General features: G+C 46.9%; 3 protein-coding genes across 4 annotated transcripts; all 3 read right to left on the bottom strand.

Moving 5' to 3' along the window:
* Positions 1-1,813: 1,813 nt before the first annotated feature.
* BLOC1S4 (biogenesis of lysosomal organelles complex 1 subunit 4) lies at positions 1,814-3,342 on the bottom strand. Its single transcript, XM_040237585.1, has one exon. It carries the CDS (start codon positions 3,272-3,274, stop codon positions 2,621-2,623), a length of 654 nt encoding a protein of 217 aa, XP_040093519.1. The 5' UTR covers positions 3,275-3,342; the 3' UTR covers positions 1,814-2,620.
* Positions 3,343-43,153: 39,811 nt separating this feature from the next.
* Positions 43,154-45,460, bottom strand: LOC120861785 (MORF4 family-associated protein 1). Of its 2 annotated transcripts, XM_040237584.1 has the most exons (3): positions 45,241-45,460; positions 44,688-45,121; positions 43,154-44,193 (listed from the first exon to the last, which is right to left on the bottom strand). In XM_040237584.1, exon 2 carries the CDS (start codon positions 45,082-45,084, stop codon positions 44,701-44,703), a length of 384 nt encoding a protein of 127 aa, XP_040093518.1. In that variant the 5' UTR covers positions 45,085-45,121; positions 45,241-45,460; the 3' UTR covers positions 43,154-44,193; positions 44,688-44,700. The 2 variants fall into 2 exon arrangements, with proteins under 2 accessions (XP_040093518.1, XP_040093517.1); XM_040237583.1 differs by having other exon boundaries at positions 44,688-45,456.
* An 18,334-nt stretch (positions 45,461-63,794) lies between these two features.
* On the bottom strand, positions 63,795-124,324 carry LOC120861784 (epididymis-specific alpha-mannosidase-like). Its single transcript, XM_040237582.1, is given in 19 exon segments — positions 63,795-64,032; positions 65,675-65,795; positions 66,141-66,245; positions 68,344-68,460; positions 69,197-69,412; positions 69,490-69,600; positions 70,680-70,932; positions 71,424-71,615; positions 77,098-77,372; positions 78,950-79,083; positions 79,908-80,046; positions 91,235-91,425; positions 99,909-100,107; positions 107,166-107,343; positions 108,094-108,203; positions 108,580-108,752; positions 117,686-117,791; positions 120,645-120,791; positions 124,187-124,324. Coding segments are annotated over 19 exon segments (3,003 nt in total). The 3' UTR covers positions 63,795-63,934.
* Between the last annotated feature and the right edge of the window lie 19,855 nt (positions 124,325-144,179).

Below are 144,179 nucleotides of genomic sequence, written 5' to 3'. Positions count from 1 at the left end.
TTTTATGAGTGTGTCCAGGGTGACTTCCTGGCTGCCAGAGGCTGTCCTGGGGTGGATGAGACAATGTCCCAGGTACTCCCGATGTGCTAAGCGGTTCCTGTGCTCTCGGGTGTGGGAATGAAGAACAATTGACTCCAGGGTGACTGGTGGGGTGCTCCCCTCAACCTTTATTAAACCCCATCCCAAACCCTGATTATTCTTCTAGAACATAAGGAGCTCTAGACCCCAGCAGCAGACATGGTCTGCAGGGGTCACCCAGGAGTGACAGTGGGGCCTCCCTCCCAGCTTGTTACTGACTTAGGAAGAGGGAGAAAGATCAGGTTTATAAGATTCAGGAGGGCCCTCTTAACTCTCCAGATGGTCGGGGGGACGGGAGTGGGGAGAGGAGGGAACCGGGAAGTTTGAAGGCGGCAGTGCCCAACAGGGCGGGGTGTGTCTGGCTCCCCAACCTCCATTCTGAAGACACAAAAGTAACCTTGGTCTAATAGCTGTCTCACACTATGCAAACCAGCTTCAAGTCGCCATTCCAAATGAGGCCCTGCACTAATCTCTGTGCAGAAACGTCAGAAACACCACCAAATGACTAAGAGGATTTCAGAACCCTTTAGGCATAGGGTGCACAGATAATGACGTAAATTATCTCCCAAACCAGGACTTTTTGAGAATTCCTAGTGGTCCAGGGGTTAGGGTACCACCCTTTCACTGTGGAGGGCTTAACTTCAATCCCTGGTCAGGGAACTAGGATCCTGAAACCTGCAAGGTGCGGCCAACGAGACACAAAATTATCATAATTTGTCATAATTTGTCTTAATTACTACTTTTTAAATATTAACCGCAAACAAAAAATATTTTAGCAACAGGTATGTAAGGAAGCGATCTTCACTTCCAGTGGATATGCCATATGTGCAGTGCTAAGTCGCTTCAGGCATGTCCAACTCTGTGTGACCCCATGGACTGCAGCCCGCCAGGCTCCTCTGTCCATGGGATTCTCCAGGAAAGAATACTGGAGTGGGTTGCCATTTTCCTCCAAAGCAGGGATCGAACCCCTATTTCGTAACATCTCCTGCGCAGGCAGGTGAGTTCTTTACCACTAGCGCCACCTGGGAAGCCTAGTTACTTACAGCAGGCACCCGTCACCAATTACTGCACATTGGTTACTTGTTCTTTTCCAGTTCTAAATTCAGGAGTTCTTAGTTTGTAATTAGTGAACTACCTGAATAAAAATGTAAATATGTGACAGAGTCAGTTTCTCATAATATGCAGCTAAGTGAGAATATACCTACTTCACAAACCTTAAACATCTATGATAAATGACACAAAAGCAACCAAGGTGTATGCTTATTTGAGGACTATAACCTAGGAAGACTGGGTTTCCCAGGTGGCTCAGTGGTAAAGAACACGCCTGCCAATGCAGGAGACAGGTTAGATCCCTGGGCAGGAAGATTCCCTAGAGAAGGAAAAGGCAACCCACTCCAGTATTCCTGCCAAGGAAATCCCATGGACAGAGGGGCCTAGCAGCCTAGTCCATGGGGTCGCAAAAAGAGTTGCACACAAGTTAGAGGCTCAACAAGCAGCTAGGAGGACCACCTTATAAAACAGATTAGCCTTCTGTCCCTTTAAGGGATGTTTAAGATTCCAGGTCCTCAGGGTGAAAGAATAAAATCCTAATACCAGCTGTATCATCACACAAATGACTTAAATATTCATTTTGAGGAGAAAGAAATATCTAAAGCTGTGAACTTTATCCCACTTCTAAAATTACAGACACAACATGTCTACCTTCCAACAAACAAAAAGCAAACATGTAAAGTCCTTTTCAGACAGAAAGCTTTTTCAATAAAATTTAAATTTTTATTAATTTTTAAATTACAAACCAAACGTTGGTAATCATATATAGACATGTTAGCTTTGGACAAATTAAGACTGTAGTTATACTTTCAAATACAACTTCGGAATGAGTTGCAATAAAAACATTTTCTCAAAAATTGTATGATTTCCTTTGGTTTACAATCCATCATATGGAAAGTTTAATATAATTTAAAATAATTTACCATCTACCCTAAAGTATGCTATAGAAATCGGAATCACTATCAGCACTTCATTGATTGGGAGATGTGTGCAGAATTAACAGCTGTGGCCGTTGATCTGTTCTATAAGAGAATATCGAACTGTCTCCAGGCAATAGTTTGGGTAACAAAAGACGTATGAATACGTCTCTGGTCAATAAGTTGTTAGGCTCCAATTAACAAGGCTTTAAGGGCTCAGTAGTTTTCCTAAGAGTACTGCAAATATACAAATGTTGAAAAGGTAATACTGTTAGTTGAGCTGTAAAATGCCTAAAAATAACAGTTCTGCCACAGTGTGCAGGTAAGTTCATACATTTTGCTTCCGGGATTCCCCTACCAAGCAGCTTTCGTGTTTCAAGTTTGAACTGGAAGACATAGAAAACCATACATTCCACGTGAAATCATGAGGAGAGTGAGCAATCAAGTGTGCAAAACCCAAACTTTACAATTCCATACTCCAACATCAGAGATGTCCGGTAACAGGAATTTCAACTGATCTGATTAACAGTCGAGATAATTTCAGACCTGTCCTCTTGCAGCGCTGTCCGGCAGACTCACACCTGAGGTCTTTCGCTGCAACAGGGAAAGTGGTCTTCCGTCCGAAAGACGACGGGGGGTTCGTAGCCGGTCAGCTGGGACCTGCCGGAGGGCGCCTTGTGGAAAAAGGAGGGCACGTTAATCGTGTGCAGCAATTTCCTGAACGTACTGGGGAACGTCCCCAGCTCGGCCTCAGCCCTGGCGACCTGCTCCTCCAGCCTGGCCACACTGGCGCTGACCATGCCCACGAAGGCCTCCAGCCGGTCGATCTTGCTGTAGACTCGCCGCATCTCGGTGGCTTTGGCGTAAATGAGAGGCACGCCCTCGCCGACTACGTGCGAGGAGTCGCCGCGCAGCATGTCCAGCATGCCCACAAACTCGTCCACCCTGGTGAGCAGGTCCTCCAAGCTCGCGTCCAGCGCCTCGATTTCGGGCCGCGCCCCCGCGCCGGGCAGCAGGCAGGAGGCGTAGCCCGCGGCGGCGCGGCGCAGCAGCGGCGGGTCCCGGCTCGGCGCGCCCGACTCCGGGCCCTCGTCCTCCCACGGCCCCGAGGCGCTGCTGTGGCTCTGCGACACATTGCCGCTGTCCCCGCTCCAGGCCGCCACCTGAGCCTCGGCTTCCTCGGCCGGCTCCTCACCAACCGGCCCACAACTCGGCGGGAAATCCTCCATAGCCCGCAACCGCCGGGCTAGATAGCCCCACTTCCGGGCTTTGCGCGCGCTTGCACCTGCGCACGCGCGGCACTACTTCCGGCCTCTGCGAGAGCACGCACCCGCACGTATACCCGCCCTTTCTAGGGGACCGCCCCCACTCGCCCGCGCATGCGCACTGATCTCTGCTTCCAGCAGTTGAACGGGCGTGCACGCGCACTGCGGTCTCTGCGCGCAGGTGCTCAGGCTCAGAAATCTTAAAAAAAAAAAAAAAAAAAACTAGGAAAAAAAAAGACTCTCCACCGAAGAGCGGTATGGGTAGAGCATCAGTTAGCATCACTCCCTTTTGGCCTCCAATTAAAAAAGATTTTTTAAATCTCTAAAAATTTTGGGGAAACAGTGGAAACAGTGTCAGACTTTAATTTTTGGGCTCCAAAATCACTGCAGATGGTGACTGCAGCCATGAAATTAAAAGACGCTTACTCCTTGGAGAAAGTTATGACCAACCTAGATAGCATATTCAAAAGCAGAGACATTGCTTTGCTGACTAAGGTCCGTCTAGTCAAGGCTATGGTTTTCCCAGTAGTCATGTATGGATGTGAGAGTTGGCCTGTGAAGAAGGCTGAGCACCGAAGAATTGATGCTTTTGAACTGTGGTGTTGGAGAAGACTCTTGAGAGTCCCTTGGACTGCAAGGAGATCCAACCAGTCCATTCTGAAGGAGATCAACCCTGGGATTTCTTTGGAGGGAATGATGCTGAAGCTGAAACTCCAGTACTTTGGCCACCTCATGGGAAGAGTTGACTCATTGGAAAAGACTCTGATGCTGGGAGGGATTGGTGTTGGGAGGAGAAGGGGACGACAGAGGATGAGATGGCTGGATGGTATCAGTGACTCGATGGACACGAGTCTGAGTGAACTCCGGGAGTTGGTGGTGGACAGGGAGGCCTGATGTGCTGCGATTCATGATGTCACAAAGAGTTGGACACAACTGAGCGACTGAACTGAACTGATAGCCAAGTAACCTCCATCTAGGTCAAGATTTAGAACATGTCCAGGAACCATGATAGTCTTCCCCCTCATTTACCTAGCTTCTTCTTGCTGTTTATAGTAAAATGAAAGAGAAGTCAGATAAGCAAAATGAAGGTCTGTTAAACCTTGACTTTTATTTTTTTGGCTGTGAGACTTGCGGGATTTTAGTTCCCTGACCAGGGATCGGATTGATGCCTCCTGCAATGGAATGGCAGAGTCCTAATCACTGGACTGCCAGGAAAGTCCCAAACTTGCTATTTTCATGACTTTGAAAATTCTCAGCATTTCCAAACGGCAAAAGAAAAGTGAAAGTCGCTGTCCGATGCTTTGCCACCCCATGAACTGCACAGTCCATGGAATTCTCCAGGCCAGAATACTGGAGTGGGGAGCCTTTCCCTTCTCCAGGGGATCTGCCCAACCCAGGGATCAAACCCAGGTCTCCCGCATTGCAGGTGAATTCTTTACCAGCTGAGCTATCAGGGAAGCCAGAATAAGCAGAATTTAAGAATGGTTTTATAGCAAAGATCACATCCAGGGTGATCTTGGGTGGCCTCAGCCTGCAACGTCTTGAATCAGGACTTGGCTGACAGCCCCAGATCCTGGCCACTAGACCAGGTGTCAGTGACAAGGGCCCTGGCCCTTAGGCTTTGCAAAGAATTAATACAAAGATGGAAAGTAGTGAAACAAGTATTTATGAGGATGAAAAAGAGTGTACGTGTGGATAGACAGGAGTGGACTCAAGAGAGTCGCTGAGTCGAGACCTCATGGCAGTTTGAATTACTTTTATGGGGCATTTCCTCTGGGTTTCCTTTGGCCAGTCATTTTGATTTGCCTGGTTCACAGTCCATATTTGGTATATCTCAGGATCCTTCCATATGTGCATATGCGTCTCTTAGCCAAGATGTATTCCCCCGAAGAGCCGTATGGGTACAGCTTCAGTGAGCATCACTCCCTTTTGGCCTCCAAGGAGCCTTTCTGCACGTGTGTGGCTGAGGAGGTCTCCTGGCTTTGGGAATGAGAACTATGTGGTTTAGATAGGGCCCAGCCTTCTCTCGTCTTATCCCTTCTCATGCTATTCTTGTCTTGGAGTTCCGATCCACATGGAATGAGTCTCCAGTTGCTTTACTCTGGGGGGACCGTCTACTTCCTGCCTCAAGGGTACTGCCAGGAAAAAAAAAAAAAGGGAGTTGAGACCGTAAAATCCCTCTTAATCGATAGTTAACCAAAGAAAGAAATGGAAAATTTTATTCAAGCCAACCCAAGGATTATATTATAACCTGGGAGATAGTCTTCAGAAAGCTCTGAGGACTGTTCCACTAGTAAGAGATAAAAGCACAATTATTTAGTTTTGAGACAAAGGATTACACACCAAAGGAACATATTTACAGTTTTTATAGTCCAGATCTGCATGTGCAAGGCAAATTGTGGGTCATCCTGACCTCTCACAGTATTGAGAAAGAATGTTTTCTCCTAAAGAGTTACCTTGCTTGTGACAGGAAAAAACTACTTTTTTTTTTTTTTGCAAGCAGGCACTCCTGTCTTCTGAGGGAGTCGGTTAATGTGCAGTGCAGAGGCGCAGTGCACACTGAAGAGCAAATGTGGCCCAAATAGACATAGTGGCCCAAACTGGATTTAAATTTTTTTCTGTCCTGACCTAAAAGTAATTGTATTTCATCAAACACCTCCCCTTTTGTTGCCTAATTTATTGTCAAATAAGAAAACATCTTTCTTTAAAAAATTTCCCCCATTTTCCAGTTGCTCAGTTATCATGTATTGAATGGAGAAAACTTAGAAAACAGAGAGGTAAATGATGTAAAATCTTAAAACAAAACAAAACAAAACAGAAAAATAAAAGATGGCCACTCAATGTACTGTTCAGCCAAAAAAACAGCTTTTTAAAGAGGTCCATTGTGTGCCTCTCAGAGCCTCGCAGTCAGACAGTAAGGTCTTTAGAAGGTTGGGCAGGGGGTGGCTCAGGTGGTTTGCCCATCCCTCCAGCGGTGCTGTGTGCCAGGCATGCCCTGCTTTTGCTCTTGACACCCTGTGTTTGCTTCCTGCCCTTCAAAAGTGGCAGTTGGGCTTTGAATTTTTTTTTTTGTTTTTGTATCTTGTGCATCATTTGCCCCAGCTGCTCACGTACACAGTTATTTTTAGTTCCTTATAGAAAGGGAGCAATGGGTGGGAGAGGATGAGATGGTTATCACTGACTCAATGGACATGAATTTGAGCAAACTCTCCGGGGAAGTGAAGGACATGAAAGCCTGGCGTTCAGCAGTCTATGGGGTCACAAAGCGTCGGACGTGACTTGGTAACTAAACAATAGCAACAAATGGTTTCTTCATACTTTGTTGCTGGAGGAGACCATTTGTCCAGGTGCAAGCTCTGCAGCAAATGGTCCCAGGTCCCAGCTTGTCTTATTATCTCTTACTCTCAAATCACTTGCTCTTACTTCTTGTGGATATCTATGAAGAAATCTACATAGCAAGAAACTGGGGTCTTTTACCAACAGCCAGCAAAAAACAGCCTCCTTCCAATAACCACAGGAGTCAGCCATCTTGGAAGTGGATCCTCCAGCCCCATTCAAGCCCAGCGATGGCTTCAGACCTAACTGCTACCTTGACTGCAGCCTAATTAAATGTCCTGAGCTGAAACTATGTGAGATAAAAAATATCTGTTGTTTTCAGCTGCCAGCTTTGGGGGTAATCTGTTACAGCAATAGATAGTTAACCTACCATTGAAGGAGTATACTACAGTTTATTTATTTATTTATTCTCTTACCTATGAACATTTATGTTTTTTAGATTTAGGGAAATTATCATAAAGCAGCTATGAATATTCTTCTATATATCTTTTTGTGGACACATGTGCTCAAAATGTCTTGAATGTTAACCAAGGCATTAAATCTGCTAGGTCACAGGCTTGGTATATGTTTTGTCTTAGTTATTGTTATTGCTTAGTCACTAAGTCATGTGTGACTCTTTTGTGATCCCATGAACTGTAGCCTGCCAGGCTTCTCAGTCCATGGGATTTCTCAGGCAAGAATACTGGAGTGGGTCGCCATTTCCTTCTCCAGGGGATCTTCCTGACCCAGGGATCGGACCCTCAGCTCCAGCATTGGCAGGTGGCTTCTTTAGCCGATCTGTAGTCACTGCCAAATAATTTTCCAAAGTTGTAGCAATTTACATTCATATTTATGGACTGGACTGAATGTATGCATTTCCCCCAAATCATATGCTGAAGCCCTAACACTTGGTGTGACTGTGTTTGGAGTAAGGAAGTGATTAAGGTTAAATGAGGTCATAAGAATGGAGTGCTGATCTGATAGGATTAGTGTCCTTGTAAGAAGAGACACCTGAGCTCACTGCCCTCTCTCTTCCCATCCCATCCCCGCCTATACATGTACAAAAAGGTCACGTGAGGTCTGCAGCAAGAGTGTGGCCGTCCACAAGCCAGGAAGAGAGAACTCACCAGACACTGAATATGCTGGCACTTTGATCATGGACTTCTAGCTCCAGAACTGTGAAGGGGGAAAGCCTGTGATTTAGGCTGTGGTGTTGTGTAGTCTGAGCAGACTAAGACACCCATCAGGAGTGTACGAGCATTCCTGGGTACTTGCCTGGTGGTCCAGTGGTTAAAACTCTGTGCTTCCAAGGCGGGGGGCATGGCTTCAGTCCCTGGTGGGGAACTAGATCCCACATGCTGCGTGGCAAAGCGTGAGCGGTTCAGGTGCCGCACATCTTCCCCAGTGTGGAATCCTCACCAAGACCACAGGTGCGAGGCCCAGAACCAAGGACACCTCCAAAATGTACTGTAACCGTTGCCAAATGCCCCCTCCCCCGCCTCCCCCGCCCCCGTGATCATCACCAGCAGACTTCCTGACCCCAAATTAGGCAAAAATGCCCACCCTGGTACTTACCCTACAGTCCCCTAATCAATCACCTACTGCCAACTTTCTAGCAGGGTTTTTTTTTTTTTTTTTTTGTCTTGAGGCTAAAAATTGTCTACTGATCCACAAAAAGCATTGATTCTTCCTGGCCTGTCAGGAGGTGTTCGCCCACAATGCTTGCAGTGCCCACAGTATCTCTGCTCTTTGTTTTTAATAAAATCACTCCTTTCTGCGATACTCTGTGTCTGGAAATTCTTATCCAACCCACGTCCACTGCCATGACTTGGAATTGTCAACATTTTACATTTATCCATCCTAGTGGATGCATTGTGCTATCTCCTTGTGGTTTTAATTTGCGTTTCCCTGTTGAATCACGAAGTTGAGCACCTTTTAACATTCATGCCTGTGTGCTAAGTTGCTTCAGTCATGTCCAACTCTTTGCTACTTTAGGGACTGTAGCCTGCCAGGCTCTTCTGTCCATGGAATTCTCTAGGCAAGAATACTTGAGTGGGTTGCCATGCTCTCCTCCAGGGGATCTTCCCGACCCTGGGATCAAACCTGCATCTTTTATGCCTCCTTCATTGACAGGTGTGTTCTTTACTACCAGGGCTACCTGGGAAGCTCACCTTTTAAAACACTTATTGGCTATTTGGATATTCTCTTTTGTGAAGTGCCGGTTCAAGTCTTTCCACCTTTTAAATATTGAGTTTTCTTTTTCTCATTGATCTGTAGAAATTCTCAATACAGCTTGAAAATAGGCCTTCCCTGATGGCTCAGTGGTAAAGAATCTTTCTGTCAATGCAGGAGACGTGGGTTTGATCCCTAGGTGGGGAAGATTTTCTGGAGAATGAAATGGCAACCCATTCCAATATTCTTACCTGGGAAATCCCATGGACAGAGGAGTCTGGCAGGCTGCAGTCCATGGGGTGGCAAACAATCAGACATGACCTAGTGATTAAACAACAACAACATTTGTCGGAAATATCTATTGAAAATATCTTCTCCCGCTCTGCAATGTGACTTTTCACTCTCTTAGTGGTGACTTTCCCCCCTTCTATTAATAGTGTCTTTTGGTAAATAGAAGTTCATAGTCTTAATAAAGTCCAATTTATCAAACTAGGAAAGTTTGGGGAGTGAAAGGGGAACACTATTAACAATCACATCAAGACAGGAGGTGTAAAATCTAGGATAAATTACGCCACATGGTTGTTATAAGCCATGCGGATCATACCACAATTACTAAGGATCATATGCCTCATGCCCACCTTAGGGTGGTAGGTGGACATCCAGATCCAGAGAGATGTGTTCAGGTTAACCAACTTGTCCAAGTAATTGGACAACTGAGCAAGTAATTGGAGGAACTAGGAACCAGTTCTGGATTTGTCCAACTCCAAAATATTTGGCATCAAATATCTCCATGAACTGCCTTGTAACAATTATAATTAGCTGTTTCTGGTGAAGAAGCTGTGAAAGGAGAGCAGTGCCTTAGACTTCCTCCAACTCAGTTGTTTTGCCAAAAGTTTTACTTTCATTTTAGATTTGAAACAACAGAAAGAAGTGATAGTGTATATACAGCACCAAATTGGGCCAGTTCCCATATTCAGACTTGAATAGTGCTAGAAAGTCCCAAGTAACAGCAATTTGAAGTCCCAGTTGGGAAAAGGGTCCTGGGCAGTTCATCCACCCCACTGGTAAGATTACACAAATTGCAGATTTGGGGGCTCCCATTTATAATGGGCTGTTATCATCATCTGTTTGTGCTCAGATAATTTCCCAGAAATGAATTCCATTTTTAACCTTAGACTACTGGGTCAAAGGAAAATTTTTTATTGTGATAATAAAATTTACCATCTTAACCATTTCTAAGAGTACATGCAGTTCAGTACGTGTATTCATATCATCATGCAACCAATCTCCAGAACTTTTCATCTTGCAAAACGGATGCATTAAACCCATCAGACAACATCACTCCTGCCCCTGGCCCCTACCACTCCACTTTATGTCTCCATGGATTTGATGACTCTAGGGACCTCATGTAAGTGGAATTACACAGAACTTGTCTTTTTCATGACTGGCTTGTTTCACTCAGAATAATGTCTTCAGGCTTCATTCAGTTTGCTGCATGTGTTAGGATTCCTTCCTTCTGAAGGCTGAGTAACAGTCCATCATGTGAGCAGACCACATTTTGCTTATTTATCTGTAGATGGACATTTGGGTTGCTAACATTAAAAAAAAATTTAACCCAAATCAGATATTTCTCCAGATATTTGCTGTTAGGAAAACAAGCAGCCACCATTCATTTCATAGATGAACCCACTGGACGGGATGTGGTTTGATTCCTTGCTGGGAAACTAACATTACACGTGCTTCAGGGCAACTAAGCCCACAACGCAACTACTGAGTCCACACATGCCTCAACCAAAGATCCTGTATGCTGCAACTAAGACCTGATACAACCAGGGTAAATAAATAATAACAATGACAACAGGGGCTATCCCTTCCCAATTGAGGAATCAACCAAAGCCTCAGATTTGACTAGCTCACCACCAAGTCCAGGATATCTCAGTGATGGTCATCTCTGCTCTGGTGAATATGTCTTCAAACGTTAAGAATAGACTTCAACTGCTGGGTATTTAAAGGAAAAAAAAAAAAAAGGAATCTCAAAACTAGGGTAAATTATTGACCCAAAAGCTCACTTGCATCATGGCTTACTTTCTAAAGACAGTTTCGTAAAATTGTAAAGGCACCTATCTGGGCAGTTTTTCACTGGTGATTCTAATCCTCACTTGTAATTCATTTCTTCATTTCTTTGTTATTGTGGAAGCTCCCCTGGAGAAGGAAATGGCAACCCACTCCAGTATTCTTGCCTGGGGAATTCCACGGACAGAGGAGCCTGGTGGGCTACAGTCTGTGGGGTCACAAAGAGTCAGACATGATTGAGCGTACACATTGTGTTTTATGGTTTTGGTGGCAAAAAAAAAAAAAAAAGAAAAATGTACCAAGAATATGTTACTTGAAAAAAACGTGTTTGGAGAGATGCAGGGGCCAGGGTTTGATGAGTGGCTACATGACTGACTGACTAGGTCGAAGTACTTGGGCTCCATGTGCTTCCCTTGGGTCCAGTACAGTGTGGTGCTCACTTTGTGCTGATGAATCAGCAAAAGCTAGGGACTGTACCTCCGCCATCAGGCTGGCACACAGCGGGCACTCGGGAAATGACCTGTGAGTGGATTCTGTGTTGTTTGTATCTCTGTCTCTCTGCTGGGCAGGCAGTGAGCATTAAGTGATAAATCAGCGGATTATTTGCTGTGTGTATGTGTTGGGAGTGGTGCTGATGTTGCAGGAAGGGGGACCCCTTCCAGGGCCCAAAACTGGGCTTTTGTCTAACACTCGGAAATGAATTGTTCCTAGGAGACACGTGTGCTGACAAAGCAAGAGACTTTATTGGGAAAGGGTGCCTGGATGGGGAGCAGTAGGGTAAGGGAACCCAGGAGAACAGCTCTGCCACATGGCTTGAGGTCTTGGGTTTTATGGTGATGCAATTAGTTTCTGGGTTGTCTTTAGCCAATCATTCTGACTCAGTCCTTCCTGGTGGTGCACACCTTGTTCAGGCAAGATGGATGACAGAGAGAAGGATTCTGGGAGGTGGTTGGACACGTGGTGTCTCCTTTTGACCTTTCCCGGAACTCTTCCGGTTGGTGGTGGCTTATTAGTTCCATGTTCCTTACCAGGAGCTCCTGTGGTAAAACAACTCATGCAATTGGTTACTATGGTGCCTGGCCAGGGTGGGCGGTTTCAGTCAGCGTGCTTCCCCTAGCACCGAGGTTTAAGGAAACCATCAGTTTCTCTGAGACCAGTGCCATTTCATGAGGATTTTATTAATCAGAGAGGCATCACTGGGCTCAGCCCAGGGAAATAATTATCAACAAGGGCTTTCCGGTAGCCGGGGCCTGCTGCTTGATCCTGCTGGTCACCCTTCAGGAATCTGGGTCTGCAGGGCATCTGTTGAATTCTCCCTGCTCAAAGTGCCTGGGACCAGCTGGCTGGAGTGCAGCTGCGACGCTGTGAACTGGCCAAAGTCCACCTCGCAGCCTCCATCCGCGGGTCCGGGTCCTTGGGCCGGTTGCCCACAACCTCCCTGTACCTTCCGGTCCAGAGGAGACGGGCCTGGTGTCCGTGATGAGCGTGCCCGGGCAGTGCTGGGCCTTGGCAGTTTGTGCTACCTTTGTCATCACGTGGACTTGGAGCCAGGACCCTAAAAGAACACTCGGACTCCGAGAAGCTGTGAGCGGCCCTGACGTCTGTGACGTCACAGGAAGCAATCTATAGGGTTTTTTGTTTGTTTGCTTGTTTTTAGGCCTAACTTGGATTGTGTTTTGCAGTGCAGGATGCAATATTTACCTTAACTTTCATGTTTTGAAGGGGATTGCCTTTGGATTGTACGACGTGCTGTAACATGAGTATTCCCAGGAAACGCGCCCCATCAGTCTTCTGTCGTTGGTGTGCCACTCATTTCATTAAAATTCTCTGCGTTAGGTTTATTGAGCACCCATCTCCTGCTGGCACCAAGCTAGCTCTATTCCTCACAACTACCTGGCAAGGACCAGGCATCATCCCAGGTTACAGATGAAGTAAATAAGGCCAAGAGCCGCTCTCTGCCTTGCTCAGGCACCCAGCTCGTGGGCCCCCAGGGTCTTTGGAAGGCCAGGTGGTGGGGATGCCTCTGATAGCCTGCTCCTGTGGGCTATCCTCTGATAGCCTGCTCCTGTGACGTCAGTGGGCAAGCGAGGACCAAGCACCACCATGGTGCAGATCTGAAAAGCAGCAGCAGGGGCCACTGCTGGCCCAGTCCTGCAGCCACAAATTCCACGGTACACTGAGCAGTGTCTCCACGTGGCAGGATACCTGGGAAGGGAGGCTCTGGAAGTTTGTAGCTTGGCAGTCAGCAGCATGCATGAAGCTCTGACTGTGCCAGGCGTTGGGCTGCACTCAAGGCCCTGGGTACTGTTGAGCCTGGAGCTCCTCCAACTGTCCTGGGTTTCAACACCAGCTGCAGGCCAGGTGTATTGAAGGGCTTCCCAGGTGGGTCAGACAGTCAAGAGTCTGCCTGCACCGCAGGAGACTGGAGTTTAATCTCTGGGTCAGGAAGATCCCCTGGAGAAGGGAATGGCTGCCCACTCCAGTATTCTTGCCTGGAGAATTCCATGGACAGAGCAGCCTGGTGGACCACAGTTCATGGGGTCTTGAAGAGTCCGACATGACTAATTTTTCACTGAGCCCTTTACTTGTTTTTTTTTTTTTTTTAACCAGGTTAACTGGTTATCCGTTTTTGGGGCCACACCCCAGTGGCAGGCAGGAGCTTAGTTCCCCCACTAGGGATTAAGCCCCAGCCCCCTGCATCGGAAGTTCAGAGTATTAGCTGCAGGACCGCCAGGGAAGTCCCCCTGGTTCTTCTGATGTTATCCGAATTTGAGAATACTTAATCATCCACAGGTTTTCAAAATGTGTTCCTGAGATTCCCCCATATGGCACGGGGTGTTCAGTGAGCGCCAGAGTTTGAGAATGCAGGTGATAATACTGAGTTTGAAAAGAAATTAAATTGCATATAAATTAGAAGTTCAATCGCATCAACTTTTGCATGGGGAAAAGACGGGAGGGAGAGGGAGAGTCTGTACTGGGGGCACGTCTCCCCTCCACGTGGCTGTATATTCATTTTTGGCTGTGCTGGGTCCTTGCTGCTGCACAGAGGCTCTTCTCTATTGTGGTGCGCGGGCTGCTCACTGCAGGGCTTCCTGCAGAGCACAGACTCCAGGGCGTGTGGGCTTCAGCAGCTGCAGCATACGGGCTCAGTACTTGTGGTGCTCGGGCTTAGTTGCCCGCAGCACGTGCAGCTGACCCAGGGTTGAACTGGTGCTCCCTGCATTGCAAGGCGGATTCTTACACTGGGCTGCCAGGGAAGCCCCGTGCTCGGTCTTTGAAGGGACACTTTAGGCTGAAAATCTCAGGCTTCCATTTGCAACATTCAGCTTAGTCCCCTTAGAGGGTGGGTAGGTGGAGTGTGGTGGGGCAGGAGGAGGGGTGAGGAAGGGGCCCAGAGCAGGAAGAGCAGAGAGGAGGAGGGAGGTGAGGAAAGGGCAGGGGCGGGGAGGCGGGAGGGGAGGTGGAAGAAGGAGGCCTTCTGCTCAGAGGCCGCGGCAGAGGGCCCTTGTAGGCTACAGGCTGGAGAGCTGTGGGCAGACAAGTGCCGGGACAGGGCCTCCTCCTGTCATTGCTCCTTTCAGTCTCGCTAGCACCAGGCAGCCTGGGAACCAGGAGCAAGGCGGCAGGCATACGGTAGGGAGCCCTGGAGAGGGATGGTTCTGAGGGGGCCTTGGAGAGGTTCCTGGCTTTGGTCCCTGTGTCCCCAGGCCTCCTGCTCTGGGGTTCCCACCCCTCTCTCCCCCATGGGCCCCCTGCAGAGGAAGAATCCAGGTCACGGGTAAACTGGGGCTCCAACCCCATGTTACCAGGGTCAGCCTGGCCACAGCCCTTCCCTGTTCAGAAGCCCCTGGTCCCCAGCCCCTGGCAGCAAGTCCAGTCCTGGGCTCGCTGGCCTCCCTTCCCAGGGCTGGCTCTCTCAGAGCAGCAGGGTCTTGACCCTTTCGGTCCCTTCCGCCTTCTAGACCCTCTTCTTTTTCGTGCCCCCACCATCCTCCCTAACCCTCTCCACGTTCCCCCAACAAGCCTGTCCTGGCCCAGATGGAGCCCCCCAGCTTGTCCCCTGGGTGATGCTCTCGAACCCCACAGTACTTGCAGGGTCAGACAAGCAAGCCTCCCCTGGGGCTCTGTGTGTGTCAGGAATACTTCTTTTCTTTTTTTTAATTTTAATTTTATTTTTTAACATCAAATCTTTTTGTAACAGGGTATAGTTGACGAACAATGTTGTGGTAGTTTCAGGTAAACAGCAAAGGGATTCAGCCCTACATACATATGTATTCATTCTCCCCCAAAACCCCTCCCAACCAGGCTGACACGTAACACTGAGCATAGTTCCACGTGCTATACCATAGGTCCTTGTTGGTTATCCATTTTAAACATAGCAGTGTGTACTATGACCTTCCCAAAGTCCCTAACTATCCCCTCCCCGCAGCAACCATAAGCTCCTTTTCTAAGTCTGTGGGTCTCCTGTTTTGTAAGTTAGTTTGTATCATTTCTTCTCAGATTGCATTTACGAGGGATGTCATCTATTTCTCCTTCTCTGTCTGACATACTTTGCGCAGTGTGATGCTCTCCAGGTCCATCCGTGTTGCTGCAAATGGCATGATTTCATTCCTTTTAATGGCTGAGTGATATTCCATTGTATATGTGTACCACACCTTCTCCATCCATTCCTCTGCCAATAGACATCTAGATTGCTTCCACGTCTTGGCTGTTGTAAACAGTGCTGCAATGAACACTGAGGTGCATGGGTCTATTCAGGCCATGTTTTTCTCTGGATATATGCCCAGGACTGGGATTTCAGGGTCATACAGTAGCTCTATGTTTAGTTTTTGAGAAACCTCCATACTGTTCTCCATAGTGGCTGTGCCAAATTACATTCCCACCTACAGTGCAGGAGTGTTCCCAGGAATGCTTCTGATCACAGGATCTAGGTCAGGTTGGCACACTTCCTCCCCTCCCCAGTGGGGGAGGCATTTGTTCCTGGGAAAGCCTGCAGGGCCCCAGCTGCCCAACGTTGGATGTCAAGGGAGAGCCTGGATGGGACCTGGAGGTCAGGGTGATGGGGAGATGAACTCAGGCGACCTACTCAGCACCAGCCTGGTGCTTCCCAGGGTTCTCCTTTGGATAAGCTGCCTTTTCCCAGGGCTCCTGTGAGGGAGGCTTGGTGTGGCCTTGCTGGTGATCATTTGGGGAGCAGGGAAAGGTCAGCCTCACTCACGTGCTGGACAACTGATTCCCTCATAGGGTGAGGTCTGGGGAGGACAAACCTCTGGAAGCAGCGCCTTAACTGGGGAAGGCGCTTGCTCTACAGCCAAGCCCCACCATTGACGCTCCATCACTCACTTTAAGCTCCGCGACTGTGGGAGGAGGGCCAAGACATCAGGGGGGAGCCGTTCTCCCCACCCCTGAAGGGTCAGCAGGCACTGGGTGGCCCCTGCTGGAGTAACTCACCAGCAAGCCCAACAAGAATGGGTTGCCCTTCCCCCCCCATCCCCCCTCCACTCCAGGGACCCTCCTCAGAGTACGGGCCTGCACTCCCAAGAAAGGGTTACAGATGACCCCTGTGTCAGAGGGCCCATTGAAGAAAAGATTCTGATGCTTGTTAAAATGGAAGGAAGACTATTCAGGTCTGTTGCAATCGGGGAGAGAGACCGGCTCAACTCTGAAAACCAAAACAGAGTTGGTATACATATATCCCCTCCCTTTTGTGTACCTATGGCTGATTCATGTTGAGGTTTGACAGAAAACAACAAAATTCTGTAAAACAATTATCTTTCAGTTAAAAAATGAATAATTTTTTTAAAAAGTTGGTATTGCTCCAAGACTGTAATACAGAGCAGGGAGGCCGCTGAGGAAGTGTGACATATGCGTCTCAGCCTGGGTGAATCTGACCTTCTGAGCACTTATTTTCCTAAGGAAGCCATCTAGAACACCTGCCAGGAACTCAAGATACTTATCTGAAACTTACACTAAAATAACTTGTAAAATAGCTTCTGACAGTCTATCTACTTATTGGACCTTGTCAAAAAACAACTTGTGATTCCTTTAAGGACAAATGTTCCATGACTTCTATCAGAATCTATCAACATCCTCACCAAGCAACTTTAGCCACCTGTGGCCTTGCCTGTATAAGCCCCTGGAACACTCTTGGTTTTATTAATACCTGAATATATCTCCTGAATTGTAATTCTTAAGACTTCAAATAAGTTTTTTTTCTTGTTTGCAGCCTTTCTAAGTGTTTTGGTTGATATTTGCTACAGTTGGGTTAGGCAGATTGAAGGATGAAACCTAAGGCCATAGCATTAAAGAGGGCTCAGAGAACATTGGGGCTTCCCTAGTGGCGTAGTGGTAAAGAATCCACCTGCCAATGCAAGAGACATGGGTTTGATCCCTGGATGATGAAGATCCATTGGAGAAGGAAATAGCAACCCACTCCAGTGGTGGCTTAGACGGTAAAGCGTCTGTCTACAATGTGGGAGACCTGGGTTCGATCCCTGGGTCGGGAAGATCGCCTGGAGAAGGAAATGGCCATCCACTCCAGCGCTATTGCTTGGAAAATCTCATGGACAAAGGAGCCTGGTAGGCTACAGTCCATGGGGTTGCAAAGAGTCGGACACGACTGAGCGACTTCACTTCACTTCACCAGTCTTTCCTGGAAAGTTCCATGGACAGAAGGAGCCTGATGGGCTGCAGTCCATTGTTATTGTTCAGTTGCTAAGTCTTGTCTGACTCTTTGCGACCCCGTGAACTGAAGCCCTTTCCTGTCCTTCACCATCTCCCAGAGTTTACTCAAACTCAATTCCATTGAGTCAATGATGCCATCCAATCATCTCATCTTCTGTTGACCCCTTCTCCTGTCCTTAATCTTTACCAGCATCAGGGTCTTTTCCAGAGTCGATGCTTCGTGCCAGGTGGCCAAAGTATTAGAGTTGCAAAAGAGTCAGATGTGAATTAGCAAATAAGCAACAACAACAGAGGATGTTGACTAAAGCTTGTTCAAGAAAAGAGTCTGTCAGATCCAGAGAACAGCTCTCAGACCTGCTGGGTCAAGACATGGGACAGAAAGGGGTGGGTCTGGGGCCACCTTCATGGAGGCAGGAAAACCTGTGGCAGCCAGGGACAGGGCAGTGCCTGCACAGAGCTGATCCGCAGCAGCAGAGTCACAACCTCCGTTTCCACCTCTTTGCTAAGGAAAAAAGCTTTTCCCGTGAATTTGATTATGAATATGTGTTCTTCCCAAAGTCTGAAGTTTTGTTCTCAAACTTATGAAAGCTGAAGGGGTCCCACAAAAAGACCTATCTTGCTGGAGATCTTTCCAGGGATTAGAAATGGAAGTGGTTAGATCACCACTGTTAGTGTGAACACAAGTAGAAAAGAACGCCCAGTTAAAGACCACCAAGTGCCTGACCTCTGTCAGCCAACCGTCTCTCTGTGGGTGGATAACTACTTTCCGAGACCAAATCTGAACTCTATTAAAAATTTAGCAGAAACCAGTTTTATCTGGACAGTGAGTTCCTTCCCAAAAGGAGACTGTGAATTACATCATGCAGAAAGAACCTTGTGTCCCTGACCAGGTCAAGGGTATTTTCCTTTCCACCCTCCAGGCTTGGGCACCCAAGGTCTTCTTTGCAGCAGTGTGACTGTGTGGGTGTTAGGGTAACAGCAGTGAAGAAGCAGAGAGGAGAAGTTGAGAGAGGGGCTGGGAATGGATGATTCTGCCTTGCTCCAGCACTGACCTTCTGAGCAGGCTGATCTAGGAAAGAAAGTGCTCCTGCCTCAGCACAAACGCCCCCAACCCCGCCCACCCCAGTTCATGCTCTGCCATAATCGTCTAACATTGGTGTTATGTGGTCAGGAGGAGTAGAAGAAACAAGAGAACTTTACCCTCACCCAGGGCCATGCCCCTTCAGTCCTCCCCCCCGGGAGCGCTTGGCTTTTGGTCACCCAATGCCCACTAGCATTGCCTACCTGGCTGACCTAGGCATTTAGGCACTGGGCCTGATCTCAGGTGACTTTGGCCTGCTGCAGCTCGAAGCAGAATTTTGATTTCCTGGCCAGAGACTGAACTCAGTCTGCAGCAGTGAGAGTGCTGAATCCTGGCCACTAGACCACCAGTGACAGTGGCGATGAGCCCCTGATCTGTCAGCTGTGTAGGAATGAATTCCCACGAGATGGAAAGCAGTGAAACAAGTGAAGTGTTTACTAGGAACAAAACAGTATGTGCTAGTGGAGTCTTGCCCTTGTTGTCTGAGTCACTTTTTTTTTGTTAGCATTTATTTATTTGGCTGTATCAGGTCTTAGTCACGGCGTGCGGGGTCCTGGTTGTCACGTGGGATCTCTCATGTGGTGCATGGATTCTCCAGCTGTGGTGTGAAGCCTCAGTAGTTGAGGTGCATGGATTCTACGCTGTGGTCTGAGGACCTAGAAGTTGTGGTTCATGGATTCTCTAGTTATGGTGTAAGGGCTCAGTAGTTGTGGTGACTGGATTCTCCAGTTGTGGTGTGAAGGCTCAGTTCTTGCTTCCACATCTGCAGCCAAGTAGTGCCTTTTTTCTTATAGAACTCTGGCCTCAAGTCTCTTTCTTGGGTCCCAAATTCTGGGAAGCAACTTTAATGCTTAATAACATAATGTAAGAATATACTTTCTTTTCAAAAAATTTTAATTAAAAATATGTAATTTATTTGGCTGCATCATCTTCATTGTCTCATGCAGGCTCTGGAGTACATGGACTTAGCTGCTCCATGGCTTGTGGGATCTTAGTTCCCTGACCAGGGATTGAACTCATGTCTCTTCCATTGTCTCTTCCATTGCAAAGTGGATTCTCAACCAATGGACCATCAGGGAAGTTGCAAGAATATATGTTCAAGCTTTAAAAATACAACAAAATCTCAATAACAAAAATAGGACCTCACAGCAGCTTACAGTCTAGGCCCTGTTCCTTTATGTAATATTATTCAGTTACAAGTGATCTTTCCCAAACTAAATGTATTTAGTCAAATCTCTCATATGACAACCTAATACTGAAACCATCTACCATACTAGTACTGGAGATTTAGTGTTTAAGAGGGGAATACACAGACGGAAATGTGGAGAGAGAAAGTGAAAAGACTCCTGGTTCATCCTCTCCAAGAAGTCAGTCCCTACCAGCCGAACAGGGTCGACCAGCGGTAACCTAGACTGGGGCAAGGTCATCAATACAACATAAATTCTTGAGTCTCTTTTCAAAGAGGCAGACAGGCAACCCTGATCACTCATGGGAATGCTACCACTTGCTCTGAGGACATATGAGAAGCTGTAGGCTCATGCAGCTGGTCTCTAACACTCCTATTTCTTTCTTTCTTTTTTTGCCCTGAGACCAAGGTTCTTCACTCTAGTTTCTGAGCCAGTCTATGCTCAGTTGCTTCAGTCATATCCGACTGTTTGTGACCCTATGGACTGTAGCCCACCAGGCTCCTCTGTCCATGGGATTCTCCAGGCAAGAGCATTGGAGTGGGTAGTCATTACCTCCTCCAGGGGATCTTCCCAACCCAGGGATTGAACTTGTGTCTCCTGTATTGCAGGCAGATTTTTTTTACTGCTGAGCTACTGGGGAAGCCTGAGCCAGTCCACATTCTGCAAATATTTTTACTAGAAGTGGTCTTCACGTTTCACAACACATGAAATTATTTTAACTGCTGAGAAATGGGATGGTTCCTGCAATGGATTATCAGTAAACAAAGGTTGTCAGAGTCATCAGAGATTGCAGCCACTGTGGATAGTGAGCTAGCTGGTCAGCCTGGGAGAACTCAGGGAGGAAAGAAGGCCTGCCATGTGGCAGCCATTGGACGGCAACCCAGAGAGCCCTGAGGAAGCTTAGGGTGTGAACACAGCACACTGGCCCCAGACAGGTGAGGTGTGTAAGGCACACATGAGTTCAGTGAGCCCAGACTCTTGTATCGTCCCCAGTACAGAAAAGCACTACATTCCTTAACTTGAGGTATCTGGTTTTCTTTAGTTTACAATAATCTTCTGACATTCAGACGACCTGCCCTTCGTTGCAAAACTTCCATGTAACCTGGCTCCCTTCCCTTGCCTCCTTGGAGCAGTTCTCTCAGGGTCACTTGAGTTACTGTCTTCTGGGCTTGAAATTCTAAAAATTTCCACTGCATAAAACACAACTCTCAACTTTTAATGGAAACCGATATGTAAGAGAGCCGCTCAGTAAGGTCTCACCCTGGCTCGCCCAGCGCCCTGTGTGGACAAACCCACGCAGGCAAACCAGTCCCCCATGATCCACCCGCGCCCAGGGCCTCAGCCACGCCTGCGCCCACGCATCCGCTGGGGTGGCGCCGCAGCCCTCCGCCCAGTCAGCGGGGTCTCCACTGCCCCCGCCGCCCTCTCCTCCCACAGCCGCATCACTTTCTCCTCCGCGGAGGCACAACACGGCGGGGCGGGCCGCGCCTCTGAGGCCCCCATCTCGCCCTCCCGCCCTCAGATGCGCGCGCTCGCGGGCGCCGACTTCCCGGCGGGCGGCAGCGAGCGCGGGTCACCCCAGTCCCTCCCCGGCGTCTTCCGGTGCTCGGCCCGGGTCCGCGCCCACGGGCTGCCCCGCCCCGCCACGGCCCCACGGCCCGGGGTCCCGTCGCCGTGCCCGAGAGGCGCGGCGGGAGCGGTGCTGAGCTCGGCGAAGCGCTACTGTGACGGGCAACAGGTTCATGAGTTTTGTTCGCTTTTTGATAAAGCTTTGCCTTTCGCCTCAAAGCAGCGAGAGCCACACCCAAAATGGCCCCCTCCATGGACCGGAGCTGTGTGGCCTGCAGCCCCTTTCACGACACCCCGGGACCCCTTTACGGCCACGCCCCGGGTGGAAACGCTGAGCCACCCCTATTTGGGTACGGGTTGGAGTGAGGCAAATGGGCGTCTGTGCTCGCTCATTCCTAGTCGTGGCCTTTCCTTTGGGTTGGGTCTTGAGGACGTGGGTTTTAACTCTGAGTTGCAAATGTGATGTTTCCACAGCAGAAACTGAGTTACACCAAGCCCTGGTAAGCCAGGGCTGTGAAGCCCATGGCTGCCTTCCCTTCCCATCTCTGTAAACTCTCCAACGCAAAGGCTGGTCTGGTGCCTCAGCCCAAACCTGGCATAGAGCGGGTCCTCAGGAAGAGTTTATTAAAACGAAATCCTTACCAAACTAAAGTCTGTGAGGAGAGCGCTAACTAACTACTGGGAAGGAATAAGTGGATAAGTTTATGTTCTAGTCCCGTGGCCTCCAGACACACAATAAATATTGTGTGTGGGGTGGAGGATCCTGTTTGCACAAATGCTGTGGACTTGGGCCTCAGTTTTCCAGTAAATCATGTGAAAATGTTAGTCACTCAGTCGTGTCCGACTCTGTGACGCCACGGACTGTAGCCGCCAGGCTCTACTCTCCAGGGGATTTTCCAGGCAGGAATACTGGAGTGAGTTGGCATGCCCTCCAGGGGATCGTCCCTACCCAGGGATGGAACCCTCGTGTCTAATGTCTCCTGCATTAGCACGCGGTTTCTTTACCACTCGTGCCACCTGGGAAAGCCCTAGTAAAGCATGTAAAGGAAATGAATGCTGCCTGTCATTGCAGTTCTGTCAACGCCTTTGGTTGCCATCTCACCTCACTGTGGTGTGCCCTGAGAGGAATTCAGGATGGAAAAATGGAAAGCATTTTGTGCTTTGGATATACCAATCCCTAGATTTTTAAAAAATTAATTTACTGTACTTTTGGATGCACTCAGTCTCTTTGCTGCGTGCTGGCTTTCTCTAGTTGTGTGGAGCAGGAGCTATTCTCCAGTTGCTGGTATCAGGGGCTACTCACTGTAGTGGCTGCTCTTGTTGCAGAGCACAGGCTCTAGATACATGGGCTCAGTAGTTGTGGCCTACTGGCTTACTTTCTCTGAGATATGTGGCATCTTCCTGGACCAGGGATTGAATCCGTTTCCCCTGCAGTTTCCCCTGCACTGGCAGGCAGATTCTTAACCACTGTACCACCAGGGAAGTCTCAACTCCCAGATTGTTAAGTTGCATATCTAAGGAAAATTTTCATTAACTTAATATGTCTCCTCTTTGTGATCAGCAGTATCTTTTGATATTTGAAACATGATTCCCCCCTCCCCCCAAACAAAAAATTCATATATAGCCTTACCTCCTCCGTTGCCTCACTGGACCAGTTCTTCAGCCATCTGAGGGGGCTGGTTCCTGGGCTATAGTCCTCAGTAAGGGCCTGAATAAAACTGAACTCACAACTGTTACATTGAGGACTTTTCTTTCAGTTGACAACCAAGTGGAGCTGGTATTCCCACTTCAGAATGCCCATCAGGGCTATTGACAGGATTAAGTGAGAAAATGGGTACAAAAGTGCATCATAAACTTGCTACAGTATGAGGCAGAGAAGTGGCATTATTGTTAGACTGTAGAATCTGGTGGTTGAGGGCAAAGTGTTGGCTTTAGACAGATCTGAGGTTTGGTTCCTAACCCCACTACTTGCTGGCTGGGAGTATCTGGGCAAATTAGGTAATGGCTGGAAGATAGCTCTCTGGGCCTCAGTGTCTCCTCCTGTACCTAGTGGTGTTGGGAACCAAGACCTCTAGAGAAGTGTAGGAGGCAGAGTGGTCCCCAAAGATGTCCATATTCCTGATCCCTGGAACCTGAGAGTATATTATGAATTACATAACATATTTGGTGATTACGAATATATTACATGGCAAAAAGGACTTTGTGATGTAATTAAAATTAAGGATCGTAAAATAAAGAGACTGGCCTGGATCATCCGAGTGGACGCAATCTCTGCCCTTAAAGCAAAGAATGTTTTGGGGCTGGATTTAAAGAAGTGAGGTAGAAAAGGAAAGCAGGAAGAATCAGAGATATCCCAAGCATGAGATAATTGGATGTGCTGATGCTGGCTCTAGTTAGCCTCACAACTTGTCGTCTGAGAGACTTTGGACAAATTTAAAGCACGAGAATAATTTGAGGTGCCATGACTCGGTCTGAGATGCAAGCAGCCACAGGTAGGGTGTCAACCAAAATAAACAGTACTGCAATAAGAAAATAAGAAAAGACTTCATTTGGGATCTTAAGAATTGCAGTTTGGGACATACAGGTTCAGGGTAACCTTGAAAGTGTGTTCTGAGGAAGAGAAAGAGTCAGGGGCTTATAAGGACAAAAAGCTTTACGCTTGTTGTTAAAAATTGCCTGGCAAGACTTGATCAGCTCTGATGTGAAAATATTTATCCTTAAGGAATCACAAGCTGTTTCAAGTTAAGGGTCGGATAAGTAGATGGACTGTCACGAGTTACTTTAGGATAAGGTTCTGATAAGTCTCTTGAGTTTCTGACAGGTGTTCTGGAATACTTCATCAGGTCAAATGTCGGGTTCCATCCTTACGAAGTGCACATTAAGTCACACTTCCTTAATGGCCTCCAGCTTCATTTTAGAGCTCTCTGAGCAATAATGACTCCATTTTGACTTTTTCCTTTCACATTTCTCCCTTTCGATCAAGATCTTTTTTTAGAAAGCATTGGTGAGCAATCTTTTGGGTATTTGGCATTGGTCTCCTCTCCCTTTGGTGCTGGGAAGGCTCAGTCCCAGAGAGTCATGTCTCACAGAAGAGAGAGAGCAGTGCTGTGTGAGAGGTGTGCCCCTAGAGGGCTGATGGCCACGTTTGAACGACAAGCAGCCATTTTAGGAATATTACTTTGTCATTAAAAAGAATGAAATAAAGCCATTTGCAGCAACACGGATGGGCCTAGAGAGTGTCATACTGAGTGAAGTAAGTCAGACGGAGAAAGAGAGATATCATATGAACAGCCCTTATATGTGGAATCTAAAAAGAAATCATACAGATGAACTTGCTTATAAAACAGAGACTCAAGACTTAGAAAATGAACTTATGGTTGCTGGGGGGAAGGGATGGTTAGGGATTTGGGGAGGGTCATGTACACACTGAAACATTTAGAATGGATAATCAACAAGGGCCTGCTGTATAGCACATGAAGCTCTGCTCAATGTTATATGGCAGCCTGGATGGGAGGGGGGTCTTGGGGGAGAATGGATGCATATGTATGTATGGCTGAGTCCCTGTGCTGTTCACCTGAAACTACCTCAACATTGTTAATCTGCTATACCCCAATACAAAATGTTTTTGGTGTTAAAAAATTAAAACTGAGTTGTAAAAACAAAAACAAGGAGTCATTTTAGAAAGTGAGTCATAGGAAGTCTTCAAAACAGACATGGATCCTCATCAGGAGGAATCTTACAGGAGTGATTAATCATCTGCAGATGGTAAACTGTCACTATGCCCAGTTCAATGGTAAGACCCAAAAGCTTATCAGAAACTAATATTCTACAGTAAGTGCCGGAATTCTTTCTGTGAATCTCTCGTAAGAGGAAGCATATTTGTGAAAGAATCAGAGTGAAACAGTAACTGCCTACAAATGATCTAAAAAGGCCTGTTATTGAAAACCCGAGAGCCTAAAAATGATGAGAGAGTCGTCTAGGAACCAAGGGTGGCCCCAACCAACAGCCAGCAAGAATGTGGGGACCTCAGTCCTACATTCCAGGACCGATGGGATTCTGCCAACAACCTGAACGAACCTGAACGAGCCTACATCCCCGAGCCTCCTGATAAGAGACCTGTCAGCTAACACCTTGCTTTTTATATTTTTGTTTATTTATTTTTGGCTGTGGAGGATCTTCACTGCTACATGAGCTTTTCCGTATTTGCCATGCACAGGCTTCTTACTGTGGCGGCTTCTCTTGTTGGAGAGCATGGGTTCTAGGCTGTTAGGGCTTCAGTAGTTCAGGTCTTGGGCTCTAGAGCACAGGCTCAATAGCTGTGGTGCACTGGCTTAGCTGCTTCATGACTCGTGGCATCTTCCCAGATCAGGGATCAAACCAATGTCTCCTGCTTTGGCAGGTGGATTCTTTTATCACTGAGCCACCAGCAAAGCCCCTAACACCTTGCCTTTGACCTTATCAGAACCAAAGCAGAGAAAACTGCTAAATTGACCTGGACTTTGGGTTTTCAGAACTGTTAAAATAAATTGTGTTGTTTTGAGCTGCTAAATTTGTAATTTGTTACAGCAGCAATAGAAAACTAGTGCAGGAGGGAGCTGTTGGAAGTGGGGCTTGAAGTCTAGTCTGTGGAACATTTGTATAAGTTTAGAAGAAAGTTGGTCATGAGCCTAAGGATACAGGAAATTGAATAAAGAACCCCCGCCCCCGTGCTTTCTCACAGCTTTATTATTCTCTGACTTCTCTTTTCACTTATCTTTGACTCTTGCTAAGATGTATGTGGCAAATATCTTCTCTCAATTGAGATTTGACTAGTTTTAAAAATAGCCTTTATAAGACACTTTTTGGTTTACAGAAAAGTTGAGAAGATAGTAGAGAGTGTGTGGTTCAACTTTTCACTCTAAGTTTTCTTTGATAAATGCAAGATTGTAGTTAAAAATTAAAAAAAAATTATGGTTAAGTATGCATAACATAAAACCTGCCATTTAAACCATTTAAAAGTGAGCATATCAGTGGCATTAAGTGTATTCACGTTGTTACACAACTATTTGTTTTTCAGTCACTAAGTTGTTTCTGACTCTTTGTGACTTCATGGATTATAGCATGCCAGGCTCCTCTGTCATCCACTATCTCCTGGAATTTGTTCAAATTCATCTCCATTGTGTAAGTGATGTTATCCAACCATCTCAACCTCTGCTGCCCCCTTCTTCTCTTTCTTTCAATTTTTCCCAGCATAAGAATCTTTTTCAATCAATCAGTTCTTCCCATCAGGTGGCCGAGGTATTACTACCATCCATCTCTAGACTTTTTCATCTTTCCAAATTAAAACCAAATTGGACCTATCAACCAATAATTCCTAATTTACTTCCCCCAATCACTGGCAGCCACCATTCTACTTTTCTGTGTCTGTGAATTAGTGTGCCCTAGCTTAAAAAAAATTGAGGTGAAATTCATGTCACATGCAGTTAATCAGTTTAAAGTGTAGAATTCAGTGACGTTTAGTGTATCCACAATGTTATGTGACTTCCAGCTCTCTAGTTTTTTGTTTTTGTTTTCTTAAAAAATTTTTTAGCTCTCTACTTCATCACCCCAGAAGAACACTCATTACCCATTAAGTAATAACCCCATGCTCCCCTTCGCCTCATCCCCTGGCAATCACTAGTTGACTTTCCGTTTCTCTGCATTTACCTCTTCTGGATATGGGCTTCCCAGTTGGCGCTAGTGGCAAAGAACCCACCTGCCAATGCAAGAGACATAAGAGATGTGGGTTTGATCTCTGGGCTGGGAAGATCTGGAGGAGGGCAAGACAACCCACTCCAGTATTCTTGCCTGGAGAATCTCATGGACAGAGGATCCTGGTGGGCTACAGTCCCTGAGGTCACAAAGAGTCGGACGTGACTGAAGTGACGTAGCACGCACACTTTCTGGATATGTTGTATGTAATAGTCAGCTAGGGCTGCCACAGTAGAATAGCCCAGAATGGGTGGTTTAAACAACAGAAATTTATACCCTTACAGTTCTGGCGGGTGGAAGTCCAAGATCAAAGTGAGGGCAGGTTGGTTTCTCTGGATTCTCTCTCCTTGGTGTGTAGATGGCCATCTTCTCTCCCTGTTTCTTCACATGGCTTTCCTCTGTGCACGAGCATCCTTAGTATCTCTTCTTCTCCTTCTAAAAACATGAGTCATATCAGATTAGGATTCCACCCTTATGGCCTCACTTAACCTCAGTTCAGTTCAGTTCAGATCAGTCACTCAGTTGTGTCTGACTCTTTGCGACCCCATGAATTGCAGCATGCCAGGCCTCCCTGTCCATCACCAGCTCCCGGAATTCACTCAGACTCATGCCCATCGAGTCCATGATGCCATCCAGCCATCTCATTCTCTGTTGACCCCTTTTCCTCCTGCCCCCAATCCCTTCCAGAATCAGAGTCTTTTCCAATGAGTCAACTCTTCGCATGAGGTGTCCAAAGTACTGGAGTTTCAGCTTTAGCATCATTCCTTCCAAAGAACACCCAGGACTGATCTCCTTTAGAATGGACTGATTGGATCTCCTTGCAGTCCATGGGATTCTCAAGAGTCTTCTCCAACACCACAGTTCAAAAACATCAATTCTTCGATGCTCAGCTTTCTTCACAGTCCAACTCTCACATCCATAAATGACCACTGGAAAAGCCATAGGCTTGACTAGATGGACCTTTGTTGGCAAAGTAATGTCTCTGCTTTTTCATATGCTATCTAGGTTGGTCATAACTTTTCTTCCAAGGAGAAAGCGTCTTTTAATTGCATGGCTGCAATCACCATCTGCAGTGATTTTGGAGCCCCCCAAAATAAAGTCAGCCACTGTTTCCACTATTTCCCATGAAATGATGGGACCAGATGCCATGATCTTAGTTTTCTGAATGTTGAGCTTTAAGCCAACTTTTTCACTCTCCACTTTCACTTTCATCAAGAGGCTCTCTTTAGTTCCTCTTCACTTTCTGCCATAAGGGTGGTGTCTTCTGCATATCTGAGGTTATTGATATTTGTCCCAGCAATCTTGATTCCAGCTTGTGCTTCTTCCAGCCTAGCGTTTCTCATGATGTACTCTGCATAGAAGTTAAATAAGCAGGGTGACAATATACAGCCTTGACGTACTCTTTCTCCTATTTGGAACGAGTCTGTTGTTCCATGTCCAGTTCTAACTGTTGCTTCCTGACCTGCATACATGTTTCTCAAGAGGCAGGTCAGGTGGTCTGGTATTCCCATCTCTCTCAGAATTTTCCACAGTTTATTGTGATCCACACAGTCAAAGGCTTTGGCATAGTTAACAAAGCAGAAATAGATGTTTTTCTGGAACTCTCTTGCTTTTTCCATGATCCAGCGGATGTTGGCAATTTGATCTCTGGTTCCTCTGCCTTTTCAAAAAACCAGCTTGAACATCAGGAAGTTCACGGTTCACATATTGCTGAAGCCTGGCTTGGAGAATTTTGAGCATTACTTTACTAGCGTGTGAGAACAGTGCAATTGTGCAGTAGTTTGATCATTCTTTGGCATTGCCTTTCTTTGGGGTTGGAATGAAAACCGACCTTTTCCAGTCTTGTGGCCACTGCTGAGTTTTCCAAATTTGCTGGCATATTGAGTGCAGCACTTTCACAGCATTATCTTTCAGGATTTGAAATAGCTCTACTGGAATGCCATCACCTCCACTAGCTTTGTTCATAGTGATGCTTTCTAAGGCCCACTTGACTTCACATTCCAGGATGTCTGGCTCTAGGTGAGTGATCACACCATCGTGATTATCTGGGTCGTGAAGATCTTTTTTGTACAGTTCTTCCGTGTATTCTTGCCACCTCTTCTTAATATCTGCTTCTTCTGTTAGATCCATACCATTTCTATCCTTTATCGAGCCCATCTTTGCATGAAATGTTCCCTTGGTATCTCTAATTTTCTTGAAGAGATCTCTAGTCTTTCCCATTCTGTTCTTTTCCTCTATTTCTTTGCATTGATTGCTGAGGAAGGCTTTCTTATCTCTCCTTACTATTCTTTGGAACTCTGCATTCAGATGCTTATATCTTTCCTTTTCTCCTTTGCTTTTTGCTTCTCGTCTTCTCACAGCTATTTATAAGGCCTCCCCAGACAGCCATTTTGCTTTTTTGCGTTCCTTTTCCATGGGGTTGGTCTTGATCCCTGTCTCCTGTACAATGTCACGAACCTCAGTCCATAGTTCATCAGGCACGCTATCGATCATATCTAGTCCCTTAAATCTATTATTACTCACTTCCACTGTATAATCATAAGAGATTTGATTTAGGTCATACCTGGTTTTCCCTACTTTCTTCAATTTAAGTCTCAATTTGGCAATAAGGAGTTCATGATCTGAGCCACAGTCAGCTCCCAGTCTTGTTTTTGCTGACTGTATAGAGCTTCTCCATCTTTGCCTGCAAAGCATATAATCAATCTGATTTCAATGTTGACTATCTGGTGATGTCTGTGTGTAGAGTCTTCTCTTGTGTTGTTAGAAGAGGATGTTTGCTATGACCAGTGCATTTTCTTGGCAAAACTCTGTTAGTTTTTGCCCTGCTTCGTTCCATATTCCAAGGCCAAATTTGTCTGTTATTCCAGGTATTTCTTGACTTCCTACTTTTGCATTCCAGTCCCCTATAATGAAAAGGACATCTTTTTTGGGTGTTCGTTATAAAAGGTCTTATAGATCTTCATAGAACCGTTCAACTTTAGCTTCTTCAGTGTTCCTGGTTGGGGCATAGACTTGGATTACTGTGATATTGAATGGTTTGCCTTGGAAACAAACAGAGATCATTCTGTCGTTTTTGAGATTGCATCCGAGTACTGCATTTTGGACTCTTTTGTTGACCATGATGGCTACTCCATTTCTTTTGAGGGATTCCTGCCTGCAGTAGTAGATGGTCATCTGAGTTAAGTCCACCCATTCCAGTCCATTTTAGTTCACTGATTCCTAGAATGTCGATGTTCACTCTTGCCATCTCCTGTTTGACCACTTCCAATTTGCCTTGATTCATGCACCTAACATTCCAGGTTCCTATGCAATATTGCTCTTTACAGCATCGGACCTTGCTTCTATCACCAGTCACATCCACAGCTGGATATTGTTTTTGCTTTGGTTCCATCCCTTCTTTCTGGAGTTATTTCTCCCCTGATCTCCAGTAGCATATTGGGCACCTACTGACCTGGGGAGTTCCTCTTTCAGTATCCTATCATTTTGCCTTTTTATACTGTTCATGGGGTTCTCAAGGCAAGAATACTGAAGTGGTTTGCCATTCCCTTCTCCAGTGGACCACATTCTGTCAGACCTCTCCACCTTGACCCGCCTGTCTTGGGTTGCCCTGTGGGCATGGCTTAGTTTCATTGAGTTAGACAAGGCTGTGGTCCTAGTGTGATTAGATTGACTAGTTTTCTGTGAGTATGGTTTCAGTGTCTGCCCTCTGATGCTCTCTTGAAACACCTACCATCTTATTTGGGTTTTTCTTACCTTGGACATGGGGTATCTCTTCGTGGCTGTTCCAACAAAGCGCAGCTGCTGCTCCTTACCTTGGCCTCGGGTGGGGGGTAGCTCCTCTCAGCCACTCCTGTGCCGTCATAGCCCGGCACTCATGGCCGCCACCCCAGACCTCAGACATGGTGTAGCTCCTTTCGCCTATGCTTCTGGGAGGTCCCTCGGAGCCGGCGCGCTTCTGCCACGTGATCCGTCAAAGCCAGGCTTAACCTCAACTACCTCTTTAAAGGCTACCTGGTTACCATGGTCTGGCTGTTTGTGTTTCTCCCAAAATTCATATGTTGAAATGTTAAGTCCTGGGACTTCCCTGGTGGTTCAGTGGTTAACACTGCACGCTCCCAATGCAGGTGGTCCATGTTCAATCTCTGGTCAAGGAACTAGATCCCACGTGCTGCAACTAAGAATTCACATGCCACAGTGAAGATCAGGATACCGTGTGCTGCAGCTAAGACCCAATGTAGCCAAATAAATAAATATTAAAAAAGAAATCTTGACTCCCAATATGAAAGAATTGGGAGGGAGGTAATGAGGGTTGTGGAGTTAATTAAAGAAAGAATCCTGAGCTGAAACTGGAGTCAGGACAGACCATGCATTGCCAACAACTCCAAACAGGAAGAGACCCATGCCTACCTCTCAGACAAGACGTATCACCTACTTTACTATCCAGCAGTAAGAAGAAAACTTCTCTCCACCAGATGTCAGTCTAGCCAACCAGAGACTGTAGCACCCCAACAGGTAAGAAACCTCTACACTTTGGACTGGACTCCTGGTTCCTCCACTGGACTCTGGTTATTATAGCCCTTCCCAAAGATCCTTTTTCCCCTAGAAAAGCAAGTTCCTCTTCCTTGTTGTCTGGATTTGCCTGTGGTACACCAGAGTTTCTATATTCCAAATGCAATTTCCCTGGCTTTTCTTAAATCAGCTCAGTTCTGCTGGTAAAATAACTGACTATTATATTGTTAAAGTTGGCAGGGTAGAGTCCCCATAAATGGGATTAATGCTGTTATCAGTGAGACCACCCAGTATGTTCGAACCTTTCCCACCATGGGAGGATTTAGTGAGAAGGCTCTAGCTATAAACTAGGAAAAGAGACTCAGCAAAACTCAACCATACTGGTGCCTTGCTCTTAGACTTCCAGATAATTTTGTTTCTAGAAACCTAGATAAACTCTGTTACTAATGCTGAAGCTTCCCTGGTGGCTCAGACAGTAAAATGTCTGCCTGCAATGCAGGAGGCCTGAGTTCAATCTCTGTGTAGGGAAGATCCCTTGGAGAAGGAAATGGCAACCCACTCCATTACTCTTGTCTGGACTGGACTGTAATAACCAAATGGCTGTAATAACCAAAGAGTCCAGTGGAGGATTTAACTAATGCTGAGGATTTAGCTTTCATTGTTGCTGTTCAGTTGCTAAGTCATGTCCAACACTTTGTGACCTTTGAACTGTGATAAATAAATTTCTGTGGCTTATAAACTACCCAGTCTATGATATTTTGTTATAACAGCCCAAATGTTAGACAAAGTCTTAGTCACATCTGGGGTCAGAGCTTCAACATATGAATTTATTTATTATATTCTTTTTCAGATTCTTTTCCATTATAGTTTATTACAAGATACTGAATAGCATTCCCTGTGTATATGTTTATCTATTTCATATATAGAAGTTTGTATCTGCTAATCCAAAACTAGCTTAGCCCTCCCTCCCTTTTGCCTTTGGTAACCATAAGTTGGTTTCCTATGTGACTTTGTTTCTGTTTTGTAAATAAGTTCATTTGTATAATTTTTTTTTTAGATTCCACATATGAGTAATATCATATGATACTTGTCTTTGTCTGACTTACTTCACTTAGTATGATAGTCTCTAGGTCCATCCATATTGCTGCAAATGGCAACGTTTCATTCTTTTTATGGCTGAGTAATATTCCATTGTATGTGTGTATTTATATAAGGAGAAGTGGTTGGCAGAGGTTAAGATGGTTGGATGGCATCACCAACTGAATGGACATAAATTTGAGCAAACTCTGGGAGATAGTGGAGGACAGAGGAGTCTGGCGTGCTGCAGTCCATGGGGTTGCAAAGAATTGGACACAATTTAGAAACTGAATAATGAACAACAGTATACATATCATATCATCTTTATCGATTTATCTGTCGATGGACACTTAGGTTTTTTCCAGGTCTTAGCTATGGTAAATAGTGCTGCTATGAACATGGGCTGCATGTGTCTTTTCAAATTAGGGTTTTCTCCTTATGTAAGCCCAGGAATGGGATTGCTGGGTCATATGGTAACTCCATTTTTAGTTTTTTAAGGAAACTTCACACCACTTTCCACAGTGGCTGCACCAATCCCCACTAACAGTGTAGGAGGGTTCCTTTTTCTCCACGCACTGTCCAGCTTTTATTATTTGTAGACTTATTTTTAATGATGACAACTAAATTAGCTTTATGGTAGGTATTGATATCTGGTTAAGTATGGCAAGTTCCTTTCCTGGTTCTTCCTTAGAAATGTCCTGACTTTTAAAAGGTGAAGTAATTATTTTCTGGCTGCAATGGGTCTTCATAGCTGCATGGGCTTTTCTCTACTTGCAACAACAACAACAATGTATTTTCATAGAATTTTATAATTTTATGCATGAAGATGTTACATCCATTTGGTTAAAATTTCCTAGTTATTATTTGTGCTGGATTGATTAGTGATCTTTCCCCAAATTAATATCCTCTCTGACCCTCAGAATGTGACTGTGTTGAAAACAGGTCTTTGCAGATGTAATGAGGCAAGATGAGATCTTACTGGCCTAGGGTGGGCCCTCAGTCCACGAAGTGTGTCCAATGTGAAGGCCAAGCAAAGACACAGAAACACTGGGAAGGTGGCCACGTGACAACAGAGGCAGAGATGGGGCTGAGGCAGCCATAAGTCAAGGGAGCCACAGAGTGCCAGCTGTCACCAGAAGCTGAGTGGGCACAGAGAGATTCTCTCTTAGATCCTTCGGAGGGAGTATGGCCCTGCCAGCATCTTTACTTCTGATTTCTACCTTGCAGAACTGTGAGAGAACCAATGACTATTATTATTACTATTTGAAATTAATTAACTAATTTTTGGCTGTGGTGAGTCTTCATTGCTGCACATGAGCTTTTTCGCTAGTTGCGTGCACAGGCTCCCCACTTCGGTGGCTGCTCTTGCGGCAGACCATGGGCTCTAGGGTGCTCAGGCTTCAGTAGTTGGGTCACGTGCGCTCAGCAGTTATGCCTCCCCGGCTCTAGAGCACAGGCTCAAACCCGTGGTGCACCAGCTTAGTCGCTTCAAGGCATGTGGGATCTTCCCGGATCACAGATAGAACCCAAGTCTCCTGCGTTGGCAGGCAGAGTCTTCACCACTAAGCCACCAGGGAAGCCCCAATCTGTATTGTTTTAAGCCACTCAGTTTGTGGCAATTATGGTATCCAAAGGAAATAATATATTGTTAAAAATGGTTTTGAATAAGCATATGGGACCTTATCAAATTTGAAAGGTTTTTCACAGCAAAGGAAACCATAAGCAAAATGAAAACGCAACATACAGACTGGGAGAAAATATTCACAGAGAAGTGGCTGTCAAGGATTGATTTCCAAAATATACAGATAGCTCATGCAGCTCAATATCAGAAAATCAAACAACCCAATCAAAACGTGGGTAGAAGACATAGACATGTCTGCAAAGGAGACATACAGGTAGCCAACAGGTACATGAAAAGGTGCTCAACATCCCTAATTGCTGGAGAAATGCAAATCAAAACTACAATGAGGTATCACTTTATGCCAGTCAGAATGGCCATCATCTAAAGATCTATAAACAATAAATCCTGGAGAGAGGGTCAAGATAAGGGAAAACTCCTACCTTGTTAGTGGGAGTGTAACTTGGTGCAACCACTATGGAAAACAGTATGGAGCTTCCTTTAAAAATTAAAAATAGAGTTAACATATAGTCCAGCAATCCCATTCCTGGTGTACATAAACAGACAACTCTAATTAAAAAAGATATATGTACCTCAATGCTCATAGAAGCACTATTTAAAATAGCCAAGACATAGAAGTAACCTAAATGCCCAACAACAGATGAAGGGATAAAAAAGATATGGTACAGTATGTAAACTAGGTAGCCAACGGAACTTTGCTGTATGGCTCAGGAAACTCAGACAGGGGCTCTGTATCAACCCAGAGGGGTGGGATGGGGAGAGGGGTGGGAGGGGGTTCAAGAGAGAGGGGATGTATGTGTATGGCTGATTCATGTCGAGGTTTGACAGAAAACAGCGAAATTCTGTAAAGCAATTCTCCTTCAATAAAAAATAAATTAAAAAAAGAAAGAAAAGAGAAAACCAAAAAAAGATGTGGTTTGTATATACAATGAAAGGTGACTCAGCTATAAGAAACAAAGGAATACTGCCATTTGCAGCAACATGGTTGCAACTAGAGATTATCATACTGAGTGAGGCAAATCGGACAGAGAAAGACAAATATCCCTTATATGTGGAATCTAAAAAATCTAAAAAATAATATAACTGCATTTATTTATGAAACAGACACAGACTCATAGACATAGAAAACCAAAGGGAAGATGTGGGGAGAGGGGAGGGATAAATTATGAGTGTGGGATTAACAGATACACACCGCTACATATACAATATATAAACAATATACTGTATAGTACAAGGAACTATTTTTAATAACTTATAATGGGAAATAATCTGAAAAAGTTATATATATATAACTGAATCACTTTGTGGTACATCTGAAGCTAACACAGTATTGTAAATCAATTATACTTGAATAAAAAATTTTAAAAAGTGTGTTTTTTTTTTTTTTTTACAAACAATACCTTTCAGAAAATTTTTTTTTGAGAATTCCCTGGCTGTCCAGTAGTTATGGCCCCACAGTTTTCACTGCTGAGGGCCTGCATTCAAGATCTCACAAGCCATGCAGCGTGGCCAAAAAAGAGGAAAAAGAAAAGAAAGTATATTTTCTCTTTGTTTGTGGTGAATAGAAACACTACTTACTTTTAGACATTGATTTTGCTTCTAGAAAACTTGAAAACTTGCTACTTGCTAAGTACTAAACTCTACTACTAATGATAATTTATCTTTAGACTCTTTCAAATCTATGATGTCTTAAAAACGTTTCATCAGATTGTAATGATAATAGCTGCGGTGGTTTTAACGTGTCCACAAATTCCTTGCTATTTCCCTTGTTGAGTGGTGGAACTTCTTTTTTCTGGCCATGCCATGCAGCTTGTGGGATCTTAATTCCCTGACCAAGGGTTGAATCCCGGCCCACAGTAATGGAAGCACTGAGTCCTAACCACTGCACCACAAGGGAATTCCCCAGAGGTGAAACTTGATTCTCCTTTCCTTGGAATATGGTTCTGGCCTGTTGCTGACAGAGCAAAGCAGAACCGATGGTATATTTCACTTGTGATACTGAGTTGTCAAAAGACTGCAGCTTTGGGGGAATTCCCTGGCAATCCGGGGGTTAGGACTCTGTGCTCTGACTGCTCAGGTGTTGTTATTGTTCTGTCGCTAAGACCTGTTTGATTCTTTGCAACCGCATGGACTGCAGCATGCCAGGCTTCCCTGTCCTTCACCATCTCCCGGAGTTTACTCATACTCATGTCCATTGAGTCGATGATGCCATCCAACCATATCATCCTCTGTCGCCCCCTTCTCCTCCTGCCTTCAATCTTTCCCAGCATCAGGGTCTTTTCCAATGAATGGGCTCTTTGCATCAGGTGGACAAAATACTGGAGTTTCAGCTTCAGCATCAGTCCTTCCAATGAATATTCAGGGTTGATTTCTTTTAGGATGGACTAGTTTGATCTCCTTGGGTTCCATCCCTGGTTGGGGAACTAAGATCCCAGGAGTTCCCGAGGTGCTGTTACAAAAAAATAAAAGACTGCAATTTTCACCTGTGCTTTCTCTGTGTCTCTCGGATCACTCCCTCTGGGGGAAATCTGCTGCCTCGGAGTTGGTAAAAGACCACTGATTACAAGTTCCATTCAGGAAAGGGAAGAACGTTCGGCACACAACCACCAGAGACCACAGGAGGAGGGCAAAGCGCCAGCTCAGCCATCGAGCGCCTCCTGCTTTGCTGTGTAAGAGGACCTATGCAGGGAGGCTCTTGTCTTTCGCCTTCTCAGGCCACAGATGAAATACACCCCGTGGGAGTGCACCCTTTTGGGGGTAATGTAGCTTTGGAAGCCTGCTTCTTGCTGCTGCAAGTGCCAGACTCAGGAGTTCCTCCAGGGTTTAGCACACCTGGTCTGGAATTTCTTTGGCGATGTCATGTCTTCAACACCCAAGGATGCTTCCTGTTTACTTCCGGTCAGGTCAGTTCTAATGGGAAGGTAATCACAGACAAAAATCTCATGAAGACGCTTGGGTTTTGTTCAGGGGTCTCTGTGCCCTGTCCCTCCCGACTCTTTCAGCCCTCTGATGTCTGCGTGAAGCAGTGGCCTTGATAGGAAGGAGACAGTAATCCTTTGGTCTTTGTTGCTTGGCAGGCATTCACCATCTGGGGAAGCACCTTTAAAGGAGACACTTGAAAAAAATCTTGGGGCCTCGGTCCCATCTCATCTGGAAGACAACTTCTTCTGGAGCCATCTCTTATAGCTGTTTCAGGTTGGGGTGCAGAAATCCTTGCCATTGTCCACCCCAAATGACAGTGGTGGTGGCCTCCTAGACCTCCTTCAAGGAAGCTATTCTGGAACCACAGCTTCTTTGGCTCCACCATACGGTTCACGGGGCTTCCCCGGCGGCTCAGTGGTAAAGAGTCCACCTACCAAGCAGGAGACTCAAGTTTGATCCCTGGGCTGGGAAGATTCCTTGGAGGAGGAAATGGGAACCCATTCCATTTTTTTTTTAACTTTAAAAAAATTTTATTTTTAATTGGAGGATAATTGGGGCTTCCATGGTGGCTCAGATGGTAAGGAATCTGCCTGTCGTACAGGAGACTGGGGTTCCATCCTTGGGTTGGAAAGATCCCCTGGAGAAGGGAATGGCTACCCACTCCAGTATTCCTGCCTGGAGAATCCCATGGACAGAGGAGCCTGGCTACAGTCCATGAGGTCACAAAGAGTCAGACGTGACTGAGCGACTAACACGTTCACTTTCTGCTTTACCATAATGTGTTGGCTTCTGCCATACATCAACATGAATCAGCCACTGGTATACATATGTCCCCTCCCTCCTGAACCTCCCTCCCACTTCCCACCCCAACCCATGCCAGTATTCTTGCCTGGGAAGTCCCAGGGACAGAGGAGCCTGGCAGGCTACAGTCCATGGGGCCCCAAAGAGTTGGGGCATGACTTCGTGACTAAACAACAGTAGGGTTCACACCAAGGGCATGCCCTCCTCCCTGAGGGAGACGGAGTTCCGGACTGCTGTCACCCTTGTTTCTCCTGTGGATGATGCAAGTAGATGTCAGCCTCGGGTGCTATTCTTCGGACAAGTTTCCCATAAAGCTCTCCCCTCCCAAACCCTCTCCTGGGCTTGTTGGAGCTGGTGAGCCACAGCTTGCATGTGCCTGGCTCACCCCCCCACCTCCATCTTGCCCCTGGCTGGACTGTCCACGGAGAATTGTGCCAACCCTGTTCTCAGGCCCGTGGAGGGAAAGCTGCTCAGCTCCCTGGGTCCTCGTGTGCGCCCCTCCCCTGGCTGTGGCTGCACTGCTCTACCTTCCTCCTGTGTCTAACGGGACAGACATGCCTTTGGAGTGCTTGCTGCTCATCTCACAGTCCTCTTCCTTTGTCATCCTCCAAGCCCCCTCCCCTACTGCACTGGATCCCCCACTCACTGCAGGTTTCCCACCTGGCCCCTGGCCCTCTTCCCCACCCCATACCCTGCCACCATCATCCTAGCTGAGTTCCATGCTCACACGGCCACCATCCCACACCTGGGGCCCCAGGTCGTCAGTCTCTTTGTATCCAATAAGCAGTTCCCACTAGCTCAGGGCATTGTCCAAAAAAAAACCAAAAAAAACAAAACAAAAAAAAAACCAACAACACACACACACACAAACAAAAAAACCAAACAAAAAAAAACCCAACAAAAACTTTCTCTTTCTTTCCTTTGTAGCTGTTTGCTCTCCCCAAGGCAAATCCATCCTCCCCCTTCCAGGCAGCAGATAAACATATTTTCACCATCTTCCAAAAACAACTGGGGATTTGTTATCTGCTTAATGCTGTGGCCAGAAAAATCTAAGTCCAAACAGAGCTTGCTTCTGTCACTCACTCCTAAGCGTGACTTAAGGCTTGGTACTGCCCCCAAACCTGCTTAGTACCTGCTCAGTCCTTTCTGATACAACCCCATCCTTTCCACCATTTCCACCATAGTCGCTAGCACCATTTTACCTTATTTATTTGACTGCCTTGGGTCTTAGTTGGGACACTTGGGATCTTGGTTGCCTCATGCAGGATCTTTCGTTATGGTGCAAGGACTCAGTAGTTGCAGTGAGCAGGCACTTGGGATTTTAGTTCCCCTACCAGAGATCAAACCCATGTCCCCTGCATTGCAAGCCAGATTCTTAACCACTGGACCACCAGGGAAGTCCCCACTAGCACCCTTTTTAAACCTCACCAGGCCCTCAGCTCACTTAAACAGCTTTCTCCCCTGCTCATCCACTTAGTGTGCATGGTCATGGTTGAAATAACACCCTTGTTGTAACCCCAACCTCTTACTCCCCTTTTCTTTTTTTGCCCTTCACTTCTCTCTGTTGAAAAAATGCAGCCCTTGATTGATTGGATGTTGGAACCATCACCAGTGGGGCTGCAGGAAAGCCCAAGCCTTGAGGGGAGTCCAGTCTCAGCTGTTACACATGGTAAAGAAACTTTGTTTGAAGAGTCAAAGAATATAGATGAGTCTAAGAGTAACAGAATGGAGGATTTTATGAGTCACAGAGAGCTTGAAGGAAGAAGGAATGGGGATATAAATCAGGAGAAAAGAGCTACAGAGATAGGGAAATAGAAGGGATCAGGGGTGGGGCTTACTTCCAGCAGCAGCAGAAGCAAGCCCTGTTTGGACTCAGATTTTTCTGGCCACAGTGTTAAGCAGATAACAAATCCCCACTTGTTTCTGGAAGATGGTGAAAACTCATGTTTATTTGCTGCCTGGAAGGGGGAGGATGGATTTTCCTTGGTGTCATTAGAGAGCAGAGGAGAGCAAACAGCTACAAAGGAAAGAAAGAGAAAGATAATTTTTTTTTTTTGGGGGACAATGCCCTGAGCTAGTGGGAGATGTGAGGATAAGTGAATATACAGGCCTCAGAGAGAAGGACAAGGCTTTCATAAAAACACAGGAAAGGAAAAGAATGAAAGTATCAGTCATCTCAGTCTAGACTGTGTCATCCTAACAATTTCCAAATCTCAGTGGCTTAAAACAAGCAAAGTTTTTCCTGGTTTGTGCGGCATGTTCCTCATTGGCCGGCAAAGAACACAGGCTGACCGTCAACCACCATCTGGAAAGTTGTGTCCCTGAGCCAGAAGAGCGAGCTCTGGAGGGTCTCATGTTGGAGAATTTGGCTTAGATGTTTCCGTCACAACTCACACACACACACACACACACACACACACACACACAGCATGACATAACTGCCGAGGGCCAGATGCATGCAAGGTGAAGAATTGGAATTTATTTGAACAGTACTCAGGACCTCTATGGCATTTTACCTCAGATGAGCTTTATGCCAAAGAATTGATGTTTTCTAATTGTGGTGCTGGAGAAGAGTCTTGAGAGTCCCTTGGACAACAAGATCAAAACAGTCAATCCTAAAGGAAATCAACCCTGAACATTTATAGGAAGGACTGATGCTGAAGCTGAAACTCCAATACTTTGTCCACCTGATGTGAAGAGCCGATTCAATGGAAAAGACCCTGCTGCTGAGAAAGAGTGAGGTGTAAAAGAAGAGGGCAGCAGAGGATGAGATAGCATCATTGACTCAATGAACATGAATCTGAACAAACTCTGGGAGATAGTGGAGGACAGGGGAGCTTGGAGTGCTGCTGTCCGTGGAGTCGCACAGTTGGATATGACTGAGCAATTGAACAACAAAAGGGAGTCACACAGAAACCCAGGGCTGGAAACCTCAGAGACATGCCAATACTTGCCCAAGATCACAGAGAGCGGCAGCGGGCTGACTGGGAGTCAGGTCTCCTGTCCTCCAGCCCCCGGATTCCGAGCTTTTATCTTTGGCAAGGTTAGAAACACCTGACTCACCTTCCTTCACCTGGAGCCAGACTTTCACTCATGCTCCCCACACACCCTGCCTCAGAGTTGATAGTGTCCTTGGCTATTGCCAGTACTTCTGTAGTGTCCACTAGAATTAAATTGTCTTTCCTCCCTGGGGCCATCTCAGCTGATGAAACCAGATGTCAAAGCCTCTGTAGCATGACTTTTTGATCTCCCCTGCCTGATTGTGATCAAGTAGGACCAGCAGACTTTGAACATTCTGCACCTCTCATCAGATGTTCTATTACGAAATAACCATGTTTATCTCCTTCTGAATGCCTCTCCAGACCCCATGCTCCCACAGCCCTCATGCTTCTTCCTGTAATAGCACTTTGATAAAAAAGGTCACTTGTCACATCTGAGTAAAGATAGGTTCCAGCTTCAGTGGGCCTCTGCAAACAGGAACCTGTCCAAGGACCCCAACAAGCCTTTTTGCACAGCTGTCTATGACCTACCTCTGAACAGCCTGGGGCCCAGGACGGACATATGGATCCATGGTAAAAATTCTGGCAACCCTAGTTAGACTCAGTCTAACATTATACAGCCCTATCAGACTGCCTGTCAGGATGGCTTCTTACCATTCTTTGCTCAGAAAAAGCAAGACTGAATTGCTCCAGTTGCTAGCAAGCCATGACTGATGTCAGCAACCAGAGAAATTGGGAATTATTGGCTGCATTCTGTTAGTGAAATCACAAGAAAGACGAATTAAGGAGTGAAAGTAATCTAGGACAATTTTCAAACTTCTGGGTATGTAAGAAACCACCTCTGACTTCATAGTTCAGTGAACAAAATCCAGTCTTTAAAAAAAGAAGGCAGGCCTGGACGTTTGGCTAGGGTTAACTGCCAAACTAGTTTTAGGTGGAAAAAAAGTCAAAGGCCAGTCATAGATCAGGGTGTTCCTATTTATGCAAAAGAGAAAGGTTGGAGAGCTATATATGTGTATGTTCAGACACACACATTTCCAAGGCTACACAAGACCCTGATGCTGGGCAAGAAGGCACTGAAGGAGGAGAAGGGGCCGACAGAGGACGAGGTGGTTGGATGGCATGACCGACTCAGTGGACATGAGTTTGAGCAAGCTCTGGGAGTTGAGCAAGCTCAGGGAAGCCTGGCGTGCTGCTGTCCATGGGGTTGCAGAGTTGGACATGGCTGAGTGACTGAACTGAACTGAACTGACTGATAAAAGACACTAGTGAACGGTCATCTTTGAGGGGAACTGGGAAGCTAAGGAGAGGGTCACTTTTCTTTTGAATTCTGGGCCATTTATGTTACCTCTTTTAAAAATAAATCACTAAATACTATGTGATATCCTGGCAGAAAAGTGTTAGTGGGAAACCAGTCAAATTAGAATAAAGTGTAGTCTAGTTAGTAGTACCGTACAGCATTAATGTCCTAGTTTTGGCAAATGTACCAAATGCAGATTTTTTGGTGACTCTTTTTCCTGGTTCTTTATCCATCATGCCCACGCTTCCCCACTCCTAGAACTCTGGCTTTTTCTCATGCTATTCCGTGTGTGGGATGTTCTCATTCTCTCCTCAGACACTGCACCCATCCTTCAAGGCCAAGTTCACCAGTTACTTGCTCTGAAGTGCTTTCCTCACCTTCCTTCCCTCAGTGCTCTAAGGCACCCTATCTGGCTGTGACCCTTGGTTTACTACTGTTTCATACTTGCCATCAACTGGATTCCCCAGGAATGAGACTTTAAGGTGAAGACTGGAGTGCGGCTAAGTTCTGCAGGATGCAGAATCGTGGATACTGAGGGTTGGAGGGCCGACTGTGCTGTCACCTAACAAGGACCTTGAGTAGCCCTGGATTTGGACCTGTGGGAAGGTGGGGGTCCTAGAACCACCCCCTCCACCCCCTAGAGAGACAACTGCACTTTTTTCTGTCACACGCAGCGATGAACCTTCCCTATGAGCCAGGCTTACTGAGAGCCTCAAAAACCGTAAGCAATGATAACATTAAATTTCATTCTTAAAGAAACAAAACAACTTCTTAGTCAATAATCCTTCAGGTCTTTTGTCTTTCCAAGCAAATGAATACTTTTATTAACATGGTAAATTTTTTTTAAACACACGGTAGGGTTTTGACCTCAAATGCTTGTCAGGTCTGCTACTGAAATGAACTTACAGCTAGACAATTTATGAATCTTGAAGATACCTAGTCCCTGTCCAGTTTAGGGTCCAAAACAGCCCTTGCTTTTCTTCCCCAGATCCTTAAGGGCCTTTGCAAATATCGCTTTCATGTCTAGAACCCCCTGAAATGTATCAGGGTATCACAACCAATACAGAGAATACGGAGACCTAGCTTGTGTCCTATTCTAGGTTCCGTGTCACATAAAGCTGAGTTACCTTTTCCAAACGAGCTGACCAGACAGGTTACATCAGACGGTGTGCCGCATAAAACTTAAAACTTTGAACAAAATACATTTCTCCTCCTTTGGTCTCACACAGAAATCAAAGTCCCCAAACACAATATCATCCTCCAGCCCTTCTTCTGGTTCATCAGTCCCAGCCAGATCAGCTCCAGTCACATTCCCAGTTGAAGTCTGGTCCCTTCTTCAGCTTCTTTAGCGATCGCTGCATGGAGTCATCTTCCAGAAATAATGTAGTTCCTTCAGGACCTTCAGAGCTGGAGAATCCCAACTCTGAATCTCATCTGTCACACACAGACCCAAAGTTCCAGGGAGCTATCAGGTCACACAAGAAAGAGCAAAGCACCTCAAAACTTAGGAATAACGAAAGCCCAGGAACAAATGTGGCTGCTGCAAGAGCTTACAATCTAGGCCCTAACTTTTGTGAGTGCATTTTCCAAATAAAAGATACCTCCCAAACAAAAACATTTAACACTCAAAACTGAAATTGAGGTCATTAACCACAGACCATAGCAGAAACGTAGTGTAAGTGAGAACAGAGTATAGACAGAAAAGGGGTGGGGGTGGGTGGGTGGGTGTGGGGAGAAAGAAAGAAAACAAAAGGCTCTCTGGTTTCAGCTTCTCCAGGGTGTCAGCCAATCTCCATCAGTTGACCAGAATCCATTGGCTGTAAATCTAAAGTGAAAGTGGGAGAAACTCATCATTAACAGGTTAATCCGAAGTGGGAAAAAAACAATCTAATAACATTACGAATTCAGCCTCGCAGGAAACCATCTCTTCCGGAGGCCATTTGACTCCTTCCAGCAAAATCTGGGACCGTCCAATAATGGCCTTCTCTCTGCTAATTCTGTTATTTCTATCCCCATCTGCTTGATGGCCTACACTGTGATTTTTGTTATTACCCTAGTGGTTATCTTAATGACCGTGATTTTAGCTTTCAACCACTTACTAAGTCAAAACCAACCAACCGGCTTTCCCCCTATATGCCAATTTGAGAGTAAACAAACGGTACGCCCTAACACCTCCTAACGTAAAAACTTGACTAGCATTCTCTTCTCTTCTCCCAACTCCCACCCGCCGGGCATCCCCTGTAAACAAACGTCCCCGAGGCCGACCCAACCGTTGGGCAACCGCAGGGACCCCCGTGCTGCCCCCACCCCCCGCCTTACCGCCGACCCTTCTTCAGGACGACTCGCTCTTCTCTATCCGCCGCACCAGCTCCACCAGCATCTCTGCCATCTTCGCGATCTCCTTGGCCTTCTCCTCCGCCTTCTCGCACCGTTTGGTCCCCCGGCCCTCGACTCCGTCGTCCGGATTCTGCAGATGGTTGAGCGCGCTCTCCTCCGAGGCCTCCACCTGCGTCTTTATCTGGATGAGCATATTGTCCATCTCCCACAGCTTGCTCCGGTTCCGCAGGTAGGCCCGCCCGTGCTCGCGGGAGAGTGCCGCGATGTCCTCGCGCATCTCGTTGATGACCGGCAGCAGGAACTGCTCGAAGTCCTCCTCGGGCTCCAGCACCTCCACCTCCTCCGGTTCCGCCAGCTCCACGATGTCCAAGGGCCGCATCTTCCCCGCTCTTCCCGAACCACAGGACGCGAGGCGGCTGCAGAGAGAAAATGGAGACCCGTGGGGCTTACCAACACACTTCTAGAATATTCTTTAAAACTTTCACCCCTTTTAAACTTTTCGCCTCACAGAAGCCACGGAAGACGAGCGACTTACGAGCAGAGAAGCGGAGGACAAAATGGAGGCTCAGCCGTCAACCAGCGCCCTGCGTGTTGCGGCCCCTTTCACGACACCGCCGTGCCCCTTTACGGTCACGCCGCTGGGGGAACTAGCTGCGGGCTCGCGCACGTCAGTAGAGGGCGACGTAACCCGCTTTACTGCGGCCTCCCGCCCGCACACCCAAGCTCTCTCTACCCCTTCGCCTCCCGGCTGCGTCCGTCTGTTACACACGTACGCGCAGACGCACACGCACGAGCTCCCTTCTCTCCCTGCCCCTTCACCCCGTGCGGCCCGCCGCTGCTAACCCATGCAGTGTGCACGTGGGCTCTTGTCTTCTCCCCACCGTTACCCTCGTGCTGCGCTCGCCTCCGCAACCCACGCAGGGGCAGGCAACACTCCCTCTTGACTCGCTCCGCTTTCATCCCCAAACCTCCATCCGGCTGCTACGCTGGCTTTGGGCCTGGGTCCAAAGTGTGTCTCCTGAAGGGTTTGCGTGTGTATGTGTGTCTGTGGTTGTTATTGTTTAGTCCCTAAGTCGTGTCTAACTCTTTTGTGACACCCCCCCCCCCCTCCCTTTTGGACTGTACTCCCTGGTGGCTCAGACGGTAAAGCGTCTGCCTACAATGCGGGAGACCCGGGTTCAGTCCCTGGGTTGGGAAGATCTCCTGGAGAAGGAAATGGCAACCCACTCCAATATTCTGGCCTGGAAAATCCCATGGACAGAGGAGCCTGGTAGACAACAGTCCAAAGAGTCGGACACGACTGAGCGACTTCACTTTCACTTTGGACTGTAGCCCTCCAGGTTCCTCTGTCCATGGGCTTCTCCAGGCAAGAATACTGGAGTGGGTTGCCATTCCCTTCTCCAGGGGATCCTCCTGACCCAGGGATTGAAACCCGGTCTCCTGCATTGCAGGCTGATTCTTTACTGTCTGAGCCACCAGGAAGCCTCTATTATTCATAATTGCTAAAATTTGGAAGTGACCAAGATAGCCAACATCTGCTGTGGCATTGAAAAAGCAACAGAGTTCCAGAAAAACATTTATTTCTGCTTTATTGACTATGCCAAAGCCTTTGACTGTGTGGATCACAATAAACTGTGGAAAATTCTGAAAGAGATGGGAATACCTGACCACCTGACCTGCCTCTTGAGAAACCTATATACAGGTCAGGAAGCAAACAGTTAGGACTGGACATGGAACAACAGACTCGTTCCAAATAGGAAAAGGAGTACGCCAAGGCTGTATATTGTCATCCTGCTTATTTAACTTCTATGCAGAGTACCTCATGAGAAATGTTGGGCTGGAAGAAGCACAAGCTGGAATCAAGCTGGAATCAAGCCGGGAGAAATATCAATAACCTCAGATATGCAGATGACACCACCCTTATGGCAGAAAGTGAAGAGGAACTAAAGAGCCTCTTGATGAAGGTGAAAGAGGAGAGTGAAAAAGTTGGCTTCAAGCTCAACATTCAGAAAACGAAGATCATGGCATCTGGTCCCATCCCTCCATGGGAAATAGATGGGGAAACAGTGGAAACAGTGTCAGACTTTATTTTTTTGTGCTCCAAAATCACTGCAGATGGTGACTGCAATAATGATAGTAAAAGACGCTTACTCCTTGGAAGAAAAGTTATGACCAACCTAGATAGCATATTCAAAAGCAGAGATATTACTTTGCCGACTAAGGTCCGTCTAGTCAAGGCTATGGTTTTTCCAGTGATCATGTATCGTTGTGAGAGTTGGACTATGAAGAAGGCTGAGCACCGAAGAATTGATGCATTTGAACTGTGGTGTTGGAGAAGACTCTTGAGAGTCCCTTGGACTGCAAGGAGATCCAACCAGTGTATTCTGAAGGAGATCAGCCCTGGGATTTCTTTGTAAGGAATGATGCTAAAGCTGAAACCCCAGTACTTTGGCCACCTCATGTGATGAGTTGACTCATCGGAAAAGACTCTGATGCTGGGAGGGATTGGGGGCAGGAGAAGGAGATGACAGAGGATGAGATGGTTGCATGGCGTCACTGACTTGATGGACATGGATTTGGGTGAACTCTGGCAGTTGGTGATGGACAGAGGGAGGCCTGGCGTGCTGCAGTTCATGGGGTCGCAAATGAACTGAACTGAAGATAGACTTCAAAAGGTGGATGGAAAGTGTGGTATACCAGAGGATGGCATATCAGTCCAGTTCAGTTCAGTCACTCAGTTGTGTCCGACTCTTTGCGACCTCATGAGCTGCAGCACGCCAGGCCTCCCTCTGTTCATCACCAACTCCCAGAGTTCACCCAAATCCATGTCCATCAAGTCAGTGATGCTATGCAACCATCTCATCCTCTGTCGTCTCCTTCTCCTCCTGCCCTCAATCTTTCCTAGCATCAGGGTCTTTTTTAAAATATAAATTTATTTATTTTAATTGGAGGTTAATTACTTTACAATATTGTATTGGTTTGCCATAAATCAACATGAATCCACAAAGAGTATACACGTGTTCCTCATCCTGAACCTCCCTCCCACCTCCCTCCCCGTACCATCCCTCTGGGTCATCCCAGTGCACCAGCCCCAAGCATCCTGTATCATGCATCAAACCTGGACTGGTGATTCATTTCATATATGATAATATACATGTTTCAATGCTATTCTCCCAAATCATCCCACCCTCTCCCTCTCCCACAGAGTCCAAAAGACTGTTCTGCACATCTGTGTCTCTTTTGCTGTCTTGCATACAAGGTTATCGTTGCCATCTTTCTAAATTCCATATATATGCATTAATATACTGTATTGGTGTTTTTCTGGCTTAGTTCACTCTGTATAATAGGCTCCAGTTTCATCCACCTCATTAGAACGGTTCAGATGTATTCTTTTTAATGGGTGAGTAAGACTCCATTGTGTATTTGTACCACAGCTTTCTTATCCATTCGTCTGCTGATGGACATCTAGGTTGCTTCCATGTCCTGGCTATTATAAAGAGTGCTACAATGAACATTGGGGTACACATATCTCTTTCAATTCTGGTTTCCTTGGTGTGTATGCCCAGGAGTGGGATTGCTGGGTCATAAGGTGGTTCTAAATAAGGAGTTCATGATCTGAGCCACAGTTAGCTCCTGGTCTTGTTTTTGTTGACTGTATAGAGCTTCTCCATCTTTGGCTGCAAAGAATATAATCAATGTGATTTCGGTGTTGACCATCTGGTGATGTCCATGTGTAGAGTCTTCTCTTGTGTTGTTGGAAGACAGTGTTTGCTTTGGCCAGTGCATTTTCTTGGCAAAACTCTATTAGTCTTTGCCCTGCTTCATTCTGCATTCCAAAGCCAAATTTGCATGTTACTCCAGGTGTTTCTTACTTCCTACATTTGCATTCCAGTCCCCTATAATGAAAAGGACATCTTTTTTGGGTGTTCGTTCTAAAAGGTCTTGTAGGTCTTCATAGAACCATTGAACTTCAGCTTCTTCAGCGTTACTGGTTGGGGCATAGACTTGGATTACTGTGATATTGAGTGGTTTGCCTTGGAGACGAACAGAGATCATTCTGTCGTTTTTGAGATTGCATCCAAGTACTGCATTTCAGACTCTTTTCTTGACCATGATGGCTACAAGGTGATGACTGTACACATGGGCATCACCAGATGGTCAACACCGAAATCAGACTGATTATATTCTTTGCAGCCAAAGATGGAGAAGCTCTACACAGTCAACATAAACAAGACCAGGAGCTGACTGTGGCTCAGATCATGAACTCCTTATTACCAAATTCAGACTTAAATTGAAGAAAGTAGGGAAATCTGCTAGACCATTCAGGTATGACCTATATCAAATCCCTTATGATTATACAGTGGAAATGAGAAATAGATTTAAGGGCCTAGATCTGATAGATAGAGTGCCTGATGAACTATGGAATGAGGTTCGTGACATTGTACAGGAGACAGAGATCAAGACCATCCCCATGGAAAAGAAATGCAAAAAAGCAAAATGGCTGTCTCGGGAGGCCTTACAAATAGCTGTGAAAAGAAGAAAGGCGAAAAGCAAAGGAGAAAAGGAAAGATATAAGCATCTGAATGCAGAGTTCCAGAGAATAGCAAGAAGAAATAAGAAAGCCTTCTTCAGCAATCAATGCAAAGAAATAGAGGAAAACAAGAGAATGGGAAAGTCTAGAGATCTCTTCAAGAAAAGTAGAGATACCAAGGGAATATTTCATGCAAAGATGGACTCAATAAAGGACAGAAATGGTATGGATGTAACAAAAGCAGAAGATACTAAGAAGAGGTGGCAAGAATACATAGACGAACTGTACAAAAAAGATCTTCAGGACCCAGATAATCACGATGGTGTGATCACTCATCTAGAGCCAGACATCCTGGAATGTGAAGTCAAGTGGGCCTTAGAAAGCATCACTACGAACAAAGCTAGTGGAGGTGATGGAATTCCAGTAGAGCTATTTCAAATCCTGAAAGATGATGCTGTGAAAGTGCTGCACTCGATATGCCAGCAAATTTGGAAAACTCAGCAGTGGCCACAGGACTGGAAAAGGTCAGTTTTCATTCCAATCCCAAAGAAAGGTAATGCCAAAGAATGCTCAAGCTACTACACAATTGCACTCATCTCACATGCTAGTAAAGTAATGCTCAAAATTCTCCAAGGCAGGCTTCAGCAATACGTGAACCGTGAACTTCCTGATGTTCAAGCTGGTTTTAGAAAAGGCAGAGGAACCAGAGATGAAATTGCCAACATCCCCTGGATCATGGAAAAAGCAAGAGAGTTCCAGAAAATCATCTATTTCTGCTTTATTGACTATGCCAAAGCCTTTGACTGTGTGGATCACAATAACCTGTGGAAAATTCTGAAAGAGATGGGAATACCAGACCACCTACCTGCCTCTTGAGAAATCTGTATGCAGGTCAGGAAGCAGCAGTTAGAATTGGACATGGAACAACAGACTGGTTCCAAATAGAAAGCGGAGTACGTCAAGGCTCTATATTGTCACCCTGCTTATGTAACTTCTATGCAGAGTACATCATGAGAAAGGCTGGGCTGGAAGAAGCACAAGCTGGCATCAAGATTGCCAGGAGAAATATCAATAACCTCAGATATGTAGATGACACCACCCTTATGGCTGAAAGTGAAGAGGAACTAAAGAGCCTCCTGATGAAAGTGAAAGTGGAGAGTGAAAAAGTTGGTTTAAAGCCCAAAGTTCAGAAAATGAAGATTATGGCATCCAGTCTCATCACTTCATGGGAAATAGATGGGGAAACAGTGGAAACAGTGTCAGACTTTATTTTGGGGGGCTCCAAAATCACTGCAGATGGTGACTGCAGCCATGAGATTAAAGGACGCTTACTCCTTGGAAGAAAAGTTATGACCAACCTAGAATGCATATTCAAAAGCAGAGACATTACTTTGCCAACTAAGGTCCGTCTAGTCAAGGCTATGGTTTTTCCTGTGGTCATGTATGCATGTGAGAGTTGGATTGTGAAGGAGGCTGAGCACCGAAAAATTGATGCATTTGAACTGTGGTGTTGGCGAAGACTCTTGAGAGTCCCTTGGACTGCAAGGAGATCCAACCAGTCCATTCTGAAGGAGATCAACCCTGGGATTTCTTTGGAAGGAATGATGCTAAAGCTGAAGCTCCAGTTCTTTGGCCACCTCATGCGAAGAGTTGACTCACTGAAAAAGACTCTGATGCTGGGAGGGATTGGGGGCAGGAGAGAAGGGGACGACAGAGAATGCGATGGCTGGATGGCATCACTGATTCGATGGACGTGAGTCTGAGTGAACTCTGGGAGTTGGTGATGGACAGGGAGGCCTGGCGTGCTGCGATTCATGGGGTCGCGAAGAGTCGGACACGAGTGAGCGACTGAACTGAAAGGCGGTTCTATTTCCAGTTTTTTAAGGAATGTCCACACTGTTCTCCATAGTGGCTATACTAGTTTGCATTCCCACCAACAGTGTAAGAGAGTTCCCTTTTCTCCACACCCTCTCCAGCATGTATTGCTTATAGAATTTTGGATAGCGGCCGTTCTGACTGGCGTGAAATTGTACTACATTGTAGTTTTGATTTTCATTTCTCTGATAAAGAGTGATGTTGAGCATCTGTTCATGTTTCTTAGCCATCTTTATGTCTTCTTTGGAGAAATGTTTGTTTAATTATTTGACCCATTTTTTGATTGGGTTGTTTATTTTTCTGGAATTGAGCTTCAGGAGTTGCTTGTATATTTTTGAGATTAGTCCTTTGTCAGTTGCTTCATTTGCTATTATTTTCTCCCATTCTGAATGCTGTCTTTTCACCTTGCTTATAGTTTCCTTTGTTGTGCAGAAGCTTTTAATTTTAATTAGGTCCCATTTGTTTATTTTTGCTTTTATTTCCAATATTCTGGCAGGTGGGTCATAGAGGATCCTGCTGTGATGTATGTCAGAGAGTGTTTTGCCTATGTTCTCCTCTAGGAGTTTTATAATTTCTGATCTTACATTTAGATCTTGAATCCATTTTGAGTTTATTTTTGCGTATGATGTTAGAAAGCGTTCTAGTTTCATTCTTTTGCAAGTGGCTGACCATTTTCCCAGCACCACTTGTTAAAGAGATTGTCTTTTCTCCATTGTATATTCTTGCCTCCTTTGTTGAAGATAAGTTGTCCATAGGTGTGTGGATTTATCTCTGGGCTTTCTATTTTGTTCCATTGATCTATGTTTCTGTCTTTGTGCCAGTACCATACTGTCTTGATGACTGTGGCTTTGTAGTAGAGCCTGAAGTCAGGCAGGTTGATTCCTCCAGTTCCATTCTTCTTTCTCAAGATTGCTTTGGCTATTCGAGGTTTTTTGTATTTCCATACAAATTGTGAAATTATTTGTTCTAGCTCTGTGAAAAATACTGTTGGTAGCTTGATAGGGATGGATTGCATTGAATCTATAGATTCCTTTGGGTAGTGTACTCATTTTCACTATATTTATTCTTTCAATCCATGAACATGGTATATTTCTCCATCTATTAGTGTCCTCTTTGATTTCTTTCACCAGAGTTTTATAGTTTTCTATGTATAGGTCTTTAGTTTCTTTAGGTAGATATATTCCTAAGTATTTTATTCCTTTTGTTGCAATGGTGAATGGAATTGTTTCCTTAATTTCTCTTTCTAATTTCTCATTATTAGTGTATAGGAATGCAAGGGATTTCTGTGTGTTGATTTTATATTCTGCAACTTTAGTATATTCATGATTAGCTCTAGTAATTTTCTGGTGGAGTCTTTAGGGTTTTCTATGCAGTTCTGTTCAGTTCAGTCACTCAGTAGTGTCCGACTCTTTGTGACCTCATGAATCACAGCACGCCAGGCCTCCCTGTCCATCACCAACTCCCGGAGTTCACTCAGACTCGCGTCCATCGAGTCAGTGATGCCACCCAGCCATCTCATCCTCTGTCGTCCCCTTCTCCTCCTGCCCCCAATCCCTCCTAGCATCAGAGTCTTTTCCAATGAATCAACTCTTCGCATGAGGTGGCCAAACAACTGGAGTCTCAGCTTTAGCATCATTCCTTCCAAAGAAATCCCAGGGTTGATCTCCTTCAGAATGGACTGGTTGGATCTCCTTGCAGTCCAAGGGACTCTCAAGAGTCTTCTCCAACACCACAGTTCAAAAGCATCAATTCTTTGGTGCTCAGCCTTCTTCACAGTCCAACTCTCACATCCATACATGACTACTGGGAAAACCATAGCCTTGACTAGACGGACCTTAGTCGGCAAAGTAATATCTCTACTTTTGAATATGCTATCTAGGTTGGTCATAACTTTTCTTCCGAGGAGTAAGTGTCTTTTAATCTCATGGCTGCAATCACCATCTGCAGTGATTTTGGAGTCCCCCGAAAATAAAGTCTGACACTGTTTCCATTGTTTCCCCATCTATTTCCCATGGAGTGATGGGACCAGATGCCATGATCTTTGTTTTCTGAATGTTGAGCTTCAAGCCAACTTTTTCACTCTCCACTTTTACTTTCATCAAGAGGCTTTTCAGCTCCTCTTCACTCTCTGCCATAAAGGTGGTCTGCATATCTGAGGTTATTGATATTTCTCCCAGCAATCTTGATTCCAGCTTGTGTTTCTTCTAGTCCAGCGTTTCTTATGATGTACTCTGCATGTAAGTTAAATAAGCAGGGTGACAACATAGAGCCTTGACGTACTCCTTTTCCTATTTGGAACCAGTCTGTTGTTCCATGTCCAATTCTAACTGTTGCTTCGTGGCCTGCAAACAGATTTCTCAAGAGGCAGGTTAGCTGGTCTGGTATTCCCATCTCTTTCAGAATTTTCCACAGTTTATTGTAATCCACACAGTCAAAGGCTTGGCATAAAGCAGAAATCAATGTTTTTCTGGAACTCTCTTGCTTTTTCCATGATCCAGCGGATGTCAGCAATTTCATCTCTGGTTCCTCTGCCTTTTCTAAAACCAGTTTGAACATCAGGGAGTTCACAGTTTATGTATTGCTGAACCCTGCTTGGAGAATTTTGAGCATTACTTTACTAGCATGTGAGATGAGTGCAATTGTACAGTAGTTTGAGCATTCTTTGGCATTGCCTTTCTTTGGGATTGGAATGAGAACTGACCTTTTCCAGTCCTGTGGCCACTGCTGAGTTTTCCAAATTTGCTGGCATATTGAGTGCAGCACTTTCACAGCATCATCTTTCAGGATTTGAAATAGCTCAACTGGAATGCCATCACCTCCACTAGCTTTGTTCATAGCGATGCTTTCCAAGGCCCACTTGACTTCACATTCCAAGATGTCTGGCTCTAGGTTAGTGATCACATCATCATGATTATCTGGGTCGTGAAGATCTTTTTTGTACAGTTCTTCTATGTATTCTTGTCACCTCTTCTTAATATCTTCTGCTTTTGTTACATCCATACCATTTCTGTCCTTTATTGAGCCCATCTTTGCATGAAATGTTCCCTTGGTATCTCTAATTTTCTTGAAGAGATCTCTAGTCTTTCCCATTCTGTTCTTTTCCTCTATTTCTTTGCATTGATCACTGAAGAAGGCTTTCTTATCTCTTCTTGCTATTCTCTGGAACTCTGTATTCAGATACTTATGTCTTTCCTTTTCTCCTTTGCTTTTCACCTTTCTTCTTTTCACAGCTATTTGTAAGGCCTCCCGAGACAGCCATTTTGCTTTTTTGCATTTCTTTTCCATGTGGATGGTCTTGATCCCTGTCTCCTGTACAATGTCACAAACCTCAGTCCATAGTTCATCAGGCACTCTATCTATCAGATCTAGGCCCTTAAATCTGTTTCTCACTTCCACTGTATAATCATAAGGGATTTGATTTAGGTCATACCTGAATGGTCTAGTGGATTTCCCTACTTTCTTCAATTTAAGTCTGAATTTGGTAATAAGGAGTCCATGATCTGAGCCACAGTCAGCTCCTGGTCTTGTTTATGTTGACTGTATAGAGCTTCTCCATCTTTGGCTGCAAAGAATATAATCAGTCTGATTTCAGCGTTGACCATCTGGTGATGTCCATGTGTAGAGTCTTCTCTTGTGTTGTTGGAAGAGGGTGTTTGCTATGGCCAGTGCATTTTCTTGGCAAAACTCTATTAGTCTTTGCCCTGCTTCATTCTGCATTCCAAGGCCAAATTTGCCTGTTACTCCAGGTGTTTCTTGACTTCCTACATTTGCATTCCAGTCCCCTATAATGAAAAGGACATCTTTTTTGGGTGTTAGTTCTAAAAGGTCTTGTAGGTCTGCATAAAACCATTCAACTTCTGTTTCTTCAGCATTACTGCTTGGGGCATATACTTGGATAACTGTGATATTGAATGGTTTGGCTTGGAGACGAACAGAGATCATTCTGTCATTTTTGAGATTGCATCCAAGTACTGCATTTTGGACTCTTTTGTTGACCATGATGGCTACTCCATTTCTTCTGAGGGATTCCTGCCCACAGTAGTAGATATAATGGTCATCTGAGTTAAATTCACCCATTCCAGTCCATTTTAGTTCGTTGATTCCTAGAATATCGATGTTCACCCTTGCCATCTCTTGTTTGACTACTTCCAATTTGCCTTGATTCATGGACCTGACATTCCAGGTTCCTATGCAATATTGCTCTTTACAGCATCGGATCTTGCCTCCATCACCAGTCACATCCACAACTCAGGGCTATGTTTGTGTTGCTGGAGAATTTGTGTGGTATGTCTTGCTCTGGAACTTGTTGGCTCTTGAGTGGATCTTCGTTGCATTGTAGGTATGGAGACTTTTGGATGAGCTCTTATTGATTAATATTCCCTGGAGGCAGGAGTTCTCTGGTGTTCTCAAGTTTTGGATTTAAGTTTCCTACCTCTGGTAGGAAGAATTGTACAAAGAAGATCTTCACGACCCAGATAATCATGAGGATGTGATCACTAATCTAGAGCCAGACATCTTGGAATGTGAAGTCAAGTGGGCCTTAGAAAGCATCACTAGGAACAAAGCTAGTGGAGGTGATGGAATTCCAGTTGAGCTGTTTCAAATCCTGAAAGATGATGCTGTGAAAGTGCTGCACTCAATATGCCAGCAAATTTGGAAAACTCAGCAGTGGCCACAGGACTGGAAAAGGTCAGTTTTCATTCCAATCCAAAAGAAAGGTAATGCCAAGGAATGCTCAAACTACTGTACAATTGCACTCATCTCACATGCTAGTAAAGTAATGCTCAAAATTCTCCAAGGCAGGCTTCAGCAATATGTGAACCGTGAACACCCTGATGATCAAGCTGGTTTTAGAAAAGGCAGAGGAACCAGAGATGAAATTGCCAACATCCCCTGGATCATGGAAAAAGCAAGAGAGTTCCAGAAAATCATCTATTTCTGCTTTATTGACTATGCCAAAGCCTTTGACTGTGTGGATCACAATAACCTGTGGAAAATTCTGAAAGAGATGGGAATACCAGACCACCTAACCTGCCTCTTGAGAAATCTGTATGCAGGTCAGGAAGCAGCAGTTAGAACTGGACATGGAACAACAGACTGGTTCCAAATAGGAAAAGGAGTACGTTAAGGCTATATATTGTCACCCTGCTTATGTAACTTCTATGCAGAGTACATCATGAGATAGGCTGGGCTGGAAGAAACACAAGCTGGAATCAAGATTGCCGGGAGAAATATCAATAACCTCAGATATGCAGATGATACCACCCTTATGGCAGAAAGTGAAGAGGAGCTGAAAAGCCTCTTGATGAAAGTGAAAGAGGAGAGTGAAAAAGTTGACTTAAAGCTCAACATTCAGAAAACGAAGATCATGGTATCCAGTTCCATCACTTCATGGGAAACAGTTGGCGAAACAGTGTCAGACTTTATTTTTTTGGGTTCCAAAATCACTGCAGATGGTGACTGCAGCCATGAAATTAAAAGACGCTTAGTCCTTGGAAGAAAAGTTATGACCAACCTAGATAGTATATTCAAAGGCAGAGAGATTACTTTGCCGACTAAGGTCGGTCTAGTCAAGGCTATGGTTTTTCCTGTGGTCATGTATGGATGTGAGAGTTGGACTGTGAAGAAGGCTGAGCATCGAAGAATTGATGCTTTTGAACTGTGGTGTTGGCGAAGACTCTTGAGAGTCCCTTGGACTGCAAGGAGATCCAACCAGTCCATTCTGAAGGAGATCAACCCTGGGATTTCTTCGGAAGGAATGATGCTAAAGCTGAAGCTCCAGTACTTTGGCCACCTCATGTGAAGAGTTGACTCATTGGAAAAGACTCTGATGCTGGGAGGGATCGGGGGCAGGAGGAGAAGGGGACGACCGAGGATGAGATGGCTGGATGGCATCACTGACTCGATGGACGCGAGTCTGGGTGAACTCCGGGAGGTGGTGAGGGACAGGGAGGCCTGGCGTGCTGCAATTCATGGGGTCGCAAAGAGTTGGACACGACTGAGGACTGAACTGAACTGAACCTCTGGTTTTCAGTCTTATTCTTACAGTAGCCTCAAGACTTCTCCATCCATACAGCACCAATGATAAAACATCTAGGTTAATGGTTTAAAGATTATCCACAGTGAGCAACACCCAGAAAGGTTTGCTGAGTTACATGGAGAAGAGAAGAGGGAGGTGGGAGATAGAGATGACCATGAGTAGGAGAGGGGGGTGGTGAAAAGGAGGGAGACAGAGCTAGCCAGTAATCAGTTCCCAAAGTGTTCTCCACAGCCTGGAATAGCCAAAGAGATTCACAGAGTTGGGTAGAGAAGAGAAGGGGGAGGGAGGAGATAGAGGTGACCTAGATGAGAAAAAGGAGAGTCAAAAAGGGGAGAGGGCAATCAAGCCAGTAATCACACTCCTAAGTAAAAATGGGTGCTGAAGATTGGATTTTTAAAGGTAGAAAATTGATATCAAATACCAAAAAGCAAAGATTAAAAATCTAGAGTAGAGGTTAGACTCTCAAAAATACAATATTAAAAAAAAACCAAAATCACAAAAATTATATGAAATTTGCTTTTAAAATAGTTTTTTTTCTTGTAAGTTAAAAATAGGTTATAAAAATGAAAATTTTAGGAGTAATAAAGGACTTAAAAATAAAAAATTAAAAACTAAAAAATGATAATAGTAAAAATATATCTAGAAATTTCTCTGGAGCTGTTGTGGGCAATGCTAGATCAGTTTAGTTTTAGATAGTTCCTTGTTCCAGCTTATACTTCTCAAGGTCTATAGGCCCCTTCCAATGTAGTCGGTGCTAACTACAGGGTTTTAATCTGTTGCACTTGTCACTTCCCAAGCAGTTCCCTCTGCTTATTTTGGCTTCTTCTGTTTGCAAGTCTCTTCAGTGTCTAATTTCCGCTGTGACACAAGGGGATGAAGGTGGTCACTTATTAGGGCTCACTTGTTCAGTCGTGCTGTGGGGAGAGAGGAACACTGCAAACAAATATCACTGGCGTGTGTGGGGCGTGCTTGCAGTGTCTTGGCCACACTGGATGTGCCCCTGCTCACGGTGTGTGTGCTTTCCCAGTCTACACTGCTCAGGCTCCAGGTTGCTTTGCAGGGGAACTGTCTAAAGTGGGCCCTGGGTTGTGTGCAAGCCATTCAGGTTCAGGTTCTCGGGTACTCCACAAAGGCACAGACTCGGTTGGGCCTGCGTTTCATGCCCTTTCCAGGCCCGAGCAGCTCAGGTGACCAGGTACTTGGTGAGCACACTCTCCTCAGGTGGGGTGGTGTGTCTTATCACCCTCCCGGTCACAGCCGCTAGGTTTCCTGTGTGTGCAGCGGGAGCGCTGTCTCAGGTGTGCCATATGTCTCCTCTGGGGAGCTGATCTCTGACTGTGACCTTCTCTGTGGATGTCAACCATCCAGGATCCTAGGAAGACTTGGTTAGCAACTGGGAGCCTGGTCGCAGTTTGGTAGAGGATCCTGTCTCTGGGGCTGAGATTGCCCCTTTCTGGCTCTGGCTGTAGGCCGCCTGCCTCTCTGCCTCCAGCGGGGGAAGGGCTGGTCCGCAGCTGGCTAGCTCTCCTCTGGTATTCGCTCAGTCCTTTCTTCTGTGAGCAGGCCCGCCAGTGCCTTAGTTTATAGCTTTTCGTGGGAAAGTTCTCTCTCTCTTTTTTTCTCTCTCTCCGGCTATCCCACAGTTTAGCTTGCTATGTCACGTTAGCTCCCTCAGATTGTCCTCAGGGCATTCAGGCCTGGTCCCTTCCCTAAGCAATGCAGCCCGTGCCTCCTTGTTCAGCCCCCGCTTGCTGGTGGCAGATGCGAGTGTTTGGGTTACTTCTCCACTGGGAGTTGCCATTAGGCACATAATCTGTGGGTTTTTAATTTATTTTTCCTCCCAGTTATGTTGCCCTCTGAGATTCCAAAACTCCCCACAGACCCGCTGGTGAGAGGATTTCCTGGTGTTTGAAAACTTCTCCTCTTTAACGACTCCCTCCCCGGACGGGTCTCCTCCCTAACTCTTTTGTCTCTTTATCTTTTATCTGTTGTCCTATCTCCTTTTGAAGACAATGGGCTGCCTTTCTGGGTGCCTGGTGTCCTCTGCCAGCGTTCAGAAGTTGTTTTGTGGAATTTGCTCAGCGTTCAGAGGATCTTTCGATGAATCTGTGGGGGAGAAAGTGGCCTCCCCGTCCTGTTCCTCTGCCATCTTAGGACCGCGCCCCTCGAGGGTCACTCTCTTTTTGCAGCACAGACTTCTCACTGAAGTGGCTTATTGTTGCCAAGCATGGACTTTAGAGTGGAGGGCTTCAGTAGTTGTGGTGCACAGGTTTAGTTGCTCTGAGACATGTGGGATCTTCCTGGATCAAGGATTGAACTCATGTCCCCTGCACTGGCAGGTGGCTTCTCAACCACTGGGCCACCAGGCAAGTCATGAGACAGCTCTTCTTCATCCAGCCCTCCCATTCCCCCTTTTGTGACTTTTGGTTATTTATTTATTTTTGGCTTTTCTTTATTGTTTTATCAGCTATAAATGTAATCATAAATAATATGGTATAGTTTTTCCCCCATTTTTGAACTGTATATAAGAGGAATCATAATTATTTGTATCTTGCTTCTTTTACCAGTTTTATGTATGAGACTCACCTGTGTTGATGTGGGTAGATATGTGTGTGCGTGCATGTGTGCTAAGTTGTGTCTGACTCTTTGTGACCCTTTGGACTCTAGCCCACCAGCCTCCTCTGTCCATGGGATTCTTCAGACAAGAACACTCGAGTGGGTTGCCATGCCCACCTCCAGGGGATCTTCCTGACCCAGGGATCCAACTCGAGTCTCTTATGTCTGCTGCACTGACAGAGGAGTTCTTTACCACTAGCGCCACCATGGTGGGGAGTGTTCTCTGGCAGCAGTTCTCAGATTTGAGTGTGCATCAGAAAAACCGGTAGAACTTGTTGAAACACATATTTTTGGGCCCAAACCCTAGAGTTTTGGATTTATGTAATCTGGGGTAGGGTCTGATGGTTTGTATTTCTCACAGCTTCCCAGGGAATGCTGGTACTGCTGGTCTTGGGGTCACACTTTGAGACCAACTGCACGCTTTCCTTATCTGGCTGTCAAGGGATCTTTGGGTTATTCACAGTTTACAGCTGTCACAAACAATGCCACAACTTGCTCAAAAACAAATACCATGATCTGTTAGTCCCATCTGTTCCTGAAAAACAGGTCTTGGGCACGTCTTGGAAATTTTCACTAGGCTCTCCCAGAATATTTTGGTGCTTGGAAATCTCTCCACACCCACAGGGACACAAACTTTACCACATAGGGTTGTAGTTCTTTGAATTGTATCTCCCCAGAGATTTGCTGAAACTCGAATGCTCTGTGTATGTGAACAGCACCTTATCTGGGAATAGAATCTTTGCGGATGTAATCGGGTTAAAATGAGGTCCTGATGGCACAGGGCAGGGCCCTAATCCCATATGACTGCTTTTATGTCCTTAAAAGAGTTGGGGGAGGGGCACAAAGGGAAGTTGGCTATGTGAAAACAGGGGAAGAATGGGAAGTGACGTAAGAATTGCTGGAAGTCACCAGAAGCTGGAATTGGTGAGAAACAATCTTTCCCATGAGCCTCAGAGAATCTGGCCCCACAGACACCATAATTTCAGACTCCTGGCCTCCAGAACTGTGATAGAATAAATTACGTTTTTTCTTTTTTTTTTTTTTTAAACCACCTAGTTTGAAGTACTCTGTTACAGTAGCCCTAAGAAAACTAATGTGAGGGTGTTCTTGACATGGAGCCAGGCCCTATGGTCCCCCTCCCCACATGTCCTCTGTTTGCCTTTTGTCTGTGGAAACGCTTAGCCAAGTTTAATCACAGAAGTGAGAAAATGCAGAAACAAAGCAAGATAGTCCAATGAGACTAAATAATTATAGTTTTGTCATTAAGCAGAGCCAGGGACCATTAGTTCCTTCTTAAGGACTAATATTCTGAGCCATATTCTGTGAGCTTTCTCGTAGATACTGAAACCCCCACCGGGTGGAAGAAGGTAACTACATGACCAGACTGTAGCTATGTCATAGGCGGCCACAATTCCAAGAACTGGCCTCAAGGAAATGTGAACAAACCACTGCGAGAACTGAAGATTAACTGTGCTTAAAACAATCAAGCTGATGCTAATGAATGAATTTCAAGATGATGGTCAGAGCTGACTGTGCTGTTTCTTCATGTAGCCCCTTTCCCTCTGTCTATAAAAGCTTTTGCCCACTGATTGTCAGTGGCAGGGAGTCAGCCTTTGGACAGGCATCTGTCCTCCCCCTACCCCTCTGGTTGTGGGGTCCAAAATAAAGCAAGTTTTACTTTCCACCATCCTTGCTTCTTTGTTGGCTTTTGAGCATCAAGCAGCTGGACCTTTGCTTTTGGTTACATTCGGATTCACTTTTTCTTTCAACGATGTGTGAAGCATGTTTTTCTAAGCCAATCAGTGGGTCCATCAGAGCCTGATGCTCAGAATACCCTTCCAGGTCTTCCCCTGGAGATTTATCATGGATATGAATAAGTTCAAGGCTCCTGTGTCCCTCTGGTGTCTGCCCTTCCTTGGTGATACTTGGAGGGATTTATTAACTAAATCCTCTAAAATTTATATAAGTAGAAACTGAGAATTGACTTTAGGTTAATAAGTACATTTTATGATTTAACAGTTATTCTAAATTGATTATGAATTTACAGTGGTCCACACCTGCTCAGCTGTAGTTCTGAAACCTAAAAAAGCTCTGAAAAGGAAACATTGCTTGTTAACCCCTTTGCTGGTAAACACGGCCTGACGGATGTGCGGGCATTTGTAGCACTTATTCATGCCACTTTCTGGGCATATCATATCCTCACTGTGGAAATGTAAGCGTGTGTGTGACTTTGCCAGGGTCAACATAACAAAGTAACAGGGACTGTGTGGGCCAGTCAACAGGATTTTGTTATCTCATAGTTCTGGAGGCTGGAAGTCCAAGACCAAGGCGTGGACAGAGTTGGTTTGCTTCCGAGGCCTCTTTCCTGGATGTGTAGACGACCATCTTCTCGCTGTGTCCTCACAGTCATTTCTCTGTGCATCTGTGTCCTAGCCTCCTTTTCTCACAAGGACACCAGTCAGCCTGGCTTGGGACCCACCCTAATGTCTCATTGAAAGAGCTGACTCATTGGACAAAACCCTGATGCTGGGAAAGGTTGAAGGCAAAAGGAGAAAGGGTGGCAGAGGATGAGATGATTGGACAGCATCACCGATTCAATGGACATGAACTTGGGCAAACTCCGGGAGATGGTGAAGGACAGGGAGACCTGGAGTGCTGCAGTCCATGGGGTCGCCAAGAGTTGGACATAATTTAGCCACTGAACAACAACAACAAGATAACTTCTTTTAGGTTAATTGCCTCTTTAAAGACCACATCTCCAAGTGTAACCACATTCTGAGGTGCTAGGGCTTAGGATTTTGGATACAAATTTTGGGGAAACACATTGAGCCTGTGATCATGGGTGCTGTCCTAGATCCACTGTTGGGTGCTCTGTGATACAGGACAGGTACCGTTTATCTCTTTCTAAGATCTGAAGAAGCTCTAGGATCTGGGACACCTGGCTGGTCCCAGACTCTGTGTGAGGACCTCTGTTGCAAACAGATCCTGACAGCCTGTGGGCTGTGATCTGGTGTCATCCCCAGGTGCTCCTCCAAGGGTCCAGGTGAGGTGTCCTGTTAGAAGTGACCTGGTTAGATATCTCCTGAGAGCCCCCTACAATCCTGACATCCCCTGCAGCCAGGAGTTTGGCTCCACCAACAGCCCAGATGGGAGTTTTGGGGGTTTTCTTGGAATGACCCCCAAAGGCTCTGCTTGGCCACACCACCTCTTGCCATTCCAGGTCAAGGCAGCATAAGATCAGAGGGCCCCTTGACCTCAGCCAGCCCCATGAGTGCTCATGGACATCACTCTTCCCAACAATTCATAATGCTGAAACTGGCTTAGCATCCATCCCAGCTGCCTGCCTCACCTCCCAGAGGATAGTGCCCAGTGGTCTTTTTTCTCAACCATCCTCAACTTTTTCAAGACTCTTCTGGAAGAGGAGACTGGATGCACCTTCCTGCATGTAGCTGCTGTGTTTGCCTTTTTCTGTTTAGGGAAAAAATCCAACCTGAGAGAGCATTGGGGCCACCACAAGAAGCCCTCTGCTGGGTGCCTGAGTCACCCCGAACAGACTCCTCGATATGTCTGCCTCAGCTCAATGATAGATTTCCTGTCAGCATTTCTTTTTTGCAGGGAGTGCAGATGATATTTCCCAGTGCAGGATGCAGGGGACCCTACAGGAAGAGGGGGCCTCAAGCTGTATCTGTGAGGTGTTTCTACAGCTCCAGCCAGGAATAACCTTTCCACAGCTTTCCCAACACAGAAACCATGGGCCGTGAAGTCCTCTTGTCCCCACTGTGCTGGCTCCTGGCACCTCAGGTCACTAGTCACACAGCAGGGCCACTGTTAACACTGGAGGACTTGCTGAGATCTAGCAAGGCTGCAGGCATTTTGGTATCACTGGGGATTATTTCCTTCTGTCTTTGGGAGAACTTCCTGGCTTTGATTCTTGCAGGTGAAGCAGGAGTGTGAGCGTGTGTGAAGCTACTGCCTGTGATAGGAGAGGAAAGAGAGGGCTGGCTCCAGTGGGCAGGGGAAGACACAGGTCCTTAATGCAATTTTATTTAAGAAGTCAGAACACCCCCATCCATCCATTTCCTGCCCTTAGCCCACCAGATTGGCAGCTTTCCCCTCATCCCTCTAGGCTGCTTTTCTGTGTCCTGGGAGCAAGAATCTGCCAGGGGTTCATTGCTCTTGAAAGTGAATGAAGAATGTCTGGATCTCCTTCGGGTAGATGGTAACCGTGGGGCCTCTTGGCAGTGGCGAGGGCCGACTGGAGTTGCCTGGGAGCAGAGAGGGTCAGTCCAGCCTGGCCCCTGGACCACCTGCTTCCCCAGGTCCCCTCCTCCCAGCATCCCCCTGGCAACACAGCTCCTGCTGCGTCTGTGGCTCCCACTGTGGTTATAACCCTCAGCTGACCCCTCTTGACAGGACTGCACTGCCGGGGGGATTCTTTCATTTCTGGCCTCCTCTGAGGGACAGCACAGTGAAGGCATGTACAGGGGGTCCTGGCCCCACTTGGCCTCATATCTCCATGGGTTGCGGCCCTGTATATGTGCATTAGAGCCTTCTCACTGAGGCCTCACTGAGGGGGCCCTGGTCCCTCTCATGGCCTCCTATTCCCATAGGGTGTGGAACTCAATTCCTAAGAGCTTTATCAGTAAGGCCATTAGTGGGCCCTGCCCTTGATCTCAATGGACTCCACTGAGGGGTCACACCCTGGGGTTTAGGCTTCCTCCTTGGGCTGAAACATGGTCATCCATCCATCCTTCCATCCATGCATCAATCTATCCATCAAAACATTCATCATTTAATCATCCATCCGTTCCCCATCTACTCAACAGTCCATCTTCTATCTTCTTTCCTTCCTTTCATCATTCCTTTCCTCATCCATCCATCCATCCACCCATCCATTACCCATCCATCTTCTTTTCTTCCTTCCTTTCATCCTTCCAACCATCTATCACTCAATCACCCACCTGTCCAGCATTCACTTACCTTCCACCCTTCTTTATATCCTTTTTTCCCAACTAACCAGCCTTCTATCAATCCGTCTGTCAAGACTGACAAAGTGTCTACCTATGTAGCCAGACTATGCCGTGTGCAGTAGACAAAGAGGAGCTAAATGGGTCAGGGCAAACTAAGGGAGAGGGGAGAGCAGAGGAGGCCCTGGATTCAACCCTGGACCTGGAAGAGCCCCATTAGGAGATGCCCACATAAAGGGGACAAGGGCATTCTAGGTAGAGGGAACAACACAGATGGAGTAGTAAAGCAGGCAGTGGTTTGCGGGAGCTAACTGTGTGTCACAGTGCAATGCACAGCAGGGCAAATGTCAGAACCCCTGAGGGTATGCTTGCAAGATGCTGCTGCTGCTGCTAAGTCGCTTCAGTCGTGTCCGACTCTGTGTGACCCCATACACGGCAGCCCACCAGGCTCCTCCGTCCCTGGGATTCTCCAGGCAAGAACACTGGAGTGGATTGCCATTGCCTTCTCCAATGCATGAAAGTGGAAAGTGAAAATTGAAAGTGAAGTCACTGAGTCGTGTCCAACTCTCAGTGACCCCATGGACTGCAGCCCACCAGGCTCCTCCATCCATGGGATTTTCCAGGCAAGAGTACTGGAGTGGGGTGCCATTGCCTTCTCCGGCTTGCAAGATGAGGCTCACCTAAAAAAAATAGATGAGGCTCACCCAAGGCAGGGAGAGGGTGTGTGGCCTCAGACTCATGCACACACAACCTACATACATAGTCTGTGTGATAACTCTCCTGAAGACTTCGTGAACCTTCTGTGGTAGATGCAGGAAGACCTAGACTTGGGGCAGGAGGGCACCACTTCAAGGTCACACAGGCCTTAGGGGCAGAGCTGGGGTCTGGCTGGGGGTCAGGCTGGGGACCCGGGGCGGGGTCAGGACCAGGGTGTCCGAACCTCTGTGGCGGTGAGGGTCCCTCGTGCTCCAGGTCCAGCGGCTCATCGTCCTCATGTCCCAGGTCCCTGTGAGTGAGCGCTCCTCCACGGACACCACGGAGCCCAGTCCCCCCAGCACAGACTGCAGGACAGAGCACAGGGAGGGGTGAGCACCTGGACCGCAGATCTGAGCAGAGAACCCGATGAAGAAGGGCAGCCACACCAGGGCCCAGGGCCCAGCGCCCAGCATCCCCCACAATCGTAGCGCAAGTCCCGATGGGAGGAGGGGCAGTCCCATTTTACAGATGAGGAACTGAGGCCAAAAGGAGCTGCTCCGAAGTGCCGAGCTGGATCAGCACTTCCAGCAGGTGGCAGGCAGGTGTGGCTGCCCCAGCAAACACCCAGTCCCCAGGGTTTGTCTCCCAAGGGTGCCTCTTCCTGGGGGCCTGACTCAGTGATGTCAGAGTACATGGGAGGGACAGGTTACCCTCAGGTTCACTGTCACAGGCTGAGACAGCACGGGGTCCTGGTCCACCTCATACAGGTGCTGGAGCCGCAGCAGGACACGGCGGAGGTCTGCCTTGGCCTCGTGCTTTCGGTCTTGGGGACAGAAGGTGGCATGAGGACACAGTCTCGGCCTGGCACTTTACACTCTCACCTCCCTTTCACATCTTCACCCTCCCTCAGAGGCAGCTAACACAGCCCCACTTCTCAGATGACCAAACAAGGCTCAGAGAGGGGCGGGCACTTGCCCAGGCACACAGCTGGTGTGCATAAAGAAGGAAGGGGCAGGATTCCACCTGAGGTGCACCAAAGTGACCGCCTCCCACCACCCACACTGAAGCCAGCGCTGATTCTTATTCACTGATGGGGTCTTCACTGGGCTTGTCCTTCCACCTTCCAGTTCTCTGGAAGATTCTCTCTGGCTTGGCCACTGTGAAGGGGGGTATGGCCTCATAACCCTGAAGATGAGGCACCATCTTCAGGGTTGATGTGTCAGGTCATTGCCACCAAGACCTAGGAAATGTGTTGTAATACAGCTTCCACCTGCTGGGTCCTTGGTGACCAAATGAGAAGACCCATGCTGCCAACCCCATAGAGCACAGGGTCGAAATGACCTGTGCTGTGTGAGGACTGAGAGCGTGTGGGCTCCTTGTTACTGCAGCCCAAGAGCTCTGTAATGTCTCTTGTCTCCATTCAAATGCTGAGATTAGGAACTGGAGCTCTAGAATCAGGGAAGGACTTCTCAGAGCAGAACATGAAGTTGACCAGGATAATGGTGATGAAGATGGTGATGTTGGTGATGATGGTGGTGACGGTGATGATGGTGATAGTCCTGATGGTGTGATGGTGGTGATGATGACCGTGATGATGATGATGGTGGTGGTGATTGTGGTGATGGTGATGATGATGATGGTCCTGATGGTGTGATGGTGGTGGTGGTGATGATGGTGATGGTAATAATGTTGGTGATGGCAGTGATGGTGATGATGGTGGTGATGGTGGTGATGGTGATGATGGTGGTTGTGATGATGGTGGTGGTGATGGTGATGATGATTGTGGTGATGGTGATGGTGATGATGGTGTGCTGATGATGGTGATGGTGACACTGATGGTGATGATGGTGATGATGGTGTGGTGATGATGGTGATGGTGATGGTGACGCTGATGGTGATGATGGTGGTGATGGTGATGATTGTGTGGTGATTGTGGTGATGGTGGTGATGGTCCTGATGGTGATGGTGATGCTGATGGTGATGGTGATGCTGATGGTGATGGTGGCGGTGATGGTGAACGTGGTGATGGTGGTGATGGTGATGATGGTGTGGTGATTATGACTGTGATGGTGATGACAACAATGGTGAAGACAGTGATAATGATGGCAATGATCATGCTGGTGGAGATTCCTTGAGGATTCAAGCATCATGAGAGGCAGCAGGCCTCACGCCATCCCCTGTGGCTCCCTTGATTCAGTCTCTGCCGATGTCTCTCTAGGAGGATGGGCTTGCCCAGCCCAGCCCCCTTGGCCTCCTCTTTGGCACAAGCTGCCCCCGGAAGTTGTGTTCTCAGTGCACTTAGCCTGACACACACAACAGTAGAGGAGGCTCTGTCACCACAGGTGGGGCTCCCCCATCTCACCTTCTGTGACAAGTGGAGATGCTGTGGGTCAGTGTTAGAATTCTCATGTCTACAGAGTTGAGCCACAGTTGGCAACACCCCTCTATCAGGTACAAAGATGACCTTTGGCCTCTGCCTTTTTCCACCTTCTCCTCATTTCACAGACACTTGGAGTGTGCCAGCCCTTGGTGGGTCTCTTGGAGCGGGGGAGTGGCTGAGGCACAGTCAGTCCATCCTTTGAGAAGCATGGAGTTAAGGGAGCAGATAAGGTGCAGCAACCCCAATATGACTAATGGGTTCCTGGCAGTTGTTTCCTCCTCCAGGAAGCCCTCCCTGATCCCTTGCTGGGGCCTTCCCTCTGTACACAGTCACAGCATCTGACGTCATCCAGATGCACCTTGTTTCTGCTTGCTGAGTGACCTGCCTCCCTGAGGGCCTCAGATTCCTCTGGGCAGATAAGGGAACCAGGTGAACTCACAGAGCCTGGAAGACTCTGAGGAGAGTCCTTTGTACTGTGAAGGGCTGGGGACTGGCTGACATGGGGAGGCAGGAGTGAGTCTGGCCACCTGAACACCTGCCTCACCTTTCTGGAGAGTCCGCAGGTGCTCTGTGTGGTTCGAGCTGTACTTCCAGCCGGGGATGCTGAGGATCTGCAGGTGGACACTTGAGGGGAGTGTCACAGCCTCTTGCTTCCAAGAACCATTCCAAATGCCTCTGTGGGCAGTTTCTGCAAGGCAGATGGACAACAAGGAGAGGCTTTGGGCCAAACTCTCCTCTCAGCATTCTTAGCTCTCCATACTAAGGCCCCCATTTAATCTGATCTCTTTCCCTCAACCACACCGCAGGCAGCCGGAAGCACCTGCTGGTGCAAATGCCCCAAAGTGCCTTGAATCTCTAGTCCAGCCCTTTCAAAACTGCAGATGGGGAGACTGAGACCAGAGAGAAGATGCCATTTCTTCCAGAAAATGCAGCGAGTTTACACAGAGACCTGCTCTGTGAAAAATTCTGGGAAGCCAGCTCCCGTGCTGTCATCTATCACTGCCTCTGCCCAGAGGGACTGAGCCCTCCTCTTCCAGGAGATGCTCTGTTCAACTCTGGGCTCCATCTGAAGCTGCCATCCCCTTTTAGTTCCCAGGCCACAGGGATTCGTCAGGCTCGGGTCATATGATTCGATTGGGGCCAATCAGAACCTTTCTCTGAGATCTCTGCTCTTGAAAGAGGAGTTTCATTTCCTCATACTAGCTGTATGACCTTGAGCAAGTCACTGAAACTTCTTTAACCTCAGGATGCCCATGTTTACAAGGAGGGGCTTAGATCTGAGGTCCCTGGTCACTTTCTGCCCCATAGTAGCCCAGATCCCTGCAGGCACCAGCTCAGCTCCAGCACTAGACAGGTCGCCTCACCCTGGGCAGTGATGACAGGTGCACTGAAGGGACCCCCCACCTCACCGTTCATCTCTCTGAGCATCACGACGGGCCGGTGCTGCAGCGCCAGCCCGCTCCTCTGGCTCAGGCCACTGGTGAGTGTCTTGGGTCCCAGCAGGAGCCAGAACACTGGGTGGACAACTGAGGAGTCGTTCAGTGTGAGGTCGTTGTTGAGGGCCCACTTGTCATTGTTCCACAGCCGCCGGTGGAGCATGACCTGCAGGGGACAACTGTCTGACTGGGCCTTCCTGGGCCCTGGGGTCCCCAAGAGTGACCAGAGGGGCCTCCTCCTACCTCCACCTGCCCGTTCCCTTGGCTGGAGACACCATGTGCTTGCTCGGACAGCAGCACCAGCCTGCTTGGTAAGTCCTCGATGAAAGCCGACTGGACCATGGGGTAGTAATTCTGTGGACAGAAACATTGGCAGGCTGGTGGTGGGGGCAGTGGGCCAGGTCAGCCAGCAGGTCCAGGGTCTCCCTCTGGCCCCAGGTGGCCTCCTGCATGGGCACAGCAGCAGCCCAGGGTGGCACAGTAGTGATGGGATGGGCTCTGACTTTTGAGATGGACACACTGGGTTTCAAATACAGCTCCACTGCCCTTATGCCCTGGGGGACCCAGCCCGGCCAAGCCTCGGTTTCCCCATCTATAAAATGTGCCCAAAAGGTCCCCCTGGTGCAGGGAGACAATGAGGCATCTGTCCCCAGTCCAGCCAGGGATGGCCCCCAGCCAGGGGTTCCAAATAGACAGGGGCTGGTGTCTGGGCTGGAAAGTGCTCATACAACCTTTTTTTCTATTTGTTTGTTCTACTGGAGCAAGATGTCCTGGGCTGATTTCCCCAGACTCTCTGGAGCCCAGGCCACAGTGGGTGAGGAACAGCTGCAGAGTTGAAGGGACAGAGGTTCAAGGAAGACAGAGCAGGGAGGAACCACACCCATTCTCAGGGCCCCGGTGGAAGGAGAGACAGCTAACAGGGACGGAGGCCCAGGGGGTGGTCAGCACGGCACTGCTCCCTGGATCATCCCAGTGCTCAGCACACTTCACTTCCCAGGAGAGCACCGAGGCCCAGGGACACCCAAGGACTCAGCTAAGGTCACGCTTTTGGAGGGCGAGGCCCTGGGAGCTGACTAATTTTGGAGTTCAGCCCCTGCTCAGCCCTCCCTGGCAGCCAGGCTTTGGCTCAGCTCAGAGCAGCAGAGGAAGGTCACACCCCATTCAGGCCTAGCCAGATACCACATGCTTAATCCTCAAGCAACCCCCAGTAGGTCACCCATTGATGGAATAGGACCCGGACACACCTCACACACGGCGGCCCCAGACTCTGAGACCAGGTCTGAACATGCCTGGGCCGCAGCCCCTAGGGGCAGACTCAGGGCAGCGGGGCTCTGGGAGATGCTCTCGACCTAAGGGGGCTCTCCTGCCTTCTGGAAAATGGCCACCAGGACTGGATCTGTGGCTGCTACATCCCAGGACAGCTCAGGGCGTACCCGAGCGATGGTGTTCCACACGTTCTGCCGGTAGGGCCTGCGCTGCATCTGGAAGCCATTGTTGTCCGAGTGGAGGACCCGCCCCGTGTTCAGATCAGTGCTTGTCCTCAGGATGGCCTCGCGGTTCAGCTCTAAGGGGCCCACCCGGTACTCCTGCTGTATGCGATGGCAGAGCAGCTCCCCGTCAGAGCCCTGGGGCCCACGGGCCAGCCAGGAGAAGATGGCGAACGTGGGCTCACTGTCGTTCACCTCCCTGGAGGAGAAGCAGGAGAGGTAGGTCAAGACTTGGAAGCCTTCTGGACTCCCTGCCCTTCTCCTTTCTTCCTTCCTCTCCTTCCATTTCCCTCTCTCTGTCCTTCCTGCCGCCAGGGGTACAGGGAGCCTGCTTAGGCAATAGAACAGGAGCAAGCCAGTTCTCTGAAGGTTCTGATTACCCAGTCATACCCAGGCAGCTCTGTCTGTCCTGCTCATGAAAACACAAGAACTGGTCTCGTCACTGCCACCGTGGGCTCCTGTCCCACCTCTGGACTTAGGTACCACCAAGGTGACACAGCGCAGGCAAGCAGAGCAAGACTGCAGAGACTGGAGCAGCTCATAACTTCATCCAACTTCCATGGAGGAAGGACCGTGTGCCAAGCCCAGGTCCAGGAGCTGGGTGTCTGAAGCATGACGGGCCTTCATTTCCTCATTCCCCTGCCTATGAGCACTTCCATGTGCTGAGCACAACCAGGGGGCCGCCCTCACCTGTAGAAGTACTGCCGGATCTCAGTCACCAGCGGCCCCTCCACGATCTCCATCCTTACAGCTTCCCACGCTGGCTCTGCTTTACCGTTGGGTGTAAACACATAATTATCTGAAATGGGGCCATGATTGACATCACTCTTCACATGATACTCCATGAAACTCTGGGTCACCCGTACTGTTCGGTTACTCTGCCTGCACAGAAAGGAAAGAGAAAGGAGTGTCATCGTGATGGCCATCTCATCCTCATTCTGGGACCCAGGCTGACAGAGCCTCTGGAGATGCCAGCCTGGGCCAAGGAGGGATCACAAACAACCTCCTAAGTGCAGCAGTGACATTTGTGAGCTCACTCAGTGAAGCTCATGCACTTAGTTTGGAGAAGAGCGGTATGGACCCACCAGAGCTCACATGACATCAGATCCTGTCCCTTTCCTGGCTGTTGCTGTTGTTCAGTTGCTAAGTCATGTCCGAGTCTTCTGACCCCATGCACTAAAGCACATAAGGTTTCCCTGCTCTTCACTATCTCCTGGAGTTTGCTCAAATTCATGTCCATTGAGTTGGTGATGCTATCTAACCGTCTCACCCTCTGCTGTCCCCTTCTCCTTTTGCCTTCCATCTTTCCCAGCATCAAGATCTTTTCCAATTAATGGGCTCTTCCCATCACATGATCAAAGTATTTGAGCTTCAGCTTAAGCATCAGTCTTTCCAATGGATATCGGGGGTTAATTTCCTTTCAGATCGACTAGTTTGATCTCCTTGCAGTCCAATGAACTCTCAAGAGTCTTCTGCAGTACCACATTTCAAAAACATCAATTTTTCGGCACTCAGTTTTCTTTATGGTCCAACTCTCAAACCCTCACAAGACTACTGCAAAGACCAAAGCTTTAGGTATATAGATATTTGTTGGTAAAATGATATCTCTATTTTTTAATATACTGTGCCGATTTCACATAGCTTTTTTGCCATGGAACAAGGATCTTTAATTTCATGTTACATCATGACCTGCTACAGTAATTTTTGGAGCCCAAGAAAGTAAAATCTGTCACTCTCTCCATTTTTCCTGTTTTTATTTGCCAAGATGTGATGGGATCCAATGCCATAATCTTAGTGTTTTGAATGTTGAGTTTTAGGCCAACTTTTTCACTCTCCTCTTTCACCTTCATCAAGAGGCTCTTAGGTTTCTCCTTCACTTTCTGCCTTTATATTAGTATCATCTGCATATCTGAGATTGTTGATATTTCTCCTGGCAATCTAGATTCCCCCTTGTGATTCATTCAGCCTGGCACTTCACGGGATGCACTGTGCATATAAGTTAAATAGTCAAAGTGACAATATACAGCCATGAGGAATTCCTTCCCCAATTTGGAACCAGTTGGTTATTCCACGTCCAGTTCTAACTGTTGCTTTTTGAGTTGTATACAGTTTTCTCATGAGATAGGTAAGGTGGTCTGCTGTTCCTATTTCTTTAAGAGTTTTCCACAGTTTCTTCTGATCCAAATCCAAGGCTTTAGTATAATTAATGAAGCAGAAATAGATGTTTTTCTGGAATTCCCTTGCTTTTTCCCTGATCTGACATATGTTGGCAATTTGACCTCTGGTTCAGGGAATTTCTCAGTTCACATACCACTGAAGCCTAGCTTAAAGGATTTTGAATACATCCTTGCCAGCATGTGAAATGAGAGCAACTGTACAGTAGTTGGAACATTCTCTGGCATTGCCCCTCTTTGGGACTGGAATGAAAACTGACCTTTTAAGGTCCTATGGCCTCTGCTGAGTTTTTCAAATTTGCTAACATACTGAGTGCAGCACTATAACAACATCATCTTTTAGGATTTTAAATTGATCAGCTGGAATTCCATCACCTTCACAAGGTTTGTTCATAGTAATTCTTCCTAAGTTGAAAGAACTCTTACAACTCCACAGTAAAGAACAGCCCAATTTTGAGATGGGCAAAGCATCTAAAAAGACATTTCACCAGAGAAGATGCACAAAAGGCCAAGAGGCCCATGAATAGATGCTTAACATCTACAGTCCATAGGGTTGGAAATCAAAGCCACAGTGAAATAGCACATCACATGCACTAGGGTAGCTATATGGAATGGGCAGTTAATACAAATGTAGGGGGGATATGGGGAAATCAGACCCTCCCAGTTTTGGATAAGATTGAAAAATGGTGCAGCTGGGTGGGACACAGTCCAACAATTTCTCAAAGTGTTAAACATAGAGTTTCCTGTGACCAAACAATTTCACTCCTAGGAAATGACCCAAGAGAAAGGAAAGCTTTTGTCAACACAAAATCTTATACATTCATGTTCACAGTGGACTTATTCTCAAAAGCTCCAGAATGAAAACCACCCACATGTCCATGAGGTGAGGACTGGATAAATGAACCCAGGAATATCTGTCAATGGAATATAAATCAGCTCCACAGAGGAACTGGGTCTCACTCACACTGCAATGTGAGTGAAACTTGGAAATATGATGCTGCGTGGAAGAGTACATCATGCAAAATGTCAGGCTGGTTGAACCACAAGCTGGAATCAAGATTGCCATCAGAACAACAATCTGAGATATGCAGATGAAAGTGAAAGTGAAAATCCCTAGTTGTGTCTGACTCTTTGCAACCCCATGTACTTTACAGTCCATGGAATTCTCCAGGCCAGAATCCTGGAGTGGGTAGTTTTTCCCTTCTCCAGGGGATCTTCTGAAACCAGAGATTAAACCCTGGTTTCCTGCATTTCAGGTGGATTCTTTACCTGCTAAGCCACAAGGGAAGCCCAAGAATACTGGACTGGGTAGCCTATTCCTTTGCCAGAGTATCTTCCCGACCTAGGAATTGAACTTGGGTCTCCTGCATTGCAGGTGGATTCTTTACAAACTGACCTATCAGGGAAGCCCTACATATGCAGCTGATACCACTCTAATGGTAGAGAATGAAGAGGAACTAAAGACCCTTTTGATAAGGGTGAAAGATGAGAGTGAAAAAGATGGCTTAAATCTGAACATTCAAAAACTAAGGTTATGGCATCTGTTCTTCATCACGTCATGGCAAATAGAAGAGAGAAAAATGGAAACAGTGACAGACTTAATTTCTACCTCCAAAATCACTGCAGATGGTGACTGCAGCCAAGAAATTTAAATACACTTGTTCCTTGGAAGGAAAGCTATGACAAACCTAGACAGCATACTAAAAAAGCAGAGATAGCACTTTGCCAGCAAAGGTCTGTATGGTCAAAGCTATGGTTTTTCAAATAGTCATGCAAAGATGGGAGAAGTGGACCATACAGGCATAGATTTGATGCTTTCAAATTGTGGTGCTTGGGAAGACTTGAGAGTCCCTTGGACTGCAAGGAGATCAAACCAGTCAATCCTAAAGGAAATCAACCCTGAATATGCATTGGAAGGACTGATGCTAAAGTTGAAGCTTCAAAACGCTGGCCATCTGATGAGAAGTGCAGACTCATTGGAAAAGACTCTGATGCTGAGAAAGATTGATGGTAGGAGGAGAAGGGGGTGACAGAGGATGAGATGGTTGGATGGCATCACTGACTCAATGGACATGAATATGAGTGAACTCCTGGAGGGAGTTGACGACAGAGGAGCCTGGGGCACTGCAATTGATAGGGTCACAAAGTTGGACACGTGGTAGCGACAGAACAACAACAACCGTGTGAAGGATACCAGGCTCCAAAAGGCCCCATAGGGTGTGATTCCATTGAATGAAATCTCTAAACTAAGCAAGTCCAGAAGATTCCACTAGCCGGGTAGCCCTGTGTGTGTGCTTAGTTGCTCAGTGGTGTCTGACTCTTTGCAACCCCATGGACTCTAGTCTGTCAGGCTCCTTTGTCCATGGGATTCTCCAGGCAAGATTACTGGGGTGGGTTGCCATGTCCTTCTTCAGGGGATCTTCCCAATCCAAGGATTGAACCCAGGTCTCTTGCATTGCAGTTGGATTCTTTACCATCTGAGCCAGTAGGGAAGCCAGGTCCCTGAGGGAGGTGAAAGGACATGTGAGGATTCTCTTGGGGGTGATGTAAATGTCCTAACCTGAGTGTGGAGATGCCTGTACAACGCTGTGATCACAGGGAACAGCACAGATGTGTACAGTGTAAAGTGATGACCCAGATGGTATGCGAATTTCAGCAACACCCTTGACATATATACAAGAAAAAAGGCCCTCCTCCAGCAAAACTGCCCTGGGGTGGTCTGTGCACATGCTGGCTCCCTGCCTTAGGCCTTTGCACATGCGGGTCCTTCCCAGGAACCACTGCCCCCTCCTCTCAGACTCCCTCCTGCCCTTCAGCCTCACACCTGGCTCCAGGGGCCTCATCCCTGCCATGCCCACTCTGCACCACCCTTTCTCAGTCCCCGCAGCCTCCCCTCTTTGACTCTGCAGCGGGCGCTGGTGGTTCCCCTACTGGGATGTGGAGCGGCCCCATAAGGAACACGCTGTCCTCCCCATAGACAAAAGCACCTGAAGACACACAGGGTAAGGAAGGTGGCCAGCAGGACATGTGCCCTCCCCCTGGGGAGCACCGTGTGGGGTCCTGGCTTAGGGACGGGGTTCCTGAGGGAGGGAAGAATGGGGTGGCGAGGTGGACCTGGCTGTTCAGGGGTGTTGAAGAAGGGGCATGGGGCCTGAGTGATGGCAGAGCTCAAGCTGGCCTGCAGACTCCACCTTTCAAAGCATGGGGGGACAGTCACTCACAGCCTGCTGGGGTGACAGCCCATTTCTTCTGCTCCACCACACTCTCTGCAGTCAGCCCTGACTACGTCCTCATGCCCTCTCAAGAAGGACCTGTGGGCTGTCTGGTGGAGGGAGCCCCATCTAGGGGGTCCAGGTCTGTGCTTGCAGACTGCTGACAGATGACAGGGGTGAGCTGCAGGTGACACTCATCTCAGACCAATGTGCCCTGTCTTCCGCCCTTTCTCTGGCTGCCTCTTCCTTCTCTTTCCTTACCTCACTTTCTGCCCGGTGCCTGGCCCCCCACTCCAGGTTCCTTTCCCCTCTCCCTGGCAAACTTCTGCTCCTGTTAGGAGATCACATCAAGAAACAGAAGTGGGTGCATTGGACAAAGAGCTGAAGAGGTATCGAAACTGCCTATCATGTGACCTCATCATGGACAGTGCTGACTTCAAACTCTGGGGCCTTTCCTGGGGCTCAGCTGCCCTCTCTGCTCCCAACAAATAGCTGGTAGTGAGTGAATAGTTCAGTGGATGGGTGGATGGACAGATGGATGGATGGATGATGCACGGCTGGATGGATGGTTGGGTGGATGGAGGATGGATGGATGATGGATGGAAACCGGGAAGGTTAGATGCATAGATAAGTGCTTGCGTGAGTGCATAGTGGATGGGACCATGGGTGAATAGATGGATTTCATGTGGCTCTCAGTTTTAAAAAAGTTGATCTCATGATTAGTATATTTTCCCAGGGTGTGTTAGTAAATACCCCATTTTCTGAGGATTAAAATCTTTGGAATAAACAAGTTCAAGAAAGGCTGTATGGACCTGGCTTAGATTCCCACAACTAGACATAAACCTGTTTGCACTGCAGGGAGCTCCCCCACCATCACACCCTCGCCCTGCAGCTGAGGAAATGGAGACCCATGTGGGGCATCACCTGCCCAGGTCCAGGGTCCTCCTGGCCTCAGAGGCAGCAATGACTGCACCTCACCTCTCCCAGATGCTGTGCATCAGGTTGGTATCTGTGTCCAAGAACACGGTGTAGCAGTCATTCTCCACAGGTACCAGGTGGCAGCCCATTTGTCCGCCACGTCTCCTGAGTCTGTGTCCAAAATGCTGGGTGCTGGCCACAAAGGGTGCAGTCTCTCCAGTGGCCTCCTGGGAACTCCTGCTGGGCCGGATGCTGTAGTGCTGGTAACTGAGTCCTGGGATCGTGGTCAGCACGTGCAAGTCATAGGCAGAGGGCATCTCCTTTGAACTCTGGACCTGAAAGGCCTGAGGGACAAGAAGAATGATGGATGTCAGGGACGGAAGATGCCTCAGTCTCCTTGGAAACCCTGGGCTTACACACCTGGCGGATGGAGTGCTTGCTCTGCACAGAGACAGTTGGGTCACTCAACAGGGGGCTGAGCTGGCTCCCCTCCTGCACGCTCCCTGCTCAAAAGGGTTCAACCTCTTCTCCCTCCTTCCTCGTTCTCCATCGGGGCTGCAAACCACCTGTCCTCTTCGCACATTCCCTCCTGTTCCTGCCTCTGAGCCATTGTTCATGCTGTTCCCTTGACCTCTTTGAAGGGGGTTCCCTTGTCTCTTAATCCTCCAATTTTCCCAAGGAGGGAGGTTTCCAGATTATCCTGCAGGACTTTCTCCATCTCCATGTCATCTGATTCAAGGAAGGGAGTTGAATGAGGACACTGGGTCCATGCAGCAGGTCCTTCACTTTCTAGGGAACACTTGTCATTTCTGAGTCCTGTGCAGAGGGTTGGGGGATCTATGAAGAAACTCATGTTTCACTTCATAGTCTCCAGCACGGCCTTTCTCTGAGCTAAAGAAGACACCTGCTGCCACCTCACACCCCAACCCTGTCCTGAAGGATTTCCTCCACCACAATTGTCATCTGTCACTCCTACACTTTTGTATTGTCTTCTTTCCTGCATCCCCCACTAGAATAGAAGCCCCATAGGAGCAGGGATCATTGTCCACATGATTATTAAAGTTTCTCCAGGGCCTAGAGCAATGCCCGGCACATACTAGGTGTTCAGCGGTATTTAAGAGCATTTAGTGGGTGGTGCCTTTGGGCGGGGAAGGGGATGTTATGTGTCGGGTCTACTCAACCCAACACCCTCGTGTCTCCCAACCCTGGCATAGAGGAATCTTCCTCCTCTGTCTCAGCTAAGGATCACTGCCCTGCCTGCCAGGTCATCCCCCCACGCCTTAACTGTCCATTTCTGTGTTTGTTTCTTGAATCCCAGGATGGTTCCAGAGTCCAGGGATGAGCATTCATCTGGGGCCAGGGCCAGAATGATGGACTGATGGCATTACCTCTCTCACCTCTTCAAGAAATGGCTGGCTTGGTAATAGTAGGGTCACCTCTAGAACCAAGTCTAGCTCCAGGTCTGGGAAGGAGATGAGGAGGGACCACACAGGATGTGGGTGTCATAGCTGGGGCCTGCCCCTATGACAGCACCTCCATAAAGATGCACAACGAAGACTATTGCTGGCTTCCCCATGAGAAGTAGAAATGTACACAGGGAGATATATATATATATATATATTCCCAATGGGAGGCTGGACAGTGGGTGGATGCCTCCCATGGAGCTGAAGATACCATGAGACCTTCCAGGGCAGGAAGAGTAGAGCAGACTTCTGGTCAACTCAGATGCCCAAAGCCCAGGGTCAGTCCCCGGGTAGATCCACTGACCCTGATGGCGACTCACCCATAGGACTCTGTCCTCACAGTGAGGGCAGCATGTCACCTCTTCCCTTTAGATGCCCACTTCTGGGGGCCCTGCCCAAAGCAGGGGCAGCAACAGGGCATGCACCATAGATGGGATGTCCCCCGTTACCTGTGCAGGGACAGGGCGGGCTGACTCGTCTGTGATGCTGACATTAGGGAAGCCCACAGTCAGGGTGATGATGGTGGTGACCGTCCAGGCCAGTGGGTTGTAGACCACCGCAAATTGACCCCCAGGCTCTGGGCCTGCACACAGAGAACAGGCTCTACTGCTGCCACCTGACCCACCCCTCACCCCTGGTGCCCCTCAGAACAAGAGAAACTGAGGCAGGTGGAACCAGCTCTGCAGAGTCAAAGGGGAAGGACAAGCAGAAACATGGGATCTGACCTCCAACCCCCTCCTCATCTGTTCAAGCTGGGTCCTGGTTCCCAGGATGGGTGGGAGAGCGTCCACCCAGAGATGAGGGTCCATGAGCTCCTCACTCATCTCTTCCTGTCAGCCCACTTTCCTGGTGCAGACACTGAGGTGCAGAGAGAAGGGTCAGCTGTCCTAGATGACCCATGTTCTAAGGCCTGGTTCCAAAGCTTGAGAGCTTGGAAATGTACAGCAAGTTCTCTGCAGCTTGAAGGGTCAAGGTCAATCACCAAGGTCAGCACTGGAGGTCTCTTTGGTATGAACCTGGATTCTCTTTCTGCTCCATTCTCCACCAGATGTGCCCCAGGATGAGAGCCAGGTCCCTGAACACTGCACACGCTGACCAGTCCCTGGCCTCTGCCCAGGCAGCTCCCATGGCTGGGTGCCTTTCTGGGGTCTCCACCTACACCTTGCCTGGAGTCAGTCGCCCGTCTGAGCCCATGGGAGTAGCCGGCCCCACTAGGAGCCGGAAGGACCCAGTTCTAAGTCCCTTACTGAGAAAGTCTCCCCTCCTAACACCAGTCTGCCCAGGGCCCTTCCAGACTCTGAAAGTAGGATGGGACTGCACGCAGACACAGAGCGGAGGGCAGAGTTGGGCAGGGCAACCTGGAAGACGCCTGCCATGGCCGACTGTGCCCCCAGGGGCCTCGCTTACCTGAGTTTGCTGGAGACCTGTCCTGGATGATGGAGGCCATCAGCTTGTGCACCCCTTGCATCCCGGTGCTCAGGTGCTCCACAAACATGTCACCAACCTTGACGGCATGAGTCCCGGTGATGGCGTCATGGTGCTGGACCTGGACCCCCACCAGAGCAGAGCAAGAGTGGGGTCAGGCCGGCCTCTGCTCAGCACCTGCTGTCCTGATGCCCACTGGGCCCTGACTCCCCTTCCCTCTCAGCAGCTGCTGCTGGAGAATTGGGGGTTCCTCCCACTTTACAGAAGAGGAAACTGAGGTCAGAGAGGTCGATGCACTTGCCCAAGTGTTTTTGACCTTGGGAAAACACATAACTGTGTCCCTGACTCTGGACAGAAAACTGACTTCCTAAAAGGACCATCCCCAGCTTCCCTCCATGACCCAGTCATCCCATAATGAGAGGGTAACAAGCAGGAAGGCCAGGGGTCTCCAAACGAAGGAGTGTCAAACATTTTTATCTCCCTCTTAAGGGGCAGGAGGAAACAAACTAGTGTTATATTTTTTCCCCTTCTCTATACAAATTGAAAAAGAGGTTTCTCTTAAAATTCTGTGTTTCCATGACTACACCTGGTTCCACCTGAACTTAACTTTTCTCCTACCTTGAGCTAACCAATGCATTTTTCTTATGGAAATGTTTGTCTTAAGCTATGTTAATGTACTATGTATTTACCCTAGACTCTGTCTTCAAGTTGGTTCCCCGTAAAGACTCAGAACCCACTCGACAAACCAGTATGTTATACTCATACATCGTTCTCCTAATCTATGTTAATGAAACTGTATATGTGTATGAAAATCTGCCTTTCTTCAAGATGCATGTCAATCATTTTATGGCCCTGGATGACTCACCTGGTGCTAATGTTACCTCAATGAATGTTGTGGGTGAGGGGCCTGGTGCCATTCTCTGAGTTTTGAGACATTTCCTTTCTCTAATTAGCAGATTTCTAGTAGCTATATAACATCCAGCTAAAGACTGGCAGGGGGATACTCTTTCTGCCCCCTTCTGATCTCTATCTCTTTTATACTTTAATAAAACTTTATTACACAAAAGCTCTGAGTGATCAAGCCTCATCTCTGGCCCCAGATTGAATTCTCCTCCAGAGGCCAAGAATCCAGTGTTTTTCATGGTTCAGCAACCACCTTTCAATAAGTGCTGATAACCTGCTCCAGAAAAGCCCCATACACGGCCTATTACTTGTCTGCACCATGTAGGGTTGGATGACCTCCTCTTCACAGAAGGGAAACTTGAGTCCCTGTGAGGTGAAGCCACATGGCCGCCCACTCTGATGGATGCTAAAGTCAATCCCCTTCACTCCCTGCACAATGACTAGTACTGCCAGCAATTCTTTTTAGTGACTATGAATGTCATGAGCAGTGGGGCCCATTTCTGACTAGTGAAGAGACAAGTTGTAGGAGATCTTCAGCCTCAGTTTTCCCATCTGTACAGTGGGGACAAGTAAGATGCAGAGTTACGAACAACTTCCTTTGTGGCAGCACAGAGCCCAACAACTTATGTGTATTATTGATTTGGATATAGGGTTCTCATTTTCCAAGGAGGAAATTGGAGTTCAGAGAGGGCAAGTCAATAGCCTGAGCTCACAAAACTGAGCTGAGATTTGAGCCCAGCATTGGATTGCTGGACTTCAATGCTACTCCACTTTGCCCTTTTCTCTCTGCGGCAATCTGGCTGTATATCTTCCTTAACCACAAGCTTGACCCAGGCAGGCCATGGTCCTTGCCTTGGGGCAGCTTCATCATGCACGTGTCTTGTGATCAAAGGCGACCTTTGTGCTCTCATCTATAAAGTGGACGTGTGGTGACCAGGGACCGGGAGGTGTGCTGACCTAGGGGAAGAGGAAAAGTTAAAATTTTACATAACCTCCTGCTCCTTCTGCCTCTGTAACTCAGCATGCTCCTTGCAACGTCTGGATCACGCAGGTCACGTAGTCTCAGAAAGTGGGGACTCACAATACTAGGAACTGGATCATATTTCACTCACTCTTGTCCTGCTCTTTGCAATCACCCAGCCCCCTGCAAATGCACTTAATCATCACTGTGTATAAAAACTCTGTATGCCCCGTGTTCGGGGCTCAGAGCTTGGAGTGTTAGCTCCTCTGGAAAACCTGAGTTCTCCAACTCTCTGAGTGTGGTGCTTGGTTTCTCGAGTACTGGTTTCTGCAACATTTCTGGAGGCCCCAGCAAGACTGCAACCATTCCATCCCCTGAGCCACCAGACTGGGTGCTCAGCTGGGTTGGAGTGGAGGAGCCCCGAAACGGACGAGGTGGCACACCACCTGATGGTATTCTGGGTTCTCTTTCGGACCAGCGTTCTGACTCTCCAGGTGGCTGAGCCCTGACCAGACTCATGGGAGGGATGGACCAACTCACCAGGAACGGCCACAGGATTAAGTAAGGCCCTGCGGCCAGTCCCCAGTCAGGCCCTACCCTAACGGGGAGAAGAGCAGACTGATCACCTCCTTGGAGATCCCAGGAAGGAAGCATCAGATAGGGAGACCTGGGGACTCAGGAGAAGGGAGGTATTGTGATAACCTCTTGAATTACTGTCTATGCATGATTGCTGACTGAAGGAAGTGGAAGTGAGCTACACAGTCCTCGGACTACAGAGCCTGAGAGGATCCAAAACCTGCAGTTCTGTGATGACCTCATAAGGCTGAAAGGCAGGGCCAGTCTGTGGAGGATTTGATCCCTCCCTGTGAGGCTGGTCTGGGTCGGCAGTTTATACCGACCTGCCAATGTTCAGAGGCATCTTAAATCTCCCTCAAGAGAGCAGCCAGGAGGATGAGACAGGAATGTGAATGAATGTGATTCGTTTGTGCTTCCGGCTCAATTGTGTGGCTTCATGGCCTTCATGGCTACGGAGTCCGTGTGGGTCCTAACTTGCGGTTCCGTGGTGACCTCATGTGGCTCAAGGCGGTGTCTGCTCTGAGGGACCCAGTCCCTCATTGTGAGACAGAACTGGATCAGGGGTATATACTGAACTGCCAATGCTAAGAGGCACCTAAGTTCCCCCCAGGGACGCAGCCAAGCAGTCACCTGAATGGTATTCTCTTTTGATGGGCCACCCACCCTTGTTTATCTTTGCACCACTGACTCAGGGAGGGATATACAGTGAGGGAGAAATTATTGGTTACTGGTTTTTCTTCTGTCGACTGACTCCTTGAGCTGACAGGTAAGAGATTAGGTTTTCCTCAAAATCCTGCCAGGTAGATTACACTTGTCAACATAGGTGGCAGTTCCTCTAAAGCAACAGTATTAGACTGCATGATAAAGAACTGTAAGAAGGGCTTTGCAGGAGATTATGAAGTCAAGACGACCCCCAGGAAACTTAACTTATGTGAGCTCAGTTGGCTATGCTTTGATGTTGGATGGCTGCCAGAGGGCAGTCCTGACCTTCCCACTGTCCAAGCAGTGAACCAGGTAGTCACTGGGACTCCAGGCTTCTCTATCCATGGGATTTTCCAGGAAAGGGTACCAAAGTGGGTTGCCATTTCCTTCTCCAGAGGATCTTCCTGATCCAGGGATCGAACCCAGGTCTCCTGCATTGCAGGCAGACGCTTTACCTTTTGAGCCACCGGGGAAGCCCCCATACATAGAAGCCTGGCTTCTATTTTTTTTTTTTAATTTTTTTAATTTTTTTTATTTTTTAGAAGCCTGGCTTCTAATAGCACAGATCCTGCCCCCGTGGGCAAGATTTTGCATGAACGGATAGGGACAGAGTAGGATATTTGTTCCCTAACCAGAACTCAGAAAAAGAAAGAAGAAGAGAAAAAACACATATTCCAGGGAGATCCAGTGAAAGCCCCACAGCCGCCCCCGCCATACATTCCCCTGACCCCAGATGCCCCGGCACAGTCAGCGCCAGACCCATGGCCAGACAGTGCACCCCCTCCATGTGCCCCGCACCACCTCATGAGCGAGACACCAGCCCTGAGCCAGTAGGGAAGCAACTCTCTTTGGCCAGACAAACTAACCAGCTGGCCACAGCCCGCGAGACACCACTGCAAGAAACTCAAGGTCCTCAACAAGCGGACGAGGCTCAGTCCAGCCTGGACGCTCCGTCCTCTATCACCAGCCCTTCAGCCCTACTGATCTCCTCAACTGGAAACACCATAACCCAGCATACTCTGATAAACCACTGGCTATGACTGACCTCCTAGGGTCCATTTTCCACACCCGTCAGCCTACATGAGCTGACTGTCACCAGCCCCTTATGTCTCTCTTCAACACTGAAGAAAGGTGACTCATCTCAACAGACGCCCCAAAATGGCTCTGAGGACAAGTATCCACAGAGGTCTCAGATGCAGAAGGATGGGCACGAGAAGTGATGCCAGAGATGAGGCCTAGTTGGGATTTCAATTTCAGAGAAGGATAAGAAACTCTGGGTCCCTACTGTGATGCCCTTCTACATGGATTTCAAGCAGGAGCCAAAAAGCCCACCAATATGTCCAAAATTACACCACCAGTCAAAAAAGCAGATGAAATTCCCACCAATTTCTATGAAAAACTTTGTGAAGCATTCCGGACATACACCCTGTTCGTCCCTGAGACAATAGAGAATCAACTGATGATTAACGCTGCCTTTGTGGCTCAATCCTGTGCAGACACCCAATGAAAGCTCCAAAAGCTGGAAGGCATCACTGGGATGAATCCCTGACACCTACTGGAGGTAACAAATAAAGTCTTTGTGAACCTAGACCATGAAGCCCAACGAGAATCAGATAAATTAATGAAACAGAAAGCAGCCCTGCTAGCAGCATCATTGAAGAGCTCAGATCAAGCGAAACAGAATGTTCCCTCATGGAAAGGGGAAACTAAGAAGCTCTACACCACGACCAGTGCATTGCAAAGAGACTGGACTCCAGAGGATTGAGTGCCACAGTCACAGAGGGACATCTAAAGGGTTGAAGAAGTTTGGTCAATCCAAAAAGAAAGGTACCAGCCTGAGCTGGCTGTCCAAAACCTTGTTGGCCTCGCCGGAGCAGAATCAGACTAAGGAAGACTGGGCTCGCTAATCCTGGTCACGATGAAAGTAGGAAGCCAATCAATGACTTTTATGGCGGGTACTGGAGCTGAACACGCCATGGTAACCACACCTCTGGCTCCCCTCACAGGCTGAACAGCAGCTATTGCTGGGGCCACAGGGACATGGAAGCCTGCTCATTTTGCAAGGCCCATTTGTGTCAGCTAGGGGGCCATCTGGTGACTCATGAATTTCTCTACTTCCCTGAACGCCCCATTCCCTGGCTGGGTAGAGACTTACTGACAAACCCGGGGGCACAAATCACCTTTGCCCCTGGAAAGCCTGCGAGCCTTACTCTGGGGAGGCAACCAGCTCTGATGAAGGCCGTGGCTATGCCCAGGGAAGATGAATTGCATCTCTGCAACTTACGGAGGGAAAAAATAAATCCCACCAGCTTGCTAATAGAATTCTCTGATGTCTGGGAAGAGAAGGAACCCTCAGGTTTGGCTACAAACCATGCCCCTGTTGTAGTGGACCTGAGGCCAGGAGCCACTCCTGTTAGAAACAATATCCAGTACCTACAGGAGGCATGCCTGGGAATTCGGGACCACACCCAAGTGCCTACAAGATGCCGAGATCCTAATGGAATGTCAGTGTCCCTGGAACACCCCACTCTTACCAGCCAAAAAGTCTGGAGGGAATGACTACCGCCCCGTCCAGGGCCTCTGTGACATCAATAGTGCAGTGATCACCATCCATCCAGTGGTCACAAAACCCTACATTCTCCTGAGTCTCTTACCCTTTCACGCAAGCTGGTTCACCTGCTTCGATCACAAGGATACATTCTTCTGGCTCTGGCTCTCACCAGCCTGCCAGCCAGCCCTTCTTTGCCTTTGAAAGGGAAGACCCACACACTGGGAGGAAGACACAGCTGACTTGGGCCTGACTGCCACAAGGCTTCAAAAACTCACCTACCCTGTTTGGTGAAGCCCTGGCTGAAGACCTTGCTGCCTTTCACAGAGAAACTTTCAGCTGCACCCTACTCCAGTATGTGGATGTCCTGTGGCTAGCCAGTCCCACCCAGGGGATTGCTGGAGAGGCACCAAATCCCTGTTGACTTTTCTCTCCACCACAGGGTACAAGGTGTCACGGAAAAGGTCACATCTGTACATAGGAAGTCAAGTACCTGGGGTTTGTCATATGAAAAAGGCATCGGACACTGGGACAGGAGAGGAAGCAAGCCATCTGCTCACTACCTCGGCAGAACACCAAGAAAGAAGTTTGTGAGTTCCTCGGGCTGGATTCTGCTGGATACCGGGTTTCTCTGAAATTGTCAAGCCTTTGTTGAAAGCCACAACAGAGTGGTAAGAACCCCCTGGAGTGGCAACCTTAACAGGAAAAGGCCTTCAAGGAGATAAAGAGACTCTAGACCACTGTTCCTGCATCAGGGCTGCCAAATGTGACACAGGACTTTAACCTCTTTGTACATGAGAAAAATCGCACTGCAGTGGGGCTTCTCACACAAACAGTTAGGCCACGGCAGCGCCCAGCCACATACCTGGCAAAGCGACTGGATCGAGTGGCTGTGGGATGGCCACCATGCCTCCGGGCATTAGCTGCCACTGTGATTTTGGCCACAGAAGCAGATAAGCTTACTCTAGGACAAAATATAAAAGTAAAGGTTCCCCAGGTTGTTACTGCCCTGATGAACGGGCAGGGCCATAAGTGGCTGACCAACTGCAGGATGATTCACTATAAAGGACAGCTCTGGGAAAACAAACAGGTACAACTCGAGATTGTGTGAACACTGAACTCTGCCACCATTTTACCTGTGTAAGTGGGAACCCCCGACCATAACTGAAAGGAGGTCACAGATGAAATTCACTCGAGCAGGCCGGACCTGATGGACATTCCCCTCCAGAACCCAGAAATGGAACTACTCACTGACAAAAGCAGTTTCATCCAAGAAAGGCAGCACAAAGAAGGCTCTGCCATAACAACAACTGAGAAAGTAAAGGCGGAGGCCTTGCCACAAGGGTGGTCAGCACAACAGGCTGAGCTACGGGCATTCGCCCAGGTGCTAAGGCACACCAAAGGGAGACGAGTCAACATCAATACTGATACAAGGTATGCTTTGGATATTCTACGTGTACATGAAGCCATTTGTAAAGAAAGAGGACTATTGACAGCAGAGGGAAAGGAGATTAAAAACAAAAAAGAAATACTTTAGTTGTTAGACACAGTCTGGAAGACTTTCCAAATAGCAGTCATCCATTGTAAAGGCCATCAGCGAGGAACTGATCCAATCAGCAAAGGAAAATTGGTCAGCTGACCAGGCAGCCAGGGAGGCAGTGACCCAACGGATCCCCAGAGTCAGCCCTGAGGCAACCTTTGAGGTCTTCTTGGTACCATAATTGCCTCCGTCCCTGAGATATACGAAGAAAGAAGACCAATGGGCTCTAAACGATGGAGGAATAAAAGAAAAGGAAGGCTGGTGGAAGCTCCCAGATCAAAGACTCTGTCCCCAGCAACCATGCAGTCCAGCTGGTGAAACAACATCACGAGACAACTCATTTAGGAAAAACTGCGCTGGAGAGCTTACTGAGCTGCTACTGTTTCATTTTTAAGCTCCCAGCCCTGTGTGCCCAGATCAGTACTAGAGGTGTGACTTGTACAGAAAACAGTGCCAACCAAGGACCAAGACCTAACCCAGAGGTGCAGACAGTTGGGACTCTGCCCTTTGAAGATCTAGAAGTGGATTTTACTGAAGTCAAGTGGTATGGGGCTATTAGTACTTACTTGTGGTAGTCTGCACCTACTAGGGATGGGCTGAAGCCTACCCCACATGCACTGGACAGACACAAGAAGTGTCCAAGGCCCTACTAAGAGACATAATCCCGAGATACAGGCTGCCTTGGTCCATAGGGTCTGACGATGGGCCAGCTTTTGTGTCTGATAACGCAAACTTTATCCAGGACACTGGGAATCGAATGGAAGGGTCACATCACTTACAGGCCACAGAGCTCAGGGAAAGCTGAGCACATGAATCGGACCCTCAGGACTACATTAGCCAAACACTGTCAGGAGGCTCAGTTATCTAAGGTCGACATGTTGCCGCTAGCCTTAGTCTGAGTCAGATGTATCTTGTGGTCCTCAGGCAATTCTCTCCTTGAGATCTTATATGGGAAAATGCCCCCAGTGGGAGATGTACTGACATGTCCAGGCTCTGGGAAAAGTCTTCCACCATATAGCCCAAGAAAGCTTAGAAAGGACCCCCATTCCTTCGGGCAATTGGATTCATCTCTATCAGCCTGAAGATGAGCTATGGGTTAAAGAGTGGAAAAAGAACCACTTCCACAAGATTGGACAGGCCCTCCCACTGTCATCCTGGCAACCCTTACTGCTCTTAAAGTTACAGACTTCATCCCTTGGATCCACCACACCAGAGTCACGAAGGCAGTGGCTTCCTGTGATGAGGACATCTGTAAAGCAGTTCAGGACTCTGAAAATCCCCTCAAGGTCAGTTCCAAATACACTGGCCCTCACCCACAAAGGGCGCTGAGCTCTGCTCTAGTCACTTCAGAAGCTGACTAGTCAACGCACAGCAGAAGCTTGAGGATTTTTCCAGCCACCCTCCGACAGCTGACTGGTCATCCCTCGGTGGAAGCTTGAGGATCTGGCTATCAAAATATCAATGGATTTTCATTGTCAACCTTGGTCTTTATCCCTGATTGGAGTTATTGCTGTGCTCTTCACTCCAGGACTAGCTTCAGTTGCATTCCAGGACTGGGATTTGGGTCAGAAGCTGCAGTTAGCTGTCTGTTATCTCACTGAGTGGGAAGCCTCAGAGATCACATCTCTTATGATCAATTCTCCCTACTAACTAAATTTCTCACAGTATAGCTGACCCCCTTCACGAAAAACTCAGTTGCTATAGCCATGACAACCCAAAGATGGGGAGAAAACCTTTTGCTAGTGTTCAGTTATCTGTTATGTGCAGGCTGCTTTGCAACCTTTTGCTGTCCCTTGCTGTAACAGATGGTGCCATTCCTTACCCATCATGCACTGGTCAACATTACAGTCAACCCTTGGAAAACTGCTTCCTTAATCATCAGTTTGAACAATGTATAGATAGCCAATCCTATAGGTTGGTCACCTACTGCCTTCTTAACCATGTGATGTACATCCAGAGGCCTGGGCACCAACAATGTTCTCCATTCATGCCCCCCATTGCTGCTACCTTTCCCCCACCAGGTGGTCCAAGCCCCAGGGGTATCATGATACCATGCCATTGCCATCATGCCCCCGTGCCTCCATTTACCCCCAAACACCACACAGACATAATAAAAGAGAACAGGTGTCTGTCTGCAAATAAATGGAAAAACCTACTGGACAGGAACAATAATGCACACAGACAAAATCATGGACCAACTTTGCCCTGAAAACTCAGGCTCTCAGTATGACTCAGGTTACAGAGTAAACTCCCCTTTAGAACCTCGTCTGTACCAGGTCCTCAATGCAACCCATTGCCTTCTCAAAGACACCACCCCCCAGCTGGTCAGGGATTGCTAGCTTTGCTTATCCTAAGGAGCGCCACGGTACTTAGCTACACCAGTACCACTGAATAATGCAACAGCCATGGGACCTCCTATGTATTCACCCTTACAAGGGCCAGCCTTAAGGACAACTGAGTTAACTCAAAAGGCTCCAGAATGCTTTACAAGTAATGCAGGAACTGAACCTGTAGACAATTTAGCCAGGGACCGATGTAATCAACCTTCAAAAGGTGAGTGGCCCACTCATCCTCTCACAAACACAATATGGTGCTGCCCCCATCAAGGCCTTTTCTTTGTGGGACAGATGCATACTTATGCCTACCAGTCAATTGGATGGATATCTGCATCTTAGCTTTCCTCACTCCGCTGATGAATATTGCCCCTAACAGCCAGACTCTCACCTTACCTCTGGCAGCAAAGACATGGTCAAAAAGAGCCATCCAGTTTATACCTCTACTAGTTGGTCTGGAAATTACTCCTGGGATAGGTATGGGAATAGGAGGAATTGTTTCATCAACCACCTCCTGCCATACACTATCCAAGGACTTCACAGACAACATTGAGACAGCAGCCAAATCTTTAGTGGCTTTACAGGACCAAACAGATTCTCTGGCTAAGGTGGCTTTACAGAATAGGAGAGGACTAGATTTACTGACAGCTGAAAAGGGAGGACTCTGCCTCTTCTTGAACAGAGACTGCCGCTTTTATGTAAACCAATCAGGAATAGCCAGGGACACGGCCCAATATCTAAGGGAATGAATGATGAAAAAGAGAGAGGAACTAGCAAATTCCTGGGGTCACTGGAACCATATATGGAGCTGGACATCATGGCTTCTCCCTTAAACCAGTCCTCTTTTCACGTTCTTTGTGGCACTCTTGTTTGGCCCTCGTATTCTCAGTGCTATTACCCAGTTCATAACCTCTAGAATTGAGTCCATAAAGTTACAAAAGCTAATAGCTCAATATACCCCCTAAACAAAGGGGAGCTTTGAATATCCTACCAAAACTCGAGATGATGCTTTCTACAATGAATGATAGAAGCATCAAGAGGGGGGGATGCAGAGGATAAGTTAAAGTTTTACATAACCTCCTGCTCCTTCTGCCTCTGTAACTCAGCTTGCTCCTTGCAAAGTCTGGATCACGCAGGTCACGTAGTCTCAGAAAGTGGGGACTCACAATACTAGGAACTGGAGCTTATCCCACTCACCCTTGTCCTGCTCTTTGCAATCTCCCAGCCCCTGCAAACCCACAGAATCATTCCTGTCCGTGTTTAAAAACTCTGTAACCCCTTTGTTTGGGGATCACAGCTGAGAGTGCTAACTCCTCCAGGCCTGCCAGCGTAGTTAACCTGACTTCTCCAACTCTCTGAGTGTGGTGCTTGGTTTCTCAAGTACTGGTTTCTGCAACAAAGCTCAGAGAGGGAAACTCAGTAGCCTGAGGTCACAGAACTGAGCTGAGATTTGAGCCCAGCCTTGGATTGTTGGACATCAGTGCTACTCCACTTTGCCCTTTCCCCTCTGGGTCAATCTGGCTTTGAATCTTACTGAACTACAAGCTGAACCCTGGCAGGCCATGGTCCTAGCCTTGGGGCAGCTTCAACATGTACAAGTCTTGTGACCAAGGCGACCTCAGTATTCTCATCTGTAAAGTGGACCTGTAGTGACCAGGGACAGGGAGGTGTGCTGACCTAGGGAGGGAGAAGCACACAGTCCAGGAGGGTCCAATCCTGTCCTGTCTCTGGGAGGCATTGCATTACCTCAGAGACAGCCCAGCGGAGCTGCTGGAGCTGCTGCAGGCCCCAGGCCGGGTCCAGGAACTGGTGGGGAGCCAACAGCACATAGCGTGTGAACATGGACTCCCCGGCATACAGCAGAGCACTGGCTCTCCTCGCCACCCCCTTGAGACCACTTCGGGAGGCGTAGAATCCGGTCCAAGCACGAAATATTTCTAGAAGCAAAAGGTCAGTAGTGGGTGTGAGGTCCTGCCCACAGAGGCCCCTGAGCCTCACCTGGGAAATGCTGAGGAAGGTGAGGTCAGAGACAGGTCTGCCTGGGGCCCCAGGGACACAGCCTAGGTCAGAGGAGTGACCTCAGGGCTTCTGTTCCAGCCAGACCAGCAATGTTACAAGATCCCTGGATGGCTGGGCAGCTGGCAGGGTCAGGCTGGGCTGAGGCCCGAGTGCTGAAGTACAGTGATGACAACAAGAATTCAGTGTGCACCTGAACCCTTGGTATGGCCTGTGGGGAAAGGCCCTGTGTACCTCAAGGGAGGAGGGAGAGGGATGAGGGCGAGGATTGAGGGGCCCAGAGGGGAAGAACTGGAGTGCTGGCAGCCCCTGTGTGCCTCTGGAGAAAAAGTGGGTCCTGGAAGGCATGCATTTCAGCAGTTCTCTCTGGATGCTCAGCAGGGAACGATGGCAGTGGGGTGGGAGCTGGGAGAGCCCTGGAGCCACTGTCCTGACCCTGGACTAAGAGTGTGAGGCTGGTGGAAGGGGCAAGAGTCTGAGCACCTTGAGGCTGGGATGCGCCTCAGCAGGTGGTTCAGGGTTCCTGACTGTTCCCTCCTCCTGCCTCCACCCCAGGTTGGGTTGTGCCTCCATTCTCTGTTCTTCCATCAGAGAACCTTGGCTAGACAAGGAAGGGAAGCCAGGAGGACTGGGGAAAGGCTACAGCCTGAGGGGCCAGACACAGGGGCCCTCTGCAGCTCCTCCCGGAAGCTGAGCACACAGGTCTGGCACCGGCTCAACACAGACTCAGCTCTAAGCAGGAACCCAACTAGACAAAGCTACCAAGTTAATCCTGCACTCAGATCAGGATCAAGTCTCCTCCTTGAACTTCCAGTTCAGTTCAGTTCAGTCGCTCAGTCGTATCCAACTCTTTGTGACCCCATGAATCGCAGCACGCCAGGCCTCCCTGTCCATCACCAACTCCCAGGGTTCACTCAGACTCACATCCATCGAGTCCGTGATGCCATCCAGCCATCTCATCCTCTGTCGTCCCCTTCTCCTCCTGCCCCCAATCCCTCCCAGCATCAAAGTCTTTTCCAATAAGTCAACTCTTCCCATGAGGTGGCCAAAGTACTGGAGTTTCAGCTTTATCATCATTCCTTCTAAAGAAATCCCAGGGCTGATCTCCTTCAGAATGGACTGGTTGGATCTCCTTGCAGTCCAAGGGACTCTCAAGAGTCTTCTTCAACACCACAGTTCAAAAGCATCAATTCTTCAGTGCTCAGCCTTCTTCACAGTCTAACTCTCACATCCATACATGACCACAGGAAAAACCATAGCTTTGACTAGACAGACCTTAGTCGGCAAAGTAATATCTCTGCTTTTGAATATGCTATCTAGGTTGGTCATAACTTTTCTTCCAAGGAGTAAGCGTCTTTTAATCCCATGGCTGCAGTCACCATCTGCAGTGATTTTGGAGCCTCTCAAAATAAAATCTGACACTTTCCACTGTTTCCCCGTCTATTTCCCATGAAGTGATGGGACCGGATGCCATGATCTTAGTTTTCTGAATGTTGAGCTTTAAGCCAACTTTTTCGCTCTCCTCTTTCACTTTCATCAAGAGGCTCTTTAGTTCCTCTTCACTTTCTGCCATAAGGGTGGTGTCATCTGCATATCTGAGGTTATTGATATTTCTCCCAGCAATCTTGATTCCAGCTTGTGCTTCTTCCAGTCCAGCGTTTCTCATGATGTACTCTGCATAGAAGTTAAATAAGCAGGGTGACAATATACAGCCTTGACGTACTCCTTTTCCTATTTGGAAGAAGTCTGTTGTCCCATGTCCAGTTCTAACTGTTGCTTCCTGACCTGCATACAGATTTCTCAAGAGGCAGGTTAGGTGGTCTGGTATTCCCATCTCTTTCAGAATTTTCCACAGGTTATTGTGATCTACACAGTCAAAGGCTTTGGCATAGTCAACAAAGCAGAAATCGATGTTTTTCTGGAACTCCCTTGCTTTTTCCATGATCCAGCGAATGTTGGCAATTTGATCTCTGGTTCTTCTGCCTTTTCTAAAACCAGCTTGAACATCAGGGAGTTCACGGTTCACGTATTGCTGAAGCCTGGCTTGGAGAATTTTGAGCATTACTTTACTAGCATGTGAGATGAGTGCAATTGTGCAGTAGTTTGAGCATTCTTTTGCATTTCCTTTCTTTGAAATTGGAATGAAAACTGACCTTTTTCAGTCCTGTGACCACTGCTGAGTTTTCCAAATTTGCTGGCATATCGAGTGCAGCACTTTCATAGCATCATCTTTCAGGATTTGAAAGAGCTCAACTGGAATGCCATCACCTCCACTAGCTTTGTTCATAGCGATGCTTTCTAAGGCCCACTTGACTTCACATTCCAAGATGTCTGGCTCTAGATGAGTGATCACATGATCATGATTATCTGGGTCGTGAAAATCCTTTTTGTATAGTTCTTCCGTGTATTCTGCCACCTCTTCTTAATATCTTCTGCTTCTGTTAGGTACATACCATTTCTGTCCTTTATCGAGCCCATCTTTGCATGAAATGTTCCCTTGGTATCTCTCATTTTCTTGAAGAGATCTCTAGTCTTTCCCATTCTGTTCTTTTCCTCTATTTCTTTGCATTGATCACTGAAGAAGGCTTTCTTATCTCTTCTTGCTATTCTTTGGAACTCTGCATTCAGATGCTTATATCTTTCCTTTTCTCCTTTGCTTTTCGCCTTTCTTCTTTTCACAGCTATTTGTAAGGCCTCCCAAGACAGCCATTTTGCTTTTTTGCATTTCTCTTCCATGGGGATGGTCTTGATCCCTGTCTCCTGTACAATGCCACGAACCTCATTCCATAGTCATCAGGCACTCTATCTATCAGATCTAGGCCCTTAAATCTATTTCTCACTTCCACTGTATAATCATAAGGGATTTGATTTAGGTCATACCTGAATGGTCTAGAGGTTTTCCCCACTTTCTTCAATTTAAGTCTGAATTTGGTAATAAGGAGTTCATGATAAGAGCCACAGTCAGCTCCTGGTCCTGTTTTTGTTGACTGTATAGAGCTTCTCCATCTTTGGCTGCAAAGAATATAATCAATCTGATTTCGGTGTTGACTATCTGGTGATGTCCACGTGTAGAGTCTTCTCTTGTGTTGTTGGAAGAGGGTGTTTGCTATGCCCAGTGCATTTTCTTGGCAAAACTCTATTAGTCTTTGCCCTGCTTCATTCCGCATTCCAAGGCCAAATTTGCCTGTTACTCCAGGTGTTTCTTGACTTCCTACTTTTACATTCCAGTCCCCTATAATGAAAAGGACATCTTTTTTGGGTGTTAGTTCTAAAAGGTCTTGTAGGTCTTCATAAAACCGTTCAACTTCAGTTTCTTCAGCATTACTGTTTGGGGCATAGGCTTGGATAACTGTGATATTGAATGGTTTGCCTTGGAAACAAACAGAGATGATTCTGTCATTTTTGAGATTGCCTCCAAGTACTGCATTTCGGACTCTTTTGTTGACCATGATGGCTACTCCATTTCTTCTGAGGGATTCCTGCCTGCTGAAGTAGATATAATGGTCATCTGAGTTAAATTCACCCATTCCAGTCCATTTTAGTTCGCTGATTCCTAGAATGTCAACGTTCACCCTTGCCATCTCTTGTTTGGCCACTTCCAATTTGCCGTGATTCATGGACCTGACATTCCAGCTTCCTATGCAATATTGCTCTTTACAGCATCGGACCTTGCTTCTGTCACCAGTCACATTGACAACTGGGTATTGTTTTTGCTGTGGCTCCATCCCTTCATTCTTTCTGGAGTTATTTCTCCACTGATCTCCAGTAGCATATTGGGCACCTAATGACGTGGGGAGTTCCTCTTTCAGTATCCTATCATTTTGCCTTTTCATACTGTTCATGGGGTTCTCAAGGCAAGAATACTGAAGTGGCTTGCCATTCCCTTTTCCAGTGGACCACGCTCTGTCAGACCTCTCCACCATGACTTGCCCGTCTTGGGTTGCCCTGCAGGCACGGCTTGGTTTCATTGAGTTAGACAAGGCTGTGGTCCTAGTGTGATTAGATTGACTAGTTTTCTGTGAGTATGGTTTCAGTGTGTCTGCCCTCTGATGCCCTCTGGCAACACCTACCATCTTACTTGGGTTTCTCTTACCTTGAATCCTCTATCTCCTCCCATTCAAGTGTGACCACGCCCAGATGGCAGTGTCACACCCACTTCAATGGAATCCCACCCAATTCTTGTAGCCCCTGTCACCTAGTCCAGGAGCCAGCCCTCCTCCAGTCTGATGAGGTCCCAAGGGAAGTGTCCTGAGAGGTATATAGCTCCCCTTTCTCACCACTCAGGCAGAAGACCAAGGCCAGAGAGGCCCTGCAAATCCAGGTCTGGGACAGTCAGGGTGGTACCCAGCCTGGAACCAGCCCTGCAGCTGGAGGCCCATCCTGCTGTCTCTTGGGAAGGGAAGGAAATGAAAAGTGAAGTGGTTGTATTTCAACTGCCATGTGGGAGTCCCTCCAGTCCTCTGAAAACCCATGTTATGGATGACAAAACCAAGCCTCAGATGTCACTTACCCAAAGCCACCCAGCCCGTGGGGACAGGAGCTGCGATCTCAACCCAGGTGAGCATCTGAGTCACCGCTTGGGGCCAGCCCTGCTGAGACACTATGCCTGCTGAATGGTGAGGGTGGGCAGGGGACAGGCCCTGGAGCAGCTCAGGCACCCTGATCTCCTGGAGGACGTTCAGCCAGTGGATGCTGCTGTGAGCCTGGGTCTCCTAACTGTCCATGGAGACAGACACCTCACCTCTCCCTTCTAAAATGACCTGTCCTGCTGAGTGATCCCACCATGGACCTATGGCTGGGCAAACCTGGTTGAGAGGTAGGGCCTGATCAGGGTCCCTGGGCTGCCCTGGTTCATGGGGTCCCCCCACACCGAAACCCCTTAGATCCTCATTTTTTTGGAAAAGGGGAGCAGGACAAGGATCCTTCAAGGATTCTGGCACTCTTTGCAGTAAGGGTATCAGATGTTCAATAATTTGGCCAACACCATCCCCCACGGATGCCCTGAGCAAGGGCTGGACTGGGCTGTGGAGGGCCTTTCTGTCTCCCCAGCTGTCAGTGAGAGGCTGTGTGGAACTCCGCCCATGGCAAAGGTCATGAGAAAGGAGGCTTGGCATACGCAAAGGCGTGATCAAGCCTCAGGAAACCCCCTGTTCCCAAGCATCTACCCCCCAAACCAGAGTCTATCTACTTTACTGTTTCATGCTCTTGCCTACACCTCTGACTTTATGGGGGGCTGTTCCCCACCGGTTCTCTCAGAGAAGGAGTAAATGTGCAGCTCCAAGCCAATAAAAATTCCTGGGCGTGACAAGAGTGTTTCAACTTACGAACTCCTCTGAAGGTTATCTAGCCTGCCTGTATAGGTTCGTCTGGCCACATGTGATTGTTTATAGCCTCCCAACCTGAGAGGCACGAGATGTTTTAGACTTACTAAAGGCAAATTCTTTTGGGAAGTTAGAAATTATTAGTATAGTGGGTTGGTTAGGAATTATATTGGTGAAGGGTTTTTCATTTGTTGTGCCAATAATTGCTGCTAATTCCCTGCCCTGGGTGTGACAAGGGTGTCTCAGGTCAAACCTCTCTACTGGCAAATTAGCCTGTGTGACAGGATTATCCATACTCCTGCCACTATGCACATGATTGTTTACTACCTCTCAACCATAAACAGCACAGAGAGTTTGGAAAGTCTTAATTAGCATAGGGCTTTTCTCATTGTTGAGTCAATGATTGCCACCAGGTCTCCATATCCTTAGGCACCTGGGAATATATTAATCAAAGTATTTGGAATATAGAAAAGGAAATATAGTAGTTTTTAAGATTAGCAATACTAGACTTTGTGAATTAATGAATTTTCTCTTTTATAATAGATCACTGTACTTTGTTATAAATCACTGTGTCCTTGCTATGTAAAAATGTAACTTTATCATTATCTTAAGACTAAATAGATCTTAAGGGGAACACTGGTGAAAGGATTTTCATTTGTTGGGCTGATGTTTGCTGCTAAATCTCCATATAATGAATATAACTGACATATAGGAGAAATAAGTATTAACCTTTAAGATTAATCATGTTACCCTTGGGTTAAATAAATTCCTTTCTTGATTGTAACTCACTACACCCTCACCCTATAGGAATGTAACTTTATTTGGAGGGTGGTGCTTTGTTTAAGAAAAAACACACTTGGAAAAAATAAGTTTTTTGGTTATCAGAAAGAAAGGGTCGTAAAATGTCAGCAGGCCTCATGGCCAGAAGATGATGTATAACCCCTAAGATTTTTTTTTTTTTATGTAAAGCACCTGATTTTGATAAAGGTCAGGACTGCTGACCCCCACGTGACTCTGTATTCATCCCTATGTGTAACAAAAGGTATATAAGCAAACCCCAAAATAAAGAAATTGGATCAGTTTCCGGAAAGACTGATTCCCCTGTGTCGTTCTTTCTTGCTCCCCGTTTTTCTGGCTGAATTCCCATCTGGAGCGTGGGTGCTCACCATGTCTACTTACTTGTCCCGGCTTTCAAGCCCACGCGAGAAGGAGCCCAAGGAGGGGCACCTTCCGATATTCAAGTGGCACCGGTGGCCCAACGTAGATGGTGCAAATTCCTTGTCTTGGAATTTTATTGGTATCCCACGTAAACCAAGTTATTCAGCCACTTTTTCTCTCCTACTATTTTCTGGCCGAATTCCCATCTGGTGCATGGGTACCCACCAAGCCTGCTAATTTTGCCTGGGCTTCTAAGATCAGATTGGGGGGGCCTCAGTGCCTCCTCTCCTTCGGGAGAACAGGAAGATGCCTGCGGCCTACATAGGTGGTGATTTGTATTCCAAGTAAACCAAATTATTCAGCCTCTTTTTCTCTGCTAATTTTCTAATCCCTCTCTATCTGTAATTAAATAAGTTATTTTCAAGGACGCCGACTCTGTCCCCACCTTCAAATCACCCTGGATCCACCAGGGCTGGACCCCGGCAGAGACAGACACCTCACCTCTCCCTTCTAAAATGACCTGTCCTGCTGAGTGATCCCACCGTGGACCTATGGCTGGGCAAACCTGGCTGGGAGGCAGGGCCTGATCAGAGTCCCTGGGCTGCCCTGGTTCATGGGGTCCCCCCACACCGATACCCCTTAGATCCTCTTTTATTTATTTTTTTTTTTTTTGCAAAGGGGAGCAGGACAACAAGGATCCTTCAAAGATTCTGGCACTCTTTGCAGTAAGGATATCAGATATTCAATAATTTGGCCAACACCATCCCCCACGGATGCCCTGAGCAAGGGCTGGACTGGGCTGTGGAGGGCCTTTCTGTCTCCCCAGCTGTCAGTGGGAGGCTGTGTGTGCATAATTCCTGTCTGGCTTACAGATAGAGGAGCTGGACCTTCTAGGGGTCCGCTTGGAGGCGGGTGGGGCTGGACCGGGAAGAGGCGCTGATGCTGGGCTTCCTTCAGGGCATCAGGCCCCGGGCTAGCTTCCTCAGCATGGAGTGCCCACACCATGTCCAGGATGGCGCCTGGCCTCCCAGGATGGAGATGCTGCTGTCAGTGTTAACAGCTGCATCTGCTGAACCCTGGCTCTGGCCCAGGCACTAGGCTAAGGGCTCTCCTCATCTCACTTCATTCTCACACTGGATGCACTAACCAAGATGAACGTCCCCGCTTTCCTGGCACAGAACGGTTCCATGGTGCACACAACCCACCACAAGGCTCAGTCCACGACCTTTCACCCTGAGCCTTGCCGGCCACAGCCAAACCCGTCCTGGCCTCCGGGACACAGGCTTGTGGGAGACAAGGTCCCCAATAATGCCTCTGTGGCAATAGGTGAAAAGTGGGGCCCTGAGGGGAAGAGGAGACAGCCGATTGAGACTTAAGGTCAGGAAAGGCTTCCTGGAGGAGGTGACATGCATGCTTGCATGCGGAGTCGTGTCTGACGCTGCGACCCCATGGACTGTGGCCCGCCAGGCTCCTCTGTCCATGGGATTTCCCAGGCAGGAATCCTGGAACGGGTTGCCATTTCCTCCTCCGAGGGACCTTCCCTACCCAGGGGTCCAAGCTGCATCTGCTGCGTCTCCTGCACTGGCAGGTGGGTTCTTTGCACAAGCACCACGTGGGGATCAGAGGAGGTGACACTACAGGACAATTGGGACTTTGCAGGAAGAGGAGGTGGGCACGGGGCAGTCCTCCGGCAGCACTGCAATAAAAGGCAGAGACGGGACCTGCTGCGTGTGGACAGCGTGAGAGGCTCCGGGAGCTAGGAAGTGGGCAGAGTGTGGAGGGCGTCAGGCTGGAGGGTCAGGGCCTGTACCTCCCCCAGGGCCCCTAGCAGGCTCCAAGCAGAGGCCTGAGCAGGCACTGAGTTTGGGGGCCCCTTTCCTCCCTGGCACTGAATCCCTCCCTGCTCCCCCACCAGAGGATCCTACCTGAGGAATAAGGCAGGAAGTCTCGGTGGTCTTGGACCTTCCAGGAGAGCTGGTGAGCGTGCACAGCCTGGAAGTAGTTGCCCAGCGTAGCGTACTGCACCGAGATGCCGTGCTGGTGTGTGAACTTGTTGACCTCCTCCATTACACGGTCCATGTTGGTGAATTGCAGTGAGGCATTGAAGAACTGCCTGTCACATCCCTGCAGGCCCGGGGACAGAAGCAACGCCCTGCCCTTCTGGGTGCAGAGCCCAGCCTGCACGGGGAGAGCCCCTCCTATCCCCATGACCACCCGCACTCCCCGCGGCGGGCACGGATCCCGGGCCCTGTGCTGGTGTGTCTGCCTCTCTGCCATGTGGAGGGCGTTTCCCCAGCACGGGTTTGTCTTGCAGCTGCAGGTTTGTGCCCTTTCACAACATCCCCCAGTTCTGCACACTCGCCAGGGCCACCTTTGGCTGCCACGAGCTGATCTCTTTCTCTATGAGACTGGTTTTGTAAAATTCCACATAAGTGTGATGATTTAGGTTTTGGCTTTCTGTGTCTGACAGATTCCATTTCCTGACAATTTCTTAAATCCCAGCAATGCTATTAGTTATCAATAACCTTGATTATGATAAGATACTAAACAAGAATAAAAAGCAGAATGGCTTGCTTGAATTTACTGACCTTAATCCCATAATCAGGAAGATGTCAAAGTAGAAAAACTGACAAATTCCTGGAAATATATAACCTGCCCTGTCTGAATTATGTATAAATAGAAAGCCTGAACAAATGGATACTAGAACCAAACTGAGCCAGGATCCAAATACTTCTCAAGAAAGCAAAGATCAACATTCAGTGCCGATGTCTATCGAATGTTGAAGAAGAATTTATACAAATCCTTATTCAGTCAGTTCAATCACTCGGTTGTGTCCAACTTTTTGAGACCTCATGGACTGCAGCACACTAGGCTTCCCTGCCCATCACCAACTCCCAGAGCTTACTCAAACTCATGGAAACAAGTTGGTGATGCCATTCAACCATCTCCTCCTCTGTCATCCCCTTCTCTTCCTGCCTTCAAATTTTCCCAGCATAAAGGTCTTTCCCAATGAGTCAGGTCTTCACATCAGGTGGCCAAAGTGTTGGAGCTTTAGCTTCAGGATCAGCCTTTCCAATGAATATTCAGGACTGATTTCCTTTACTATTGACTGGTTTGATCTCCTTGCAATCTCAAAAGTTGTCTCCAACACCACAGTTCAAAAGCATCAATTCTTTGGCGCTCAGCCTTCTTTATGGTACAACTCTCATATCCATACATGACTACTGGAAAAACCATAGCTTTGACTAGATGAACCTTTGTAAGCAAAGGAATGTCTCAGCATTTTAATATGCTTTCTAAGTTGGTGATAACTTTTCTTCCAAGAATCAAGCATCTTTTATTTTCATAGCTGCAGTCACCATCTGCAGTGATTTTTGAGCCCAATAAAATAAAGTCCTTCAGTGTTTCCATTGTTTCCCACCTCTTTGCCATGAAGTGATGGGACCAGATGCCATGATCTTAGTGTTTTGAATGTTGAGTTTTAAGCCAGCTTTTTCACTCTCCTCTTTCAGTTTCCTCAAGAAGCTCCTCAATTCCTCTTTGCTTCTTCCATAAGGGTGGTGCCATCTGCATATCTGAAGTTACTGATATTTCTCCAAGCAATCTTGATTCCAGCTTGTGCTTCATCCAGTTTGGCATTCTGCATGATGTACTCTTCATATAAGTTAAATGAGCAGGGTGACAATATACAGCCTTGATTTACTCCTTTCCCAATTTGGAACCAGTCCATTGTTCCATGTCCGGTTCTAACGGTTGCTCTTGACCTGCATACAAATTTCTCAGGAGGCAGGTGATTTCTCAGGTCTGGTGTTGCCATCAAGGATTCGGGAATACAAATCCTTGTTGGTCTCTTTTACAAACTAGAAGGGGACTGAAAGGTTTCAATATAATTTTACAATGCCAAGATTACCCTGACACCAAACCAGGCAAAGAAGCCTCAAGAAAAGAAAATTATAGCTGAATATATCCTAGGAACATAGATGCAAAAATCCTCAACATATAATAACAAACAAAACAATCAACAGTATTGAAGATGATATTGCATCATCATGAAGCAGAATGCCAAGAATTTATTCCAGGAACGTAAGGATCGATCAACATCCTTAAATCAATCAGTGAGAAAATGCGAGATAAAAATTGTATGATCATCTCAACAGATGCAGAAAAGGCATAAGACAAAATTCAAATTCCATTTGTGATAAAAACTCTCCTCAAAGTGGGTGTAGATGAAAATTACCTCGACATAGTAGAGGCCATATATGACAAGCTGACAGCTAACACCAACTCAAGGAAGAAAAGGTAAAACTATTCCTGGGAGATCAGGAAAAAGACAAGGATGATCCCACTCACCACTTATTTAATGTGGTATTATAAATCAGAGCTGCAGCAATTAGTAATGAAAAAGCATGGAAATCAGAACAGAAGAAATAAAATTCTCACTAATGGCTACTGTAATGATGTCATAAAAATAGTGACTGTAGAAAACCCTAGAGACACATCTTAAAATTTTTTAAAATATAAATTTATTTATTTTAATTGGAGGCTAATTACTTTACAATATTGTATTGGTTTTGCCATACATTGACAAGAATCTGCCACAGGTGTACATATGTTCCCCATCCTGAACCCCCCTCCCACCTCCCTCCCCATCCCATCCCTCTGGGTCATCCCAGTGCACCAGCCCCGAGCACCCTGTATCATGCATCGAACCTGGACTGGCAATCCGTTTCATATATGATAATATGTTTTAATCCATTCTCCCAAACCATCCCACCCTTGCCTCTCCCACAGAGTCCAAAAGACCATTCTATACATCTGTGTCTATTTTGCTGTCTTGCATATAGGGTCATCATTACCATCTTTCTAAATTCCATATATATGTTTTAGTGTACTGTATTGGTGTTTTTCTTTCTGGCTTACTTCACTCTGTATAATAGGCTCCAGTTTCATCCACCTCATTAGAACTGATTCAAATGTATTCTTTTTAATAGCTGAGTAATATTGCATTGTATATATGTACCGCAGCTTTCTTATCCATTCCTCTGCCAATGGACATCTAGGTTGCTTCCATGTCCTGGCTATTGTAAACAGTGCTGTAATGAACACTGGGGTACACGTGTCTCTTTCAATTCTGGTTTCCTCGGTGTGTATGCCCAGCAGTGGGATTGCTGGGTCGTATGGCAGTTCTATTTCCAGTTTTTTTAAGGAATCTGTACACTGTTCTCCATAGTGGCTGCACTAATCTTAAATGAATAACAGCAGTAAAGTTGCAGGATAGAATATCAACAGACACAATCACCTGCTGATTAGTGTTTCCACATACTAAAACAAACCATCAGAAAGAGAAATGAAGGAAACAATCCTCTTGATAGTTACATCAGAAAGGTAAAATGCCTAAGAATACATTTCACGGAGATGGTAACAGCCCAACACACTGAAAACTAGACGATGCTGTGATGATCAAAATGGAGGAAGACACAAGTTAAGTGGGAAAATATTCTGAGCTCATGACTGCAAGAGGAGGGCTGCGTTTTTCCAAAGCAACTTACAGATTCAAGGCAAAACCTTTTAAAATTCCAATGACGTATTTCACAGAAACAGAACAACCAATTCTAAAATTTATGGGAACCACAAAGACCATGAGTCGTCAGAGCAATCTTTAGTAAGAAGAACAAAACCAGAAGCATCGTATACCCTGATTTCATACTTTACTGCAAAGTCATAGCAATCTGAATAGTCTGGTACCAACAATAAAAGCTACAGATAGATCAATGGGATAGAATAGAGAGCTCAGAAATAAAGCCGTGTGTATATGGTAATTACATTAAAGCAAAAGGGCAAGAATATAAACTGGGGGAAGGACACCTTCTACCAGAAATGGTCTTATGAAAACTGAACATCCTTAGGTGTAGAATGAGGTTGGACCACTGCTGGACACCGTACTCAAACAGTAAGTCAAGCTAATTAAAGACTTGATTGTAACTCCTGGAACTATAAGGGCTTCCAGAAGAACACATATACTGTAAATTCCTCATCATCAATCTTGATGATGAGTTTTTCGATTTGACATCACATGAAAGAGAACACAGAGAATAATAAACAAGTAAGACTATATCAAACTAAAAGCTTCTGCACAGCAAAGAAACTTCATAAATAAAGACAGCCTATGAAATGAAACATTTGCAAGTCATAAATCTGAAACGGTATAATACATAAAGTATATAAGAACACATATAGGTCAGTGCTGGGAAAACTGGTCAACCACTTGTAAAAGAATGAAACTAGAACACTTTGTAACACTATACACAAAAATAAACTCAAAATGGATTAAAGATCTAAACGTAAGACCAGAAACTATAAAACTCTAAGAGGAGAACATAGGCAAAACACTCTCCTACATAAATCACAGCAGGATCCTCTATGACTCACTTCCCAGAATACTGGAAATAAAAGCAAAAATAAACAAATGGGATCTAATTAAAATTAAAAGCTTCTGCACAACAAAGGAAACTATAAGCAAGGTGAAAAGACAGCCTTTGGAATGGGAGAAAATAGTAGCAAATGAAGCAACTGACAAACAACTAATCTCAAAAATATATAAGCAACTTATGCAGCTCAATTTCAGAAAAATAAATGACCCAATCAAAAAACGGGCCAAAGAACTAAATAGACATTTCTCCAAAGAAGACATACAGATGGCTAACAAACACATGAAAAGATGCTCAACATCACTCATTATCAGAGAAATGCAAATCAAAACCACAGTGAGGTACCATTTCACACCAGTCAGAATGGCAGCGATCCAAAAGCCTACAAGCAATAAATGCTGGAGAAGGTGTGGAGAAAAGGGAACCCTCTTACACTGTTGGTGGGAATGCAAACTAGTACAGCCACTATGGAGAACAGTGTGGAGATTCCTTAGAAAACTGGAAATAGAACTGCCTTATGACCCCGCAATCCCACTGCTGGGTGTACACACCAAGGAAACCAGAATTGAAAGAGACACGTGTACCCCAATGTTCATCACAGCACTGTTTATAATAGCCAGGACATGGAAGCAATCTAGATGTCTATCAGCAGACGAATGGATAAGAAAGCTGTGGTACATATACACAATGGTGTATTATTCAGCCATTAAAAAGAATACATTTGAATCAGTTCTAATGAGGTGGATGAAACTGGAGCCTATTATACAGAGTGAAGTAAGCCAGAAAGAAAAGCACCAATACAGTATACTAAAACATATATATGGAATTTAGAAAGATGGTAACGATAACCTTGTATGCAGGACAGCAAAAGAGATACAGATGTATGGAACAGTCTTTTGGACTCTGTGGGAGAGGGAGAGGGTGGGATGATTTGGGAGAACGGCATTGAAACATGTATAATACCATGTGTGAAATGGATCACCAGTCTAGGTTCATTGCAGGGTACAGGATACTTGGGGCTCTGCACTGGGATGACCCAGAGAGATGGTACTGGGAGGGAGGTGGGAAGGGGGTTCAGGATTGGGAACACATGTACACCTGTGGTGGATTCATGTTGATGTATGGCAAAACCAATACAGTATTGTAAAGTAAAATAAATAAATAAATAAATAAAAGACCAAAATAATAAGTTTGGTCTTTTCAAAGACTTCCATTAAAAAAAAAAAAAAGATTGGTAGTAATAATGAAAACAATCCAGGTAAAAAAATAGGCAGAGGTCCTGAATAGATATATGTCCAAGGAGACATGAAAATGCCAACAGACACAGGAAAAGATGCTGAACAAATCAAAACCACACAGAGGTACCACCTCACACCTATTAGAATGGCTATTGTCTAAGTGAAAAGAAACAACCAATGTACATCAGGATAAGGAGAAATTTAAACACTCATGCACTGTTGATTTAAAAGTAAATTGTTTTAGCAATTATGGAAACCAGTGTGGAGGTTCCTCGAAAAACTAATGATAGAGCTACCACGTGATTCAGTCATCCCACTTTGTATTTATTCAAAGAAAACAAAAACACTACCTTGAAAAGACTTCTGCAACCCTATGCTCATTGCAGCTGTATTTATAATCGGCAAGAAATATGGAATCAACCTACATGGGCATCAATGGATGATGAGATCAAGAAAATGTCATATATGTACACAGTATTATTCACCATAAAAAGAGGAAATCTTGCTGTTTGCAACAGCATGGATGAAACTTCAGGGCATTATGCTCAGGAAACAAGTCAGACAAAGAAAGATGAAATACTATATGGTCTCAGGTATACGTAAATTAAAGGAAAACAGAAAATATGTGGAAAATAACTTCATGTATGGAGAGAACATATGGGTAGATCCAAAGCCAGGGGCTGCAGGGTAGGCTAAATGCTTGACAGAGGTCAGAAGTTATGTTTCCATCTGAGAAACAAGTCACAAGGACATACTGTGCAGCATGCTCACTGTACACGCACAAGTGGCTTTCTCGCTCGGGAGCTTTTCTGATGGCTCTGAGCACAAATTCCACTTTCTTAGCTGCCCTGCTAAGTACCTATGTGGCCTCAGGAAGATTCCTTAACCTCTCTGGCTCTCAGTCCCTTATGAATAGACAGGACACCATAGGCCCTGCCCCTACGCCCAGTGGGGCAGAGAAAATGGAGGAGACACATATCCCATAAAACAGGGGGTGCTCCATACAGTTTAACTGTGACAACAATGGTGACTGGGTGTTAGGCACTGTCCCCTGGGGGTGTCTTTCCCACTTGACCTCAAATCCAGCCTATGGAGCAGGTCCTGTCATCATCCCCATTTCACAGATGAGGAAAAGTGAGGCTCAGAGTGTTCCCAGTCACACAGCCCCTGAGCAGGAAGCCACGATTCAGGCAGAAGCCTCTGCTCCCAGCATTGAGAAGGAGAAAGGAGGGGAGAGCTGGGGAGAGGCTGGAGCCTGTGTGGGGGAGGGGCTGCACAGGAGGCAGAGGTTGTTGGGGTGATCCCGGGTGGGGTGAGGAGCTGGTAGACTGGGTGAGGACTCAGGGTACAGGGAAGGAGGACTGAGCTGGGACTGGGATGGCCCACTGCCTGGATGGATACGGGCCTGATTAGAACAGGACACACAGTCCTGGGGTGGCCCCAGCTGCTGGGGTCGGACACGTGAGAGCAGCCTTTGTGCAGAGCTGAGCGATCAGGGCCAGGGACCCCCACTTACCCAGGGCCAGAGGACGTGTGGTGTCCGGAACCAGGTGGCTCGAGCCAACACATTGTTCACCAGGAGACTGGAAAAGCTTGGGATGGTGTCCTCCGTGACGGGGATTTCCATGCTGGGGTACAGGCCATCTGTGGGTGGGCCTGGGAAGACTGGGTCGCCATCCCAGTAAAATCCCTCACTGAGAGAGAGACGAGTGTTAGGGACCAGCCCTGAGGAGGGCAGCAGCCTGAGGCCTAGGGGGCTGGGAGGACTCAGCAAGGACCAGAGCAGCTGTGCCTGCAGACCCTGCTTGGGGCCTCTGTCTCCCATCAGAGGGCGGAGGGCAGTGGGCAGATGAGAGCTGTGTGGACAGAAGGCGTCACCTTTCAGCCCTGCAGGACCTTGGGCACGTGACCCTACAAGCCCGTGTTTTTTCAGCTGTTCCGTGGAGCCCACAACCTCCGGGCCCCACTTCCTCCATGTGGATCAGGAGCAAGTCATGCGAGCACTCATTCTTCAGGCCATCCTTGTGCCCTTCAATTCTGATTCCAAGACCCCTGAGCAGGGCTGCGACCAGAATGAGGCAAGTGAGATACTTGCCTTCACACAAAATTCCGCACTTGTAAAAATCTCAGTAACAATATAATGATCACACTTTTCAATAAAAAAAATAATGCAAAAAACATCGTGATGAACAGAAGCATAAAATTCTGTATAAAGATAGAGCAGTATTACAAAATCCTCAGACCCAGGGAGAGTGAGGACACGGAGGCCCTGGTGCTGCCTCCAGAGCCCAGTGCAGCTGCCCTACAGCTGCTGCTGCGGGACCTTGGCTGGGTGTCCAGGCCTCAGTTGTTCTTTCTGTAAGATGGGTGCTCAGTGCGTGCCCTCAGGGCTGGCCATGAAGGGCGTGGCTGAGGTGGTCCAGGGAGGGTGTTGGGATGGGGACTGGCCCGAGGCAGGTGCTCACGAGCAGTAGCCGAACTGGTCCAGGACATGTGTGAAGATTTCCTGCTGTGCCGACAGGGATCTGGACCCTCGCCACACGAATTGCAGCTGCTGCAAACCCAGAGGTATGGAGTGAGTGCCCAGGGGCGACATGGCTTCTGGCTCCCCCACTCCAGGTCCCGCCTGAGTCTCCTCACCGCGCCCGCTGCTCTCAGGGGTTCAGGTCAAGAACCTCTGCTGCCCCCTCCTCACGGTTCCCCCTGACCTCCCAAAGCCACAGGAGGCGGAGGAATCGGCCCTCCAGATGGTGTCTGTCTGCACCTTCATCTGACCCTCCTCAGGGCAGGACTCTGCCAGGGCCTGCCAGCCAGGCTGTCTGTAGCTCGGCTTGAATGTCCCCAGACACGGGGAGCTCGTTATGGATCATTATAGGCGCAGCAGTTCTGACGATGAGAACGTGGCTGAGTAGATGCGGCTCACCACTCACCCGGTTATCCTGCATGGCCTCCTTCAGGTTGTAGTCGATCCTGGAGATGACGTGGGCATTGAAGCCCGCCAGGGCCAAGAGGCTGGGGGTTGTGGAGGATGAGCCAAATGGGTCCACCTGCCAGGAGAACTGCGGCCGGACCCCAAGTGTTTCGTAGAGAAAGCCGTGTCCTTCTGCAAAGAGACAGCCAGGCGGTTGCACTTGGGGTGGGCTCTGAGAACTCAGGGGCCAGTGGGAACAGCAGAGGGGGCTCAGGAAGCAGAGGAGGCCAAGGAGGAGCAGCTGCAGAGAGGGGCAGGACTAGGGGGTGGGGGTCTGGGATGGGGGCTCAGCAATCTGTGGAGGGCACACCCTGTCCCCATATCATCTGCCTGAGGGGGGCAGGTCTGATGGCTGCTGATTTGCTGGCCCCTAGTTCCACACCCAGAATCCTCGCTTCAATCAGGGAACACTGACACGGACCCAAGGGATGACTTAGCACTGGTCCCACAGGTCATGGAAAGAACATCCACCTCTGCCCGATTCTTGTTTTCTCCATCTCTGTGGGAACTGGAAGTGGGCATGCAAATAGTTATAGCCGAAAAGATGTATGGGCTTAACTGGCCTGAGTTTCAGGGCAAGAATTCGCACATTTTCTATTTTAAAAAGATTCAGCAAGCAATGTCCCCTTGTACCCCTTTCCTTTCCTGATGACTGGAGCTGTAGCAGCCATTCTGTGATCATGTGGGAGAGGATATGAGAGTATGAGAAACATCAGTGGGCTGCAGAATCAGTCCCTAAATCCTCCCCCTTCTTTGTAAGGAAGCAGTAAATATCTTAATGACAACTCAGTGTACCTCAGGTTTTCTCAACACTGTTAGAAAACCTTCCTGAGGTCCAGATGAACAGGTGATTAATGTATAAAACAATTAATCTTTGTACAACATATACTCTCCCCTCTGCCTTTTAGGAACAGAACCACACAGCCCCTCCTAACTAGGACAGGGTAATAGACTCCTGGCAGGAAACTGCATTCCCCTGCCTCCTGACGATGACAGACCATGTGACGAGTTCTGAACAGTGGCTGTGCCCAGAAGTGATGAGGGTAGCTCAGGGCCACCTTCTCGAGGATGCACTGCCCTCTTCCCTTCATTCCCCTCCCCTTCCCAACTGATATGGTATTTCAGGGGAGTGGGGCACCTTCAGCCTCGCAAGGAAGGCCGGGACACCCTATGGGGTGGTCGAGCAAACACAGCCACTGCTGGAAGCCTCACTGCTCCGTGGAGCAGTGACCCCTGAAGGCCCAGAACTGTCCGCAGTGTGGACTCCACGCCCCAGCCCCGTGCTGAGAGAAGTAACCTTCCCTCTTGCTCGAGTCCCTGTCACTCAGTCACCTTCATGTAGCTGAGCCAGCGTCCTAATGAGCACAAAGACCAGGTCAGGATCCCTGCCCAGTAATGGAGGGCGGGACCAGAGTGCAGGGGCCAAGGTGCCCGAGAGGCCAAGGGGACACTGGAATTATGGTCTCTGCCTCAGCCGGAGAGACCTGCTTCCCTCCTCCTCAGGAGAGTGTTAAGCAGTTTTTAACTCTGCTGAGGAGTCAGAGAGAAGCAGGGAGGTGGAACAGAGGGGCACCCAGGAGACGGGATTACTGGTATTGGGAGGGGGAGGGGGTGGGCACAGGCTGAGAGCTGGGGCAGGAATAACCAGGACAGCAGGGTCCTCGCAGGACTGTCCCAGGCGTGTCCTTCCCTCTTGGGGACATTTGCTCCTGTCACTGCAGTTAGGGGAGTCCCAGCCCCCATGTGACCTGAGCTGGGCTCCCTCCCAGAGGATGGGGTGGCTGGGGACACCCCCTTGTGTCCCGCCTCTCTTCCAGGCCTCTGCTGAGAATCCCAGCTGGGAAGTGTCACCTCAGGGAGGGGATGAGCTTGCATCCCTAGGGCCTGCTGCCCACACTTAGCTCGTCCTGTCCTCTGAGCTGCTGGGAAAACTGCCACCCCCTCATAGAGATATTATATCTGAAACAAAGTCTCAAGAGTGTTTATCAAGACCAGGAGAATGAAAACACAGTGATTCAAAACCCATGGGATGCAGTAAAAGCAGTGCTAAGAGGGAGGTTTATACCAATACAAGCCTACCTCAAGAAACAAGAGAACCACCAAATAAACAATCTAACTTTGCACTAAAGCAACAGAAAAGGAGAACAAAACCCCCCAAAGTTAGTAGAAGGAAAGAAATCGTAAACATCAGAACAGAAATAAATGAAAAAGAAATGAAATAGACAATAGCAAAGATCAGTAAAACAAAAATCGATTCTTGGAGAAGCTAAACAAAATTGATAAATCATTAGCTAGATTCATTAAAAAAAATAGACTCAAATCAATAAAATTGAAAATGAAAAAGAAGTTATATCAGACAACACAGAAATACAAAAGATCACAAGAGAATACTATGAGGAAATATATGCCAATAAAATGGACAACATGGAAGAAATGTACACATTCTTAGAAAAATATTACTTTCCAAAACTGAACCAGAAAGAAATAGAAGATATGAACAGGCCAGTCACAAGCACAGATTGCCAAAACTGTATTCACAAAATCTTTCAACAGAGAAACACCCAGGGCAAAAGAACTTCACAGGTGAATTCTGTCAAAAGTTTTGAAAACAACTGTTACCTATCCTGCTCAAACTCTTCCAGAAAATTGCACAGGAAAAAATCATCCCAGTTCATTCTACGTGGCCACCATACCCAGATAACAAAACCAGACAAAGATGCCACAAAAAAGAAAATTACATACCAATATCACTGGTGAAAACAGATGTAAAAATACTTAACAAAATTCTAGCCAACTGAATCAAGCAACACATTTAGAAAGATGGTAATGATGACCCTGTATGCGAGACAGCAAAAGAGACACAGGTGTATAGAACGGACTTTCGGACTCTGAGGGAGAAGGAGACAGTGGGATGATTTGGGAGAATGGCATTGAAACATGTATACTATCATGTAAGAAATGAAGCGCCAGTCTATGTTCGATACAAGATACAGGATGCTTGGGGCTGGTGCATGGGGATGATCCAGAGAGATGATATGGGGTGGGAGGTGGGAGGGGGGTTCAGGATTGGGAGCTCGTATACACCCGTGGCAGATTCATGTCAATGTATGGCAAAACCAATACAGTATTGTAAAGCAAAATAAAGTAAAAATAAAACTAAAAAAAATTATTAAAAAAAATAAAACACACACACACACAAAATAAAAAGATCATACTTCATGATAAAGTAGACTTTATCTCAGGGATGCAAGGATTCTCCAATATACAGAATATCATCATTACAGGAGAGGCAAATCAATCAATGCGACATGTCATCTTAACAAAATGAAAGATAAAAGCCACATGGTCATCTCAGTGAAAGAAAGAAAGAAAGAAAGAGAAAGAAAGAAAGAAAGAAAGAAAGAAAGAAAGAAAGAAAGTGAAGTCACTCAGCCGTGTCCGACTCTTTGTGACCCCATGGACTGCAGCCCACCAGGCTCCTCCGTCCATGGGATTTTCCAGGGAAGAGTACTGGAGTGGGCTGCCATTTCCTTCTCCAGGGGATCTTCCCGACCCAGGGATCGAACCCGGGTCTCCCCCATTGTAGGCAGAGGCTTTTACCCTCTGAGCCACCAGGGAAGTCCCTGGTCATCTCAGTAGATTAAGACAAAGCTTTTGATAAAATTCTACACTTATTTATTATAACTCTTCAGACAGTAGACATAGAAGGAGCATCAGTTCAGTTCAGTCGCTCAGTCGTGTCCGACTCTTTGCAACGCCATGAATCGCAGCACGCCAGGCCTCCCTGTCCATCACCAACTCCCGGAGTTCACTCAGACTCACGTCCATCGAGTCCATGATGACATCCAGCCATCTCATCCTCGGTCATCCCCTTCTCCTCTTGCCCCCAATCCCTCCCAGCATCAGAGTCTTTTCCAATGAGTCAATTCTTCACATGAGGTGGCCAAAGTACTGGAGTTTCAGCTTTAGCATCATTGCTTCCAAAGAAATCCCAGGGTTGATCTCCTTCAGAATGGACTGGTTGGATCTCCTTGTAGTCCAAGGGACTCTCAAGAGTCTTCTCCAACACCACAGTTCAAAAGCATCAATCTTCAGTGCTCAGTCTTCTTCACAGTCCAACTCTCACATCCATACATGACCACAGGAAAGACCATAGCCTTGACTAGACCAACCTTAGTCGGCAAAGTGCTTTTGAATATGCTATCTAGGTTGGTCATAACTTTCCTTCCAAGGAGTAAGCATCTTTTAATTTCATGGCTGCAATCACAATCTGCAGTGATTTTGGAGCCCGCCAAAATATAGTCTGACACTGTTTCCACTGTTTCCCCATCTATTTCCCATGAAATGATGCGACTGGATGCCATGATCTTAGTTTTCTGAATGTTGAGCTTTAAGTCAACTTTTTCACTCTCCTCTTTCACTTTCATCAAGAGGCTTTTTAGCTCCTCTTCACTTTCTGCCATAAGGGTGGTGTCATCTGCATATCTGAGGTTATAGATATTTGTCTCGGCAATCCTGATTCCAGCTTGTGTTTCTTCCAGTCCAGCGTTTCTTATGATGTACTCTGCATATAAGTTAAATAAGCAGGGTGACAATATACAGCCTTGATGTACTCCTTTTCCTATTTGGATCCAGTCTGTTGTTCCATGTCCAGTTCTAACTGTTGCTTCCTGACCTGCATACAGATTTCTCAAGAGGCAGGTTAGGTGGTCTGGTATTCCCATCTCTTTCAGAATTTTCCACAGGTTATTGTGATCCACACAGTCAAAGGCTTTGGCATAGTCAATAAAGCAGATATTAATGTTCTTCTGGAACTCTCTTGCTTTTTCCATGATCCAGCGGATGTTGGCAATTTGATCTCTGGTTCCTCTGCCTTTTCTAAAACCAGCTTGAACATCAGGAAGTTCATGTTTAACGTATTGCTGAAGCCTGGCTTGGAGAATTTTGAGCATTACTTTACTAGCGTGTGAGATGAGTGCAATTGTGCGGTAGTTTGAGCATTCTTTGGCATTGCCTTTCTTTTGGATTGGAATGAAAACTGACCTTTTCCAGTCCCATGGCCACTGCTGAGTATTCCAAATTTGCTGGCATATTGAGTGCAGCACTTTCACAGCATCATCTTTCAGGATTTGAAAGAGCTCAACTGGAATTCCATCACCTCCACTAGCTTTGTTCATAGGGATGGTTTCCAAGCCCCACTTGACTTCACATTCCAGGATGTCTGGGTCTAGGTTAGTGATCACACAATCATAATTATCCAGGTCGTGAAGATCTTTTTTGTACAGTTCTTCTGTGTATTCTTGCCACCTCTTCTTAATATCTTTTGCTTCCGTTAGGTCCGTACCATTTCTATCCTTTATCGAGCCCATCTTTGCATGAAATGTTCCCTTGGTATCTCTACTTTTCTTGAAGGGATCTCTAGTCTTTCCCATTCTGTTGTTTTCTTCTATTTCTTTGCATTGATCACTGAAGAAGGCTTTCTTATCTCTTCTTGCTATTCTCTGGAACTCTGCATTCAGATGCTTATATCTTTCCTTTTCTCCTTTGCTTTTCGCCTTTCTTCTTTTCACAGCTATTGGTAAGGCCTCCCCAGACAGCCATTTTGCTTTTTTGCATTTCTTTTCCATGGGGATGGTCTTGATCCCTGTCTCCTGTACAATGTCATGAACCTCATTCCATAGTTCATCAGGCACTCTATCTATCAGATCTAGGCCCTTAAATGTATTTCTCACTTCCACTGTATAATCATAAAGGATTTGATTTAGGTCATATCTGAATGGTCTAGTGGTTTTCCGTACTTTCTTCAATTGAGTCTGTATTTGATAATAAGGAGTTCATGATCTGAGCCACAGTCAGCTCCTGGTCTTGTTTTTGTTGACTGTATAGAGCTTCTCCATCTTTGGCTGCAAAGAATATAATCAATCTGATTTTGGTGTTGACCATCTGGTGATGTCCATGTGTAGAGTCTTCTCTTGTGTTGTTGGAAGAGGGTGTTTGCTATGACCAGTGCATTTTCTTGGCAAAACTCTATTAGTCTTTGCCCTGCTTCATTCCACATTCCAAGGCCAAATTTGCCTGTTACTCCAGGTGTTTCTTGACTTCCTACTTTTGCATTCCAGTCCCTTATAATGAAAAGGACATCTTTTTTGGGTGTTAGTTCTAAAAGGTCTTGTAGGTCTTTATAAAACTGTTCAACTTCAGCTTCTTCAGCGTTACTGGTTGGGGCATAGACTTGGATTACCATGATATTGAATGGTTTGCCTTGGAGACGAACAGAGATCATTCTGTCATTTCTGAGATTGCATCCAAGTACTGCATTTTAGACTCTTTTGTTGACCATGATGGCTACTCCATTTCTTCTGAGGGATTCCTGCCCGCAGTAGTAGATATAATGATCATCTGAGTGAAATTCACCCATTCCAGTCCATTTTAGTTCACTGATTCCTATAATGTCGACGTTCACTCTTGCCACCTCTTGTTTGGCCACTTCCAATTTGCCTTGATTCATGGACCTGACATTCCAGGCTCCTATGCAATATTGCTCTTTACAGCATCGGACCTTGCTTCTATCACCAGTCACATCCACAACTGGGTATTGTTTTTGCTGTGGCTCCATCCCTTCATTCTTTCTGGAGTTATTTCTCCACTGATCTCCAGTAGCATATTGGGCACCTACTGACCTGGGGAGTTCCTCTTTCAGTATCCTATCATTGTGCCTTTTCATACTGTTCATGGGGTTCTCAAGGCAAGAATACTGAAGTGGTTTGCCATTCCCATCTCCAGTAGACCACATTCTGTCAGACCTCTCCACCATGACCCTCCAGTCTTGGGTTGCCCCAAGGGCATGGCTTGGTTTCATTGAGTTAGACAAGGCTGTGGTCCTAGTGTGATTAGATTGACTATTTTTCTGTGAGTATGGTTTCAGTGTGTCTGCCCTCTGATGCCCTCTTGCAACACCTGCCATCTTACTTGGGTTTCTCTTACCTTGGGCGTGGGGTATCTCTTCACGGCTGCTCCAGCAAAGCACAGCCGCTGCTCCTTACCTTGGAGGAGGGGTATCTCCTTACCACTGCCCTTCCTGACCTTCAGTGTGGGATAGCTCCTCTAGGCCCTCCTATGCCCGTGCAGCCACTGCTCCTCTGGTTGCTCCTCCCGGCCTCTGCCCCTGGCCTCGGCTGCCGCCCCTGGCCTCCAGCATGGGGTGTCTCCTCCCGGCTGCCGACCCTGGCCTGGGGTGCGGGGTGGCTCCTCACGGCCACCGCCCCTGGCCTTAGGCATGAGGTGGCTTCTCCAGGCCGCCCCTGGCCTCGGACGCAGGGTGTCTCCTCCCCTCCGCCACTGACCTCGGATGCGAGGTGTCTCCTCCAGCCTGCCACTGAACTCAGACGTGGGGTAGCTCCTCTTGGCTGCCGCCCCTGACCTTGGACGCGGGGTAGCTCCTCTCGGCTGCCACCCGTCACCTCGGACTTGGGGACTTATACGACAAAGCCATAGCAAGCATTGTTCTCAACAGTGAGAAACTGAAAGCATTTCCTCTAAATGAGGAATAAGACAAGGGTGCCCATTCTTGCCACTATCATTCAACATAGTTTGGGAAGTCTTAGCTATAGCAATCAGAGAAGAAGAAGAAAAAAAGAATCCAGACAGGAAAAGAAGTAAAATTCTCACAGTTTGCTGATAACATGATAATATACAGAGAAAACTCTAAAGATGCCACCAGAAAATTACTAGAGGGAATCAATGAATATAGTAAATTTATGGGATATAAAATTAATAAACTGAAATCCCTTGCACTCCTATACCCTAATAATGAAAGACACACGTACCCCTAATGTTCACTGTAGCACTATTTGCAATAGCTAGGATATGGAGCAGCCTAGATATCTGTTGACATGGATAAAGAAGTTGTGATACATATATGCAATGGAATATTACTCAGCCATAAAAAGAACACATTTGGAGGAAAGGAAACCCCAATGCCATCGTGATGTCCTACACACAGTCCCTCTTTAGTGGAGTGAGTGCGGGTAGAGCTCAGTACACACTGCAGTCAATCCTGGCTCATCCACTGACTCTGTGTCCTTCCTTTTTTTCTATTCTGCTTGTATTCTCTATTGTATACTCTGTTCTGCAGAGGAGCCTGAAAGCCTTGTCTTTAGTGGTGAGTGAGGCGATGTGTTTAGAGAACACATGTTAAATGGGGAGGAATGTGCCCATTAGTGCCCAGTGTGAGTGGTGATGGAGGGGCTGATGGTGGTAGTGCTGGTGCTGGTGGTCGCAGTGACACTGCTGTTGGAGGTGGTGCAGCTGTAGATAGTGATGCCGGTGGTATGGTTGTGATGGGGCTGCTGCTGGAGGTGCTGGCGTAAGAAGTGATGCAATGACGTGATGAGCTGTTAGTGGTGGTGCCGGTGGTGGTGCTGGTGGGTGAGGCGATGGCAGAGATGGCATCTGACCTTTACTGATCACTTACTAGGGACCCACGCCCCATACACTATGTGCTCTGTTGGAATTATCCCAATTTAATCTCGATAACCTGATGCTGGGAGGGATTGGAGGCAGGAGGAGAAGGGGACGACAGAGGATGAGATGGTTGGATGGCATCACAGACTCGATGGATGTGAGTCTGAGTGAACTCCGGGAGTTGGTGATGGACAGGGAGGCCTGGCGTGCTGCGGTTCATGGGGTCGCAAAGAGTCGGACACGACTGAGCGACTGAACTGAACTGAACTGAATCTCAATGACACCCCTTTGAGGTAGCTCTTCCATCACCATCAAGCACTTTCACAGAGGAGGGAACCGAGCCCTAAGGAGGCTGCATCACGTGCCAGGATCACAGGGTTGCGAGTTAGCAGGGTCAGGAACCAGCCAGGCTGGCTCGTCTCGAATCCACACCCTCAGCCCCTGCACTCAGGCACACATGGGCACGGTGCCAGCAGTCACAGTGCTGACGGGTCAGTCTCCTGCTGAGAGGGGAAGATGGACCCCAGGACGAGGGCTCAGACACCCAGTCCCAGCCCCGCAGGAGGCCACAGGGACCCTGATCTGGGGAAGGGTAATCGAACCTGTGAGCTGGAGGATCTGGTCATCAAAGTGGGTCACGGCCTCATCGTGCATGACCTGGCCTCCAAGGACAAACTCCAGGCGACCTTCGGCCACGAGCTGGCGGACCTTGGCATAGTGGGCAGACAGAAAAGCCCAGGTTACACCTCCCAGGCTGAGCCAGTTGTATTTTCTGGGCACATGCCCATAGCATCTCATGGTCCTTCCTTCAAACTCCACAGCCTCATTTATTCTGCAAAAGCAGAACGCTGTCTGTGCTGGTCAGCACTGCATCCAGCTCCAAGAACAGCACCTGCCCCTGGCTGCTGCTTCGTCAGGCGTATACACAGGTACATATGTTCACAGCTTTTGCTTTTGAATGATGCCAAGATTATGGAAAACTTGCAGGATCTGTACCAAAAAACTCCCATAAATCCTCCAGACTATCTCATTGCTAATATTTTTTTACCTCTTTATGTTAACACTCCCCCATGTCATTACACACAGTAAGTTTTTTCTAAACCATTTGAAAGTACAAGTTAGCAACTGTATGCCTTTATCTGAATAGTTCAGGTCATTTTTGAAAGAAAAATATCATTACAACTGCTCTAGAATGACCACAACTCAGGCTATTTCACTTTAGTAACGTGCACATGCATTCATGCTCAGGTTCTCAGTCATGTCCGACTCTTTGCGACCCCGTGGACTGTGCCCCACTGGGCTCCTCTGTCCATGGGATTCTCCACGCAAGAATACTGGAGTTTATCCTCTAATTTCCAACACTTCCTGAGCATTTCTGTTTCATATTTTTTATGGTTTCAGGCTAGTACGTTTGTAGAATGCTCTTCAAATTGCATTTGTCACATGCCTGCCTAGCAAATATTTTAGAATACAGGAATGAAGGCAATTTCCTGGGACTTCAGTGTGTAGGATGTACTTTCAGAGCTGAGGATGTGACTCTGATCCCTTCTTGGGCTTCCCTGGTGTCTCAGGTGGTGGGGAATCTGCCTACAATGCAGGAGACTCAGGTTTGATCCCAGTGTTGGGAAGATCCCCTGGAGAAGGGAATGGCTATCCACTCCAGAATTCTTATCTGGAGAATTCCATGTACAGAGAAGACTGGCAGAAAAGGTGATGGCACCCCACTCCAGTACTCTTGCCTGGAAAATCCCATGGACAGAGGAGCCTGGTGGGCTGCCGTCTATGGGGTCACACACAGTCAGACACGACTGAAGTGACTTAGCAGCAGAGAGAGAAGACTGGCAGGATACAGTCCATGGGATTGCAAGGAGTTGGACATGACTGAGTTGCTTTCCTTTTTACTTTAACTAAGGAGCTAACAACCCACAGACCTCATGGTACAAAAATAAAGTATATCCATGAAAGAAGGGAAGAGCAGAAGCATAAATACAGTCAGAGACCGTGACACTGAGCACACCATGCTCCTGACAGACTGTGGCGTGGATCTGATCTGAAAGGACTGTCTTTGCAGACCGTTCATTTGAGAAATGTGGAATGACACCTGCCGTGTACTGTTTCAAATGTGCACCTGCTTCATGTTGGGCCCCATCCAGGACCTGGATTCAGCCCAAACAAATCAGAGAAAATTGCTAGTTTCCAGGGACTTCCCTGGTGGCTCAGACGTTAAAGTGTCTGTCTACAGTGCAGGAGACCCGGTTTCAACCCCTGGGTTGGGAAGATCCCCTGGAGATGGAAATGGCAATCCACTCCAGTACTATTGCCTGGAAAATCCCATGGACAGAGGAGCCTGGTAGGCTACAGTCCATGGCGTCGCAAAGAGTCAGACACGACTGAGCAACTTCACTTTCACTTTCACTTTCAGGGATATATTATTGAGTTTCCTGTCTAGGTCTTAGCCAGCACACCTAGCTGTGAGAGGAGGATTAAGTGGTTTGCGTCTGGGTTGTCCATGTAAAGAAGGAAGAACTGTCCCAGGGACACCAGAGAGCTATGCTTTGATTAACAATACTGACCCAGAACCCACCTGGCAGGTATAAGCTGTGTGACCTTGAGCCAGATGCCTGCCCTCCCTGAACCTGGACTAGCTCTGTGTAGTAGGATAAGGGTCCTCACCTTGCAGGCTGTGGGGAGGAGTCAGTAGAGTAACCTGTACAAACCTGAGCCCACACCTGGCTCGCAGCAGAGCCCATCAGATGGGAGGCTCATCCTCTTGGCTCCACAGGCTGCAGGGTCACACCCCCTCTGGGGACCTGCTGGATATCTGGCTTCACCGTCTGAGCTCTCTGCCTTGAGCAGGTGGCTGGGCCTCTGAGTTTCACCATCAGCGACTGCTCTGAGGGCAGGTGATGCCTGGAAGGGACCATGCCCCAGGCACCCTAGGTGCTTACATCCTGGGCACAATCTGGGCACAGCCTCTCTGAGGAAGGAGGTCACTCCTGCTTCCAGATGTGGGACCAGCAGCTGCAGAGCCTACCCCACCTGTGACCACACAGGGACCGGGGAGGACCTGGCCCCAAGCTGCCCCTCCAAGGACCAGGACCTCTGACCCCCTGTGATATGGAGTTAATCAGCCCCAGAGGCTAATCCACAGGGATTCCTGCACCCCTGGCTGGTCCTGGGCTCTGGTGCCCATGGGGGCCAGCAGATCCACAAATGCAGTCAGAAGGTGTGGACACAGGCTCACCCCAGAGCGCGCAGGGTCAGAGGTGGCCCCATTCACACCAGCTGAGTGCCTGGCTGGGCTGCCAGAGCTGCAGTTGTTCAGGAGAAACCGGAAAGGCAGGATCAAACACAAACCTGACCACCGGGTCTGGGGCTGACCACAAACCTGTACTAAATGGACCCTGGAAACAGCTAAGCCAGGCTGGGGCCTCCTGGTTTATGCAGCCCCACCCTGGACCCATGGAGCACAACCTAGGAGCTTCCTGAAGGGTTGTCCCCAGGACCTCCAGGGCATCCGCTCTCATCTGCCTGGTGAAGACGCCCTGAGGGTAGTGTTACCTGGCCTTTCTGCCCGTCCGAGGCGACTCCATCCCACCACAGCCGGAAATACTGCTGCTCCACGGCGATGAACTTGCGCTTCTTCTCAAGGGTCAGTGCCTCCACCACGGAGTTGTAGACATTGGTGACATAAGCCTGCATGCTCTCCTGGGGTGGGGAGGGGGAGAGACCATCACTCCAGACCCGTGGGGGAAACCAGAGGGCATGGACCAGGGACCGAGGAGGAACGTCCAGGGAGACATGGTGTCCGGGGGCCACTGATGCTCCCCCCAAGCCTGTCCAAGCCCTGCAATCGGCTCCCCCTGCTCCTCAAACAAGGAAGCCTGGTGTCCACTCTGATGGACACACAGTGAGCCCTGCACTGAGACAAGGACCCAGGCAGACAACTTTTGATGGGAGCCTGCCCCTGAGGAGAGTCATGAGGAGACAGACACTCTACGTGACAGACGGTCATGCCAGCCCAGCATAGGCCCCCAGCCAGCCCAGAGGGGCGTGCTGACCACTCCTGCCTTGGAGGACAGACCAGTCGACAACAGGGCCCCGGGAGTGAGGTCCAGGAACCCTGATGGGCCTTCTTGGGATGAAATGATGGGGAAGCATGTGTCAAGGGCTGAGGCTGAGAGGAGCTGACAGCTTGAGCATCTCTCTTGATCGATTTCCCCCTGTACCCCGAGGGTGGGAGTCCCCAGGATGGAGCTCTGTTTGCTCCCATCTGGATCAGGCTGGCTCAGCATGGTTCCCAGAGATGCTGATAAAGGAATGCAAGGAGCCTTGGGAGGGGGTGAGCGGGCAAGGCGGCGATGTGTGCTGACTTGGGCAACACCCCAGCCCAGGCTACAGTGTCCCTTCTCTAAACTGGGGGTGACGAGCATGCTTCCCCACACGTTAGCAGTTCCACACACATGTGGGTGACCACCCACAGAGGCTGCCTGCCGGGAGCCAGCGTGAGGAACTCCACCCATGGCAAAGGTCATGAGGAAGGAGGCTTGGCATACGCAAAGGCGTGATCAAGCCTCAGGAAACCCCCTGTTCCTGAGCATCTACCCCCCAAACCAGAGTCTATCTACTTTACTGTTTCATGCTCTTACCTACACCTCTGACTTTATGGGGGGCTGTTCCCCACCGGTTCTCTCGGAGAAGGAATAAATGTGCAGCTCCAAGGCAATAAAAATTCCTGGGCGTGACAAGAGTGTTTCAACATATGAACTCCTCTGAAGGTTATCTCACCCACCTGTATAGGCTCATCTGGCCACATGTGATTGTTTACAGCCTCCCAACTTGAGAGGCACGAGATTGTTTTAGACTTACTAAAGGCAAATTCTTTTGGGAAGTTAGAAATTATTAGTATAGTGGGTTGGTTAGGAATTATATTGGTGAAGGGTTTTTCATTTGTTGTGCCAATAATTGCTGCTAATTCCCTGCCCTGGGTGTGACAAGGGTGTCTCAGGTCAAACCTCTCTACTGGCAAATTAGCCTGTGTGACAGGATTATCCATACTCCTGCCACTATGCACATGATTGTTTACTACCTCTCAACCATAAACAGCACAGAGAGTTTGGAAAGTCTTAATTAGCATAGGGCTTTTCTCATTGTTGAGTCAATGATTGCCACCAGGTCTCCATATCCTTAGGCACCTGGGAATATATTAATCAATGTATTTGGAATATAGAAAAGGAAATATAGTAGTTTTTAAGGTTAGCAATACTAGACTTTGTGAATTAATGAATTTTCTCTTTTATAATAGATCACTGTACTTTGTTATAAATCACTGTGTCCTTGCTATGTAAAAATGTAACTTTATCACTATCTTAAGACTAAATAGATCTTAAGGGGAACATTGGTGAAAGGATTTTCATTTGTTGGGCTGATGTTTGCTGCCAAATCTCCATATTCCCTGCCCTTATAATGAATATAACTAACATATAGGAGAAATAAGTATTAACCTTTAAGATTAATCATGTTAACCTTGGGTTAAAAATAAATTCCTTTCTTGATTGTAACTCACTACACCCTCACCCTATAGGAATGTAACTTTATTTGGAGGGTGGTGCCTGGTTTAAGAAAAAACACCCTTGGAAAAAATAAGTTTTTTGGTTATCAGAAAGAAAGGGTCGTAAAATGTCAGAAGGCCTCATGGCCAGAAGATGATGTAAAACCCCTAAGATCTTATTTTATGTAAAGCACCTGATTTTGATAAAGGTCAGGACTGCTGACCCCCACGTGACTCTGTATTCATCCCTATGTGTAACAAAAGGTATATAAGCAAACCCCAAAATAAAGAAATCAGATCAGTTTCTGGAAAGACTGATTCCCCCATGTCGTTCTTTCTTGCTCTCCGTTTTTTCTGGCTGAATACCCATCTCGAGCGTGGGTGCTCGCCATGTCTATTTACTTGTCCAGGCTTTCAAGCCCATGCGAGAAGGAGCCCAAAGAGGGGCACCTTCTGATATTCAAGTGGCGCTGGTGGCCCAATGTAGGTGGTGCAAATTCCTTGTCTTGGAATTTTGTTGGTATCCCACGTAAACCAAGTTATTCAGAATCTTTTTCTCTCCTACTATTTTCTGGCTGAATTCCCATCTGGTGCATGGGTACCCACCAAGCCTGCTAATTTTGCCTGGGCTTCTAAGATCGGACCGGGGGGCCTCAGTGCCTCCTCTTCTTCGGGAGAATGGGAAGACGCCTGCAGCCCACGTGGATGGTGATTGGTATTCCATGTAAACGAAGTTATTCAGACACTTTTTCTCGGCTAATTTTCTAATCCCTCTCTGTCTGTAATTAAATAAGTTATTTTCAAGGACGCCGACTCTGTCCCCACCTTTTAATCACCCTGGATCCACCGGGGCTGGACCTCGGCAGCTGCCTAGTGACCCGGGACCAGACTCGACCCTCAGCCTCAGGGCCTCTTGCTGCCCGACTCCCTTTAAAATGAGCGACTCACTTATTAACGTCTCATGGAAAGTATTGTATCCATGATCACAGAGTGGTCATATTCACTTATTTCCTTCCTCTTTCCAGAAAAGAGCTTGTGCAGGCCTGGGTAATCATTTCAGTTACCTGCCCCAGAAACTTATGGAAATCAGTTCTGACCTCTTTTCCTCTGCCCTGGTTCATTCATTCACTCAAGGAATATTTGAGGAACACCTTCCACCCATTCTAGCAGGGGACACGTTCTCACCCCTGCCCACAGCCAGCCCATGTTAGTTGCTCATCGTGTCCGACTCTTTGTGGCCCCATCGACTATATCCCACCAGGCTCCTCTGTCCATGGAATTCTCCAGGCAAGAATACTGGTGTGGGTTGCCATTGCATTCTCCAGGGGAACTTCCTGACCCAGGGATCAAAGCTGGGTCTCTGTCACTGTAGGCAGGTTCTTTACCATCTGAGCCACCAGGGAAGCCCTCAGCCACTCCATAGCCCAGTAGTGATGGATCCCAGGCTGAGACTCCTGATGGCAGAGACCCAGGACACAAACCCTCTCTGGAGTCCAGATGGAAAAAGAACCGCAGCTTCAAGAGTTGTGCAGGGGTCACTGGGGGCACCTACCTGTACGGTGTGCAGCCAGCCCACGTCCATGTGGCTGTGGGGAACCACAAATACCCTCAGTCGGGGCTCAGAAAGAGCCCCCAGGGGCCACATCAGGCCCAACTGCAGGAGCAGAGGCAGCCAGCCCCGTGGCTCCATCTCCTCGGCCGGCTCAGGGGCTGGAGGCCGTCTGCCTGCCTGCAGGGTCCGGCCTCCTGCCAGCTGACTGGGCCTCAGCCTTTGGTGGATGCAGTGGGAAGGAAACCAGAGGTGACGCCCACACAGATGTTGTCACCTGAGCAGTGCAGGCAGCTGGCACTCGCTCACTGCCTGGCAGCACTCTGCTCCCATCTGTGGTTTTCTGACCATCCGCCTTTAGACAAACCCCAAATACCACCTCCCCGGGGGGACTGCCAGCTTCCCTCTGGCAGGGCCTGGCTCTCCTCACCCCAGTCCTCATGCCTTTCCCTTAGGCCTCTCCCAGTATTTCCCACTGGGCATCTTACCCTTCCCTGCCCCAACCCACTGGACTGGCTCCTTGACACTGCCCTGCAAAATGTAACACTCAGTGTGGGGCCTGCTACCACCAGGACGCCCACCGTGATACACTCTCCTTCACATGAAACCCCAGACTGAGCCTTGCAATAGCAATTGTAATCTCCCTTTTAAGCAGAAAAGTGGGCTCCCACAAGTAGAACCTGACAACCAGAGGTTGCAATGCCAAAGAATGCTCAAACTACCACACAATTTCCCTCATCTCACACACTAGTAAGTGAAGTGAATCGAGTCCAACTCTTTGCAACCCCATGGACTGTAGCCTACCAGACTCCTCTGTCCATGAGATTTTTACATGCTACTAAAGTAATGCTCAAAATTTTCCAAGCCAGACTTCAGCAATATGTTAACCGTGAACTTCCTGATGTTCAAGCTGGTTTTAGAAAAGGCAGAGGAACCAGAGATCAAATTGCCAACATCTGCTGGATCATTGAAAAAGCAAGAGAGTTCCAGAAAAACATCTATTTCTTCCTTACTGACTATGCCAAAGCCTTTGACTGTGTAGATCACAATAAACTGTGGAAAATTTTTCAAGAGATGGGAATACCAGAGCACCTGACCTTCCTCTTGAGAAACCTATATGATGATCAGGAAGCAACAGTTAGAACTGGACATGTAAAAATAGACTGGTTCCAAATAGGAGTATGTCAAGGCTGTGTATTGTCACCCCGCTTATTTAACTTCTATGCAAGTACATCTTGAGAAACGCTGGGCTGGAAGAAACACAAGCTGGAATCAAGATTGCCAGGAGAAATACCAATAACCTCAGATATACAGATGACACCACCTTTATGGCAGAAAGTGAAGAGGAACTAAAAAGCCTCTTGATGAAAGTGAAAGAGGAGACTGAAAAAGTTGACTTAAAGCTCAACATTCAGAAAACAAGATCATGGCATCTGGTCTCATCACTTCATGGGAAATAGATGGGGAAACAGTGGAAACAGTGTCAGACTTTATTTTGGGGGGGCTCCAAAATCACTGCAGATGGTGATTGCAGCCATGAAATTAAAAGACGCTTACTCCTTGGAAGGAAAGTTATGACCAACCTAGATAGCATATTGAAAAGCAGATACATTACTTTGCCAACAAAGGTCGGTCTAGTCAAGGCTATGGTCTTTCCTGTGGGGATGTGAGAGTTGGACTTTGAAGAAAGTTGAGTGCTGAAGAATTGATGCTTTTGAACTATGGCGTTGGAGAAGACTCTTGAGAGTCCTTTGGACGACAAGGAGATCCAAACAGCCCATTCTAAAGGAGATCAGTTTTGGGTGTTCTTTGGAAGAATTGATGTTAAAGCTGAAACTCCAATACTTTGGCCACCTCACGTGAAGAGTTGACTCACTGGAAAAAACTCTGATGCTGGGAGGGATTAGGGGCAGGACGAGAAGGGGATGACAGAGGATGAGATGGCTGGATGGCATCACTGACTCAATGGACATGAGTTTGGGTGAACTCTGGGAATTGGTGATGGACAGGGAGGCCTGGCGTGCTGCAATTCATGGGGTTCCAAAGAGTCGAACATGACTGAGTGACTGAACTTAACTGAACCCGAGGCTGCACAGCTAGTGGAGGAGCAAAAAGACCTGAAACTCAAAATTACATCTGGATCAGGGATAGTGACCTTGGCTAGAAGACTAAGCTCTCCGGGTCTCAGCAGCCCATCTGTAAAATGGGATGCCCTTAGAGGCGCTGGGGCCCCATGAGGGAATGCACGTGAGATGACAACCACAGGACCTCCTTACTGGAGGACAGCTGGCACGGAGGTGCACCTGCAGGGGCCAGAGTGTTGCCTGGGGGCCTCTGGACCCCTCGCTCAGGAGCAAGGGAGTGGGCTCTTCTGTCTGATACCCAAATGCCTGAGTGGCTCGTAATACCGCTGCCAGACCTGAGACTCACTGTCCCTTCTGGCCACCGTGTCCTCTCCCCCAGCAAATACATGTGGAGAACACGGTCTCCAAGCAGGTCTCCATCCTCTCTCTCCTATCCCCTCCCTGGTACCCACCTGACCTGCCTTGACCTGCACTTTCCTCCCATTGAGGGTCTTAAACAGCAGACATGTATTATCTCACAGATCGGGAGACCAGAAAACCCCCAGAGAGTTAGGGCTTAGGGCAGCTTCTGTGACAGCCTCAGGGCTCACTGTGCTTCACTGGGTGCTTGATAAATCACTTTAGTCAAGTCCAATTCTTGGGGACCCTATGGACTCCAGGACCTCTGTCCATGGGACTCTCCATATAAGAATACTGGAGTGTGTTGCCATGCCCTATTCCACGGTATCGATCCAACCCAGAGATCAAACTTGAATTTCTTATATCCCCAGCATTGACAGGCAGGTTCTTTACCAGTAGGTGGTTCAGATGGTAAAGAATCTGCCTGCAACGCAGGAGACTGTGGTTCAGTCCCTGGATAGGGAAGATCCCCTTGAGAAGGGAATGGCTACTGACTCCAGTATTGTTGTCTGGAGAAATCCATGGACAGGGGAGCCTGGTGGGCTACAGTCCTTTGGATCACAAAGATTCAGACACGACAGAGTGACTAAGACACTTCAAGAGAAGGTATCGGTTCCTTGCAGGGACAGGCTACAGCATAGGAGCGGTTCTTTCTGGATCAGGCTCTGTCATGCTGAGTGGTCCAGTGGAAGAGGCTACTTGAGGTTCTGGGACACATGACCTTGGTTCCTGGCAGCAAAGTGTTGTCAAGCGAAAGGGTGAGTGCACCTGTGTTCAGCTCCAACGAGATGCACCAGGAACTGCACACTGAGCCCGGGCACCATGAGAACACATAGTCCTGGCAGGACCCCACAGCAGTGCCAGCTTGTCCCCAGTGTCACACATGGGCGTGCGGCCTGTGAACGTCTTCCTGATCTGGGCCATAGTGAATCCTGAGAGCATGAAGCATGACTTGTGCTGGATGTTCCAGAGAAAGAACGGCCCGATCCTCCTCTGAGCTGCGTGGGAGTTTGTAAGATGGACGACCCACCAGCACCACTTCCATGCGTTCTTGTGACATAGCGCTGTCTGTCCTTTACAGCGTGTGACCAGCCTGGGGGCTCAGGATGCCTTGATGGGCAGACTGCCTGGGCTACACCCGGTGCCAAAATGCACCCAACAGCAGCAGGGCCCCGGCATCCTCTAGCTTCCAGCCTTCCATGGCTCCCGCGTCTGCCCGCTGGGAGTCTGACCTGAAGCCTGCACCTAGGCCCTCCAGCACATGTCTCCCCCTGCCTCTCTGGCCTCACCTCCCACCCACTCTTCTGCTCAGTCCATCCTGAAGCTGCTGGAATCTCCACTGCCCCCCATCCTCATGACCCTTTTACTCTGCCGAGTCCTGGCCTCTGTGCTCTTGGCCTGGAAGGAGCCCCGTCCTCCCAGCACCACAGCTGCAGGATCAGGGCCTCCCTACAGGCTGAGCCCTTTCCCGGGTCAGGCCCTCTGCCGTGCTGCTCCCTCTGCTGGCAAGCATCTTCCCCCACTTCCTGTCTGGCTGGTGCTATTCCCCCTTTATGTCACCTCATCTCTGAGAGATTTTCTCTGGGCCTCCCATCCAGCCTCCATAGCATTTACTGAAGAATATTATTCTGTATTAACCTGTGTGCTTGGTCCACACCCTCCTCACCCACCAGACAGGCTTCATGGGTCCATTATGTCCTTTGCTGGATCAGCTCCAGGAACAAAGCAGGACCTCTTGATCTTTTGAGGGAAAGAACTCAGGGATGTAACCGTCATGGACATGGCTGTCCCCCTTCGACCATGGACGACATGGGTGATACCCACAGCACAGCATATAGAGCTCAGCTCAGCAGCTCCTCCCAATTCCACCTCCACCTGCTGTGTGAGCGAGTCCCTCACTCCTGGAGCAGGGCAGTGCACACCTCCTGAGAGCCTGACTCAGAGCCCCGGGCTCCTGACCTCTACAGTGGGCACTGGTAGGTCTGTCCATAGGGTGGTCTGGATACTAAGCTGCTGGAGATGTATATGCCGCCCCCCCAGTGCCTGACCACAGAGGTAACTGTCCTCATACACAGCAGGTCCACCCCACTCCAGACTGCAAGGCTGCCTGCACCCCATTCTCAAGTTTTCATCAATTAACAGCTACTGAATCCTGACTCTGTGCCAGGCTCTGTGCTGGAGGTGAGGGGGCAGGAGTTGTGCTGCCCCCAGGATGTCCTTGTGGGGAAACAGGACTTGGCCGTGGTGGCTCTGACCACAGGAGAATCTATTCTGGTGGTCTGGAGGTGCTTGGAAGACCCTGGAGGGCTTCCTGGAGGAGGTTTGGAGGGGACAGCATGCTGGGGAGATGGCTGGTCCTGGGCCATGGTGTTGGAGGAGAGCCGGGATGAGGCTGGGTCTTGCAGGCTCTTTCAGTCCCTGTGCTCCTCCTTCCTCTCTTCATAGCTGAAGCTGGCCAACTACTTTGCCCGTCTCCTCTCTACTTCTTTACTGAGGCTGAAGGAGGGGCAGGAAAGGTATTCAAGTCCATCCACCCCAGCACTTTAGGTACATTTGTATCTTGAATGATAGATTTTTGCTGTCATGTTAAATGAGGTAGCTGGGAACAGGCAGGGTTCAGTCCACCAGCTGGCCTTCAGGATCACTCTGAGGTACCTCTATTTTCCCTCCTCTTAATTGCCTTCCTAATCCTTGCTGAAAATTTTTTTTATAAGAAAGAATCATGTATATTTAAAAATTCAGAACTATATATGTAAATGAAAAGGGAACTATTGTACCAGAATAATTCCAAAAAATTTTTCACAAATCACTTCAAATTTCAAAGTTTAACATCCTCCTTTTCTCCTTGCTATTTTTCAATTACATCTTGGTTTACATACTGGATAAATCTTGGGGACATATCCCTTAAAGGCATTTGGCAGGCTTCAAATGAAAATAGCCACAGATCAAGTTTCTGACAGAGGGGTACTTTAACTATGCACATTTACATAGATTATGCCAAAATTATGGTGGGGAGAACTGTAACCCCATCCCAAGCAGGCATTATGTTTGGGTGGGAACAGTCAGTTTGAGTTCTGGTTTGGCCAGCTACTCTGTTTTTCACTCTCCTCACCTCAGTGCCTTCTCCATAAGAAGGGAATCATAAATAGGCAGGTGATACAGTAACTGAGTGTTGGAGAAGTGGCCACAGTGACTACTTGGCAGAGCACTGTCGTCTGGGACCCAAGGCTCCACCCTCCCTATCACCTCGTGACCAAACCCTGGAGTTGTCCTCTGACAGGTGCCCCATGCTCCCCATCCCCTGCTTGGAGCAGAGTCACAGGCAGGAGATGGAGATCAAGGGAGGGGGGCATGGCATGTGGGTGGGGGAGGAGATGCAGGAGTAGGTTGGGAAGAGCTTTCTCCACCCTTCAAAGTTTCTTTCAGCTGGTCTAACAGTCAAATAGACATGAGACAGATTAAGAGGAGGAAAATAATTTCAGACATCAAGAACCCTGCATACTTCAGAAGTTCAATGACAGTAGGTAAAATAAAGTATACATGTCCTTCTGAGCCAGGGGACTGGAAAGAGACCTGGGGCTTCGAAGGGAGATATTCAAGACAATTGGAAGAAGAACAAGTGTTTGTTGGTGAGATGTGTGACGTGCCATACAGATAGGTCACTCAGATAAAATTCATCACTGGCAGTGATTCTTATTCTGAGAAACACCACCCCCCGCCACCCCCCACCCCCACCACCCCACATCCCACAATTTAAATTCTTCTAGGTAGTAAAGTGAGGGGTGTAAGTGTCTCTTGCCTACAGGGTCTTGATAGCTTTTAGCTCAAAATAATCCACATGCAAAGTGGCACATCTTGCGGAGGCTTGTTCTGATCACCTTCAGTCCAGCCTTTGAAAATTCTCCAAGAAATTCACAGTCCAGAAGTTGAGTTGGTAGATGCTTCATCTTATTGAACCAGTCTCTTAGTCCCCAAATAGTTCAGTTCCATCATCATCAAGAGGTGGTGATGAAGGCAGGCTCCCAAAGTCAGAACTGCAGTACAAGTAATCAGGTACTTAATAAGAGGCATTTCTGGGGAAGGGCTTCCCCGATGGCTCAGTGGGCAAGTAATCGATCTGCATTTCTGGAGACACAGGAGATGTGGGATTGATCCCTGGGTAGGGAAGATCCCTTAGAGGAGGAAATGGCAATGCAATCCAGTATTTTTGCCTGAAAAATCCCAAGGATAGAGGAGCTCGGCAGGCTACAGTCCATGGGGTAGCAAAGAGTCATACACGACTGAGCAACTAAGCATTTCTGTGGAAACAAAAGGGAAACAATACTGACTGGAGCTAATTATAATCTTGGTTTCTGAGTTCTGAAGAAAACTAGCCAAGATTTCTAGATGTCCAGCTCAAAGGACATTCTGATGGAGTGAAGACATGGAGACAATGACATATTGATAGGCTTTGTTAATTTGTAATTGGAATGTCTCCAGTCATCTTTCTGAGCAGCCACACAGCAGCAGGCACAAAGATTGTCCACACATGAACCACTATGCTTATCTCTAGGCAGTTTACATCAATTTGTCCAACATTACCTTGAACAGCTTTTAAAAAGGTCAGTTTTAGTTCTCAGTGATTCTACATCAGAAAAGTGGGAGAAAAAATTTAAAATGTTAGTTTGGAGTGTTTGTGCACAGTCACTCAGTCATGTCTGACACTTTGTGACCTTATGAAAACTAAGATCATGGCATCCGGTCCCATCACTTCATGGGACATAGATGGGGAAACAGTGCAAACAGTGGCTGACTTTATTTTTTGGGGGGGTCTCCAAAATCACTGCAGGTGGTGATTGCAGCCATGAAATTAAAAGATGCTTATTCCTTGGAAGGAAAGTTATGACCAACCCAGACAGCATATTCAAAAGAAGAGACATTTCTTTGCCAACAAATTTCTGTCTAGTCAAGACTATGGTTTTTCCAGTGCTCATGTATGGATGTGAGAGTTGGACTATAAAGAAAGCTGAGCGCTGAAGAATTGATGCTTTTGAATTGTGATGGTGGAGAAGATTCTTGAGAGTCCTTTGGACTGAAAGGAGATTCAACCAGTCCATCCTAAAGGAGATCAGCCCTGGGATTTCTTTGGAAGGAGTGATGTCGAAGTGGAAACGCCAATACTTTGGCCAACTGATGTGAAGAGCTGACTCATTTGAAAAGACCCTGATGTTGGGAAAGATTGAGGGCAGGAGGAGAAGGGGATGACAGAGGATGAGATGGTTGGATGGCATCACTGACCTAATGGACATGGGTTTGGGTAGACTCCGGGAGTTGGTGATGGACAGGGAGGCCTGGGGTGCTGCGGTTCATGGGGTCGCAAAGAGTCGGACACGACTGAGCGACTGAACTGAAATGAACTGAACTTTAACATGCCAGGCTCCTCTGTCCATGGAATTCTCCAGGCAAGAGTACTGGAGTGGGTTGCAACTTCCCACTCCAGGGGATCTTCCTGAAGCAGGGATCAAACTTCCATCTTTTGTATCTCCTGTATTGACAAGAGGATTCTTTACCACTAGAGCCACCTGGGAAGCCCTAGTTCTTAATGATTTCATGTCAGAAAGGTGGGAGAAGAATTCAAAATTTTGGTTTGAAGACTTGTCTCCAAATAGGAGGAAACTAGAATTCATGATCCAGTCAAGGTTAGTGGTGGAAAACAAAATGTTAAAAGGTTGTGCACAGCATTTAAATGTAATAGCCACAAAAGTTTATTACTAAAATGTAATTTTTCTCTCTAGAAGCAGCCCCTTTTAACCAAAGATAGCCAAATTAAGACTAATTTGTTGGCAAGTTAAGTCTAAATTCAGCAAATTTGTCCTCTTTATTTACATAATTGCAGCAAGAAATGGCTTCATAAGTGGCTCAGTGGTAAAAGAATCTGCCTGCAATGCCACAGCCACAGGAGATGCGGGTTTGATCCATGGGTTGGGAAGATCCGCTGGAGGATAGCATGGCAACCCACTCCAGTATTCTTGCCTGGAGAATCCCATAGACAGAGGAGCCTGGTGGGCTACAGTCCATGGGGTCGCAAAGAGTTGGATACAACTGAAGTGACTTACACACAACAGGAATAGTGAAAGATCATATGTATGTATGTGGGTGCTCAGTTCAGTTCAGTTGCTCATTCGTGTCCGACTCTTTGCGACCCCATGAACTGCTGCATGCCAGGCCTCCCTGTCCATCACCAACTCCCAGAGCTCACTCAAACTCACGTCCATTGAGTTGGTGATGCCATCCAACCATCTCATCCTCTGTCGTCTTCTTCTCCTCCTGCCCCCAATCCCTCCCAGCATCAGAGTCTTTTCCAATGAGTCAACTCTTCACATGAGGTGGCCAAACTACTGGAGTTTCAGCTTTAGCATCATTCCTTCCAAAGAACACCCAGGACTGATCTCCTTTAGGATGGACTGGTTGAATCTCCTTGCAGCCCAAGGGACTCTCAAGAGTCTTCTCCAATGCCACAGTTCAAAAGCATCAATTCTTCTGTGCTCAGCTTTCTTCACAGTCCAACTTTCACATCCATACATGACCACTGGAAAAACCATAGCTTTAACTAGATGGACCTTTGTTGGCAATGTAATGTCTCTGCTTTTCAATATGCTGTCTGGGTTGGTCATAACTTTCCTTCCAAGGAGTAAGTGTCTTTTAATTTCATGGCTGCAATCACCATCTGCAGTGATTTTGGAGCCCCCAAAATAAAGTCTGACACTGTTTTCCCATGTATGCCCAATTCTTTGTGACCCCATGGACTATAGCCTACAAGGGTCCTTGTTCCATGGATTTTTACAGGCCAGAATACTTGAGTGGGTTGTCATTTACTCCTCCAGGGGATTTTTCCGATTCAGGGATTAGACCCGCATCTGATATGTCTCCTGTATTGGCTGGCAGATTCTTTACCAGTGAGCCATCTGGAAATATCATATAGGGTCTTTTAAATCTGCTTTGCTGAAACTTTTTCATAAGGAGTCTCAGATTGAACTTTTAAAGGCCTCTTGCTGCCAGGAAGCCAAGCCAAAGGATTACCATCAGACTCATCTTCAATGCCTAAAGATATGAGCAAATTGCTCTCTTCTTGAGGTCTCCTAAATATCCTGAGGTTCCTTCAGCCACCAAGAAGTGACCTTCCCTACTCATCTGCTAAAGCCACTGAGAAACCTATAGGCAAAGGACTAGTTTGTTTTTTCAAGGACATTTATGGTCTCATAACATCAGTCAGTTCCTTAAAATTTGTCTATTTATATCTGAATTTATGAACATTTTCAAATTGGGTATTCCAACCAAAGTGTTGGCACTACAAAAAATGTTTTCAATTATGTTCTGTTATAAACAATATTGAATCTTATAGAAATTATGCAAATACTTATATTGCCACAAAAATAAGAATACTCACTAAGAGTTTCCAAATTCTGGAAGGATCAGGTAGGGAGAATAAGATGAATGTTTCAGTTCTTCCTACAAAGTTAGAAGGTACCAAATTACTTTAAGTCATATTTAGCTTAAGAGGAAAAGTTTCCTTATATCTAGAAAAAATATTAGAGAACCAGCATAAAGAATCATAAAAATGATAGTCATCCTCACTGAATCATTTAATCTCCTGTAATTGATTCTTGCTGATATTTTTCTAAAATTTTATTGGAGTATAGTTGATTTACAAAGTTGTGTTAGTTTCTGCAATACAGCAAATGAATCAGTTATATATATATATATATTTGTATTTGCATATATATGTGTATACACACATATATCCAGTATTTTTAGATTCTCTTCCCATATAAGTCGTTACAGAATATTAAGTAGAACTCTCTATGCTATACAGTAAGTCATCTATTTTATACAGAGTAGTGTGTATGTGTCAATTCCAATCTCCCAATTCACCCCTCTCCCCTCTTTCCCCCTTGGTAATTATCAGTTTATTTTCTACATCTGTGATTCCATTTCTGTTTTGTAAATAGATTGGTTTATGCCATTTTTAGATTACACATATGTGATACCATACGACATTGCCTTTCTCTGTCTGACATACTTCACTCAGTATGACAATCTCTAGGTCCAACCATGTTGCTGCAAATGGCATTGTTTTCTCTTTTTATGACCAAGCGATATTCCATTGTATATAGGTACCACGTCTTCTTTATCTATTCCTCTGTTGATGAATATATAATAGGTTGGTTCCATGTTCAATTCTGAAATGAACATTATCGTGTATAATTCTTTTCAAATTATATATTTTTCTGGTGTGGCTAGGCTGGTACAGAATCTGCCTGTCATGTAGGAAACCTGGGTTTGATCTCTGGGTTTGGAAGATCGCCTCGAGAAGGGAAAGGCTACCCACTCCAGGATTCTGACCTGGAGAATTCCATGGACTGTATAGTCCATAGGGTTGCAAAGAGCTGGACACAGCTGAGTGACTTTCACTTTCACTGGATATATGACCAGGAGTGGGATTGCTGGATCACATGGGAGCTCTATTTCTAAATTTTTAAAGAACCTCCTTATTGTTCTTCACAGTGGCTGTACCAATTCACATTCCCACCAAGGGTGTAGGAGGGTACCATTTTCTCCACATCCTCTCCAGAATTTATTGTTTGTAGATTTTTTGATGATGACCATTCTTACCACTGTGAGGTGATATCTCAGTTTTAACTTCAGTTCAGTTCAGTCGCTCAGTCGTGTCCGACTCTTTGCAACTCCATGAACTGCAGGACTCCAGGCCTCCCTGTCCATCACCAATTCCCGGAGTCCACCCAAACCCATGTCCATTGAGTTGGTGATGCCATCCAACCATCTCATCCTCTGTCGTCCCATTCTCCTCCTGCCTTCAATCTTTCCCAACATCAGGATCTTTTCCAATGAGTCAGCGCCGGGAGCCAGCGTGAGGAATCCCGCCCGTGACAAAGTCATGCAGAAGGAAGCCTGACAAAATGCAAGGACGTGATCAGGTTTCAGGGGATCCCCCTGGAATTTCCTGAGCATTCACCCCCCAAGACCAGAATCTGCCTGCTTTACTGTGTTATGTTTTCCACCTACTCTTCTGTCATTAACAGGGGGCTGTCCCCCCACCACCTTTTTCTGGAAAAATTAGAGCTTTTAGATAATAAATCTCCTGGGCATAATACAAGTGTTTCAATCCAAAAACCCCTCTGATGGCTTTCTAGCCAGCCTGCAGGACTCGTACAGCTGCGCATGTGATTGTTTGAGGCCTCCTGACTGCAGGAGGCACAGGAAGCTTAAAACATCCTAGGATTGCAGGGGCTTCCGAGGTGTCAAGATCATTAGAATAAAACTGATTAAGCATTTCACTGTTGAGCCAATACTTGCTGCCAAATTTTCATATCTTTTATTTGTTGATATAGTTGGTATATAGAAAAAACAAGTAGCAACATTAGATCTTTGAGTTAAGTACCTTCTTTGTTAACCCACTGCACCTATGTTCTATAGAGATGTAACTTTAGTGCTTTAAGGAGATGCAGATTAAAGAAAAACACTTCAGGGGAAACGAGATTAACATTCATTAAGGAAGAGAGCCAAAATGTGTTAGCAAGCCTCTTGGCCAGAAGATAATGTAAATCACCTGAGACCTTTTGTATACAAAAAGATATACAGAAAGGGTCAGGACTGCTGTCCCTGCATGACTCTGTATCTTTAATTATGTAAAATTTAGGGTATATAGTAGTTTTGATGTTAGCAACACTAGACTTTCGAGTTAATTGCTTTTCTTTTGTTATAAATCACTGTACTCCTTTTACTTGTTATAAATTGCTGTATCTTTGCTATGTAAGAATGTAACTTTATTTAGTGTTTTCTGAGAGTGGCACCAGACTTTGGGAAGAAGAACACAAATAAGTCTTCTGGTTGACAAACCCTTATCAGAAAAGGGCCGTAAAATGTTAATTGGCCCTCTGGCCAGAAGATGATGTAAATCACCTAAGACTTGTGTATACAACTAGGTATGCAGAAAGAAAGCCTGGTTTTGATAAGAGTCAGGGCTGCTGATGCTGCATAATTTTATATTATCCATTGATGTCTATGTACAAAAAAAAAAAAAAAAAGGTATAAAAGGCCTTTCTGGACAATAGGGGCCAGGCCAGTCATTGGAAGGACTGGTTTCCCCCGTGTCTCCTCTTTACTCTAATTTCAGGCTGAATTCCCATCTGGGGCATGGAGGCTCGCCATGTCTAGTTACTTGCCCCGGCTTCTAAGATCCGTAAGAGAGAGAGCCCAAGGCGGGGCACTCTCCGATATTCAAACAGACGCTGGTGGCCTAATGTAGATGGTGTAAGCTCCTTGTCTGGAACTTTATTGGCTTTCCACGTAAACCAAATTATTCAGCCTCTTTTCTCCACTTAATTTTCCTACTACACTATTTCTTCCTAGTTTAATCTTATATTAATAAATAAATAAGTTTTTTCCCTTGCCAACGCCATTCCCGCTTCAAATTCCCTGGATCCACTGGGGCTGGACCCCGGCAAGTCAGTTCTTCACATCAGGTGGCCAAAGTATTGGAGTTTTAGCCTCAACATCAGTCCTTCCAATGAACACCTAGGACTGATTTCCTTTAGGATGGACTGGTTGGATCTCCTTGTGGTCCAAGGGACTCTCAAGAGTCTTCTCCAACACCACAGTTCAAAAGCATCAGTTCTTCTGCACCCAGCTTTCTTTATAGTCCAATGCTCATATCCATACATGACTACTGGAAAAACCATAGCTTTGACTAAATGGACCTTTGTTGGCAAAGTAATGTCTCTGCTTTTGAATATGCTGTCTAGATTGGTCATAACTTTCCTTCAAAGGAGTAAGCATCTTTTAATTTCAGGCAATCACCACCTGCAGTGATTTTGGAGCCCCCTCAAAATAAAGTCTGACACTGTTTCCCCATCTATTTCCCATGAAGTGATGGGACCAGATGCCATGATCTTCGTTTTCTGAATGTTGAGCTTTAAGCCAACTTTTTCACTCTCCTCTTTTACTTTCATCAAGAGGCCCTTTAGTTCTTCTTCACTTTCTGCCATAAGAGTAGTGTCATCTGCATATATGAGATTATTGATATTTCTCCAGGCAATCTTGATTTCAGCTTGTGCTTCCTTTCATGATGTACTCTGCGTATAAGTTAAATAAGTAGGGTGACAATATACAGCCTTAACGTACTCCTTTTCCTATTTGGAACCAGTCTGTTTTTTCATGTCCAGTTCTAACTGTTGCTTCCTGACCTGCATACAAGTTTCTCAAGAGACAGGTCAGGTGGTCTGGTATTCCCATCTCTTTCAGAATTTTCCACAGTTTATTGTGATCCACACAGTCAAAGGCTTTGGCATAGGCAATAAAGCAGAAATAGATGTTTTTGTGGAACTCTCTTGCTTTTTTGATGATCCAGAAAATGTTGGCAATTTGCTCTCTGATTCCTCTGCCTTTTCCAAAACCAACTTGAACATCTGGAAGTTCACGGTTCACGTATTGCTGAAGCCTGGCTTGGAGAATTTTGAGCATTACTTTACTAGCATGTGAGATGAGTGCAATTGTGCGGTAGTTTGAGCAATTCTTTGGCATTGCCTTTCTTTGGGATTGGAATGAAAACTGATCTTTTCCAGTCCTGTGGCCACTGCTGAGTATTCCAAACTTGCTGGCATCTTGAGTGCAGCACTTTCACAGCATCATCTTTTAGGATTTGAAATAGTTCAACTGGAATTCCATCACCTCTACTAGTTTGATACCTCCTAAGGCCCACTTGATGAAAGTGAAACAGGAGAGTGAAAAAGTTGGCTTAAAGATCAATATTCAGAAAATGAAGATCATGGCATCCAGTCCCATCACTTCATGGGAAATAGATGGGGAAACAGTAGAAACATTGTCAGACTTTATTTTTTTGGGCTCCAAAATCACTGCAGATGGTGACTGCAGCCATGAAATCAAAAGACGCTTACTCCTTGGAAGAAAAGTTATGACCAACCTAGATAGCATATTCAAAAGCAGAGACATTACTTTGCCGACTAAGGTCCGTCTAGTCAAGGCTATGGTTTTTCCAGTAGTCATGTGTGGATGTGAGAGTTGGACTGTGAAGAAAGCTGAGCGCCGAAGAATTGATATGTTTGAAGTGTGGTGTTGGAGAAGACTCTTGAGAGTCTCTTGGACTACAAGGAGATCCAACCAGTCCATTCTGAAGGAAATCAGCTCTGGGATTTCTTTGGAAGGAATGATGCTAAAACTAAAACTCCAGTACTTTGGCCACCTCATGGGAAGAGTTGACTCATTGGAAAAGACTCTGATGCTAGGAGGGATTGGGGGCAGGAGGAGAAGGGGACGACAGAGAATGAGATGGCTGGATGGAATCACTGACTCGATGGATGTGAGTCTGAGTGAACTCCAGGAGTTGGTGATGGACAGGAAAGCCTGGTGTGCTGCAATTCATGGGGTGGCAAAGAGGCAGACACGACTGAGCGACTGAACTGAACTGAACTGAAGGCCCACTTGACTTCACATTCCAGGATGTCTGGCTCTATGTGAGTGATCACACCATCGTGATTATCTAGGTCGTGAAGATCTTTTTTTGTATAGTTCTTCTGTGTATTCTTGCCACCTCTCCTTAATATTTTCTGCTTCTGTTAGGTCCATACCATTTCTGTCCTTTATTGACCACACCTTTGCATGAAATGTTCTCTTGGCATCTCTCATTTTTTGAAGAGATCTCTAGTCTTTCCCATTCTATTGTTTTCCTCTATTTGTTTGCATTGATCGCTGAGTAAGGCTTTCTTATCTCTCCTTGCTATTCTTTGGAACTCTGCATTCAAATGGGTATATCTTTTCCTTTCTCCTTTGCTTTAGGGTCCTTTCTTTTCACAGCTATTTGTAAGGCCTCCTCAAACAGCCATTTGATTTTCATTTCCCTAATGTTTGGTGATTTTGAGCATCTTTTCCATGTGGTTTTAAACCATCTGTATGTTGTCTTTGGAGAAATGTCTATTTAGGTCTTCCACCCAGTTTTTGATTGTCGCTTTTTTTTAAAAAATTGATACTGAGATGCGTGAGGTATTTGTGTATTTTGGAGATTAAACCCTTGTTTGTTGCATACGTTGCAAATATTTTCTCCCATTCTGAGGGTTGTCTTTTCATTTTGCTTATGGTTTCCTTTGCTGTACAAAAGCTTTTAAGTTTGATTAAGCCTTGTTTGTTTATTTTAGTTTGTATTTTTATTATTCTAGGAGGTGGACCAAAAAAGATCTTGCTGTGATTTATGTCAGAGAGTGTTCTGCTTATGTTTTTCTCTAAGAGTTTTATAATATTTGGCTTTACATCCAGGTCTTTAATCCATTTTGAGTTTATTTTTGTGTAGGGTGTTAGGGTGTGTTCTCATTTCTTTGATTTACATATAGCTGTTCAGTTTTCCCAGCACCACATACTAAAGAGACTGTTTTTTCTCTGTTGAATATTCTTGTTTTGTTTGTCATAGATTAGGTGACTATGGGTGCAAGGGTTTATCTCTGGACTGTCCACCCTCTTCCATTGATCTGTATTTCTTTTTTTTTGCATTCATACCATACTTTCTTGATTACTGTAGCTTTGAAGTATGGTCTGAAGTTGGAGAGCCTGATTTCTCCAGCTCCATTTTTCTTTCTCAAAGTTGCTCATGCTATTTGATATCTTTTTTTGTCTCCATACAAACTGTAAAGTGTTTTATTCTAATTCTGTGAAAAATGCTATTCGTTTTGATAGGGAATACATTGAATCTGTAGATTACTTTGGGTGTATAGTCTTTTTGAAAATATTGATTCTTCCAGTCTCAGAACATGAGATATCTTCCCTGCTGTTTGTGCCATCTTTGATTTTTTTCATCAATTATTCCTGGGATAAATAAAACTTGCGCATGGTATATAATCATTTTAATGTGTGGTTGGATTCAGTTTGTTAGTATTTTGTTGAGAATATTTGTATCTATTTTCATCAGTGATATTGGCCTATATATATATATTTGTGTGTGTGTGGTCTTTTAATCCGGTTTTTGTATTAGGGTGATTGTGGCCTCACACAATGAGGAGAGTGTTCCTTTTGCAAGTTTTTGGAATAGTTTGAGAAGGATAGATGCTAACTCTTCTCTAATTGTTTGATAGAATTCACTTATGAAGCCATCTAGTCCTGGACTTTTGTCTGTTGTGTGAAATGAAATATTTCCTGCCATGTCAGTGGGCAAGAAATGTCACAGCCATTGGCAATTTTGGGCCTCCAAATGTGAATGAGGGCTCCCCAAGTGGAAAACAATGCTTGCGATCCAACAGACGCTGCCATCCCCACCCCCATGGTGGTTTCTGAGGAATTCAGGGGAATACAAGAAGCAGCCATTCACCACATATGCCACTCCGTGATGGACAGGGAGGCCAGGCGTGCTGCGATTTATGGGGTCGCAAAGAGTCGGACACGACTGAGCCACTGAACTCAGTGAACAAAGTATTAAGGGTGGGAACAATCAAGAAACAATCAAGGATTTGGCCCTGGAGGTGCATATGAAAGGAATAAATTCAGTGATTCTGGAGGCTTGCATTTTCCCACACATAGAAGTGAAGTGAAGTGAAGTCGTTCAGTTGTGTCTGACTCTTTGCGACCCCAATGTACTGTAGCCCACCAGGCTTCTCCATCCATGGAATTTTCCAGGCATGAGTACTGGAGTGGGTTGCCAGATAAGTTTCTTAGCTTGGTGTCTGGATTTCCTTCCTCAACAATAATCTTTGATGCTCATACTGCCTTCCCCCTTTGTTGCAAACTTGTATATAGCCTGAATCCCTCTCCTGACTCCTTGTAACAGTTTTCTCAGGGCTACTAAGATGCTGCCTCCCTGGATCAGAGTCTTTAACATTCCCACCACATAAAATAACTCTCTATTTTCAGGTTGTGACTAATGTTTTAGTCAACAGTTGGGAATTTTTTAGTCACAGTTTTAATTTCAGTACTTGTGATTGGTCTGTTCATATTTTCATGTTTTTCTGGCTCACTCTTGGAAAGTTGTACTTTTCTAAGCATTTATCTATCTCTTCTAGGTTGCCCATTTTACTTCCATATAGGTGTCCATAGTAGTCTCATGATCCTTGGGATTCCTGAGGTATCAGTTGCAACTTCCCCTTTTTCATTTCTAATTTTGTTGATTTGGATCCTCTCCTTTTTATTCCTAATGGATCTGGCTGTAGATTTATCAGTTTGGTTTATCTTCTCAAAGAACCAATTTTTAGTTTCATTGATCTTTGCTATTGTTTTCTTCATCTCTATTTCATTTATTCTTGCTCTGTTCTTTATGATTTCTTTCTCTCTTTTAACTTCAGTTTTGTTTGTTCTTCTTTCTCTAGTTGCTCTAAGTGTAAGGTTAGGTTGTTTATTTGCATTTTGTTGTTGTTGTTTGTTTCCTGAGGTAAGGTTGTGTTGCTATAAACTTTCCTCTCAGAATTACTTTTGCTGTGTCCCATAGGTTTTGAATCATTTTGTTTTCGCTGTTATTTGTCTCTAGACTTTGTTTTTCATTTCTCTGAGTTCTTTATTGATCCTTTGGTTGTCTAGTAACATATCGTTTAGCCTCCAAACATTCTTGTGTTTTTACAGTTTTTCCCTCCCTATAATTGATTTCTCACAGTGACGTGGTTCAGAAAAGATGCTTGATATGGTTTCAATATTCTTAACTTTGCCGAGTGGCCCAAGGTGTGATCTATCCTGGAGAATGTTCCATGTACACTTCAGAAGAAAGTAAATTTCTGCTGCCTTTGGATGGACTATCCTGTAGATATAAAATCAATCTGATCTAATAAGTCATTTAAGGCTTGTGTTTCCTTATTAATTTTTGGTCTGGATGATCTATCCATTAGTGTGTTATAATATCCCAGTTGTATTGTGTTACTGTTGATTTCCCCTTTGATAGCAGTTAGTATTTGCCTTATTTATTGAGGTGCCTCTATGTTGGGTCCATATATATTTACAATTGTTATATTTTCTTCCTGGATTGATACTTTGATCCTTGTGTAGTATCCTTTCCTGTCTCTTGTAATCATCTTTGTTTTAAAGTCTATTTTTTTCTGATATGAATATTACTATTCCAACTTTCTTTGATTTCCTTTTGCATGGACTCTCATCTGCAATCTCACTTTTCCTCTGAGTCCCCTCCCAGGCGTTGGTCTTGACCACATCACCTATTTTCCCTTTCCTATTCAATTATATGTGTATCTTATGTGTGTATCTTTCTTATAGGCTTGATTATATAGGAATTCTTCTTTCAGTTTCCAGTTAAGTTTTTAGTGAGAACTGTTCCATATGTGCATATATTTTTGATATGTTCAGGGGAGCAGGTGAGTATCACATGCTTTAATTTCACCATCTTGATCTTCTCCCTTACCATCAATAAGAAAGTGACAAAAATATAATCTAAGGAAGTTTTAGCATGACTTATTTGACAATCTCCCCTATATAACTTAACATTCACATGTTAAGGCTAATTCATGTAATATCTTTTTTTACATAAAGAGCAAAAATCTTCTGAGATGTTTTGGGGACCTCTGAAAAGTCCCCAAATAAACTTGAAGTCAAAAGGACTTCACATATAATTTGATTTGGAATAGCTTGTCAAAAAAATCAAAAGGTGTGGATATTTGATTAACTAGGATGACAGATTATTATGAAACAATACTTAACCACCTATTTGACCAAAGTGACAATAAAAAAATTTCAAAGGAAAATACAAAAGGTTACATAGTTGTGAGCAAAACTTAGCTCTCTTAATATTAGGAAGACTTAGTTTTCTGAAACTGTCAAACACCTGATAAAGGCAAAATTATTTTGATGAAACACAACATCTTTGCTCTCTAAGTGGATTACTTAAAAGGGGGAAAAATCTTTCAGGATCTTTTCAGGAGCAGTCCAACAGTCTATAAAACTTTTGTCCTTTAATACATGAACGTAAAAAAAACCCTAAAGTTTCATTTTTACCTAAGTATACTATTAATATTTAAGCTTAACTTCATGAGCTTTATAGTTCAGTTCAGTTCAGTTGCTCAGTCGTGTCCGACTATTTGCAACCCCATGAATCGCAGCACGCCAGGCCTCCCTGTCCATCACCAACTCCCGGAGTTCACTCAGACTCACATCCATTGAGTCAGTGATGCAATCCAGCCATCTCATCCTCTGTCGTCCCCTTCTCCTCCTGCCCCCAATCCCTCCCAGCATGAGAGTCTTTTCCAATGAGTCAACTCTTCGCATGAGGTGGCCAAAGTACTGGAGTTTCAGCTTCAGCATCATTCCTTCCAAAGAAATCCCAGAGCTGATTTCCTTCAGAATGGACTGGTTGGATCTCCTTGCAGCCCAAGGGACTCTCAAGAGTCTTCTCCAACACCACACTTCAATGCATCAGTTCTTCAGCACTCAGCGTTTTTCACAGACCAACTCTCACATCCATACATGACTACAGGAAAAACCATAGCCTTGACTAGACGGACCTTAGTCGGCAAAGTAATGTCTCT

Source organism: Oryx dammah, unplaced genomic scaffold (genome assembly GCF_014754425.2).
Source record: "Oryx dammah isolate SB20612 unplaced genomic scaffold, SCBI_Odam_1.1 HiC_scaffold_3, whole genome shotgun sequence".
Lineage (NCBI taxonomy): Eukaryota > Metazoa > Chordata > Mammalia > Artiodactyla > Bovidae > Oryx > Oryx dammah.
The sequence above is the reverse complement of the archived record's forward strand: the minus strand, read 5'-3'. Positions and strand labels throughout refer to the sequence as shown.

What these genes read in the sequence shown, in the direction of transcription:
- BLOC1S4 (XM_040237585.1), bottom strand. Translation starts at nt 3,274, where the DNA reads ATGGAGGATTTCCCGCCGAGTTGTGGGCCGGTTGGTGAGGAGCCGGCC.
- LOC120861785 (XM_040237584.1), bottom strand. Translation starts at nt 45,084, where the DNA reads ATGCGGCCCTTGGACATCGTGGAGCTGGCGGAACCGGAGGAGGTGGAG.